The 144,179-nt window shown below is 37.9% G+C and overlaps 2 long non-coding RNA genes across 3 annotated transcripts; one reads left to right on the top strand and one right to left on the bottom strand.

Moving 5' to 3' along the window:
- Positions 1 to 30,290: 30,290 nt before the first annotated feature.
- Positions 30,291 to 76,271, bottom strand: LOC135270198 (uncharacterized). The gene is made up of 6 exons (XR_010338405.1): positions 76,207 to 76,271; positions 74,707 to 74,709; positions 40,594 to 40,881; positions 38,870 to 38,990; positions 32,010 to 32,510; positions 30,291 to 31,621 (listed from the first exon to the last, which is right to left on the bottom strand). It is a non-coding gene; the product is annotated as an uncharacterized LOC135270198 (long non-coding RNA).
- On the top strand, positions 71,569 to 117,268 carry LOC105717232 (uncharacterized). Of its 2 annotated transcripts, XR_010338404.1 has the most exons (7): positions 71,569 to 71,643; positions 87,071 to 87,115; positions 89,425 to 89,482; positions 113,970 to 114,083; positions 115,225 to 115,287; positions 116,393 to 116,475; positions 116,589 to 117,268. It is a non-coding gene; the product is annotated as an uncharacterized LOC105717232 (long non-coding RNA). The 2 variants fall into 2 exon arrangements; XR_001107482.2 differs by lacking the exons at positions 71,569 to 71,643; positions 87,071 to 87,115; positions 89,425 to 89,482 and adding an exon at positions 92,582 to 92,663.
- The last annotated feature ends 26,911 nt before the right edge of the window (positions 117,269 to 144,179 follow it).

Raw genomic sequence — 144,179 nt, 5'->3', positions numbered from 1 at the left:
CACCATATGTATAACATTTAACATAAAATAAGTGAGCTCAAATAGAATTTGCCACTTTGTCAGGCTCAACACACATAATTTTGATATGATGCCAGGATCTAATGAGGATAGGCATATAATTTCATCATTACACTGAAAATAGACATTTTGAAGCGAGCACAGTGGACAAATTAGCTCATCATGGACAGATGATAGTTGTTATTTTCAATTACTTCATGAGTATTTTTCTCAATAATGCTGTACAGTTGCAACTGTCTCATTTTACTTGGCGTCCAGTAAGACATGTGGCCTCTAGGGCAGGAAAAAGAAAATCTTTGTGATGCTTTCTTAGTCACAGAAAACTTATTAATATGAAAGGTGTCATACCTTTAAAAACTAAAATGTGTCATTAAAAAATAGAATCAAAATTTTACAACTTTTTTAAAATTAAAAATTTTGAAATGATCACAGCTGAACAAAAGGCAAGAATTTTCCAAACACTGAGCCTAGCTTCCTTCTGTAGGAATGACATTCCTGCACAGGTGTCTGACTATTCAGTTTTGGCTTTATACTTGGAAACTCTGCAGAGGTAAATAAATTCCTAGCTTACGGCTGTCAAACATACTAAATCATTTTTTAAAAAGGAAGTCTTTATGGAATTCCAATATAGGAAATTGAGAAAAGTGGAGCAATGCTAGTTAAAGCAGAGGTGAGAGGAGCCTGTGTCCCTATGCCCCTCAAGATTTATATTATTTCTTATTCAGTTCTTGCTATGCTTGGTGATGGGGACCTAGTGAAGGACAAAAACAACAAGGTCCCTGCTCTCCGGAAACTTACAACCATTCAGTCAAATAGAGGAGACAGATAATCAAATTATTATGACATCAAGTGTAAAACTACAACTTTGACGCTTATGTACAGAAGATGTGCACAATAAATTATAATAAAGAACATGGTCTAGTAGAAGAGATCAGGGAAGTATTCTCCAAGGAAATGGTGCTTGGGCTTGAAGCTGAAAGATGAATAAAAATTTACTAAATGAAAAGAGGAATTAATAATATGCTTAGAAGGGGAAAATGTATGTTATGAGCAAAGGCCTGTACCCAGATGTAAATAAGAGGAATTGAAAAATTAAGAAGTGGGCCTGGGCCAGGTGCCGTGGCTCACACCTGTAATCCTAGCACTTTGCGAGGGCCAAGACAGGAGGATTGTTTGAGCTCAGGAGTTCAAGATTAGACTGGGCAACATGGAAAAACTCCATCTCTACAAAAAAATACAAAGAGTGTAATGGTGCATGCCTGTGGTCCCAGCTTCTTAGGAGGCTGAGGCTGAAGTGGGATGATTGACTTGGGAGTTGGGGGGTGCAAGGCTGCAGTGAGCTGAAGTCCTGCCACTGCACTTTAGCCTTGGTGACAGAGTAGCACATCTTGCCAAAAAAAAAAAAGGAAGGAAGGAAGGGAGGAAGAGAGGGAGGGAGGGAGGGAGGGAGGGAGGGAGGGAGGGAGGGAGGCAAGGGAAATGAATGGAGAAAGGGAAGAAAAAGGGAGAGAAAGAAAGAAAGGAAAGAAAGAAAGAGGGAGAGAAAGAAGGAAGGGAGGAAGGGAAGAGAGAGAGAAAGATAAAGAAAGAAAAGAAAGGGAAGGAAGGAAAGAAAGAGAGAAAGAAAAAAGAAAGGAAAGAAGGAAGTGAGGGAGGGAGGGAAAAAAGAGAGAAAGAAAGAAGGAAAGAAAGAAAGAGTGAAGATGGAAGGAAGGGAAGAAGGGAGGGAGGAGGGAGGGAAAGAAAAGGAGGGAGGGAGGGAAGAAAGAGAAAGAAGAAAGAAATAAAAGACAGAAAGAAAGGAGGGAAGGAAGGAAGAAGGGAGGGAGGGAAGGAGAGAGGGAAGAAAGGAGGGAAGGAAAAAAGAAAAAGAGAAGGAAAGAAAGAAAAGAGAGAGAGGGAGGGAGGGAGGAAGGAAGGAAGGAAAGAAGGAAGGAAGGAAAGAAGGAAAGAGAGGAGTGGGCCTGTATGGGGGAAAAAAGAAAAGAATATATAGACCAAGAGAAGGTGAGACTAGAGGGATAGGTAGAGCTGAGCTATGTAAAGAAAGAGATGACTGGCTATATTAAGGAATTTTGTTCTTGTCATAAGAACAATGGAGGTTATTGAGAGTCAGTGGCATGGCTCAATGTGCGTTTGAGGGGATAACTCTGCTGTGGTGTATAACTCTGGGAAGGGGCTGACAGTGGATGGGAGTAGGCAAGTCAGTAGACTAGCTCTGTAAGCCAGGCAAAAGAAGACAAGGGGAAGCATGGATGGATTAGGAAGTAAAATTTACAGGACTGAGAGGATGTCAAGGGAGAGTCATGAGAGGAAGGAAGATGCTAAATGCAGGATTCCGGCTGGTGTAAAAGATAATGTAACTGATGTGGGGAGAATTCCTTTAGAGCGGGGACCAACAAACTATGGCATATGGGACAGATACTGCCTGCTGCCTGTTTCTGAAATCCAGTTTTATTGGAACACAGCCATGCTCATTTGTTTATGTAGTGAGTATGGCTACTTTTGTGCTGTAAATGCAGAGCTAAGTAGTTGCAACAGAGCCTGGCTCACAAAGCCTAAAAAATTTATTATCTATGTCTTTACAGAGAAAGTTTGCTGACCTGGCCCTAGAGACAATATGTATGTGTGTGTGTGTGTGTGTGTGTGTGTGTGTGTGTGTGATATATTCAATAATATATATATATATATATAGAGAGAGAGAGAGAGAGAGACATGAAAGGAAAAAAATACATAGACAAAAATATATATGTATGTATATGTTTATGTATACATATATACACACATACACATACACCCACACATATATATACACACAAATATATGTGTGTGTGTGTGTGTATATATATATATACACACACACACACACATATATATATAGTTGACTCTTGTGATTGGCCATTCTTGCATTGTTATAAAGGAATATCTGAGACTGGGTAATTTATAGAGAAAAGAGGTTTAATTGGCTCACAGTTCTGCAGGCTGTACAGGAAGCATAATGCCGGCATCTGCTTCTAGGGAGGCCTTAGGAAGCTTACAATCATGATGGAAGGCAAAGGGGAACAGGCATCTCACATGAAGAGAATAGGAGCAAGAGAGAGTTGGGAAGTAGGTGCCATACTTTACCACAACCAGATGTCAGGGGGACTCACTCACTATCACAAAGACAGCACCAAAGCCATGAGGAATCCACCCCCATGACCCAAACACCTCCCATCAGGCTGTACCTCCAACATTGGGGATTACATTTCAATGTGAGATTTGGGCAAGGACAAATATCCAAACTATATCAACCATTGAGCAGCACAAATTTGCACTGTGCAGGTCCAAATATACATGGATTTTCTTTTGCCTCTGCCACCCTTCATATGTCAAAACCAGCCTCTCCTTTTCTTCCTCCTCCTCAGCCTACTCAATGCAAAGATGACAAGGATGAAGAACTTTATGATGCTCTACCGCCACCTAATAAATAGTAAATATATTTTATCTTCCTTATAATCTTCTTAATAACATTTTCTTTTCTCTAGCTTGCTTTATTGTAAGAATACAGTATATAATACATATATAAAATATGAGTTAGTTGATGGTTTATGTCTCTGGCAAGGCTTCTGATCTATAGTACGCTATTAGCAGTTAAGTTTTTGTGGAGTCAAAACTTTTATGTGGATTGTCAACTGCATAGGAGATTGGTGCACCTAACTTCCGTGTTGTTTAAGAGTCGTGTGTGTGTGTGTGTGTGTGTGTGTGTGTGTAAAAACCATGAGGTTGGGAGGTAATGTGTTTGGTTTTGTTCTTGTGTGTTTTAAGTGCTCTGAAAAAGCCAAGAGATGAAGTCATGTAGGTGGTTACATATGGGACTTCAGAGGTGGTATCAACGTAGGAGTCAACTGTATGAAGGTTGAAATGGTCGTAATGAGTATGGATTAGACCATGTAGGGGGAAATTAGAGTGAGAAAAAGAAGATGGCTAGGACAGAGCCTGGAGAGAGTTCGTTATTTATGAACTAGATAGAATGGTGATCAGAGAAAGTATGAAGCTCAAGAATGTGGCATTACAGAAGTCAAGTACATTTATTTCCCAGGGCTGTAGCACTAAAATATCACAACTTAGTGGCTTAAAACAAATTTGATCCCACACAGTTCACAAGGACAGAAATCTGAAATCAAGCTGTCATTAGGGTTGATTCCTTCTTGGGAGCTCCTAAGGAGAATGCAAGTACATTCCATGTTGGTTTTAGCCACTGGTAATGCCATCAATCCTTGGCATTCTTTGGCTTGTAGATACATCACTCCAATCTCTATGTCTGTCATCACTTAGAGTTTTCCCTATATTCTCTGTCCCTGTGTTTCTTCTCTTCTTCTTACAAGATCACTAGTCATATGGGATTAAGGACCCACCCCACTTCAGTGTGACTTTGTCCTAACAAATTGCATCTGGAATGACTCTATTTCCAAATAAAGTCATATTCTGAGGCTCCTGAAAAGGATATGATTTTAGAGAGACACTACCCAACCCACTACACTGCAAGAAAAGATAATTTCTAAGAGCAAGCAGTGTGAACAACATCTGATGCTGTGGAGATGTCCAAAAAATGGTTTTAAACTCCTCCTGGTTTATTGGAAAGTAGACACCCAAAAGTAGAATTTGAGCAGATTATACTTGTATCTGAATGTGCAAATTCCCTTCCTGTTTCCAGTCATCTGCAGTTTTATTGATGACTTGCATTGGAGAGCCTGTCTTTATCTTTGAGAGATGCCCCAGTTGGTGTCCCTCATGTGGCACAGGGGTCTTGGCTCTGGAGCAATGTGAGAGTAGACATGCCACCTTTAGAATTTCTCTTTTTGACCTCTGCAACCACTTGATTTCCCTTGGAGATCTTTCCTTAAGTATATCCAAGCCTGTTCCTATTTAGAGTGCACAAGGGCTAATGGGATCACTAGCTGAGGTGAAATGGTTGCAGATAGTAATGTGAAGACTAATTTATTTTCAGAGGCTTTTAGGAATTCATGTACTTTTAATGATAGCTTACTATAACCACAAATCCCTCATTTTCATTTTTTAAAGGGAGAGGATATTGCCATTATTAACAACACAGGAAGATAGAGTAGGCAGCTAATTGACCTAGCTAAGCTAACACAATTGTGGCGGGGTTATGAAAGCTGAAGGGCTTTACTATGCTCCTAGGACTTTTGTCTCATTTTTTATGTCGACTTCTCTGACCTCTCTACAAGCCATTTTCACCTGCTTGTCTCTCTTCCTCAGTCAAGGTTCCATCTGGCAGGCCCACAGTGAGGTCTGTTGGGTAGTATTTTCTGTGATCCTTTCTTTCTTTCTTTTTTTTAATCAAAAACCTGAAGCTGTCTGTGCCCCTGCCAATAGGATGATGACGTTTTCTTGGAAAGGGTAAAAAGGGGCGGGATTACATCCTGTCAGTCACTCTGCTCTGGGGTCCTATTAGCTGCTGTTTCTTAAGCTTAAACGTGGGAATGACATTTTGGCTGACGCTAGCCTGGGAGAGAGAAGGAGGGAAAAAGGAAGGATGGGAAATAAATAAATAAATATATATTTTTTTATTGAATATATATATATATATAGAGAGAGAGAGAGAGAGAGTTGAAAGGAAAAAGATAAAGACTTACATAGACAAAAATTGTTAATTCCAGGAGAGAAAATGTTAATTCCTTCCCTGGTGTTTGAAGAAAGCTAGATTGCTGATGCCAGAGATCAATAAATTCATGAAGTCCAGAGGCTTCCCAAACAGTCTGGCATGCAGGAGTTCTCCTTTGCTGATGGCCTCTACTCCTTCTGCTCCCATCTCTTCTGATACCGGACTCTTGGTCCTACTTCCCAGACTTAGGTCTGTCTCTGATGAGTTGTAGGCTCATATTTAGTTTTTCCAGGTCTTGAAGCTTGGATTTTTTGGAGGGATTTTCACAAGAATTGCACTCCTGGCTGTTACCCATGCCCCATGCCTCTATAAGGCCTCACACTCCACCCATCCCACCCAAGAAAGCCTGATTGCTGTGGGACACAGGATAACAGTCTGGGTCTGAGACCTAGAGATCTTCATGGTTTAGGAAATGGCACATAATCATTCATGGTGAGAAAAGTGTGAATTTTGAAGTCAGGTCCACCCAAGATGAAATGTTGGCTGTAATCACTTTTATTTTTACTTAAAAAATTCCACCAAGTGCATTCCAAAAACAATACACGAATGTTTATATATAAAATATATGCAAAAAAACATGGGCTAAAGAATGTGTATACAATGGAGGATCATTATCACCCCGAGGTGAATCTGGAAACCAGGTAGTACTAGGCAGGGAACAAAGGAAACTTCAGGTTTTTCAGTAATAATTTAGGTCTCTTCTTTTTTTAAAAAAAAATCGGAAACTATTAGGGCAAAAAAGTTGACTATAAAAAATTCTGGTCATGGGTTGCTATTCTCCCTATTTTTCTATGTTGAGCATACTTTCATAAATTTGTTTGACATTTTTATTTCTTCTATAAATTGTTTGTTCATAATTGCTTTCTATTTTTTCATTGGGTTGTTTATCCTTCCACATTGCTTTGAAGTTATTTGTATTAGTTGAACATGTTCATTGTAGCATCTGCCTATGGTTTATCATTGCCTTTTGTTTTTGGAATCTTTTGACAGGCAGTGAGTGACAGAAGTGATAACAGAAGATGACTTATTGAAACTTTTCCTTTATGCCTTGAGCTATTGATGTACTGCTAAAAATTTCTTCTTACCTTAAATTCATAATGTTTGCTATTTTCCTATATTTTCTTCTGATAGAATTAAAGTTTTATTTTTCCTATGTCTCTAATCACTCTGGGTTTAATATTTTTTGGCATGAGTAATTTACAGATTTAGTTTAATTTTTTTCTATTAGAAAATCCAACTGTCCTAAAACTATTTAATGTTGTGTTACAGGAATAGTGTTGATTTTGTATCCAAAAAATGTGCTGAATTCTCATACATTTTAATAACCATAGATTTTACTCAATTTTCTATGTAAATTAACTCCTAGTACTGCAAATAATGACAATTTTGTCTATTAGTAAGCCTCACATATCTTATTTCTTTTTCTTGCCTTACTGTAATATCAGAATCTCTAGTACAATGTTACATAGTAGTGAAGATAATGGGAATCTTTATCTCATTCTTGACATTAATAAAAATGCTGTCAAACTTTTACTACTAAGCAGAAGTTTGCTATAGGCTTTTGTTAGATATTCTTTTATCAAGTTAAAGAATTTTCCTTTTATTTCCAGTTTGCTGCAAATACATTTTTTAAAAACTATAAATAAACGGAACAAAGTTATGTCTTTCTTTCTCATATAGTAGTTCTGATGTGAATGCTTTAAATTGCTTGTTTGAACGTGATGCTCCTTGAGGTCTTTGAGGAGCCCAAGTAACTGCTTTACCTTTCCTTAGACCATTGTTCTTACTGGGGGAGCAGAGAAGAAAGACTCGGAGGAAGCATGAAGATCTGAAGACCCAGGCCCCAAAGTGGCATACAAAGATACTACTCTCATTCCACTGGGGAGAAATTAGTCACGTAACCATAAAGGAGGCCAGAAATTGTAGTGTATAACCATCTCTGCCAAAATACATATTTTATTCATTTTTTAAAAATCTCTATTTCTAGTTATTTTTACTAACATCATTGCTTATTTGTGTTTATCAGAGATAGGAAAAAACCAAAGTGTTTCTGACACCAGATGTGTAGGGGCTGTTTGCTCATACACCAACCAATTCTCTAGCAGTCCCCGGCTGGGAATCCTTTAATTCAAGTCAGTTATGACACCACATACCTGGAAATAGCATTAGGTCCCACAGGTTGCAGTTCCATGACGACTGGGCCCCTGCAGATGCCAGTTACAAGCCCCCAGTTGTGATCTGTGCTTCTGACCAACCAGCTATAAATCAGGGTTTCCACAATCCCCTTCCTCAGGTTCCATTAATTTTCTAGAGGGCTTCAAACAACTTGGGGAGACATTTTACTTATGTTTGCTGGTTTATTAATAAAGACTATAATAAAGGATAAAGATATGCAGAGATACATTGGGTGAGTCTGGAAGAGTCCTGAGAGCCATCTGCCCAGCCAATGGATGCGTTCACCAATCTAGAGGTCTGAACTCCATAGTGCAGGATTAATCACATAGGCATTATCAACTTTTAACTATTTGCAGCCCCTCTCTTCTCCTTGGAGAATGGGAGGGTGGGCCCAAAAGCTCCAATCTTATAACCATGGCTTGGTCTTTCTGGTGACCATCTCTTAGTTAGGTGCCCACCAGGAGTCACCTCATTACAACAACAGTTGTTCTTATCATCCAGGAAATTCCAAGGAATTTAAGAGCTCTGTGTCAGATGCTCCTATCATTCAGGAAATTACAAAGATCTTAGAAACTCTGTGTCAGGAATCAGGGTAAAAGACCAAATATTAGAATAAAAGATTCTTCTAGCATCCCTGTCTGGAAGGGGTGCTTTAGAAACTCTGTCTCAGATACTGGGGCAGGGACCAAGTATTATAACAAAAGCCCAGGCATGGTGACTCATACCTGTAATCCCAGCACTTTGGGAGGCCAAGGCTGGTGGATCACTTGAGGTCAGGAGTTCCAGATCAGCCTGGCCAACATGGCGAAGCCCAGCTCCATTAAAAATACAAAAAATTAGCCAGGCATGGTGGCATGGGCCTATAGTCCCAGCTACTAGGGAGACTGAGGCAGGAGAATTGCTTAGGGGAGGCGGAGGTTGCAGTGACCTGAGATCGTGCCACTGCACTCCAGCCTAGGAGACAAGGTGAGACTCTGTCTCAAAATAAAAAAAAAAAAAAAAAAAGAAAGATTCTTCAGTACTGCTATAACTCAGGAAATTACAAGAGCTTTATGAGCTCTGTTTCAGGGACTGGAGGACTGGAGACAGAGGCATATATATATATATGTTTCTTATAATTTTATTGCTATTTTATACACACACACACACGGAGAGAGAGAGAGAGAGAGAGAGAGAGAGAATCTTGCTCTGTTGCCCAGGCTAGTGTGCAGTGTCACAATCATAGCTCACTGTATCAACCTCCTGGGCTCAAGCAATTGTCCCACCTCAGCCTCCCAAGTAGCTAGGACTACAAGCATGCACCACCATGCCCATCTATTTAAAAAAAAAAGTTGTAGAGATGAGATGTCACTATATTGCCCAGGCTAGTCTTAACCTCTTGGACTCAAGCAATTCTCTCACCTCAGTCTCCTAAAGTGCTGGAATTACAGGCATGAGCCACCATGTTCAGCTTCACTACGATTTTTTTCTCCAACAGTTGTTAAAGTTTTTTCTATTCTATTTGTTTCCTTTTTTCCCATATAAGCTCTGACATTAGTGAAAAAACTGACAAAATCCAAATGAAGCCTGGAGTTTAGTTAATAGTAATACATACCAAGGTTGATTTCTTAGTTTTGAAAACTGAATCATAATAGTGTTAGACACTTGCATTAGGGAAAACTAATTGAAATACATAATTTTATCTCTGTAACTTTTCTCAAAAGCTAAAATTATTTCAAAATAAAAGCATTCTTTTTAAAAAGCCTTCAGTTTTGTTGATCATTACTACTCTAGTCTTGTTTTCTTTTTCATTGACTTGTGTCTTTCTTGGCACCACTTCCTTCCTTCTAATTTCTTTGGGCTTAGTCTGTGTTTCTAACTGCTAAGTTCAAAGGGGTGCGTCATGTTGCCTAGAGGTTGCTACTTGAGCCATATGAACTGTCTCAAATCACATAATACCTCTTAACCTGCTACTCCTTATTTATATGAGTACCTATAAAATAAGGTAATGATGCTTTCCTTCTAAAGTGGATACAAGGGTTAAATGAAAGCATACATTTAAAATACTCAAAACACAGTAAGCAGTTAATAAATAACTGTTGTAATAATAATAATCATTATCATTACCATCATCATCATCATTATCCTTACAAGGAGAATATCCATGGTAAAGTGTTTTGGGTATTTTGAACATAAACAATGAAATTTGAAGGGGTTAATTTTTGGGTAATACTAGTTATATTACCTGCATGAACACTTTTTTCATATTTTATTCACAATTTCACTTTCTAGTGTCATAAAATTCCTTAGAATGCTAATCAAAACTGATGACAAGTTATGTAGAGAGGTGCAGAAATAGGTATGCAGGAAAAAAATAAGTAAAGAAATTGTATTTGCTTTTGGTGTTGTATGTTATATTGGACATTCTCTACTGGTCTTTCCATCCCATGCTCCACCCTTCTACATCCTGTTCTGCCTCCTGGGAATCTAATCCCTATGAACGGAGTCAACTGGATTCCCTGTCCTTTGCCAAGGAGAGATGTCAGCAGGAAACTAGAAGGTGAGAAGAAGGAACACGCAGAGTATTTTTTCCCTGGCTACTCTGTTGAGGACCACAGCTCCTTCTAGGTAGTTCTCTTTACAATTACAGCTATAGATGTCTCCAAATTCAGGTGACCTATTTCTCCTTATTTCTTCTCCACCAGCCTGTCAGACCTAAGAATGGTAACATCCTAGAGTTTGCTAGTTTTGCAATAGTTCTTCCTTTCTTTCAGGTTTCTCTTAACCTTGCCAACATCTTTATGTTGAAATGATGAAGTTACCCTTCACTAAACTCTTCTCAGTTAAGCTGTTTAAGAGTGCTACCAATATTACACTAATGCATGCTTTTCACCATTTATAATTTAATTTGCCACCAAAGCTGAGTTTTGAAAGCTGTTGTTAAAAATGGCACCCAAAGATCCACAGAAAATTAATCCAATATACTTATCTGCAATTCCAAACATTAATAAATGAAAGCACTGACATAATGACTGCCTACACTCATCTTTAGATATACTGCTTTTTTAAAATACTATTATTTCAGTGCCTATTCCCGGGGATAATACAGGGTACATGAAGACATAATTTAAGCAGTCAACATTTGGAAGTCTTTGCTATATTCCAGGCATCCTTTGAAGCTATTTTAATCTTTGAAATTGCCCCATGAAGCAGTTGCCACTAGTATTCATTCTGTTTTATAGATGAGAAAGCTGAGATGTAGAAAAGTTAAGAAATTTATTTAGGATCACATGGTAAGCAAGTGGTCAGGATATGATTTCAACCCAAGCATTTGGATTCCCACACTAGCACTTGAAATCATTGAGCCCAACAATATAGTTATGAAATGACTTTCAAGCCAATTTCAAAAGGTACCAGTCAGAGTTTCAGCATGAAATAGATGGCATATTGAAAATGGACTAATTAAGGAGTATTTAATAAAGATCATATTTCAGGGTTTAGGGAGACGAACAAGGGATGTTGCCATGCCTCAGGGCTAGTAATAGTGAGGAAATGTTACCATCCCCAGTCCTAAAAAACAAGAGGAGTAAATGAATGGTTATTGGAATCTGGAATAGTTACTAGCTGTAGCTTTAGCTATAAGAGAAGGCTGCCAAGCAAGAGCTATGGTATTTGACTGAAAAATGCAGCCAATCTGCCATGACCATGCAATGAAAGGGCCAGGAGAAGAAATACTTTTCTTTCATTTCCCTTCCATCTACCCATCTCCTGCTGATCTCTCTTATTGTCCAAACCCAGTTAGTTGTAAGCCAGAGAGCCAAGAGCCCAGATGATATAATCTATAAAACTTTCCCTCCCAGGGACCAGGGGTCCCCAGAGCAGGGTGGGGAATGATATTGGGGGAAAATGGAAAATAACCAGAAGAGTGAATTTTTCCAATTAAGGAAATATTTTTGCTCCTGGAATAGTTTTATACAAGACTGAAATCTAAAATAAAATGACCATATTCATCAAGGAGTTAACAAAGTTTCCTTCTCCTCTTTATTTTCACTGCTTTTGAAAGGAGTTAAGCTTTTGTAAATATCCACACATACTGTTTGTTTCGTTAAGTCTCTATGGCAAAAATGTTTAAATGTCTGTGAGTCTGTAGATTTAACTCAGTGGATGGAAGCCACAGTTTGGTCTATTATCAACTCCGGAATAGTGACGCCTAATGTGTGTGTAGCATTGTCACAATACATAAAGAAGTGTTATAGCCTAGAATAATTTAAAGCCATTCACATCTTTAATACTGGAGATTGGTAGATCCAATCATAGAAGTTTTCTAGAACTTCAGCAAATGTATGAATTTTCTGGATTATCTGTTTTAACTTCCCACTCATGGAGGGAATACTCTCCATAAGAAAATCCTAAAGGATCATTTTCCGATCTATAAATCAATTTTCCATCCGTGAATCCACAAATCAAGGAGACAGAACTTCCTGAAACGCTATTTCACTACTGATCTGCAATTCTCACATTTTTCATAATGGGCTTTTTCTCCCTCTCCCATTATTTTTTCTACAGTATCCTATTTTACACCAATACTTAATTTTTTAAATTTTTCTTTAAGTTATCTGATTTTTTCAGTGAACAGCAGTCAGACTATGGCAAAGAGGAATTGAAGAATGAATTAAAACTCTGTTCACCTATCTAAGCATTTTTTAGAGAAAGAGAAAAAAGTTAATACCTTATTCTTGGTGGGAGCTAGCATACTTACCCAGAAAGGCTTCGTGTATATCAGGGATTGTGTATTATGTGTTTCATTTGCTTCACACAATAAGGTGGATACTAACACATTTTTACAGGTATGGGAATGGACATTAATTGATTTCTGATGAGTAGATAGCTAAACCCAAGCCCTAACTCTGTCACTTCAACCAGTGACAAGGTTTCTCAAGGAAGTAAAGAGAAAGAAAGAAAAATCCCTCCGGAAGGGATGCTTGAAAATATTTGTGGGCATTTTTTTAAAATGTCACAATAATTGGGGAATGCTATTGGTGGCCAAGGGCAGTCTTAAATATCCTGCAATGCTCTGGACAGTCTAACATTACAAGAATTCATCTACACAATCATGCCCAATTAAGAAATATTGACCTATACGACCCTAAAATAAAACGGAAGAACACTGAAATTGTTTATGTTTTCAAAGTAAAAATTAGAATGTTCAAGCATCTATTATCTTAAGGATTTTGATTATGTATCTACATCTTTTTTAAAAATGTGATGGGGAGGAAGTTAGATTTTTATAGAGAAATCTTATGGAAATGGATGACAAAAGTGAAAGCTGAAGGAAAACTATCATACTCTAAAGTGAATAGAGGACCATGTGACTGTAAGGTCACATTCTGGAAGCCTCATTTTACATCATGGTTAAAATAGGTATGAGAAAGTAAAGAACTATTGTGTAGATTGCCAGTATTTATTAGTGTTTCAGGCAATACTTTATAAGCAGTTGAACCGGCTCTTGAAAAATGTTTCTGGGAAGCCTTATTGTTAAGCTCATCTCTTCTTTCCCAGTGGAGAAGTTATGCCCCAGCCATTGGCTCGTGTGCTTTTTCATTTATGTCAGATAATGTAAATTGCTGGGGAAGGAGTGAACATTTTGAACTTGCTAAGCTGGCCTCTCTTTTGCTCTGATTAGAGAGGTGCAGACAAATAGATGGATCTTCTTTGATGATTCAGTATACAGGCCCTTCCTACTTCATGCTCATCTCCACACATGCAGGGATTCTTTAACACAGTGATTTTAAATTTGTGTTCAGTGGCTACCATGCGTTTCCTTGGGGTAGGGATTGGGGTGTAAATGAGGGGTAGGGGGATTGTGGACTCCAGGCACACTAGAGTATATATCAGAACGCTAGATTCCAGAACACTAGAGTATATATCAGGTTCAACCCTAGCTCTACCACTTATTAGTTATGTGACCTTTGGCTAGTTACTTAGCTTCTCCACATGTAAATTGGAGAGAAAATTGTAGCTCTTACATCATGGAGCTGTTGTGAAAATTAAATGAAATAATGGGAATAAAAATATCTGACCCATAATAAATAGTCAATGAATGCAAACTATTAGTATTAATCATCGAACCCTATCCTATCTCCGCAGCTTCAACTCCTTCTTAGCAATTCCTCACCATATTCTTTAGTTATGTCAGATTAACTAGTTAGCATTTCCTAAATGTATTAGTTCATTCTCACGCTGCTAATAAAGACATATCCAAGACTGGGTAATTTATAAAGGAAAGAGGTTTAATGGACTCACAGTTCCACAGGGCTGGGGAGGCCTCGGGAAACTTTAGGAATTGTGGCAGAAGGGGAAGCAAATACATTTTTCTTCACATGGCTGTAGCAAAAAGTGCAGAGCAAAGAGGAAAAAAATAAAACCATCAGATCTTATGAGAACTCACTCAGCATTATGAGAACAGCAGCATGGGGGTAACTGCCCCTATGATTCAATTACCTCCCACTGGGTCTCTCACAAGACACATGGGAATTATGGGAACTGCAATTCAAGATGAGATTTGGGTGGGGACACACAGCCCAACCATATCATCAAACTACATTTCTGCTGTGACTCATGCTGCAGTTCTTATAAGAAATACCACTCTTCTTTTTGTGCTCAACCCCACTGTCTTTTTAAGTTCAGGTAAAATGTCCACCAGGTTCACTTATCAGAATCAACTGCGCTCTCTTGACTTCTGTGGTAGGCACACAGCAAATATCCAGTCCTCAACTCGTCTTTTCTGATCTAACCAAGACTTTGTTTTTGTTTGTTTGTTTGTTTGTTTTTGTTTTGTTTTGTTTTGAGATCGGAGTTTCGCTCTTGTTACCCAGGCTGGAGTGCAATGGCGCAATCTCGGCTCACCACAACCTCCGCCTCCTGGGTTCAGGCGATTCTCCTGCCTCAGCCTCCTGAGTAGCTGGGATTACAGGCATGCGTCACCGTGCCCAGCTAATTTTTTATATTTTTAGTAGAGACGGGGTTTCATCATGTTGACCAGGATGGTCTCGATCTCTTGACCTCGTGATCCACCCGCCTCGGCCTCCCAAAGTGCTGGGATTACAGGCGTGAGCCACCGCGCCTGGCCCAGACTTTGTTTAAAGCCCAATATGCCAAGCCCCAGGAAGGATCATGCTTGCTTTACAGCAATTATTATGTTGGTACAAAAGTAATGCGGCTTTTGCCATTAAAAGTAATGGCAACAATCTATTCTCTGTGTTCCCAAACCCCATTGTACCTGAGAGTGTTCATGTGACTCATTTCTGGCCAGTATGATATAAGGTCAGGGCTGCTAGGACAATCTACCAAGAAACCTTTGCCTTCCTGTTAAAGGAACTGGCGTGGCTGCAGTGCTTCTCATATGTCCCTTTCCTCTTTCCCTCATTGGAGATGGTAACTCCATAATAGCAGTGGCTGTCTGTGACAATGGGCTATAAACACGAGGGAAAAGTCAAGACAATTGATGAGAGGTTGGCTCTAACATGATTGAGTTGTTAACTAAGACTTGAAGTCACTTACCCTCATATTTATAAATATGTGAGAAGATCAGGCTTTATGTTTTTAAACTGCTGAAAGTCAAATTTTCTATTTGCAGCTACATGTGTTTCTAGTTAAAGAAAAGTAAAATTCTTTAAAAATCAACAGCTCAGATATTTTTCTGTTAATAAATATTATATATACTCAGAAAATTTGTAAAGTACAGAACGGTCTTTGGTAGATTATTTTTCTAAATATTTTGAATCTCTCTTTATAGGGGGAATATGGTTTCTTTCCCAAGGACATAGGATTTGGCAGCGCGGCTTGTTTTGATCAATGAAATGTGAGAGAAGGGACATGTGCCCCTTTCAAGAAAAAGTCTTTATTTCATTAAACCTCTGTTATGAGCCTGCAGTATCCCAAATCGAGTATCCTTCAGGCATGAATAAGAGAGAAGAGAATGTAGTGCTGTTATATCCAACCCCACAGTGGACATGAAGATGAGACAGAAATAAGATTTGGGATGATTTCTTTTTGAATCATAACTGAACCTAAGCTGACAGATTTGGAACAAGAAGAAGAAGGAGGGGGAGGAGGAGGTAGGGGAGAAAATGTGTAATTCCCCTTACAGGAAGCAAACACTATTAGTGATTTTCTTCATTAAAAATAACTGTTAGTAATTCGGTTAATTTACTAAATTACTAATAGAAGCTATCATTACTATTAGTACTAAATTACTATTAGTAATCTTATTACATATTTTAAATATTTGGGATAGGCCATATTTTTCTCAAAAACCTATAATATTTTCCCTTACTATTAAAAATCTGTAGCTTATTCTTAATGATTACCTAATGTCTCATTGTTCAGAAACCCTTTTTACAGACCACAAAGAGGGCATTTGTTTCATTTCTATTCGTGTGAACATAAAGTCCTCCCTAGATTTTTTTACTTATTTATGTAGTTAAGAACCCAGCAGAATACCTGATATATAAGCTCTCAAAATTTTTTCTTCAGAAGTAAGGAGGAAACCAACAAAAATCATAAAATGGACAGAGATACAACAGAAGGCATGGAAAAAGTGTCAGTAATACACAACACATTTTGCCTGGTTCCCTGTTTCTTTTTGGAGTTAATCATTTTTAACTTCTGGATCTGTATTCTCATTATAGCTCATTTCTCACTACCTTGTTAATATTCATGAGAAGATTCCAGAGAACCATGTGCTTAAAGGAGACTTTTTTTTTAATCATGTCATTAAGTTATTCATTCATATAAATTACTGATTTTGATTCAATAAATGCCTGTTATGTGCCAGGCCATGTTCTAGGTCTGGCAGATACAGCAGTGAATATGACAGGCAAGGTATCTGCTTTGTGGAACTTTGCATTCTGCTGATGACGGAGGGGAAGCAGAAAACAAAGAAGTTAAGAAATAAATGGATGAATAATTTTGTATAGTAGTAAGTGTTATGAAGAGATTAAAACAGGGAGTCATGAGAGCAAATGGGGAAGTAGGAAGAGAGTGGGCAGCTTTAGCCTGGGTGGTGAGGAAAGTCCTCTCTCAGGAGGTGATATTTGAATTTTTGGCCTGAATGACGAGAAGTATGCAGCTACGTGAAGATGTGAGGGATGAGTGTGCCAAACAGGGAACAGCAGATTCACTCAAGAAAGGAAAAGAAGAATAATAATGTGATGAGTGAGGAGAGTAGGAAGAGATGAGCTGAGGTAGCCAAGAGTTCCCAGAGTTTGAAAAACCATGGTTAGGACTTTGGATTTATTCTAAGAGGAATGGAGATGCCAGTGGAAGGATTTATGCCTTGGAGCAAAATCAGAGTAAAGTTTGATTTATATTCTAAAATGTTCACTTGGCTGCTGCCTGGAACATAGGTTGCTAGGGGATAAGAATGGAAGCAGAGGGAATAGTTGGAACCATCGTCATTCTCCAGAGAAGGGATGATGGTGGCTTCGACTAGGGTGGTGTTGGTGAGAGAGAGAAAAATGAATGTGCTGGTAACATGTTTTGAAAGTAGGGCCAGCAAAACTTGTTGGTAGATTGTACATTGTTGATTTGTACAGTGTTACTGGATGTGGACACTAGTGTCAAATGTCTCTGCTAGAATCCTGTCTCTACCACTTACTAAAATTGGGCAAGTTATTAAATTGTGCTTCAGCTTCTGTATCTGTGAGAAACTTCACAGAGGTGAATAAATGAGTTAATGAATATGAAATGTTTAGCACCTGTCCCACAGGCAGCATTTGATAAATTTTAGCTATTACCATCATCATCCTTATTATTATTAAAACTGTGCAATCTATAGATTTCTTTTATTCAGAATCAAGTGTACCTAAAGTACTTGGCTTTAAGTAGGTAGTGAATAGAGGATGTGAAACAAGTAATTTAGGAGGTTTATCTCAGGAGACTCCTGTCTCTCAAAGGGATAGCTTCTCCAATTTTGCTCTACATTGAATGAGTGGAGACTTATTTTCCTATGCCAGTGATAAGTCAGTGTAGGATATAAAAGGCTGTTCAGAACGAAGCATAATACTTTTTTTCATCTTTCGTAATTCCCCCTAAGATCTTCCTCTTTATTCCTGCACATTATTCATCTGTAATATAAAGGAGATAATATGGAAATTAAAGTGCTAATTTCAGCTGTTATGGGAATCAGACCACAATATGGGGATTAAGAAACAAAGGAACAGAAAACACACACACACACCCCACATACTCCACACACCCCACCTTCCCAGAGAGGTTCCTTTGAGCCTGTGGATTTTTATGAACAATTTTCCCAGCATTGAGTGGAAAAAATCCCCTTTTATTGATAAATTTCTGAATACCGTAGGGTTCGTGGCACTCACAGTAATTTGTGGTTCCATTCATAGATTTCTTAACCAATAGACTATGAGAAATGTTGAAGGCAAGGTATATACTCTGAAGTCTGTCTTATTGTTAGATTTTTTTTCACTAATAGTAAAAGCTGCTGTATGTTGAGTATCAACCACGTGCCAGACACTGTGCCAAGTTTCCCACATATTTGATCTTATTTAATTCTTACTATAACCCTGCAAGATAAGAATTGTTATTCCCATTTTGGAGAAGATAAAACTAAGGCTTAAAAAAGTTAGGTAACTGGCTCAAAGTTACTCACAGTAGGTAGTAAAGCTGGGGACTTGAACCTAGATCCATCTCTAAACGCTATGTATTATAATACCTATATCTGTCAAATATTTTGTTTAACTTTATGTGAATTATATATGAGCTTTATGTGAAATAAAAATCCATGAAAATAAAAATATAGCTTTTTAGGGGAGTAAAGACAAGCAGATTTATATATGATTATTTTGTATATGATAATTCCGGTTGCATAGGATATGGTAACTCAATTTTAGAATCACCATCTTATATTGCTCACCCCGTGGTTTAAGCACAAATGTGTAAAGCTTTCTTTCTTCTTTTTTTCTAAGTTAAAAATCAGTTGTCCTGCACTTTAAAGACAAGTGGACAGGAGAAATAAACCTTGAAATATTAGATTCATGTATGGCTTGGTTTTGTCTTCAAATCACTGTTCTAATCACTTCTGATCATGAACCTTGTCAATTTGACATTTTGTTTATTTCAGAAAGAAATAATGTAGACTAAAGTCATAATGTCAGGAGAGTATATAAAAAATCCTCCCTACTCTATCTCATCCCAAAGAAAAATGTAATAATATTGCCTTTCACAGATTAACTCTTTCAGTTCATAAGAAGAAAATATCCTAGGACTGCGCTTTCCAAGATGGTAACATTAGTCTCACATGGCTACTGAAATATAGCTAATCTGAACTGAGATGTGCTCACAAGTGCAAAATACACACCAGATTTTGAAGGCTTATGACAAAAAAGAACATAAAATATCTCAATCATTTGTATTGATTACATGTTTAAATGATAGATAATACTTTAGAACAGTGAGTCAAATAAAATAGATTATTAAAATTAATTTCACTTACTACTTTTTCCATTTTTAATGTGGGTACTAAAGAAGTGAAAATTGCCCGTGTAGCTCACATTATCTTTCTGCTTGATAGCACCATTCTACAGTCCTATATTTAGCATATTTATTTTTGAAACCCGTTTTGGGGGTTAATGAGGGAAGAATTCACACCCTCAAATACACACAGAGTGGTTGTATAATGCTCCAATTCTGATACAGTGTAAAATCAATACCAGATCCTCATCTAATTGCTGAGGATAATAAACTCATTCTTAAGTTCCACAAAGCCAAATATCTTCTTGGAAACTCATGTGAATTATGGAAGGCACCCAAGCCCTGCAGTTAGGCAGGCCTGATTTGAAGTACTGAATAGTCATATGACCTTCGGTATTAGCCACCTCTTATGTATCATTGTATGTCTTTCTAGCCCCACCTTTTGCTACAGCCACTGCTGTCCCGGCCATTTCTGCACAGGCTTCAACCAGCTTTGCATAGATCAAAGAAGTCAGTGCCTGCTTCACTCTACTCAAGTTTCTAGCTTCCTGCCCCAGGGCTTAGACACAGGGAGCCCATGAGAATACTTTTGGCATTCGTACATGCAAACCTGAACATGCAAGGGAATAAGCAGCTGTGGGGCAACCTTGACTAGTCAGAGGTAGAAGACTAAAGATCAATGCTTCTCCCTTTTCTAACCTGGGTGCACAGTTATTTGCCACATTTCACAAGCCTCCTAAGAAGGGATAGACATCTGTCACCTTCAGAAGTGGGCAACTTTATAATGCATCCATGTACTGGCTTTTCCTTCTTCCCGGTTCCTTTCCCTTTGTCCTGCTCACTGGCTCACATCCCAGATAAACCACTTGCACACAAACCTGTGTGTCAGGCTTTGCTTTGGGGGACCTAGGCTGATGTACCTTGGGAAAGTGCACCTTGGGAAATTAGGATCTCAATATTCTCATATATAAATTGTGGATAATAATACTTATTTTGAAGAATTGTGGGATTAGAGATAATGTGTAAAGCACCTAGCAGAAATCTTTGGTAGCCATCATCATCATCTCCCTTGACATCTGTTGGGGTAAAATTTTACATCAATGACAAAATAGAGCCCTTTATGGATATTCTTTCACATGAGCCTTAGGAATGGCTGGGATTTTGAAGTTATCTGATGGGAGTCTCCACTTTGCATTCAAAGATAACCTAAGTGGATTAGAAATAGAAATATCTGCTGAAGGTAAAAAGATATCCTTGGGAAACTCATCCATGTGGAAATGAAAGGGATAAGGAAATGCTGACTTCACGGGACATGGCTCTGGCCTAGGTTCTATCACCCTCCCCTTCTGTCTCTGAAGTATGAATGTGAGAAATATACAAGCACAGGAGAGATCACACACTCCCAATGGGTTTAGAGAAGAAAGCTGCTCTCTCTAGTTTGTTTTTTAAAAGGGTTGAGAGCTTAATGTGCATTAAATATAAAAATCAAACATTTTCACTATAAATACACCTAATTTTTATGTATAGCCTCCCAATTACTGATATTGGAAAATTAGTGATAGTCAGTTCCAGAGAAACTCAATTGATTTGGTGTTACCTGTTTCTTTCTCTCCTTGATGTTACATCTAAGTTCATGGAAGAAAAGGAAAGGGAGCCAGGCATTAAATACCATGAAGTCACTGGGGTCAGGAGAAAAGAGGCTGTCTAGTGCTTGGATGCCACATTTCCATGCTGGCAGCTGCTGAAATGTACCCAGGCCTCCCTGGTACCTAGTTTTTCATTCCTACCTGCTATTCCACTGTGTAAATCTCCTGCTATATTTTCCTGAGTTTGATAGCATAAACCGTCTGGGTCCTTCAGTATCTCATGCTCTGGCTCTGCTATTCTCAACTTCATAAGGAAAAACATTTTCTTATTCCCTATGATGCCTTGGGCATTCTATGAAGTTGTCTCAGGCAACACATACAGCTGTGGTAGGTAGAATAATGACCTCTCGAAGATGCCTATGTCCTGATCCCTAGAATCTGTGAATATGCTGTGTTTCATGGGAGAAGGAAATTAAAGGTTGCAGATAGAATTAAGGTATTTAATCAGTGGCTTTAAAACAGGAAGATCATCCTGGATTATCCAGTGGGCCCCATGTAATCACAAGGGCACTTAAATGTGGAAGAGGGAAACAGAAAAGTCAGTGGTACCGTGATTCAGTGTGAGAAAGGCTTGGCTGGTTATAGTTGACTTTGAAGATGAAAAGGGGAGGACATGAGAAAAGAAATATGGAAACCTCCAGAAGCTGGAAAAGTCAAGAAAACAAATTATCCCCTAAATCCTCCAGAAGGGAATGCAACTCTGCCCATACCTTGATTTTAGCTTATTGAGACCCATTTTTGTCAGCCTTGGACTGGGGAAAACCAATAACTCTGACCAGTTACATATTCTTCCAAATATACTAACTATGCCAAGACCCTGTAAGAACCTCTTAAGTTGTATTATTCTCCCCTAAGTAAGAAAGTTTGGAATGTCCTAGCTGCTGCTTAGATAGGAGAAGTGTCCAGAAATAATAAAAAAAAAAAAAAACAAGGCAAAAAACCACAAAGATCCTCCAGTTAATAGATAAACAATATTATTATATCAGCCAATTATTCTTTAAAATACTGTTTTGATTGAATTCAATGATTTTCATTTTTAATATGGATTGTATGCATGTATGTGTGTTTCTGTACAACACACAGAGATGCAAATGTGCGTATACTCATAACAATGAAGGAAAAAGGAAGGACAGGTAACAGCAAAGCAGTGAAAAGAAGATAGAAGGCAGGAGGAACTAGAGAGAGGAGAACTCAACAGGACAGAGAGAAAGAAGCAACTCAGTGAGTGAGGATCTGCTGAACAGCTGTCCAGAGGTGCTCCTGCAAACCAGAACCAGACAACTCCTGGCTGAGGATGAGTAGACTTCTCCAGGGTCTCCTCTGGGAAATAGTGACTCCCTCTTCCTGCCAATTTATATGAAAGCTTTATTTTTTTGCTCAGATTTTCTACCTTTCTTCATTAATTTATTTTCCATAGCTTTCTAATATTTATTCTCATTACTAAAATTTCCTAGGTATTCTACTGGAATTTTATAACAGTTGTCAACATTTAGCGAACATTTACATTTATTGAACACCCCTTATGTGCCAGGTGTACTGTTAAGTAGGCAGTGGAGATGAGACACATGCCAAGTGAACAACGATAATTATTTTTCTTACTGCATTCCTGTAAAGGGCAGAAATAATAACATAAACAGTCAAAAGAGATATAGAGCTGTTTACCCCAGCATTTTTGCCACATTCAAAGAATTTATAGCTCTTTAATAAAGACAATTATAATTTACTTATACAATGTAACATCTAAGTGATATGTCTGCATAAGAGTTTACAGTTTGTTCTATACAGAGTACTCTCTTACCAAATTTATGAGCAATTATTATTATTATCATTTTTTCAATTTTGCAATTAAGAAAACTGAATCTCAAAGAAGTTAAATGTTTTTACCCAGGTCATTTGAAGTGGGGCTTGAACCCAGGTTTTTTAAAACTTCAAATTAGATGAATATTTTACCATACTATCTTACTATATCATATGCCAAATACAGTAATAAAATGTGAATTTTGTGATGTATTGTACTTTATATTTTCTTTTACAAGCCGTTGAATTTATGTACATAGTTCATTCAGTAGCCATTATATGTTTGGTAGCAGTTTTTACATAGACTGGAGCATTAGAATTAATTTTAGTACAAAAAGAGTTTACCTTTCCACATTTAATTGACAACAAATGCTCTTTCATAGGGTGGAAGGACAATTTCAAAGTTTTCCTATGTGAAATCTTCAAGAGTGCGGAAGTGTAGATTATCCTAAGTCAAATAGTAAATTCCAAGCCTACCATTAAAAGACTAAAAATGTGAAAGCCACTGGTAAAACAGGGCATGCAAGCAACCATTCTTAGTGTCAAAAGTTTTCTAATTTCAATCTTTGTTGATTACACTGAAGAAAGAAAAATTTTAATAGAAAAAAGTGTGCTTAAAACTTCTGCATAAGATTGACTGATAAATTCATAATGTTAAAAAAAATTATAAACTTTAAAATGTAAAAGCTTTTCCAAAAATTTAAATTGTATTCTGAGATGAGCTCTCAACACTAGTCATCTGCAGACGTTCTCTGACCTTGCTGAGGAAAGTGTTACTGCCTGTGATGTTTTCCTCCCTGGAGAACTCCAGGAAAACTCCCACTCTGTCTGTTGCTAGCTCTAAATCTTAGTCTAATCTCAGTTCCAAATTAGCCATGTGGCTATGAATGAGTTACTTAATGTGTCTGGGACTCAGTTTCTTTATCTAGAATTTAATTCATTGCAAAGATGTTTATTGAGCCTTTGTATGACTCTGATTGAGCTCTTACTATGTACCAGAATATTCTAAGTGCTTGATATATATAAAATTTCAAAAACACTGTAAGTTATGAGCTGTTATTATTTCAAATTTGCAGATGAGGAAACTGATGTCCAGAAAGATTAAGTCACTTGCCTAAACTCACACAGCTAGTAGAAGTGCTACAACTAAGACTTGAGTCTAAGAATTTCACCTCCAGCATCTGTTTAGTTAACCATTTCCTTATGTGTCAGTTAGGATGGGTACAGCAAAAAACAGGAAACTCAGCCAGAAGAAAGTTTACAATCAGAATATTTATTATCTTACAAGCCTGAGATTCCAAAGACTGGTGGTACCAGGGTTAATTTAATGATTCCATGATATCATCAAGGACCTAGGCTATTCCCTGTCTTCCACTCTGCTTCCCTCAGCATGTTGGCTCTTGTCTCCCAGGCTTAACTCTTTCCATTCAAAGGATAGCTGCTATAACTGTAGGTATCACATGCTCATTTTTATCAGGGAGGAAATCTTTCCCAAAAGCCTCAAGAGACTGGTCAAAACTGGGTTACATGTCCATCCTTAAGCCAGGCACTAGCAAAAGAGAATGAGATCATAATTTTGCTTAGACCAATTATAGTTAACCCTTAAGTCTTGGGGAGTGCCTATCTTTACTGAGCACTTTTCCTCTGTGGGTATTTTATGAGTAAGAAAGGGTGGGATGCTTGGCAATTGGGTAGGGAAGGACGATGACTACCAATGTGGTTAAAAGCCAATTCCCATGTTCATTGGATTTACTATTTTGTCTCTTAGCTTCTTTCACCTCCTGGATCCAACAGTAACTAAGTCCTAATCAGACTGTCCTCCAGATTTACAAACATAGTATAGTTCTTCATTCACTAAAACATGAAGTCTCAACTTCGGAGAACATAGAAGTCCTGTCCTACCTGGGTGTACATTCCCTTTACCTCTCCAGTAACAACAGCTTCTCCCCACCATGTTATATATAGCCAAAGTGGAGGAGAATTGCTTGGAGTTCCCTGTGCACACAAAGTTGCTTTGTTTGTGTCTTCAATTCATACTGTTCCTTCTGCCTCAACTACCTTCCTCTTCTTGCCTCCCTGGGAACTGCTACCCTAATAGTATTGTGTACAATTTAGTGAGAGAGAGAAAATTTGGGAACAAGAGAATCCATGTGCAAAACAATTTTGTATCATGTAAGTGAGAGATAGGGTGGTAAAGTGGATCCAAAAGGAGGTTTTATAGTTTTGCTTTCCAAGGTTTCAGTTACATACCATCAACCATCGTCCAAAAATATTGAATGGAAAATTCCAGAAACAACCAATTCGTAAAGTTTTCAAATGTGTGCTGTTCAGAATAGCATGATGAAATCTGTCCTTCTCCTTGCCTAGAACATAAACCATCCCTTTGTTCAGTGAATCCACACTGTAGATGCTGCCTACCCGTTAGTCACTTAGTAGCCAGCTTGGTTATCAGATGGACTATTACAGTATTGCAATGTTTGTGTTCAAGTCACCTTCATTTTACACCATAGGGGCCCCGAAGCACAAGAGTAATGTCCCTGGCAATTCAACTTTGCCAAAGGGAAGCCATTAAGTGTTTCCTATAAGTGAAAAAGTGAAAATTCTTGACTTAAGGAAAGGAAAAAAAAATGCTGAAGTTGCTAAGATCTATGACAAAAATGGATCTCTTATTCTTAAAATTGTGAAGAAGGAAAAAGAAATTTTCCAGCTTTATTATCACATCTCAAACTGCAAAAGTTACAGTTATGGTGTGTGAGAAATAGTTAGTTAATATAGAAAAGGCATTAAATTTGTGGGTGGAAGATAGGAACAGAAAAGTGTTCTGATTGACAGCAACGTGTTGTGCCAGAAAGCATTGGGCCTGTATGAAGACTTAAGTAAGGGATCCCCTGAAACGAGTGACACCAAGCCATCTGCCGCAAGTAAGAGATGGTTACACAGATTCAGTAATACAGAAAGCCAACTGGAGCCTCATGCTACATCACAATGCCTACCTCATTCACCTCACATCATCTCATCACATCGACATTGCACCCACTCACATCGTCACAAGAAGAACGGTGGTATAGTACAGTAAGATATTTTGAGAGACAGACCACATTTACAATATGTTGTTGTGTAAGTAAGAGACTAGCAACACAATAATAAAATAGAACAATTATATCTCTTACTATACCTTCTTTACAGACTTTATCATAGGTATATATGTATAGGAGAAAACATAGTATATACATTCAAAGTTTCAGGCATCCACTGGGGCCTTGAAATGTATTCCTTAAGGATCAGGAGGACTCTGTATATGAAGAAGAATTTGCTGAGTTAAAACTGACAAGTAGGAGGAAAGTGTCAAATTTGGGTGTCTTTGAGGATGGTGAGGCCAGATAATCAAGTTGAGAGTGGACATGGAGGAAGGTCAGTTCTACTAAGCACATCTTGCAACTGAAGTAATCGTGGGACCACTATGAGGAAATTGTCCATCAAGAGCTGAATGACAGAACGTGAAGCTCAGGATATAAGATTGACCTAATGATTTAGAAGTCATACGATACGATTTGGCTGTGTCCCCACCCAAACCTCATCTTGAATTCTAGCTCCCATAATTCCCACATGTTATGGGAGGAACCGGATGGGAGGTAATTGAATCATGGGGTGGGTCTTTCCCATGCTGTTCTTGTGATAGTGAATAAGTGTCATGAGATATGGTGGTTTTATAAATGGGAGTGCCCCTGCACAAGCCCTTTTGCCTGCTGCCATTTAAGATGTGACTTGCTCCTCCTTGCCTTCTGCCATGATTGTGAGGTCTCCTCAGCCATGTGGATCTGTGAGTCAATTAAACCTCTTTCCTTTATGCTAATAAATACATACCCAATCTCAGGTATGTATTTATTAGCAGTGTGAAACAAACTAATATATCATAGTATAGCTATGATAGATGAAGCCATTTTTTTCTGATTTTCTTCTCTTTACAGAGAGGATGACTGGAAAGTGGGCATGTATGAGTCCATGGAACTAGGGCAGGACAGAGAAACAGCCCTTAGCAGAAGCAATGGAACATGAGTCATTGGACCAGAATGGAAACCAAGATTAGAGAATAGCAAGGTCTAGTGGAAGAATTAAGTCTAAAGTAGTTTGTAAAAGTTGAGAAGATGACAGGTCATTGGATGTGGGCTAAAAGTGAAGAAAAAAATTCAAAAAGTGTCTGAAATGAGTACTCGGAGATGAAGTGTGAAGTTACAAATTGGAGAGCTAAGAAATATGAGATAAAGGAATAAGAGTTTATAACACCAGGCAGAGGTGGTCTAAGTGACACTGGCTTGAAGACATGGCAGGTGCCCACTGTAGAGCTTTGGCAGTCTTATTTGTGGGTGGACGGGTCAGGATTATTTAGAGAAGCAGAATTCATATCGATGCACAAGCAGGAATAATTTGGAGGTTACTCCTCAAAAGTTGATAGGATTAAAAGAGAAAAAGGAAGAATACAAAAACCTGATGACCAACACACTTACAAGGTGGGCAAAGGAAGAAAAAAAACACAAAATATCCTAAAACAGGACAATCACCACCTAAGAGAAAAAATCGTTGAGGGGAAGAATAAGACAGTATCTATGATCTCCTCTGGCTCTGAAATTGTATGATTCTTAGAGAGAGTTCAGAAAAAAAGATCTCATTCATCTAATCCACTTATTAATTTACTGATATCAGTAATGGATTTGGGGACAGTAGGCATAGAAATATAATTCCTTCTGAAACCAAGAAAGAAATATGATAGATAATTATGAGTTTTTTGTGTAAAACAAAAATATCCTCAAATTTAGTTTTTCTTCCCTGCTTCTCCACTGAAGGATGATATGACTGCTTGTTCTCCAGTGGGAGTAAATAAAATGCTAGGAATTCAGGGACTCCAGCTTCTGACTGCCACTCTGCTTTATCTGTAGGAAGGGAATTGGTGACATCTGTCTCAGTGAGGATCTGGTGACAGCCCAAGAACACACAGGTACTGAGAGGGACCAAATCCTTCTGAATCCCTTTGGATTGAAGCGCTTGCCTCTGAAGGCCTTGGGAATCAGAATAAGCTTGGAGGATTTTTATGAGGTAAAATGGCAAGCAAGTTTTGATGAATTGAAAGGAAGAGAATTTCATATGCCATTAAAATCTTTCTTTAAAATAACATATGATTTCATCATATGGCATACTGTTGCATCTTCGTTTGATTCACAAACTTTGAAGAATAAGCGAACAAAGGGGGTAGCATAAATTTCTGGAAAAAGTTTCCTTGATTCCTGTAGGGGGAAACCTTGCAAGTGCCGTGGCAAGGGTCTAAAGCCTCAGCCTGTTCCCATATAAATATTGATTTAGAAAAGAATTAGAAATGTAGGCATGGCATAAATTTCTAGAAAAAGTTTCCTTGACTCCTCTCTGGCAGGGCTGCCTTATGACTTAGGTAGACCCCAGAAACGTCTGTCTTCATGGGCTCCTTCTGCCATGAAAAAAAATACAAAACTTATACTTTACAACTGTGTTAGTATAAAGACAAATTGAATCCAGGCTGGGTTGATTATTATATATTCATTGTTACCAGATTCATTGTCTTTCTTCGGTGAGAGAAATAACAAAAAAATTTTGCGGATGCCTGAAAGTATTGTTGGTGCTGACCTTGTTGTGCCTATTGTGGCCCCTGAGTACCAGCCCTGTTGCTAGGAACCCCTTTCTGCTTTTCCTGACCATGCCTGAGTCCCACTGCCAGACGCTGCTTCTCCATGGAACCCTGCTTGACTGATCCTGCCTGTGGGAATGCCTCCAATATTTATTGTCTGTCTGACTCATTATGCAATTAGTGTAGTCTGTGATCTATTAGCATTTATCTTTTATGTATGAGTCTTTTTATTCCAAATAAATTTTAAGTTGCTTGAGGCCAGGGACCATGGCTTATACCCTTTCTTCTCCTCCGTATTTACCACGTTCAGTGATAGCTGCCATTTATTGAGCACATGCCATGTGCCAGGCAGAGTTCTGCTTACTCATGGAATTATTCTCACTTTCCAGAAAAATGCAGCTAATGGAAGAAAAGCAACTTGTTCCAGGCCCCCCGCCTCCAGACCCAGATATCAGTGTAAGTATCTCTGGTTCTGAAGTCAACCATTTTTCTCCTCAATAATGTCCACATGTGGGTTGTGGTGATGATGATGAAGATGAATGGGGGTGGGGAGAAGGGAAATAATATGAAATCAGTGTAAAATATCAACAGGTGTTTAAATTCTGCATAGTAAAACAAACTTAAAGCACATCTTGTTTAGGTCTAGCAATTTATTTTCATAATTTACTTGAAATCTTTATTCTAAGTGTTTTTGATGATAAGAGGTATTCATTTACCATAGTGACAAAAATGGGATAAATCACTTGTCCTTGCCATAAGGAAATTCCTCACTTCAATATCTTGAATATTTCTCACATTTCAATATCTTGTCTTCTTATTTTATTTTTTAAAAGGAGAGACTAGAAAGAAAAGTAATTTATTTCCAAGGACAATATGGTCAGGTACTAATTCTCCCTTTAATACTTCATAATCATGCTCCATGTTTCAACCGATGTTGGGCAATGCCAGAGTTAAGCCCAATAACATCTATTCAAGTAATTTCAAATTTGAAGCAATATTAATTATCCATGGATAAATCAAACACCAGTATGTTCGTATCTTATATGCTTTCATTACAATTCATGGAGAGACTTATGATCTTGCCATTTTGTCATGATGCCATATAGCAGTCAATGAATATTAAGTTGTTTCTTTCTTAGCTATTTTTCCTCCACAGTTTCAAGTGGGAACAGATTTCAACCATGTGTTGCAGTTTGTCCGTTTAAAATCTTACCTGCCCAGCATGTGGGAAATCACAGAAACCCAGAAGAGAACACTATTTTTACATATGCAAAGTTTGGTGTCATAGAAAGAGGATTTATTGTTTGTCTGACTCATTATGCAATTAGTGTAGTCTGTGATCTATTAGCATTTATCTTTTATGTATGAGTCTTTTTATTCCAAATAAATTTTAAGTTGTTTGAGGCCAGGGACCATGGCTTATACCCCTTCTTCTCGGATGAGCTCTGCACCCAAGTACACCTGACCGTGGATCCTTCCTCTACCACTTAAAGCTGGTGTGGCCTCAGGAGTGTCTCTTGATTCTATACGTTTGTATATAAAGTGGTGACAAAAAGTATTTACCTTTACAGTTTAATTGTAATTCTAGGACATTTGCTATGGAAAATACTTCACCCAGTCTCTAGCGTGTAGTAGGTGCTTACTAGATGCTAGTTTATTAATATCATTGATATTATCATTACCATCTCTGAATGGTGCCAAAGGACTAGTTAGAAAAGTTAAGATAAAAATAGCTCTTGAATGTATTCACTTGGGCCTTGATATGGACTGGGTCTTTAATGTTGCCAAAATAGCCAGGGAAATATGGGTGTAAAGTCACATTAAAATGTTTCATGCAGGGAAAAATAAGTGGTCTCCTAACTTGATTTTGCTCATTTATTTTTCCAGCAAGCATTAAACCATAATCAGGCTCTTACAACTGGAAACATCACATAGCAATTAGAGTTTCACATGTCACAACTGAGGTCTTTTGGGAAAGAGATGCTACTGACATAACAGCCCATTCTATCCTCTGCAGCCTAATGTCCCCTTTGTTACAAACAACATTTTGTAATACACTTTTACTACCCTGAAATGAAACTCATAGATAAAATAACCTATCTTCTCATTGGGTTTTTTAAAAAAAGCCCTAAGTATCTATCATTAGAGGGAAACGAAAAAGAAAGTAATATACAATAAAATAATCTAAAATGTTAGGGCACAACTACATTGGGGAACTTAATAAAGTTGTTAGACACTTTTGCTTAAAAATAGTATCACCTTGACTGCAATACCTAGAAATACAGATTGATACAGATGGCTGAATTGGCAACTCAGACACCAAGAGCTGTATTACATCTTTGATGTTATTTTCTGAAATGGTGAATGACTCTTGATAAAGTTCCAAACATAGCAAAGCACAATCTTTCCTTAATTTATGTAATTGTGTCCCTGGAAAATTTAGTGTGTATTAAAACTGTGCAAAAATATTTTGTGTTATATGTATATATGGAGTTAGGCTCTATGCCGAGACAGTTATAAAGAGGTTTTTCATGGACACAAATGCCTGGAGGGACATCCCAAACTTGTCCAAACTTGAACTTGGGACAATTTTTCATTGCATGCAATTGTCTTGCCCATTGCAGAGCATCTAGCATCAGTGGCCCCTTCTCATTTTAAGGTTAGTAGTGCTTACTAATTACTGGAACCAAGAAAAATCATTAATTTTTCAAAACATCCTCTAGGGGGCGGTCCTGCTCCCATTGAGACTACCGCTATAGTCATACTAAGCACTTGGAATTCTCTCAACAGCCCGCCTTTGCTCATTCTTTTTTTTCTCTGCAGGAGATGCTCTTCCTCTACTTGGCCTTGCTATTAATGGCTTAACCCTAAAGACCCACATCAGATATCTCTAGTCTAGGAAGTCATCTGTAAAGCTCCAGTTGCCTTCCCTTTGTGTTCTCATAAGACCCTCTGTTTAAGGAATTTCAACTTGGATTGTATAGTATAATCTGTTTTCCTACATCATGTAAGTGCTCCTGAAGGCAGAATCAATGAGTCAATTTATTTTTCTTTATCTTTATTTACTTAATTTTACCTCTTCAAATTTAAATTTATTGGTTTCAGCCTGCCAGCTTTGAAGAATAAAAGAAGTTCTGACGAGGAGGGGTTCCCTGCAGTGTAGCACGGCTGCCTTGCCAGATTGTGGTCAGACTGCTTCTTTTTTTTCTTTTTTGTACTTTGGGCTCTGGGGTACATGTGCACATCCTGCATCCTGCAGGATTGTTGCATAGGTACATACATGCCATGGTGGTTTGTCCACCCCCCCACCCCCAACCCCCACCCCTCCCTACCCCCGCCTACATCAGGCATTTCTCCTGGTGTTATCCCTCCCTATCCTCCCCGCCTCCCCTCTTTCCCTCCCCTCCTCTCCCCTTCACCCCCTCACCTAGCCCAGTGAGTGTTGTTCGATTCCCTGTGCCCAATGTTCTCATTGTTCGTCACCCGCCTATGAATGAAAACACGTGGTGGTTGGTTTTCTGTTTTTGTGTCAGTTTGCTGAGAATGATGGTTTCTAGATTCATCCGTGTCTCTACAAAGCCTGCTTCTTTAATCAGGCCCCCGATCTATTCCTCCTCACTGGGCAAGTCCTCCCTGTAGGGAGTTCAGCCACTCCAGCAAGGGTTCTACAGACAAAGTTCTGATTTCTCCCTGGGATGAAGCTCCCCCAGGGAGGAGCACCCGCCATCTCTGCAGTTCGGTAAACTCGGCCATTCCAGCCTGACAACTTTGGAAAATACAAACGGTCCAGGCAAGGAAGGGTCCCCGGGAATGCTGCTCACCTACTCTACCAAAGGGCAGTCAGACTGCTTCTTGGGGCGGGTCCCTGATCCGGGACCTCCCAATAGGGGGTCTCCAGCCACCTCCTCCAGGCAGGTTCTTGCTGGCAACTTGTCAGTGCCCCCTTGGGGTGGAGCTTCCAGAGGAGAGAGCAGGCTGCCATCTTTGCAATTTTGCAGGCTTCACTGGCGATACCTCCAGGTATGAGAAATAACTGAAGCAACTAGAGTCTGGAGTGGACCCCCAGCAAACTGCAGCAGCACTGTGGAAGAATAGCATGACTGTTGAAAGAAAAACAAACAGAAAACAGTAACATCAACAAAGAAGACCCCACAAAAAATACATTCATAGGTTAGCAACCCTCAAAGATCAAAGGTAGATAAGCCCACGAAAATGAGAAAGAATCAACGCAGAAATGCTGACAACTCAAAAAGCCAGTGTGTCTCTTCTCCTCCAAATGATAGTAACATCTCTCCAGCAAGGGCACAGAACTGGGCTGAGGCTGAGATGCCTGAACTGACAGAAGTAGGCTTTGGAAGGTGGGTAATGATGAACTTCACTGAGCTAAAGAAGCATGTTGTAATCTAATGCAAAGAAACCAAGAATCATGATAAAACAATACAGGAGCTGATAGCCAGAATAGCCAGTTTAGAGTGGAACATAACCAAACTGATGATGCTGAAAAACACAGCACAAGAACTTCACAATGCAATCATAAATATCGAAAGCAGAATAGACCAAGCAGAATAAAGAATCTCAGAGCTTGAAAAAAAATCTCAGAGCTTGAAGACTATCATTCTGAAATAAGGCAGATAAGAATAGAGAAAAAAGGATGAAAAGGAATGAACAAAACCTATGAGAAATATGGTATTATGTAAAAAGACTGAACCTACTACTGATTGGGATACCTGAAAGAGATGGGGAGATGGAACCAAGTTGGAAAACGTATTTCAGGATGTCATCTAGGAGAACTTCCCCAATCTAGCAAGCTAGGCCAACATTCAAACTGAGGAAATGCAGAGAACCCCAGTAAGATACTCCATGAGACGATCAATCCCAAGACACATAATAATAAGATTCTTCAAGGTCAAAATTAAAGAAAAAATGTTACGGGCAGCCAGAGAGAAAGGCCAGGTCACCTACAAAGGGAAACCCATCAAACTAACAGAAGACCTCTCAGCAGAAACCCTACAAGCCAGAAGAGATTGTGGTCAAATTCAACTTTTTTTCTAAGACAGAGCCTCACTCTATTGCACAAGCTGGAATGCAGTGGCATAATCTCAACTCACTGCAATCTACACCTCCCAGGTTCAAGTGATTCTCCTGCTTCAAATACCCATCATGTGCAAAGACACACATAAGCTTAAAATAAAGGGATAGAGGAAAGTTTACGAAGAAAACAGAAAACAAAAAAAAAACAGGGGCTGTGATCCTAGTTTCTGACAAAACAGACATTAAACCAATAAAGATTTAAAAAGACGAAGAAGATCATTACATATTGATGAAGGGTCAATTCAACAAGAAGAGCTAACCATTCTAAATATATATGCACCCAATACAGGAGCACCCAGATTCATAAAGTAAGTTCTTAGGGACCTACAAAGAGACATTGAGACTCCCACACAATAATAGTGAGACACTTCACTATCAATATTAGGTCATCGAGATAGAAATTAACAAAGATATTCAGGAGTTGAACGCAGCTCTGGATCAAGTGGACCTGACAGATATCTACAGAACTCTCCATCCCCAAACAACAGAATATACATTCTTCTCATTGCCACATGGCACTTAGTCTAAAATTGATCAAATAATTGAAAGTAAAACACTTCCCAGCAAATGCAAAAGAACTGAAATTGTAACAAACAATCTCTCAGGCCAATGCAGTCAAATTAGAATTCAAGATTAAGAAATTTACTCAAAACCACACAGCTACATGGAAATTGAACAACCTGCTCTTGAATGACTCTTGAGTAAATAATGAAATTAAGGCAGAAATCAAGAAGTTCTTTGAAACTAATGAGAACAAACAGACAATGCACCAGAATCTCCAGGACGCAGCTGAAGCGGTGTTAAGAGGAAAACTTATAGCACTAAATGCCCACCTCACAAAGCTAGAAAGATCTCGTTAATAATCTAACATCTCAACTGAAAGAACTAGAGAACCAAGAGCAAACAAAACCCAAAACTAGCAGAAGACAAGGAATAACCAGGATCAGAGCTGAACTGGAGGAGGTAAAAACACGAAAAACCCTTCAAAAAATCAACAAAATGAGGAGCTGGTTTTTTGGAAAAAAAAAATTACTAAAATAGATGGGCCAGGTGTGGTGGCTCACAGCTGTAATCCAAGCACTTTGGGAAACTGAGGCAGGCAAATCACCTGAGGTCAGGAGTTTGAGACCAACCTGGCCAATGTGGTGAAACCCCATCTCTACTAAAAATATAAAAATTGACTGGGCGTGGTAGTGGGCATCTGCAATCCTGGCTACTCAAGAGGCTGAGGCGGGAGAATCACTTGAACCCAGGAAGTGGAGGTTGCAGTGAGCCGAGAGTGCACCATTGCACTCCAGTCTGGGTGACAAGAGCAAAACTCCATTTAAAAATAAAAATAAATAAAAATAAACTGCTAGCTAGACTAATAAAGAAGAAAAGAGAGAAAAATAAAATAAACACAATCAGAAATGATAAGGGGGATATTACCACTGACTCCACAAAAATGCAGACAATGATCGTAGAATACTATAAACACCTCTATGCACATAAACTAGACAATCTAGAAGAAATGAATAGATTGCTGAACACATACACTGTCTCAAGACCAAACCAGGAAGAAATTTAATTGCCGAATACACCAATAACAAGTTCTGAAATTGAGGCAGTAATAAATAGCCTACCAACCAAAAAAAGGCCAGGACCAAATGGACTCACAGCTAAATTCTACCACAGGTACAAAGAAGAGCTGAAACTATTTCTACTGAAACCATTCCAGAAAATCGAAAAGGAGGGACTCCTCCCTAAGTCATTCTATAAGGTCAGCATCATCCTAATACTAAAACCTGGCAGAGATACAACAAAAAAAGAAGACTTCAAGCCAATATTCTTGAACATTGATGCCAAAAATCCTCAATAAACTATTGGCAAACCAAATTCAGCAGCACATCAAAAAGCTTATCCACCACAACAAAGTAGGCTTTATCCCTGGGATACAAGGTTGGTTCAACATACACAAATCAACAAATATGATTCCATCACATTAACAGAACTAAAGACAAAAAACACATGATTGTCTCAACAGATGCAGAAAAGATCTTTGGTAAAATTCAACATCTTTTCATGTTAACGACGCTAAATAAACTAGGTATTGAAGAAACATACTTCAAAATAATAAGAGCTGCATATGACAACCCCATAGCCAATATCATACTGAATGGGCAAAAGTTGGAAGTATTTCTTTTGAAAACTTGCACAAGACAAGTCTACAGTAACCAAAACAGCACAGTACTGTTACAAAAACAGACACATAGACCAATGAAACAGAATTCAGAACTCAGAAATAAGACCACACATCTACAACTATCTGATCTTCAACAAACCTGGCAAAAACAAGCTATGGGAAAAAGATCCCCTATTTGATAAATGCTGCTGGGAAAACTGGCTGACCATATGCAGAAAATTTAAATATACAAAAAGTAACTCAAGATGGATTAAAGAATTAAATGTAAAACCCAAAACTATAAAACCCTAGAAGAAAATCTAGGTAATAGCATTCAGGGCATAGGCACAGCCAAAGATTTCATGATGGAGATGCCAAAAGCAATTGCAACAAAAGCAAAATTTGACAAATGTGATAATTAAACTAAAGAAATTCTGCACAGCAAAAGAAACAATCATCAGAGTGAACAGACGACCTACAGAATGAGAAAAATTTTGTAGATGTGCAGTCTTATTTCTGAGTTCTGTATTCTGTTCCATTGGTCTATATGTCTGTTTTTGAACCAGTACTGTGCTGTTTAGTTACTGTAAACTAAAGAGCTTCTGTACAGCACAAGAAACAACCATCAGAGTGAACAGGCAACCTACAGAATGGGAGAAAATGTTTGCAGTCTATCTATCTGACAAAGGTCTAATATCCAGAGTCCACAAAGAGCTTAAACAAATTTACAAGAAAAAAACAATGTAATTAAAAAGTGGGCAAAGGACATTAACAGACACTTCTCAAAAGAAGACATACATGCAGCCAACAAACATATGAAAAAAGCTCAACATCACTGATCATTAGAGAAATCCAAATCAAAATCACAATGAGATACCATCTCACACCTGTCAGAATGGCTAAAAACTCAAAAAATAAGTGATGCTGATGAGGTTGTGGTAAAAAAGGAGCACTTTTACACCGTTGGTGTGAGTGTAAATTAGTTCAACCATTATGGAAGACAGTGTGGCAATTCATTAAAGACCTAGACTATTTGACCCAGTAATACCATTACTAGGTATATACCCAAAGGAATATAAATCATTCTATTATAAAGACACACCCACACATATGTTCACTGCAGCACTATTTACATTAGCAAAGACATGGAATCAACCCAAATGTCCACCAATGAGAGCCTGGGTAAAGAAAATGTGGTACATATATATCATGGAATACTATGCAGCCATAAAAATGAGATCATGTCTTTTGTAGGGAGATGGATAGAGTTGGAAGCCATTATCCTCAGGAACAGAAAACCAAACACCACATGTCTTCCCTTATAAGCGGGAGCTGAATGACAAGAACACATGGACACATTGCTGGGGAGCAACACACACTGAAGCCTGTTAGGAGGGGGCAGTGGAGGGAGGGGGATCATCAGGAAGAATAGCTAATGGATACTGGGCTTAATACCTAGGTGATGGGATGATCTGTGCAGCAAACTACCATGGCACACATTTATCTGTGTAACAAACCTGCACAGCTGGCACGTGTATCCCTGAACTTAAAAATAAAAGTTGAAGAAAAAAAATTAATTTATCTCTTTATCCTTAGTGCCCGACTCATGACTGTCACATGTGAAAGACGGATGGGATGAATATTTGAAAAAATTAATAAATGACTATTTTTAACCCAAATATTAATTAGCTACTTTTAAAAATATACTGTGATTGGCTCACAGAGAGATAACTCAAAAGTGGATTCTGTTATCAAGATACTGGTAGTCAAGGAGGGGACCTAGATCACTCATGGCCATTTTCAAAAAACAAGTATAAACCATGGCACGTTAATTAGATATAAGTTGAAAGTAGTCTACATGGTGCCATGTATTTTATTTAAAATTGGTGGAGGAAAAAAATGCCTTTGTAAAACGTCGAGTTTAAGAATCGTTAATGTTATTACAGGTGGGTTACGTAGGTTATTCTGATATGGAGCAGAACAGCACAGGACTGTTTTTAAACAGCAGTTTTCATACTTGGAGTATTTTAAAGTACTTTAAAGTGCTTTACAAAGTAATGAGTTAAACATTGGTAGTGAGAAACTATGTATGCTAATAGAGAAAGCCATTATGCTCTTGACAGTAGCTCAAACGGGACTGTGGAAATTAGAAGCAGTTTTATTGATATTGGCCAGGATTTGGGATTAATCCTTGCTCCTTTAGAAAATTGCCATGGGATCTTTAAATTGCACTTGGATGGCCGCCGTGTTTAATAAGATTGTTTTCTAGACCTGAAACTCAACCAAAAAGTTTTTGCACAGACATTCTACAAATAAAGCATATTTGGAGGTAGCAATTTTTTTCCATAATGAATTTGGATAATGAAAGATTTTTATAGAAGAAGCAGCAGGAATAAAAGAATCCCCATGACCCTTTCCTGGCTTTTAGAAGTAACCTCATTGGAGATTCTGAAATATTCAGATAAATGTGTTCCAATTTTGCCTTTGCTCTTCAGAGTTCTGGCTGGGACTAATATAAAGGTGCCAAAAATCTAATGAGGAAGCCTGTTCATGAACAATTTCCATGCCACTTTTAACAGACTTGCAAGGTTAAGAAGGTCTGAATAAATATGCAAACGTTATGATATCCAATGGAATAATTTCTCATGTCTTTGGCTTTTCAAAACTTTTGTACAAGATTCTGTCCAAATTCTATCCAAATACAAGTGACAATTTAATTGGAAAGAGTAAAGCAATTTGAAGTTTAAAATTTATTTTAATATATTGTGTCATCTATTAAGTTAATATGAAATGAAATGTTAATACTGTTATTAGTACGTTTGAGAAATCCTCACTACAAGCCTACAATGAAATCCACAACATATATGATAGATATTAAAACTAAACATTTACTACAATTCTTTAACATTCTATTTAAAATTTGCTTGAAAACTATGTCACTAGAATTCACTATTCATACACCCAATAGAATTTGATTGGGACTGAATGCTAAGACAGGAATACAAGTTAAGAAAGGAATCTTGGTAAAGACCCGGAAAGCAGAAGTTTATTGAATCCAGATTTTAGAGTTAGCAATAGTGAGACTATATATTGGTTCTGGAATTTAAATTAATCTCAAAACTACAGCTTTTAGTTATGAACTCTGTCGTTTCATATCATATAAAGGTTTAATATGCTGAAATCATTACCTTGAGGTCTGTTTCATTTCTAAATCTTTAAAGTCCACACAGAATACATTCATCAATCCAACTGTCAAGGAAAAACAAGAAGGAACTTTGTTAAGTATCAATGTCCATATTACTTGCCTTACTGTATGCTAAACAAAACAACACATTTTTTAATCAGTAAAAGTTACGTAAGTTTGACCATAGATGAGCTTGCTTCACTTATCACAAGCAACATAAGCAAAAGATCGAGCTTGACAGTGCTTAGGGCTCACAATGTGAGTTAGCTCCAGTGTGAGTGTTAGAAGTTGGGGATGGTTAAGGGGCAAGTGCTTCCCAGTTGTCCACATTTCAATATAACCCCAAAACTTTGCAGAGGTGGAAGCCAGTAAGGAATTGTAACTATCACAAATGTAACAGACTTTTCAAGAACATGGGAAAAATCTGAAGGATAAGTATTATTTTTAAAGAATATACAATTTATCTATTTTACTTGTAAAATTATTTATAAAAATTTAAACTAAACCATGAGGGCCATCTCATGGTAAAATCTACCTCTACGACGTTCCCCTTGCCTGCAGTTTCAAACGTTGTAGTGATAATATGTCTTTCTCAGGGATTGTAATGATAACCCTAATTAAGGCAAAAGCTGCATGTTAGACTAGCAGGAACTCTGATTTAGGACATAATTCAGTTTGTATAATCTTACTTCTGCCATGAACCCTGACTCCCCGTGAGACTATAAAGGCAAGGCTCACTCTGCCGTATTTGCCACTGTATTCCCAATGCCTCATGCATCTAGTATGGGTGTCCCTTAAGTAGTTTGTGAATGAATAAGTAACATTGTTTTGGCTTTGACTTCTATCTTGGTCTCAGCCTCTTCATTTGTAAAATAAGTGGGTTAGGCTAGATGATCTCCTTGTCCCCTTCCAGTCTCGGACACTGTTTCTTAACTACCAGCCCTTGTTAAATATACAGATTTCAGAACCAAAATCAAAGTCTCTGGGGATGGGGCCTTGGCAATTGCCCTTTAAATGCTTCACAGATGCTTCTTATGTGCAAGAAATTTGTTCTAGGACCATGCAAGTATCTTAAAGTAGGTTTAGAGGTAGAAATTTTGACCGTTTCAAAGTACTTATACATAAAAGGCAGGTAGATGGTGAAGGTGACCATCTTGATAATTTGGCTCTCTAATTCCAAACACTCTGAACTTAACAGATTATGATTTTTTTGTAAGGCCTTTTCACCCAGAGAATTTCCTCCATTCTTGATGGAGGTAGACAAGGATATAGTACTTCCAGGTTTGGTTAGTTGAAAAGCCATAACTTTTAAATAAAGCACACCATTCTTTCTTTCTTCATGAAGGTATAATTTTCAAGCTATTAATTTTCCTATATACAAATATATTGCTAAACTAGGTTTTGAAATATGATATTATAAACATAGAAAAATCTCTTTAACTGACAGACCAAAATATAATTGGCTTTCTTAATATTCAAACACATCAATCTTTTAAAATGTTAATTGATGTCTACTTTCCTAGATAAGTGTTTTCTTTTATAAAAGTGTGATTTTAAAAATCCTAAATTTAAAAGTTGGCATTGGTAAGTATAAATTTTTCATATTGACAACAGAAAAGACAATTTTTTCTACTCAAATTCCTACTAACCCCAGAAAATACCAACAAAACATGATTAATAAAACAACTTTAAGTCCTTTTGTTGACATTCCCAAAGACTAAAACTAACAGTTGGGTTTAGGATGCTCAATTGCTTCTTTATTCTTGCAAACTTCATACTCTTGATAAGGTGTAGATTGATATGACTCAAGAAAAGCCAAAGCAAAGATATTTGGTTTATATATCTGAACTCTAGTGAAAGTCAAATAGGTAGGCTTTTAAGGTAGACCCAGAGGCCAGATTTTCAGACATCACTCAAGCAGAACTCGTGCTGGGCTCCCTCTCATTTGGATGAGTTGTCCAAAGCAAACACAGCCAGTCATTTCCAGTTTTTTCCAACAGTGTGCATAGTTTCCAACTGCGGAAATGGAGAGACAATTTGCTTGACTTCATGTCAGATGTCAGGCCTGCTGACCTTCAAGGAAAGCTGAGCTTGACAATGGTGAACATTGCCCAGAGTATACAAAGTTAAAATATTTGATCCTTTACCAGAAATACAGATGGATGTAAAATAGGAACATTTTAAAGAGTCAAATTTAAGCAGTGTTCTTTAAATAACACATTATATTGAAACTTATTTTTTTTAATCCAGAGCTATCATATACTTTAATAGTAGGTGCAAAGAGTATTACCCTTTGATTTCCAGTACATATTGTTACACACACACACGCACAAAAAAAAAAACAAAACACAAAAGAATATCTATAATACACTACCCTTCAAATAAGAAAAAAAGAAATTTGAAAAAATATCAACTTTTTTGTGTAGAAGAGATACAGAGAGAGTAAAGCAGAAACTAAAGAGATTGGTTACATGATGGAGTGAGGTGAGAAAAGGATGGAAAGGATGGAGGAACCGAAACAGTTTAGCAGGAATGAGGGCATGACATTTTTCTAAGTATATATTAGAGAACTCTTACTCTTAGAATCATAGTAATGTTTCATGTATCCATCACATACCCAAAATAATAGACAATAAAAACCAAGCAGGATCTGAGGGGAGCCCAAAGTGGAATAAAAACACTAGCACATCTGCAAATGAATAACATAACCATATTCAAGGGAATGGGGAAGAAAAGAAATAGGTTTGGAGAACACAGTCTTGGCTGGATATTCTAAAGCTAAAGGCACAAAGAACTAATGCATGCATAAATTCTGAAATATTACAAGTAAATGTGTTTCTCAAAGGTTTATGGTTTGGCAATTCTGAAACAATGGGTGTGCTAAAATTGAACAAATAGATATCCTGAAGGTAATAAGAACTGGGTTTTTCATTGGCAGGGAAAAAGTTTAAAAATAAGGAAAGGCTAAAGTCTAAAACAGCAGTCCCCAACCATTTTGGCACCAGGGACTGGTTTCCTGGAAGACAATTTTTCCATGAGTGGGGTGGGGTGGGGTGATGGTTTTGGGATGAAACTGTCCCAGCTCAGATCATCAGGCATTAGATTATCATAAGGAGCACATAACCTAGATCCCTCACATGTGCAGTTCACAATAGGGTTTGTGCTGCTATGAGAACATAATACCACCCCTAATCTGACCAGATGTAGAGCTCAGGTGGTAATGCTCCCTCACCTGCCACTCACTTCCTGCTGTGCAGCTCAATTCCTAATAGGCCACGGACAAGGTACCAATCCAAGGCCCAGGGTTTGGGGACCCCTGGACTAAAGAGAACACTGAAATGTTGTACTGGAATCTGAGGTATCAGAATAAACTCAGGGATGGATGGATGGATAGATAGATAGATAGATAGATAGAGAGATAGATAGATAACTACATACTGGTATGTATGTGGGTTAAAGTAAACAAATATCTTTCCTAGCTCTGTCTGCTACTAAGGGGGCTTAGAAGCAATGGCATCCCAGTAGTAATGCACATGTAGCACTCAGATCTTGGTTTCTAAACACCATTCTCCAGTGAAAGGAACCAGGGCCCACAGGAGAAGTGGTGGGTTCCAGGGCTAAGGTCAAAAAAATATAAAATGAACCTGAATATTTTGTACTAGCATAATGTAAGGATATGTTCACTAAAAGATGGGGGCCAACTGAAAAAACAAGAGCCAAATCTAGAAAAGTTTGGGTAACAAAATAAATGACAATATTGGATTGTAACGTATAGAATACCACAAATATCTATGAGTCCACACTAACATAAATAAATGCTTTGTTAAATAAATAAATAAATGAGAGAGAAAGGAAAACTATTCCTTACTGTAGAAGTATAATTAATAAAGGTACAAGAGAAAGGAAATAGACAATTACCATTAAGCAAACAATGTCGTATCCCAAATTAGACCCTGGACAAGATTCTGAACTGAAAAGTAACATTAATGGGAAAATGAATAAGATTCAAATAAGATCTGTAGTCTATTTAATAGTGTTAAGTTAGTGTTTGTATTAGTCCATTCTCATGCTACTAATAAAGATATACCTGAGACTGAGTTATTTATAAAGGAAAGAACTTTAATGACTCACAGTTCTGCAGGGCTGGGAAACTTACAATCATGGCAGAAGGGAAAGCAAATACATTCTTCTTCACATGGCAGCAGGAGGGAGAAGTGCCAAGCAAAAGGGGGAAAGCCCCTTATAAAACCATTAGTTCTCAGGAAATCTCACTATCAAGAGAACAGCAGCATGAGGGTAACCATGCTGATGATTCAACTAACTCCCTCCCATGACCCATGGTGATGATGGGAACTACAATTCAAGATGAGATTTGGGTGGGGACAGAGCCAAACCGTATCAGTGCTAATTTCCTGGTTCTGATCATTGTACTGTGGCTATGTGGGATACGGACAGAAGAAGCTGAATGAGGGCTATATAGAAAGTCTCTCTGTGATTATTGTAATTTTTCTGTAAGTCTGAAATGTGTTCAAAATAAAAAGTGAAAAAATGAAATGTAAAGTGATGTGTAAAAATTGTTTAAAAGTAACTTTTGGATCTTTTAAAGGTTTTTGAAGAGCTGATGTAGTTCAGACTTTTTACCCTGAACTGCAAAGATTTGCACCATGGGCTCACTCTTACCACTCCTATGTCACCTCCAGCCCTCTGCCACCCATGCTGACTTTTTTCTTTTCCTTGAGAATGTCAGGTGAATTCTCAACTACACACACACATACACACACACATCTTCCCCAATCTTCTCAAAACTGGCTCCTTCTCATTGTTCAGTAATATTTCTCAGTCAGCTCTGACCAGGTTATACTGTATCTCAAAAAATATAGTTTTATTTCTCATGTATGCTTATGCTACGTGGCCCATCCTTTAACAGTGAGTCAGCTGTGGATCTGCTCCCCATGTCTTCATCATTCCAGGATCCAGGCCCAAAGAGAAAACTCGGTCTGTAATTTGCCCAACTCATGGGAGAAGGACGAGAACAAACCAGCTTTCAACAGCAAAAGATGTTTCTTGGAGCTACTCTATGGAGCCGGCAGGCTGGTGCTTGTGCTCACATTTCATTGGTTGAAGTATATCACATGGCTAAGCCTGGTGTTGATGTGATTGAGAAGGAAACTTCTCCTTTAGAAGACACTGCAAGTCATATGGTAGGGATGTGTAATCTCCCAGGAAAGAGAGCAAGAATTTGGGAACAGTAAATAATCTATTATAAGACTCCTTGAAACTTTCTCAGAGGAATCTTCCTGTAGCACCTGCATCTAAAGTTATCATTCTTCCCTGGGTTACTTAATATTCTATTATTTTGTTTTATTTTCTTATCACTTTCTAGAATTATCTTACTTTGTCAAGATTTCCTTTTATGATTGGTCTTTCCCACCAGAATGTAAATTCTATGAGAGCAGATAATTTATTTAAGTTAATCATCACTCAGTCCAATAGTTCCTTGCTCATATTTAAGTGCTCAATAAATATTTATTGAATAAAAGAAGGACACAGCCTGGAACTACCAAATTTCCATGTTTTTATACAGTACTTCATATGCAATGCCTCACCAAGAGCAGGCACTGATAAATATTTGTTAAATAAATAAATGAATGCATGTTTATATTGAATGAATTTAAAGATGAAAACATATACATATATTTATACACACATTTTGGTATTTGCTATTACTACAACTGAGAAAAAAAATTTCCCTATTAAGAAGGGACATTTCTATGCATTGACTTTTTCTCCTAGTGCACTTGGAAGAAGTAGATGAGATTTGACTTTCCTCATGTAGTTCCAGCTAACCTCTCCTATAAATGAATAAAGCATTTGAGGATTCAGTCTTGCAAATGCAGAGCAGGTCTGCAGAACAGATATATTAACAAATTGTTTTGGAAGTAGAGCAGCAGCAGGATGGGAGATTGAAAGAGGCTGGGATACAGGAGACAACCAGAACAGACACACTGGTGTTGCAAGTGCTTTTTCCTTCTTTTGACTGGTAAGAGCTTCTATTGATAACTCATTTTAATAAATGGTACTTCCTTGCAAAATTCTCTATCTTTCTTTTGCATTGGATCTAGGAAGATTCCACATCAATTCCTTGTTTGGACTTCCACTTCCTCCCCTAAAAGACAAAATTATGATCTAATGTCTTTAAATGAGTATTACCCAATAAAGTTTGCTTTATTTAGCATGACTGTTTGCAGGCTCAACGTATTCACAGACCTGCTCAATTTTAGCCTTAGGGATAGACGGAGTCAGTGCTATGACTGCAGACATCTGGGTAGATGTTGCATTCCCTGATCATAGTTTTCCACTATTAATAGTTCATTCCTGTGGCTTTTAACGATATAACCCACAATTTAAAGGTTGCTTTTCCTCTTAAATTTGAAAAAATAAAATAAAAAATATTTTGAATCTTTTATTCACAACTTTTAAATTAGGTACAAGGAAAAAAGTGCTAGAGATGGCTGTTATTGCTGGGAAATGGGAAATGGAAAAGCATGGGAAAAGTAGAACTATGATGCTGAAAAGTTTGTTTGATTTCCCAAGTTTACCTTGAGCTGGCTTCAACCTTACAGTAAATTACCCACGGTTGTCGCCATAAACCTGCAACACATTACTGCACAAACTGAATTAAGATGAGGTCTGTAATAAAATCTGTTCAAGGAGGTTCAGCTAAGAAAAGTTTTCAATGGACCAGTTATTCCAGCAGTCTTTCAGGGATACACTTTCATAGCATAGAGACCATTAGAGTGAGTTTCTAGAATATTTACTTCTTTTCAATGTTTCTCAAATGCAGAGTTTAATGATTCCAGACAATAAACAGTATTCACAATGGTTTGATGAATTGTAAACTTTTGTACTGAGATATTCTGGGAGTTAACATTTAGTCTGCCATCTGTCGACTATCTATTATTGAGCAAGATACTTAACCTCTCTGAGCCTCAGTTTCTTCATCTGGAAAATGGCTACACTAATAGTATCTATTTCAGAGCATATTGTAAAGATTAAATGAAAACATGCATGTGTAATGTTAGGATTTCATCAGTTGTAGGTCCCCCAAAAAATCCAACTCTAACTCAAATGAAAAGGAAACATATTAATTCATGCAACAGGAAATTGAAAGTGAAAGACTGGCTTTAGACATGGTTGGATAAAGATGTCCAATGAATGTATTCAAAATTTGCCTTTTCTCCGACTCGTAGCTGTGCTGTTTTTGGATTGGCTTTATTCTCAAGTAGTTTCTCTTCATGTGTTGGCAAAGACAACTACCAGAAGCTAAAAAACAGCACCTCTTTTTTATAGTTCCAGAAAAAGGCCCAGGATTGAATCTTGCTTGTAGCTTGTGGGTCATGTACTCTAGACTGAGATCAAGAGAACAAGTTCTCAGATTGGCTGATCCTGGAGGCAGTTGGTTGTGCCAGCCTCACTCAAATAGTATGGACAGAAAAAGGGTGAAGGGTAGCACCTTTCACCCAAAAAAGGTGATGTTGCATCACTACAAAAAAAATTGCGAGTGGGCAAAACATCGGCTGAATGTATTTGAAGTGCAACACAGTGCTTGACAAAGATCAAGCCATCCATGAATATTTGGGCATGTTGGCTCACGCCTGTAATCCCAACACTCTGGGAGGCTGAGGCAGGTGGATCACTTGAGGTCAGGAGTTCGAGATCAGCCTGACCAATATGGTGAAACTCTGTCTTTACTAAAAATAAAATAATTAGCTGGGCATGGTGGTACATACCTGTAATCCCAGCTACTTGGGAGGCTGAGGCAAGAGAATTGCTTGAGCCTGGAAGGCAGAGTTGCAGTGAGCTGAGATCATGCCACTGCACTCCAGCTTGTGTGATTGAGTGAAACTCAGTCTCAAAAAGGAAAAGAAAAGAAGATTAAAAAAAAAAAAGAAAAGAAATGATGCAAATTCTGGAATAGGGTTTGAGATACTGCATTTCTAAGAAGCTCATAGGTGGTGCTATTTCTGCTGGGATGCAGACAACCCCTTGAATATTGTCTTGGTCTGTTCTGGCTGTTATAACAAAATACCATAAACTGTGGTGCTTATAAACAACAGAGATGTGTTTCTTACAGTTCTGGAGCTGGGAAGTCCAAGTTTATGGGGCTGGCAGATTCACTGTCTGGCGAAGGCTCTCCTTCTCGCTGTGTCCTCACAAGGTGGCAGGAACATGGCAACCCCCTGAGATCTCTTTTATAAGAGCACTAATCCCATTCAAGAGGGCTCCAGCTTCATGACCCAATCACCTCCCAAAAGACCCCACCCCCAGTACCATCACATTGGGGATGGGATTTCAATCAATGAATTTAGGGGGTACACAAACATTCAGATTATAACAAATAACTAGGCTCTCAAGTTCTAACCTATTTCCAAGTGGAAACTGACATGAAGCTTTTATCAAGTTATTTAACACCACTGTTCAGTAGAGACCCTGCTTTAGGGTGTTCTTGTCATTTCCTTCATGGGTAAGGAGGGAGAAAGGAAGTAAGAGAGAATTTATGCTCAGAGTAGTTCTCCTAAAAGTCTGTGAAAATGGAGGAAACCATGTAAAATGTACTTTTAAATAGATGAGTGAATCAGTTTCTAGCTCTTAATCTCTATATTTTAATTTATCATACAGACTACTCTAAAAATGTTAGAAAAATGCACCCATAGCTGTTTTTAAAATCAAGCATCACGAATTTTAAACCTTATTTCCTTTAGCACTTTATGGTGTGCAAAGCATTTTGGCATTTATTGCCTTATCTGATTTGGCTAGTCTGAGATAAACGCTGACCTTCTAAAATAAAATACTGAAGATGCTATGATCAGTCTGAATAACCATATTTTCTCTTTTGGCCATATATCTCATTTTAATGCACTTATTATCATCCTCAATCCTTCCCCCATCAACTCCATTTCTAGGATTTAGAATTCTTGGCTCCACACCTGAGATTCATAATTGCTTCCTTCTGTTTAGGCAGCTGCAAGAAGTTCACATGAAAACAGTCTCCTTCCTCTCTCTGTAGCCATGACATTGAACATACATTTTCCCTCCTCAGCAATTACATGGAGGTTACATAACCTACTTGTTGAATTGAAGTAGCATATCTAGACTAATAAAATTTAACCATTGACAGATACTTACAGGTGATCTGTGGGTAGACGAATCAGAAAGACATATTTTCAAATGTAACATAGCTAAGCAGAAAGATTTAAATGGATCTAGACATAGAAATCCAAGGGGAAAACAAACTTACTCTAAAGCACACTTGGCCTCTCCAAAGCATGTCCAGGGCAACAGGCATGCCCTCAGGGAGCTAGCGGCTGTTATGAAAGTTTCTGTCCAAATGTGATTATTCGAAGGCCAGACATTGGCAAGCTCTTAAATAGATAGCCTTACGTGTGCAACACCCTTTCTAAAAAAGAAGAACTATAAATCCAGCTCTGATGCAAAAACAGCCATAGACAATATGTAAATGAATGGTTGTGGTTGTCTTCCAATAAAACTTTATTTACAAAAACAGGTGGCAGATGAAATTTGGCCTACAGAATTGATTTGACAGAAACAAATTAGTGGCATTTCGCTATTTTGACTTGTTTTAATTACCATGTTTACAATGTTCCTGCATATTGTATATTTTCTGTGTGTTCAAAATGTTTTGTAGCATATAAGTCACTTTTGTTTCATGTCTTTTAATTTTCTTAAAATCTTTTATTAAAAATCCATTATAACACTAAGGGAGATACAACCAGAGGTTGAATATAAATGGGTAGAATTAATCTGAGTAAATTAACTGTTACAACAGTTAATCTCAATCTCTGAATCTCAAGAGTTTAATATAGTAAAAGGTTATTTCTCACTCATGATATAGTTCAACATAGCTTTTGGTGACTCTGCTATATGGTGTCATCCAATGACTGAGGATGACAAAGCTCTGCCATCCTCAACACATTTTGTCCCTGCACATGAGAATCCAGCTCACAGTTTGGAAACCACTGTGTGGAGGAGGTAGGCCTTGCTTTGACGGTTTGAGCCTGAAAGTGACACAACACTTTCACTCATCTCCTGATGGTGGTAACTTATTACACGGCCTTACCCAAGAGGGAGACAGAAATGCAGGTTAATCCTATACCCAGGAAGAGAAAATGGGTTTGGTGAGCATCTAGCCCATCTTGCCACATAATTAAAATTTAAATACTAGATTTCAAGACTTCGTTTCTGTTTTTTGTTTTTTTTTTTTAGTTCTTTTGTTATGTATGGCAAAGAGTAGTACTGTTTTATAGAAAAAATTTGACTGAGGAAGAAAAATAAATAGAAACTACAATGAGATATCATCTTACCACAGTTAAAATGACTTTTATCCAAAAGACAGACAATAGTGAATGCTGGCATGGATGTGAAGAAAGGGAAATCCTCATACACCATTGATGGGAATATAAATTACAGGTAACCACTAAGCCACTGTGGAGAAATAGCATGGAGTTTCTTCAAAAACTAACAATAGAATTCCCATATGATCCAATGGTCCCATTGCTAGGTATATATCCAAAAGAAACGAAATTAGTATATCAAAGAGATATCTGCACTCTCATGTTTGTTTGCAGTCCTATTTACAATAGCCAACATATGAAATAACCTAAGTGTCCATCAATGGATGAATGAAGAAAACGTGGTATATATATACAATGGAATATTATTTAGCCATAAAAGGAATGAAAATCCTGTTATTTGCAGCAATGTGGATGGAACCGAAAATCATTATGTTAAGCGAAATAGTCCAGGCACAAAAAGACAATTATTGCATGTTCACACTCAAGTTTGGGAGCTAAAAAAAAAACAACTGTGCTAATGGAGATGGAGACTAGAATGATGGTTACTGGAGGATAGGAAAGGTAGTGGGGGGGGAGATAAAAAACAAAAGGATGGTCAATGGTGTTGACTACAAAAATGTAGTTAGAATGAATAAGATTTAGTATTCAGTAGCACAATAGGGTGACTATATGACTATAGTTAACAATAATTTCTTGTATATTTTAAAATAACTAAAAGAATAAAATTGGAATGTTCCTAACCTAAAGAAGTGATGAATGCTTGAGGTGATGGACACCCTAATTACCCTGATTTGATAATTACATATTGTATGCCTGCATGAAAACATCACAAGTACCCCATAAATATATATAACTATGATGTACTCATAATAATTAAAAATAAACATATTTTAAAGAAAATAAAGCTAAGCATGCTTGCTTTTTTCTCATTTTTTCTTTACTTTTCTGGGCTTTTTTTAGATGGAGTCTTGCTCTGTTACTCAGGCTGCAGTGCAGTTTTTGTATTTTTAGTAGAGTTGGAGTTTTGCCATGCTGGTCAGGCTGGTCTTGAACTCCTGACCTCAAGTGATTCACCCACCTTGGCCTCCCAAAATGCTGGGATTACAGGTATGAGCCACTGTGCCTGACCTCTTTGCTTTTCTTCCCTCCCTCCCTCCCTCCTTCCTTTTCTTTCTTTCTTTTTTAGAGACACAGTCTCACTCTGTTGCCCAGGCTGGAGTATAATGGCACAATCATAGCTCACTGAAGCCTCAAACTCTTGGGCTCAAGGTATCTTCCTTTTTTGGCCTCTTAAGTAGCTTAGACTACAAGTACGCACTACCACATCCAGCTGATTTTTCAAAATTTTTACAGAGAGAGGGTCTTGCTATGTTGCTCAGGCTGGTCTCAAACTCTTGATTTCAAGTGATCGTCTTGCCTTGGCCTCTTATAAGCATGCTTTCTTTAAAAACATTTTAGCTGACAATCACTGATACAAAACATACATTATATAAGAAAAACCAAAGAGCCAATGATAAAACTATATGCACTTTGCTTTTGGGTCTCTACACTTAAAAGGTATATCTGCTTGCATTTGTAACTAAACCCATGCTATTATAACCATATGCAAAATTTGCATTAATTTTTATAGTTTTCTCAAGATTAACAAATATTAGACCATGAAGCCAAATAGAAAATCAGTAGGTTAAATAACAAGAAAAGAAAGCATCTTTGAAGAGAAAATTCAAATATATTTCAAAACAATTTTTATAATTAATTACCATTAAATAAAAAAGAATAACATCACACTTAACCCACTAATACAATCTGCCTGTTATTGAATTCAGACAAACATAAGAAAGAGTAAGGAGATCACTAGAAATCAATGCACAAAATGAGTATGAGAAAACTTTTCACATTTTTTCTTAGGTAATTTAGAACGCAAATGGAAATCAAGTTCTTATTCCTTTGATGCTTATGTATGGTCTTCTTATTGAGAAGGCTCAAAAGAATCAGATCACTGTATTCCTCCTTATTTTAGGATGTTTATATTAATGCAGGATAACCTGGCCAGAAAAGCAAAGGGAAGTGAAGAGGCTGTTTAATGAAGGGAGTTTAGCACCAGAAATTCCAAAAGAATAGATTAACGTTGTCTGCCTCTAAACTCTTCAAAGAAAAACATAATTGTGCCTTTTATATCTTACCCCGTGCTCCAACTGCAGAATTCCTTAACTCCCAGGAGGAGCCTCATAGAGATGCTGTGCTGTTTGATTTGGCACTATTCACAAACCTTGGCAGATGATCAAATAGAGGGCACTGAAGTGCAGGAAAAGCCTTAAGAAACTGTCTTTGCTGTTGTCGTTACTGCCTTCATGAATTGAAATCTCAATGGTAAGCATAAAGAAGCTATAGATATTAACCGAGCTTGCATAACTCCAATTTAGATGTTTAACACACCTTGGCTTGGAGAAAGCATGCACATTTACAGCTCTATATGCTCTCCCTTTAGTTGTATTTGTCTCATCTTTCAAATAAACATGGTTTCTTAAAATAATAAAGTCTTCTTTTCCCCAGAACTCTTGAACTAAGTATATAGACACGATGCAATGAGTGAGTCTTGTCTTATAACACAAAAGATCTGGGTTCTAGTTCTGATGCTACCAGTTCCTAGCTCTTTAACCTTGGGAAACTTGCTTAACTCCACTGAGCCTTGGCTCATGGGTCTACTAAATAAATACTGCCCACTTCACCAATTTTCTATTAGAAACAAATGGAAATTATATTTAGGATCACATAAAAATAATATATAAAAGCATTTGGTGAAATATAAAGAGCAATGTTGTTGTGAGAAATAATTACTGTGATGAAATAGAATTTTGCAGCAATGCAAAGTGTCATTAAAGGACAGGGGTTTTAAACAATTGATTTATAGTTAAAGGATGAAATCCAGGAGAGAATCTATTAGATTGTTAGTGAGTTTAAAATATAAATGTAGCAAAAGCGCATACTTTAAAAAAAAGGAAAAGAAAACAGAAAAGAAAATGAACGGTAAATTGCAAAAGATTATACTAAGTATGGAAATAATTAGCAAAAGAGTGAAATTTCTAAGGCATGAAATTCTTTAAGTAAGATTAATTATACATTTGGGAGAGTTTTTGAAATAGATTTTATGATCTCTAGATGATTTGTCTCCACTTATATTCATTCATTCTTTCATTCACAGAATGTAAGCTCTTTGGGTTGTGTTCCCTAACTCATTGTAAGGGTACAGAGAAGGTGCTCATTGACTATTGGTGGAGCAAATGAACTGATGAATTAATGAGATCATTAATTCACAATTTTTTGTGGCATTCATTGTGCTAGTTGTTAGAGGTGAAAGAATTCTATAGAGACAGTTTCTGCCTTCCGGGAGCTCTTATCCTAGTGCAGGAGACAGGTACATAATGATACAATAATATAATATGAGTCCCATAGTCCTATGCTGACCAGTTCTGTTCAGAAAATAATCACAAATGTGAATTTAAGCTGCTCCACAATTTTTACTTAAATTCTTTAAAATTTTCTTTTAAATTTCCATTCATTTTACTCTGTAAGAAATTACATGTATGTGGAGAGTTATTTGGTTGTTACTCCCAATCTCAATCCCTTCCCTCTTCCCCACAAGTAATTCTTGTTATCAGGTTATTTTGTGTATACACACACACAGACACACACACACACAAATCTGTGTACATATATATTTATATGTATATATACACATACACATATACCTATATATGTATGTGCACACATACACATATACCTATATATGTATGTGCACACATACACATATACCTATATATGTATGTGCACACACATGAATTATTGTTTTTCAGGTGTATGTTAATTAAAATAATAGCATAAAGATATATTATTTTAAAACTTTCTTTCCCTCCACAACATTTCTTGGAAACATATTAATATTGGTACATTTAAATCTAGTTCATTCTTTAGAATGTTGCAGTAGTGGTCACAGCGGGGCCATCATTCACACATGGTACCCTATGGAGTTGTGTAGTAAACAGCCTGTACACCCGTTTTTGGCAGCTCTCTGCCCTGTTTACATAAACCACATAGCTACACCATAGCTCATCTAGTTGTTCCTCTATTGCTAGACAGACACATAGGTTGTTTCCAGTTTTTCAATATTATCAACCATCTTTTAATGAATATTTTTGTACAAGTTATAATAGCTAAAATGTCGAAACAATGTAATAAAATTCTTCATCTATTTTAAATCCTGGACTTGAACTCTATGTATTGTGTGCACACTTTGCAGCAGAACTATTAAAAACCAAAACAAAAGATAGCCTTTTGAGAAAATGGGAGGGACGAATAAACCTCTTTAACTCTTTAAACTCAGAAGCTTGCAGAGATTAAAGCCCTTTCTCTTTATTCAGGTATTCAGTAGGCACAGAAATTAATTTTCAGACTCAGTCTTTTTGCCTCACATTGATTTGATTTAGTTGTGGGATTCTGAAGATGTAATATGTATGCACCATTTGAGGCAAGCTGGGGCTTTATGTGTTTTTGAATGGCAACATTTCTTTTCCACAAAAGATAACTTTATGACAAGTTACATTTATATTGAACTGCTTTGACATTGTGTAAGAACAGATTCATATAGCTTGATACATTTGGCAGAGATAGGTATTTCCTCTATGATGCCTTTGATCTCTTTTCTGTGCAGAATGCTTTTGAATATTGACGGGGCTGTTTGTCCTGAGGCACAGTCACTTGTAAACACGTAGACACCCCCGAGGAGCTATGTATTACTCAGGTAACAGTTACAGGGACCTGTTCCGTCTGGTGCCAAAGACAGCTTTTAGTGCAGACCTCTTAAGGAAGCAAAGGCTAATGAAACTGACTTAATGAAATTGCTAGGCATTAGAAATAGCATTTCCACAAGGGGAGCAAATGGACAAGAGCCTTCTTGTTGTCATTTTGACAGTGATTTGTGGTATTGATTCTGGCCTTTGGCTGGAGCTTGAACTAAGTACAGCAGAGGTCCGAGTACCTTGACCTCAAATGGAATGTTTACTCCATCACAGAAGGAGCTGGATTCCTGTATTTGAAGAGAGAATGGTGGCATAAAGATTGGGAGGAAGAGAAGGCCAGAGAAAGCAATAGAAGCCAACCCCCAGGCTAGAGGGTCAAAAGACACATTCAGGGGCCAGACGAGATTGCCTCCTTGATAGGGGACCTGATAAGCTGACCTCAGCTGTAGTTTTCTTTCCAGATGTTTGGTGCAGAATTCTAAGGCTAGAGCAAGTCTTCTTACGGTGGCATTGCCAGACGCCCCCTGGGGCTGGTTCTGTGGCATGGGCAGCCTGCCTGACTGCCTTGGCAGGTCAAAGCATTCATGTCTCCTTTTAGGTTTGCATAAATATATATGATTCAACTTGCTCCTCCACTTAGAATTACGGATTTTTCAAACTGGAAAGGAGCATAACGATTACCTTTCAAAATCTCCTTCACTTGGAAGATGGAACCAATCTCCAAAGCGGGAGGAGTGACCTCTGCAGCTAGGTCATTCACCTCCTTAGTGATTTCACCAATTGATTTCCCTATCAACAATTTGAAGACTCCTGACAATAACTCCTCCTCCTCTTCCTCTCTGAATTATCACCACTATCATCGCCATCATCATCATCTTGAGATTCCTTGAATGTGCTTTCCATATCTTCTACTTAGTAGCTACAGTTCTATCAGCATTCAGTGTGACCCAGCAGCATTTGTCCTTGTTGCATAATGAAAAGAGCTCTGGATTCAGAAGCAGACACACTTGAATTTAAAAACAGACTTAACTCTTTATTTTCATTTGCATGACCTTGACAGCCACTTTATTCCTCTGAGCTTGTTTCCTCATCTGTAACGTGAAGACAATAATGTTTGCTTTAGAGTTCCTATGAGGCTGAAGTGAGGATGCTATCATTAGTGTCTATTGCCTGTACAGGATAGGTCCCAGTAAATGGATAGCTGGGATACAAGTATTGCTATTATTTCCCAGAAACTTGGCTTCTTGTATTTGAAGAGTTGCTCTGAAAGTTATCACAAGTTAGTCCTGACTCAATTGTCTAAGCATGAGCAAATCAGTTTCTCTCTTGGCCAGGCCAGGTGGCTCACATCTGTAATCCCAGCACTTTGGGAGGACAAGGTGGGAGGATCACTTTCATTGGGCCTAGGAGTTTGAGACTAGCCTGGGCAGCATATTGAGATCCTGTCTCTACAACAAACAAAAAAATAAGCAAGGCATGGTGGCATGTGCCTGTAGTCCCAGCTACTGGGGAGGCTGTGGTGGGAGGATCACTTGAGCCTGGGAGGCAGAGGTTGCAGTGAGGTGAGATGGAGCTAGATGGGTAACAGGGTGAGACATTGGCAAAAAAAAGAGAGAGAGAGAGAGAGAGCTTCATTTATAAACTGAAGAGTTGCACATGATCCTTTCTAAAGCTCAGTGCATACTTTTTTTTTTTTTTTTTTTAACATAGCATGATGGAGTGGTTCTCTGGTTTTGGTGAACATTCCAGTCACCTGGGGGTTTCATGCCTAAGGTTTCTAATTTAGTAGGTCTGGGAGAAGGGCCTAAGAATCTGTATTTTTTAACAAAGACACCAAATCTTAGTTTTCTCTTGCTATAACTGAGAAAAGTAATAATACCAATGTGGCAGGAAAATGGTGAGAAGCACATGAAATAATGTCTATAAAGCACTTAGCATAGTTTCTAGCATATGACAATTGCCCCAATTGCCCAGTAAATATTAGCTCTTATTCCTCTTTCCCTTTGGGACTTTGGATAGCATATATTTGTAGTTGGTAGGATAAATTTGGCTGATAAACAGGACTTTTCATACGTGAATTAGACACAAATATTTGCGATTAGGGGATTTCTAGCTTCTCTTGAAAAACGAAGAGACCTAGCAACACCAAGCCAGAAACCATTTACAGTGGCTGTGTCTGAACGTTGGCTGTTCCTTTAGCTGTGGGTTCCCTATTTAAAACAGTCCTCACTCAGTCTGCCTTACTGATTTGCATTTCTTGTTTGGCTCCTGTAGGCATTTGGGTTTGTAGATTTCTGTTGTATGCCCTAATTAGTCCTCTCTATCCAGAGTTTTAGAAGAGCTAAGAGACCATTCGTTCATGTGTTATTCTAGCTATTCTAGATCAATGAACAGTTGTCCATGGGCAGAGGCACAGTCCCTGTCACAGCTCCCTCTTAACTTAGCAGAAGTGATAAAGGGAGTAGCTTGTCTTCATAACTTTCGTGATTTAGGGGCATAATTTAGGATAAGTTCCAAGGGGCAGCATTATGAAAGTCTACTGAAATACTTTGCCAGGGAACCTAACCCAAGCTGAGATGTTGCCCAACAGAATCAAAGCAGGGTTTAAAGTCAGCTGCTGCCTTTATTACACATTTAAAACTTGGCATAGGAAGTTCTTTGGGTTGAGACCACATGAAAGAAATCAAGGCAGGTGAAGGATGATTCAAGAGAACAGATGGACTGGACATCTTAAACCATTAGAGTGATGCTACAATTTCCAAAGATACCTGCTTGTATGCTCTGAAAGTTATCACAATCTTTGTATTTTTTTCTCTAGCTACGGGTGTCACACATGAAAAAAAAATATGAGGCAAGAAAGGGCTTCATACAAAGGTATTGAGGCCACATTTGTCAAACCCAGGATCCCACGCAGATTTGGGAACTATGTTTCAAGCTGAGCTTAAAACTTTCAACTCTCAAAAGTACTACTTACCCCAAGTGAAAGGCAATTTTCCAGCTCAAAGAATGGCAGTTCTGCAAGGTTCAGGAAAAAAGGTCAGAAGACTCCTTGTACATCAATCAGCTCTTGGAAAACAACATGTCAATGAGTTAAGTGAACACGAATCAGGCACATATGGACTGAATTTCCCTTGAAATACTCCTGGGGTCCAAGTTTAAGGGGTGGAGTGGAGGAGGGGGTGAAAATTCTTAGGAATATCTACAGACCCCAAATGCTTGAAAATACTTCCAAGATGTCAACTGGCTATGCTGCAAGTCCTGCTGGCCTGAATCAATGCTGAGCCGAGCTGACCTTTGCTTTCTGGAGATGAGAATGGATCTAAGGCCCATATAACAGTCAAGGACTTCCCTACCCTTGAACTAAACTTCATTCCATGGCATGAAAATAGGGAGATCTGGTAGCGAATGGCTTTGAAAACACAATCCATAGGAAATGTTCAAGGTTACCAGTTCTTATTGCCAGTAGACTATGTTTTTAAGCAAGTAAATCAGTCTGTTTTCTTCCTTCCTGGAATCATAAGAAAAGCAACTTGGAAATTATATAGATGTGGGAGGAAAAAAACAAATACAAGAAGATTTTCCTAAGACCATTCTGCATGGAAATGTGTGGCATAGTGAAAATATTTTTTGTAAATAGAGATTCCTATAAAATCTTAAGAGCGAGCTCAGTGCAACACTGTGGTCGATTCTAACCCAAAACACTAAACAATGAATGTAGTGAGAAAAAAAGCATGTAGATTTTGCATTCAGCATAAGATTCATAGATGTTGGGGCTATTTAAATTTGATTTTAGGGTGAAATTGGAAGAATGCAGTATCAAGGATAACCTACTTCACTATATCCATATATGATCTAAAATTGGTTAGCACTGAATCCTTTCCCAAGAAAGCAACATAGGATACTTAGAGTAGAATGGGATACATACATTGTAAACTCTAAAAGAAAACCTGTTGAGAAACAATAAGATATATTTCATTTTTTTGTTTTATAGAGTATTTTGTAGTTGAACTATAATTTCAGTGCAAGAAAAGTACAAGACTTCTTGGTGGCAGAGGAATTGTTTGTTATGGCTTCCCCTACTCCCACATCTTTTTTTTTCTTTTTTAAGGCAGGAGGTAATCAGGGATAAATGTTAATGGGATTTTTTTTAAACAAATGATGTACTATCAAGAGAAAATTTTTTCACAATTGTCAAATTGTGTAGACAGTGTTCAAATGGATCATTCATTATTAGCAGCACCACCAAGTTGAAAACATACTTTTTCTAGTCTGCAGTTGATTGATGTACATTACTCATATCAGGCTAATGGCACTTTATTTTCCAACAGTAGCAAGTAATGAGTGACCTTGAGTGCATATTGTTTTCCTGAAAGGGTTTGTTGCTCTGCTTCCTTCATAAGCACCCCAAGGAAACAAGGCCTCTGTATTGGTGTTTTGCAGCAAACCTTATTTCTTTCATGGCTTTCTGTAAAAGAATTTGATACAGGGATAGAAGCTAACCTCAGTGAGTAAATGAAATATTGATCCATGCTACTCTGGCCTTGCCTTCACCTTGTCCCAGGGCGGTGAGTTACTGACTTTTCCGTTTTGGCTGTAATAGGAATTATTACAACAGGCCTGTGCAAGTAATTACTTGGCATGGTAAAAAAGGAGGGTCCATCATATATTTCTGTAGAGACGTTAGTTTCCATCAGCCCAGCAGTCTGCTTTTTTGGCTCTGTCTTTCCTACTCTTGATTCAATTCTTTTAACCATCATTAATCACACTCCTTGTCAGCAGAAGTTTATCAAAAGTATTAAGCGAGCAAGGTTGCCTGGCCTCCTTAAAAAAAATCAGCCAACATGGGGCAGTAAATTTCAAAATATGGAAGGTTGGTTCCGTGATATATATGAGTGTCTCTTCAACTAGAATGAGCCGTTTGTTTTAGTGATAGATATTGTAGTTTGAGCTGTGATAGAATCCTTCTCAAGTTTATATGTCGTGGGCTATCGTTTATGAGAGACCATGTGTTTCTAAATGGTGAAGGTCATGGCTGATGGCAAAAGTAAAAGCAGTGGTGATTCATTAAAAATAGTTAATAGGGCCTGTGGCTGACAGGGATAAATCAGAACATGTGGCTTGCCAACCCACCAGCACCTAAGATGACATTGTGTTTCTTCAGTCCCAACCTGCCACTTGCAATTGCCAGACAGCTGTGAGCTGACAGACAGATGGAAACAAGATCACTTGTTTCTTGTTAACAGATTTAGAAAAACTTTTCGGAAAGAGAAAGAACCCTCTTCTCTTCAGTTTGACTTGACTGACACATATTTCAAAGTTGTTACTGATTTTTTGTTGATCACAAATATGTTTATTACTTAAAATTCAAATATTATAGAAACACATGATATGGAAAAAATGAAAATCTTCTGTATTATATCTGAAATGTTTATTTCTTTTTTAAAAATGATATGATGCAAAATATGGCATAATGTTAAGATTTGATACGCTGAGAGACGGTTCTGTGAGTGTTTCTTACGATGGTCTACATTATATTCCTGGCTATCTACATTAGTTCACAACTAATTTTTTTTCCATTTTCGCAACTAAAGGGAAACCAGCCACTGAATCCCATCTCCCAGAGAAAATCACTTTTATCATGTTGTGTATTTGTGTATATCCCTCTAGATTATTTTTTCACTGTATGTGTGTATATATATATATATACACACATATATATGTATATATACACATACACACACACATAGACACAAATAAACACATGTGGCATATATAGTAAAGAAAAATATGTTCAATATAATGATCAAATATATAAAATATATTGTGTTAAATTATGTTGTAACACCAGTTTGCAACATGCTTTAAAAATTCCAAGATTTAAATATGAATATTTGATTAAATTCATGAACTCATTCATTCATTCATTCAGAACATATAACATCTGTCTGCCAAACTATAGCAAAATATTCACATCCCTTGAAGGCAACATAGGGCCAGAGTTCTACTTCCAGCTTTCATTCAGAATTTACCTAAAAGATGCTTCTGTTCCTGGGTCTTACTATAACAGATGTCTTCTTTGAAAACTTTCTGGCTAAATTTCAAGACTCCTAAAAATGAGAAAACTAAAAGGATCCTGCTGATTACAATCAATAGAGTTTGATGATCCATTTAAGACTGTAGATCAACAAAGGAATGTATGGAAGTAGATGCAGCCCTTAGGCGATTTCCAAATAAGCAAGTATGGATTTTCTATACATTACGTCTAATGAAGACGGTTTTAAAAACAATAGTGTTTGGGGATTTGATTTTTGTTTTTTGTTTGTTTGTTTGTTTTCTCTCTCTCTCTAATTTAAGAAGTCAGTGAAAAATAACGCAGTAGCTTGATATAATACTGGGAGATAAACATCTTCACTTTTCACTTTGGATTGCCTCTTTTCCCTAGAAAAACAAATTGGCTAATAGTGTTTGCTACCTCCGGATGGAAAAGGATAATAACTAAGCTGCATTGGAGAAACAGTTCTTGAATATAAGGAAATAAATAAGTAGAAAAGAAAAAAGAAAAGCTGTTTTTGTTTGTTTGTTTTTTCCTTTGCAACCAGAGCCTTTGCCTTTGCCTGCAACATCTGAGTTGGTAACTCCAGGCATCTCTGCCTGCATACGCAGTCTGGACAACAATCCTGCCTGGAGAACCTCAATCTCACAAAAAGAACTCTCTCTTTCCATGATTTCAAAAGGCACAAGTAATTCAACAGTACAATGAGATTTGAGTTTTGCAAACTATGTCTTCAACTTAGCTTTGAGTTTTTTCATTTGTTGACAGTTTAGGCTTTGGAGGCCACCACCAACACAACAAAACTGCCCGGGCAATAGTGGTGCTTTTCGCTGAGAAGTGTTCAGCGAAAAGACAGAACAGCATTGCAAATTAACATGTGTACAGGGAAAAACAGCCTCAAAAACAGCCTCGAGGGAGGACAGGAGAAATGTGTTGTGCTTAATTCAAGGCCAAGTGACGACGGGCACAGAGGATGTTTCTGGTTACCATCATCTCGAAGAAGACATTCACAGTGGTTACAAATTGACTTTTTATGGAGAAACTAAGACTGTTTCTAACCTATTGCACTGATATTATATTTAGTTAATATTTTATGAAAGAAAGTCCTCCCATTAGAGGTGGCAAATTGCTTTATAATTATAGTACTTTACGGAACAGACTGTCTGCTCCATTTTATGGCAAAAGCACAAAACTACAGCTGCCTTTCCCGTGTAACTCTTTTGCAGAGTCCTTGTGGTAAGTGACTACCCCTCCCATGATTGTTTTTCTTCACTTCAAATATTAGTTTAATTTGCACAGAAAGTCAAGTTGCATGCTCGGTATGAGTTAATAAAATATTGATGCAGAAATTTCAATGAAGCAGGCCTGGGACACACTAGAGACCAGAGGGGAACAAATATACCTCCTCAGTCTTCTAAACTCTGGTCTGACTCCATGCCACTCTCAGAGTGACTGCCAGCCATTAAACGTGATGGCTATTTAGTTATAATGGCTATAATGAATTGGTGGGCAGAACAGCATCAAATTTTCATAAAAGAGTATAGATTGAATGGGAATGGAGGCTGAGCTATTTTCTCTTCCTTCTTTCTCTTCTTTTGTTTTTATTCTTCAATGAGAAGTAGCAGATCTAAGTTTCTAGCAGGCAAGGAACATGTTTTATTTATATTTGTATTCCAGAGTATATCACAATGTTGGCACTAAATAAATGTTTCCATGAAAAATCTCTCCTTTGATTGAAATGTGCTGTGTAGCAGAAGCTGTTAGTGCCCTGACATGTCATGTTAGAACTCCTCGCTCCTGTGCACACCAGAGAAGTCTTACTGAGGCACCCGGTATTTACTGAAGGCACTTTCCCTGACCACTAGAGCAGGCTCCACTTGCACAGGAGACTCTGGGAAATTAATGCCCAAAGAACAGCTCTCAACCAATGATGAATGGAAATTGGTAGATAAATACCCCTCAGGCCAGACAACTCAAAGGTGTATTCTGCAGAGTTTTTCTAGAAGTCCCCAGTGGAAGAAGTGAACTCCAATTACCCACACAGTAATAAACATTCCTTGTCCTCACTTTGTTTCCTTTCTTGTCTCACTTCCCCATGTCCCCATCAGCACTTCCAGCGATAGCAACTACTTGCACTCAAATCCTTATCTCAGGTTGGGCTTCTGGAGAATACAACCTAAGACATCCTCTTACACCAGGATATCAATTGATAAGAATTGATGGAAAGTTTTCTAAGTGCCTAACTTTGTGCATGCACTATGAGACTATTAAGGCATTTAAAATGCTCAGAAATCTCTTATTTTGTTAATTTCTATTTCAATAGTTTTTGGGGTACAGGTGGTTTTTGGTTACATGGATAAGTTCTTTACAAATCAGATTGGAAGATAAGACATACACATTTAAAACAATTAGTGGACTAGACAGCATTATATAGGGCTAAAATAAAATCTAAAATGTGTATTACAGATAATCAGAGATAAGGAAAGTGGAACAAGGTTCTACATGTACAGTCAGGACAAAAAGTCATAAAATGGGCTGCTTGACTTGGGGGCGCTCATTGAAGCTGATGTGGGGGACTCGAAGAGGATGGTACACTTAGCACACAGGATGGTAGATCTCCAAGCCTAGTATTCTGCATGCAGTGATGGCTCAATAGATACTCCGAGAATGGAAAAATGAACTGGCAAATGGGTCAGTCATGAAAACTCAAATGAGCTACACTATGTATTCTACCAAATTTTTTAATTAAATAAATACGTAAGTGTAATCATCTTTTATATATTGGGGTTTTAAGTATTTGACTTTCTACTTTTCATCTTTTTTCCTATTTCACCTACATCAACTTGCTTCTCTTCCTAAGAGATCTGCTACTTGGTAGCTGGGTGACCATAGGCAAGTTAATTAATCTCTTTAGTTTTAGGTTCCTCACCTGCAGAATGTGCAAAGGTTGACTGTGACCCTGGGGCATGATTTATTTGGCTAGTCCCTTGACTTCCAACAAAAAAAAAAATTCCCAACTTTCCACTATTGTCTTATCCCTGGCCCCCTCCTATATACTTTTATTAATAAGTTCCTGAAAATATTAGGGTTTTCCATCCCTGAATTAGATAACATATATACATATATATATATATTTTTAACTTTAACAAAACATTTTGAAACAAGCAAAATATTTGGACCTAAGACTGTGTGGCTTTGAAGAAGTCATTTAATCTAAGGCTCAGTTGCATTTTCCAAAAATGAGGCTATTGCTTTTTTTACTAGAGATAATTATATAAAGCACTTGGCTTAATGAATGATAAAGAAATTGTACATTTTCTCAACTGAATTGAGATATAATTTACATATTATAAATGCATGCATTTTAAGGACACAGTTTGATAAAATATACACAGTTTGGAAAATGTGTATACCCATATGACCACACTGATCAATGTATGGAACATCTGTGTCACTTTGAAAGGTTCTCTTGTGCCTCCTTGCAGCCAATTTACCCCTTCACCCCCAGGTCCAAGTAAGCACTGATCTGCTTTCTGTCACTATAGATTAGATATGTCACTTTCTAGAGTTTTATATAAATAGACTCATGTAGCACGTGCTCTTTTGTGTCTGGCTTGTTTTGCTGAGCGTTTTTGAAATTCATTCATGTTTTTGTGCATATCTGTGGTTTGTTTCTTTGAAATAAGTGGAAGATCTTCTTTTACTAATCTACAAGAAAGTTCTTTCTTTCTAGGGGCCTTTGGACATTATTGTATTTTGCAGTTATAACTGAGGATGGATGAATCATAAATAGATTTAAATGATACAATACCTAAGATGATTTTATTTACTTCCTTTTCTAAATAACAATGATAATAGCTAATATTTATTAAATACATGTTTTATAATGAGCATAAAACAGAAAATAAGAGGTGTATTAATTTTCCATTGCTGTGTAAGAAATTATCCCAAACTTAGTGGCTTAAAAGAATAAACATTTATTATATCAAAGTTCCTATGGGCCAGGAATTCAGAACTTGCTGCAGTTGATGATTCTGGCTCAAAATGTCTCATGAAGTTTCAGTGAAGATGCTGGTTTGAGCTACCATCAACTGAAGGCTTAAATAAGATTGGAGGATGAGCTTGGATAGCTCACTTATGTGGCTAGCAAGTTTGTGCCAGCTGTTGGCAGGAGGTCTCTCCTCACAAGGACTCTCCATAGGGCTGCTTGAGTGTCTTCTCAACATGGATTCATTTCCCCCAGAGTGAGTGAGCCAAGTGAGAGCAAGCAGGAAACCTGCAACGTCTTTTAGACTTAGCCTCAAAAGTCACATACTGTTGTTTTTCCATATCAGATTAATTGCACAGGTTAGTCGTATTGAGTGTGGGAAGGACAGTTGTCCACTAAAGTTGTTCCTGACAAAAAGATATGTTGAAGTCCTAATGCCAAGTACCTGTAAATGTGATCTTATTTGGAAGCAAAGTATTTGCAGATGTAATCAGGTTAAGATGAGGTTATACTGGATATGACGGGCCTTAAGTCCAATGACTGGTGTCCTTATAAGAAGAGAGAGATTTGGAGACAGACACACAGGGAAGAGAACCATGCGAAGATAGAGGCAGATACTACGGTCATGCATCTACCAGACAAAGAGTGCCAAGGATTGTAGGTGACCATTAGCGAGAAGCAACAAGGAGGGACTCTTCTCTAGAGCCACTGGAGGAAGTATAGTCTTGCCAAAACTTTTACTTTGTACTTCTACCTTCCAAAACTGTGACAAAACAAATTTCTGCTGTTTTGAGCCATTCAGTTTGGGAACTTGTTATGGAACCCTCAGACACTGATACATGGACGAAATAATGGCATGAATATCAGGAGGTGGGGATCACTGAGGACCATCTTGGGGGCTGGCTACCACAGGAGGGGGGAACCTGCTTTGATGGAGTAATTAGGGAATGTGATAAAGTTTCAGCTGATAACTGAAAATGTCAGCGAGCCAACTAGGTGAAATAGGTGAAAAAGCATTTCAGGCAGATGAAACACCTTGTAAAGACTTTATGGCCAGGACAAGTTTGGTGTGTTTGAGGCATGGAAAGGAGGCCAATCCTGGCTATTCACTAACAGGTAAAGGAGAGAGAGATTCAAAGTAGACCGGAAGGATCAGCAGAGGCCAGATCCCTCCCCATTAGAGGGAGTTTAAATTTTATACAAAGGGTAGTGGGTGGTGTTTTAAGCAGGGAGTGGCATGCTTTTGTTCATGCTTTTAGAAGATGACCCTGGCTGTCATGTGGACAATAGATTGAAGAGAAACAAGATTTAAATGAGAGACCAACTAAGAGACTACTGCAACAGTCCAAGGAGGAGGTGTTATTGCCTCAATAGAGGGTGAGGGAATTAAGATGAAAGGAAATAGATAGACTATTAGAGATATATGCTGGAGAACAAGTTATAGGGCTTAGTCATTATATGTGGGGTACAGGGGTAAGAAAAAAGAAAGAATCAAGCATAATGCCGACTAAATGCAGACTATTCTTTCACAAGTACTTGAAACCCCTGTTAATTTTAAATGAGCTTTATCCATTGTGAAACTTGAAGCTTAGAGCTCTTTGTCATTCCCTATTGCCTACTGGAAAAAGGCTACACTACTTAGCATGGCACAAGGACAGTCTCAATCAGTCTTTTGCCTGAATGGCCAGCCTCATTTCTTCACCTACATCTAGTCACACTGAGCTGCTCACTCTTCTGGGAACACGGCACAATGACAAAACACATTCCCTTCTCTCTGCCTGAAGTATCCTTCAAGCTCACCTCCATGAAAGCTTCCGTATTGACAAGGTGTTTCATCACTTCCCCTACTTTGTTCTCATAGCATCCCGCTGACCCCTTTCTTTCTTCTTGTCTCACCATATGTTTGTGATCCATCCCACCACATGCGCTATGTCTGTATGTCCCATTAACCATGGGCCTCCTGAGAGCCAAAAACAAATCTGATTCTTATTTGATATCACTGTCTGCTCCTAGCATAATCATAAGCACATGGTAGAGACTCAATTAATGATTGTCAAATGAGTAACAGAGATAGCAGAGATGACTGGAAGTGTTTCACAGTTACTGGTAGATAGACTTATTTCTAATGGATATCAAGATGTCATGATTTCTCTCTAAGTTAGAATCAAAGAATCCCAAAGGCCCACCAGAAAAGACAGAAATATGATGCAAACACTTATGAAATCATTCATTTGACACCTGTTATGTGTCATGGTTCCAAGTGTCAGGGGCGTAGCAGGAGATAAAGTGGACTGGCCTCAATTCTCATGGATATTACATTCCTTTGAGTAGAAACAAACAATAATTAAATGTACAAAAAAGTGAGTAAGGTAACTTCACATGGTTGTGACCACAATAAAGCAGAATAAAGTGATTGAAGCTGAGTGGGGGTTTCTGAAAGGTGCTTAGAGAAGATGTCTGTTAACCAGTAACATAATAACAGGAGAGAAAAGTTTCCAGGCAGAGACTTTGACATCTAACTACAAGTCCCAGAGTTAAAGAGAAAGAAAGAAGGAAGGAAGGAAGGAAAGAAAGAAAGAAAGAAAGAAAGAAAGAAAGAAAGAAAGAAAGACAGACAGACAGACAGACAAACAGACAGGGCGAAGGAAGGAGGGAGGGAGAGAAGGAGAGAGAGAGAGAGAGAGAGAGAGAGAGAGAGAGAGAGAGAGAGAGAATAAAAGCCTAAACCAGGTGTGGCAGCTAACATCTATAATCCCAGTATTTGGGAGGCCAAGATGGAGGGATCACCTGAGGTCAGGAGGGTGAGACCAGCCTGGGCAACATGGTAAAACCTCATCTCTACTACAAATACAAAAAAGTTAGATGGACATGGTGACAGGTGCCTGTAATCCCAGTTACTCAGGAGGCTGAGACAGGAGAATCGCTTAAACCCAGGAAGTGGAGGTTGCAGTGAGTCAAGATCATACCATTGCACTCCAGCCTGGGCAACAGAGCAAGACTTCATCTTAAAAAAAAAAAGAAGTCTATCATATACCCTAAGCTCTATTTTCAAATGTCATGTCAGACTTTATATTGTTTAAAAAATCAAAGCAAAAAAAAAAAAACAGTATATTTTTAAAGAAGTTTAAAATTTCAGTGAAATCATACTTTACATACATTTCTATAACCTACTTGCCTTTATTAACTTGATATCATTTATTGTCATTAAACTTATTTTACAAAAATTTGTAATAGCTATATAGTATTTCTACATGGCTGTAATGTCATTTATGTAATCAAACCTCTACTTTTGTCCATTTATGTCATTTTCAATTTCTCATAAGTAACAGGAGGGTAAACATCTTTAATTGTAAATACTTTGCACATATGTGTTTTTTTGGTGTGTGTGACAAATTCTTAGGAGAAAAACCGCTGAGTAAAATATATTTTCATTCACATGACCAATTTGCCCTGCAGAAAGTTTGTAACAATTTACTATCCCACCATGAGTAAGTGGGGGTTAGATGCCTGATTAGAGATAGCTTATTTTGTATCATATGAACAAAAGGAGAATTGTGCAACTTATTCCCGAGAAAGGCCACCAACATGGTTGGAACAGCCATCTGAAACCTTCAAGGACAACCTTCCAGTAGCAGTTGTTTCTACAGACATCAGGACTGTAGGTGCAGCCCTTACCCCCTTGAAGTAGTTAAAAATCAGCCCCACTATTCTCAGTGGACAGAATGAGAGGAGTCTCATCTACTGAAACACGACTTGGCTGATTTTTTATTTTCTTCAAGCATCTGACCTAGAAAAAATCTGAGAGTTCCTAAACTTTACCAAACTAATCACCAATTTCATAGAAAATGGACAATTTATGCAAGAAAATCACTGAGACTTCAAAGGAACAGCCATTGCTAAATGTACCAGCTTCTGCTTTTCAATGACTATCTCAACAAAACATTCAGGGAAGACACCATTTTGTACCAAAAAACAAAAAAAAGCAAGACATAAGTAATTGTATGAGTGAGAAAAAGGTAATCTAAATGCATTGTTCCTACAACTTTTAAAAATTAATAAGTCATTTAAATTGTCTCTTATAATAATTGAAATTTATAACTAGAAGGGTTTTGAGATATCTTCTTGACTTATGATTTCTCACCTTTGAAGAAACACAGGCCCAATTTTCATGTAAAAATATTTTTGAGAGTCCCAACTTAATTATAAACTCTTTTAGTTTATAGTTTGAGAACATAATCATGACAATGAATCTATGAATCCAGAAATAATTTTTAAGTTTATTTTAATATCCCCAAAACAAACCTACACACTCCTAAAATAGAAACACACATATAAGGAAAACACATCATGTATTTAGTTAGTGGATCACTTGCAATGAACTCCAAGCACATTGATTGCTCCTTCCCCACCTCAGGAGTTTGCCTACTGCAGATTAGGAATTATTTAGCTTTTAATATTAGCAGTGAGAAAACTAAAGTGCATGAAAGTCATGTGCATCATCCAAACCATAGAATTAGCAAAGGAGCTAGAACTGGAGCCAGATCGCCTGATTTTTTCTCTAAAGTTCTTTCCTGAGCTGGATTGGGACTACAGCTAAACAAAGGGTGTCCAATCTTTCGGCCTTCCTTGGCTACATGAGGAGAAGATTTGCCTTGGGCCGCACATAAAATACACTAATACTAACAATAGCTGATAAGCTTAAAAAAATGCAACAAGAATCTCATAATGTTTTAAGAAAGTTTACAGATTTCCTTTGGTCCACTTTCAAAGTTGTCCCGGGCTGCTTGTGGCCAGCCAGCTGTGGGTTGGACAAGCTTGAGCTAAATCATTTACCACTGTGATCCCGAAAGTCACCTCACGTTGCTAAGACTCAGTACCCTAATTCATGTAGTGAATAATTATATAATTCATTTAGATGCTTCCTCTGAAAGCCCAGTTTCTTACCCAGACCAGGTGCTCTGTACGCATTAGCTATGTTCATTATTGTTATCTTGATTATTTCCATTTCCACAATATCTTTGCTTTAGACTTTATGACAAACAAATGAAAGTGCACCAAACCTTTACAGTTTGTCTGCCAGGGCTCTCTGCTTATCAATTCTTCAATTACCTAATGCAACCCATATCATTCAGGGCTTCAGAGATGCCTTCCCATTTTGATTGGAGGAGAAATGTTTCCCTCTCTGTAACTTATCAACTAACCTTGCCTCTTGGGTATTTACATAAAGAATGGGAATTTATTTGTCAAGAAACTGTGAGAATAAATTGCCCTTAACCATTCTCCCACAACTATGTGCTATAAGTTTGTTTGCATCGTTCATTTCTATCTCTCTGCAGGCTGATACAGTTAGTTTTTAAAAAGTGAAATCTTGTGTGTCTTGACGAGTGAGATCATGAACTCTGCTGAAAAAATGCTATTATTTCTGCTATGAAAATTGGTTTATTTAATGGATTTTCATTTAAATGCATTGTTAAGCTAAAACAAACAAAGAAAACAAAACGGAAAAGCAACATCCTGATTTTCCAACATGATAATTAGAGCCTAGAGAAATTCAGAGATCCTTCTTTCCGCTCTCTTTTCTGCTGTGTGGTCATTAGCCTTGTAGCATAATCAAGATGTAACTCTAAAGCAAACTTCATCAGGAAATAAGAAATTTGCTACATTTTGCAGAGGACTATCATAAGTATTTCAAATTGCTCTTCTATATGCACAAATGGCGGAACATTTGATGCTTTTCTTGCCGGACCATACGTACATATCACGAATTATCATATACATTGGATATGTGCTGTCTATGACAAAAATACATATGGGAAAGAGAAGTTTGTTCTATTCCTTTAATGTAAATCTTAAACCAGACTGACATCAGTTATATTGGCTAAAAGCTTCCTGAATCTGCCGCAATAAAAATATTGTTTGCTAACATAGGAGTTGGTGATCAGCACAGTGATTACGTCCAAAACTGAGTCAAGTGAAGAAGAGAAAGGGAATGTAAGTTAGGGGAGGAAATGTCCATGCCGCACATTTATAAGACAAAGACAGAATCTTGGCTCAAACATTCATAAGTTGATCTTGGACAAGTCACCTAACCTCTTCGAGCAGTTTTCCTCATTTCATAAAGTGGAAATGTTAATCTTGGCCAATTTACCTATCAGGGTTGTGATGAGAATCAAACCAGGTGATGAACATAAAAAGATTTTGCAAATTAGAAGTGTTTTCAAAATTACAGGAGTAAAGTTACAGCTATTTCAGTCTCTCTTGATTTGTGTTCACGGAAGAAATTAGATGAGACATAAAAGTAGACTCAGCTTTAGTTCTTTATTTTCACACATAGTGAAGTACATATCATCTGAGAGAGAAAACAATGCTTTTATTCTTGCATTATTAAAAAAACAAAAATGAGATATCCCGTTGAACGCTGTGATCTAATCATGCTTTGTTGTATTTCATTTCCTGTATAGTGGACATTCTTATCTGACTATCAAACGTTAGGGTCACAATGTTGAAACTCCATATTCACTTTTATCTCCTCCCTCTCTAACAATCAGCTTGGTGCAATCAGTATCAGGACTGCCTTATCTGCCCTCTAAAATATTTTTCTGTTAATCACCAGGTAATTCAATTGAGACAGTGATTGTGTCTTAAAAATAACTGAATGTATACAGTTTCCTTTTTGATGAACTAATTCCCTAAAATAGGTAAATTTTATCTTTGTGTGTGTATATATATACATATCTGTGACCTTTTAGAAATTACTAGCAGCTCTAAAAACATCATTTTTAAACATAATTTTAACATAAATCATCCTAACCAACACCATAACAGAATATATATTGTTCCCTTATTTTAAACTAAAGATCAACTTTAAAAAAAGTTTTCCATACATACGATCAGGTTATGAATAAGATATAGTAAGGAATGGTTCTTTTTAAAAAGTTGGGGTTTTTGAAAACAAAAATATTATTTGTTCTTTTTAGGCAATCTGGATTTTTTTCCTATTCACTGCTATCATCAATTATATTTAATTTAAATCTCCGGCTAATATCTGGGGCCCCTTGTCCCTGGGGAAAGTTATATTCCGAAGATTGTTTTAGAAAGATTCTAGTGCCTGTGTGCTCATCACTGAGCAAAGGGGAAGACTGAGAGTGAAGTTTTACAATGAGTTCCGTGAAAAAGCAAAGACACATGCATGTTTTCTTAGTGACGCTCGTATGCTTTTAGTCCACCTTGTGACACCTGTGGCTGCTCTATGGCAGACAGCATGTGTCTGGTGGCAGCACCCACATGTTAAAACCCAGCATGCAAAACCAAAGTTATCAATATGTGATTTACCAGTGAAACAGCCTGCATTTGCTCCCTTTAAGAAGAATGGTGCCTGTATGTGAAAATCACGGAGCATGCACTGTTGGTGGCACTTGGTGGCTTATTCATTATTCTGTTTGGTAGATTGGAGAGGCAGAAGAATAAAAAGAGCTATTGTTCTCATTTCCATGTGATTTGACTCAGGCATGTTTAAAGGGTAGCTCTTGTACCATGGAGATGAAGATTTGATCCTGCACTGCTCCTAAGGTAAATATTTTTACTTAATTTGATCTAAATGAACATTGGACTCTACCCTTATTTTTTTCTCCTGGTATTTTCTCTTCTCATTAAAATCTCTGATGCTGCTTTGTCATAGTTTCCACTGACAACAGGGTCTCATGCTCATTATATGCTGGCTCTGAGTTTTGGGACAAAGGTCACTTAAAGAGGAGAAAATCATGTTAAAGAAAACTTGGAGAGAAAATTTGAATATGGCAACAACTATAAATCTGTGATAAATATAATGAGTTTTGACTACTTTTTCTCTAGAGAAAAACTCAAGCCATCAAAGAAAATTTCTTAACCAGTAAACTTTCATTTCACAAACTATTGTCTTTTAACTTCTTACTGATTTATCCTCTTTTGGAAATGTAAGCGCTTAATGACATATTGACTCCTGCTGAAGCCACAAGCCAATTACAAATCTTTCCAAACAGATTTTTTTTTCATGGGATGATGGGGATGGGAACATGTGGAAGAAGATAGAAATAAAATTAAAAATTCATTGGGAAAACAGAATAAGAACCATTTAAACATGAATTTGATTGTAAGTGACAAGGTACAAAAAACAAGGTGGTTTATCTTTTATAGAATCAAGTATAAAAACTTCAAAATAATAGGAAAGATGTGTTAGCAAAACCAGGCAATATGATAACACCAATTGTTATTTACTGAACACCTTCTGTGTGTTAGGCATATGCTAAATATAGTGGTTAAATATAGTATTTATCTCATTACGGGTGTACCCAGAGATAAGCCCATTTGGATTGTATAATAATATCTCAACTTCTGGATCCATTTCATTTAATATCCTTGCTCTAGTATGTGAAGTATGTATGTTATTTGCATTAACAAAGACTGACCTGAATGCTGTGTAGCCCACAAAGTGCTGAGGGATGAAAGGGGAGCTACCATCACATCTATACTCTTCCAAAGTTGGATCATGCGAAGTTCCCCTTCCAGAGAGCTCTGGGTTACTACCCCAGGCAATTCCATAAACCTGTAAACATCGTTTGGTTCATGATTTTCTTTTCTACAGTTATGCCTTTGTTTATTTTTTGCATTAAATGTGAATGAATTAAACATTACTATGTGTGTGCTTGTATGAACGTAATCTTATGAATATGATGTACAATGGCTATGAAAGAACTTAACTAAAAAAAAAAAACTGGCCAAATTTGAAAACAATTAATGAAGGTAATAACTTGTTAGTTGTATAATGCTAATCAATATTAACTATTGAAGAAATTATGTCCATTATTATGGGTTTTGGTGTATCTTTTGGGGTAATTATTAGCATTCAGAATACATAAAATTTATTTTTTAAAAATTTATAGGGATTCCACTTTTATTTATCATAATTAATTCTTTAAGGCATTTTTCAGGCACAAATCTAAGTATAATTATTCTCATTTTACTAAATGAGAAACTAATACCAGTAAGTTTCATGATCTGCTCAAGGACATACATATGATGAAGTTGGAGTTTAAACTGTCTAACTGTTCTGTCTGACTCCAAAACTAATGTTACCAAACCCTGTTACTATGGAATAATGCTTGTCTAACAAACAACTAGCTCACCAAGTGAGAGTTTATAAACTTTTTCTGATAGTTATGCCATTGTTCAGAATAATTTTTGAAGTTGTCTTTAAGTCATGTCCTTGGAGGCTATTTATGGAGCTCACAAAATAATGTTTCATTACTTTGCAGTCATTTGACCACCTATCTTGTTGATAAGAACTTTTCCTGACTGCAACCTGAAAAACTTCTAAGAAGACCAAGATGTTGGCACCATTGCTACTTTTTAAAAAATATGAGATACAGTCCCTAGGTGCTGAAAGTGGAGTCTCTAAACTGGCTTTAAAACTGATAATATTATTGCTTCCCAACTAATTTTGTACATCTGTTAAAAATATAGTTTTATCAATCATAGACTGAAAGATCTTAGCATTTGGAGGATATTGAAAGACTCTGAGATTCAGAAAAGATAACATAGGAGCCTGTAATCCCAGCAGTTTGGGAGGCCAAGAAGGGCGAATCACCTGAGCTCAGAAGTTCAAGACCAGCCTGGCCAACATGGCAAAACTTAGACTCTATCAAAAATACAAAAAATTAGCTGGGCGTGGTGGTGTGCACCTGTAATCCCAGCTACTTGGAAGGCTGAGGTGGGAAGATCGCTTGAGCCCAGGAGGTCAAGGTTGCAGTGAGCCAAGATTCTGCCACTGCACTGCAGCCTGGGTGACAGAGGAAGACCCTGACAAAAACAAACAAACAAACAAAAACACAAACAGGGAAGTTAGGATAATTTTGTTTTGCAAAAAAATTTCTGAAGGATAAATTCCATAGAGGACAGTGGAATAAGACATTCAAAGTGCTAAAGGAAAATAGCTATGAACCTAGAACTCTATGCCCAGTTTAATTATCATTTAAGTAGGATTTAAGACCCTGCTTTTTGGCAAGACCAACATGGCAGGTAGAGGGTTAGAAGTTGAGAACAACAACATTCTAGTAGAAAATGCCTGTGTGATGCATAGTCCAATTGAAGGAAAATATTTCTAAGAGAGCTTTCCTGAGATCATGGCAGTTACATACATCTTGTCATTTGCAATGAATTCTTTAGAGACACTTTTACAACACAGTACTCACAGATTTCTACTTACAAAACCAAGCAACAAGATTCCAATAAAAAGATGAGCTCACAATAAAAATTTTTTAATTTGGAAAAATTAAAAAATTAAATTTTTGAATTTAAATTTAAGGCTTTCGTATTAAATTTCAGTACAAAAGTATCATACAGCCAGTAAATGCAACAAACAAAAGAATTAGCACTTCTGAAAAATGAACAGATAAATTCACAAAAACTCCAACATAATTATATTTTCATTGAAATTAAAACTCATAGAATATTTGCAAAAGGATACATACAAACATGACAGTACTTCTGAGAAGGGAGACCCAGGAATGGGGACAGGAGTAGGGAGGAAACTTATGTTATGTACACACTGTCTTTTAGTAAAACATATGGATTTTTGCAGCATACACTTTTAAAAACATACTTAAAATAAAGCAGTCTGGTACTATGATGTTATCATTGGATAAAATAGACTTTCAGGAAGAAAACGAAGATGATCATTTTTTGATCATTAAATTCTTGTTAACAGCAGAGATAGAACCATCCTGTTTCTGAGTGCTCTCAAAATACAGTTCAAAATACATAAAGGAAGAACTAGACAAATAAACTATCATAATAAAGATGTTTGAATTATACCCTCTAGAAATTGGTAAGTGGAGTGAAAAAAATCAATTAGGCATATAGAAAATGTGAACAACATAATCAACAACTTTGATCTAATTGACATATATAATCCTGTACTCAACAGAGAATATGTTTTCTTCTTAAGACCACTTGCATATACAAAAATTGACCAGTATCCCTGGCAAAGGAATCTCAACAGATACTGAAGAATCATTATCCTGTAGTCCACATTGTATGATGCAAAAACATCAGCAATCAACTATAAAAAGAAGGAAGAATCCAAAATAGTTGGAAACACAAAGTTCTTCTTGTAAATAATTCATGGGTTAATGTAGAAATCTTAAAGGAATCTGTGAAATGCCTGGAACTGAATGACAGTGAAATCACTACGTATCTAAACTGTCAGAATGCAGCTAGGAAAAGACTTAAAGGAAAGATTGTAGTCTTAAATGCATAAATTTTAAAACAGGAAAGATTGAAAATAAGTAAGGCAATCAGTTCAAGGAGGTAGATAAAAACAGTATTGCATACTTGAAGTAAATGGAAAGAAACAGTAAGTGCAGAAAACAATAACATAGAAAACAAAAAAAAAAGAAGAAATGAAAGTTAAAAGCTGAGTCTTTGTAAAGACTAATGCAATACATAAATGACAAGACTGATCATGGGAAAAAGAAACAGTACATAGACAAACAATATTAGGAATGAAAAAAAGAGGATAACTTTAGATGCATTGAAGATTGTAAGACCATAAGAAAATACGAGCAACTGTATTCCAGTACTATTGCAATCTTACATAAAGCAGATAATTTACTTAAAAAAAATCCATGAGTTACCAAAATTAAATTAAGAAGGAACAGATTATTGTAATGTACATCTAATAATTGAGGAACCTAAATAAATAATGAGAATTTTGTTTACCAAAAGGAAGTGTCAGACCCAGACAGATGCCTTTAACATTGACACGTATGCTTTATATGAATTATTCCAGAAATTAGACTGAGAGGAAAAGCTGCCCATCCACTGTTATGAGTCTATCAAAACTCGACAAAAAAGCATTTAATGAGAAGATTATGGACCTCACTCACCAATGAATACATGTGCACAAAACTTGAATAATATATTAGCAGAATAAAAACAACATTGTATTTAAAATACGTGGTGACCAAGTGGTATTGATTTCAACAATATAAAACATGGCTCTCAGGGCAACGTTAAAAAGTTAGAAAGATCTTCAAGTTCAAATAGTAGGAAACTTGTTTAAAATGGCTTGAACAAGTATGCATTTATTTTACTCACATAAGAAATCTGGAGGTAGTCAGTTGCTGGTATTGGTTCAGTGGCTCACCAATATCAGGCATGATGATTCTTTAGTCTTTTACCCATGGTTATGCAGGGGCTGCTCTCAGCTCTGACATTAGATAAAGATTAGAAAAGGGAAAAGGAGGATGGGTAAAAGGTTCCATCTGACATGTTTTTCTCTTTTATTTTTCCTGGAGTCTTCCTGGCAGAATTCCACTTAATAGATCATCAGCCAGACTGGCCAGAATGCCACCTGTAGCTGAAAGAGAGTTTGTAAAAGCAGTGAAAATATAAGCATAATTAGCTTCCACCATTGCTGCCCTGAACAAAATCAAGATTCTGTTAATAAGAGAAATGGGGAAGAATGTTTCTAGTGAACAAGTAGTATCTGTTTAAAAACCATGCAAATAAATTAATTATGTTAACAGATTAAAAGAGAAAATATTGATACGATCATCTCGTTAGATGAAAATAAAGCATTTAATCAAACAATAACTACTAACAAACTAGGAATTTCAGGAAATTTCCTCAACACAATAAAGAGTATATGTGAAAAACTTCTGGCAAACCATACTTAGTGCTGAAACTTTAGAAATATTATCTTTAAAGTAAGAAACAAAAGAAGGATACCATTATCTTTGATAAATACACTAATATATAATTACATGTTATGTATTCATATATGGTATATAAATATAGATAAATTATAGTAGATTCATTAATTTGGTGACATGTTATCAATCAAAGTGTTAAAATGAAGGCACTAGATCTTTACCTATCAACACTGATATATGCCAAACATATATTAAAATACTGAGTAGCCAAAGGATATATACTGTATAATGTCACTGATATAAATTTGAAAACCTTGAAACTACTACTATTTATTAGCACCTGACTTTGCAATAAACGTAGAAGCCATACCACCACTTCATCTAGGAAAAGAAAGAAGGAAAGGAGATAGATGAAGGTTACAAGAAGGCTTCTACTGTTTAGAAATACTTGTCTTAAAAAAAAAAAACTAAAGCAAATATGTCAAAATGTGTCAAATCTGATAATGGGTACATGGTTCTGTTTTGTGTTCTTTTCTGCACACTTTAAAATGTTTCACCCATTTCATAGGGATAAAAACCTCAAGAATGTCTTTTGTCTCTGAGGTCCCCAGTCTGTGACAAGTTCTAGAACCCCAAGAATGTTCCAGTGGTTTGCCTAATGTCCCATATGAGGGAGCAAGACCCTAGAGCTGCAAGTGCGCTGACCTCAATCATTCTGTAGGTTTCCTGGGCTCTTTGGTTCTCACCTCCCACCCTCAAGTGGCACCTTCTGAGGTCTCTAAACTGAAAGCCTATTGGCCCTGATTCTTGCTGCTTTTATGGAGCCCTGTAATAGTTTTTCCCAGGTGGAAGGAAGACAGGCATCCCTCAGTTTCACTCTTAGATGAGCAACTTACAGCCAAAACTCATTGTTTCCGGCCTGATGGCCTTGTAGTATGTAACATATAGGTCTGCCCTTCTCCCTTCCTGCAATGTTGGAAGAGCTTCAGTAGCAATGCAGTGTGCCCGAAATCAGCCCTCTCACTTGCCATGACCCCAAGATCCCTGAAAGGACCCAGTTCTCACTACGGGCAAGGGAGTACTGGTTCTTCTCTACTTTTAGGTTTTCCTTGAGGCTGTGGATTCCCACCTCTGCTGTCATCACTACTACTTCTTATCAGGGAAGTGAGGGGTGGGTCAGGGCAAGAGTAGGAGAAACTAGAGGTTCTGTGGAATTATTTGCACCTGCAGTCCTGGTTACATAATTTGTGGGGTTTCATGCAAAATAAAAATGTGGAGTTTCTTGTTTATGAACCAATTGTGGGGCCCTGTGTGACTGCATGGGTCACACAACTATGAAGCTTACTCTGGCACCTAGCCTACATCCTCAGCTGTGGTAAGTCCTCTTGCCTCCTCAAAAATAGTCCCACTAGCCTACCTTCACCTGCCAGCCAGATAGCTCAAAGGATAAAATCTCTCCATCCTCATTCAAAAGGGCTACTTCATGGGCAGTGGATGATTGGCTGCACAAATATCCATGATCTTTGCGTCCATGGTTAACAATAGGAAACAAAGAAGGAAAACAGTCTAAAACTGATATATTTCCCAAAGTCTAGGTTAACTATCATATGTTGAGCACCAGAAACTAAACTAAGAACTTCATACATATTATTTCATTTAATTCTTACAGAACCTTTGTATGTAGGTATTAGTATATTCTAATTTTAAAGATAAAGAAACAAAGATTACAGAACTAGTATGTTTTTGAGCACAGTTTTGTTTTACCTGAATTCCTATTCTCTTATTCCCTTTTCTAGACAAGAAAAGAATCTGAATGGTCCATTGATTTAGAATACAATTGGTTAATGTTGAACATTATTGATTAAAGACCCACTGTTCAGAGGACTAGATACCATGAGAAGAGCCACAAGACTTAAATTTCCTATGAAGTTTGTACATCCCCTGAGGACATGAAACCTATAAAGTATTCATATCAATACATTGTGTGGTGGACATTAGGACTGTTCACAGATATTAGCTTTTTTTCTGGCACATGATAGGACTGCACTGTCCCACCTACTTATGGCCATGTGACCTCCTATTTTTCAATGGAATGTAAATCAGAAGTGATGTATGTTACTTAAGAGAAGAAGCATTAAGACTCTATTTCTCTGCTACGTATCCTTCCCTCTGCCATGGAGATCAACAGCACTCCGAATTGTGACTGCTCTGTCATCTGGGGCTGCAAAGTGAGAATAACTACAATGTAGAGCAAAGCTCCTAGATGACCTGTGGCAGACATGTAGTATTGTTGTGAAATAATCCTTTGTTGTTTGAAGACATTGAGGATTTGGGTATTGCTTGTTATCGCACCACAACCTAATCTATCCTGATTCATATGAAAGGAACCAATGCTAAGGGGAGGCAGCCCTATCATATCATTTATTGCAATAGAAAATGAATTAGTTGCAGATAGCCTGACAAGAAACACCAAATTAACTGTCCATATTTGATTTATCTTCCAACTTCCAACCCAAATATGATAGCAATAGTAAAACACATATCCAGTGTTTGCTATAGGCCACTGTTCAAATGTTTCATGAATATTAACTCATTTAGTCCTGATGACAAGACTGAAAAGGAGGTATTTTTATCTTCCTTTTATAGAGATGGAAACTAAGCACAGAGAGGTTAAATTGCCCAAGATCATACAGCTAATAAGCAAGGAGAGATGGAATTTGAACTTCAGGAGTCTGATTCCCAAATGCATACCTTTGACTACAAAGTTCTACTTCCTCAGTGTAAGTCAAAACTTAAACCAATTCCAGGAGCACAAAAGCTGCTTCAGAGTTGTGAAGAATATAGATTGCTCACCTCCTCCTTATACAAATAATCCCTCTCCTCCCTGCCCCATCCCCTTTGCATTCAGCAACAGTACTCTGATTCCTTTGAGTAATTCCCTCTCCACCACTTTCAGCCAACATGGCTTGGATAGGGTTGACACAAGTCCTGCTCTAAGGATACATCTGGATTGCCTTAAACCAGCCAGTCTGTTTACTCTCTTGGATTGGTTTGGGGATTAGAGTCAGCGTGAAGAGAGGTTAGCTGGTGTTTTTGGAGAAAGGAAGGTTTCTTTCTCTGTCATTGTAATTGGCAGAGTGTGAGTGTGAAGCCTGCATCTGCAGCCACCTTAAAGCTCTAAGGGACATGATGGAAATTCACAGAGCTTGAAATGGAACCAACCCACAGGAAGCAAAGCCAAGAGCCAGATGCTACTGTCACTGTTTGAGCCCTGAATCAAGCCACACCTGAAGGCAGCTGTACCTGTGGACTTCTAAGTTTCATGAGCCAATTAATTCCTCTTTTTACCTTAATCCATTTTGAGTTGGTTTTCCTGTCACTTATAGCAAAAAACTCTGAACTTATGCAAAAGCAAATAAAATGAACAACAAGAGCAACAATAAAACACTTAACAATCTACAGAGATATAAACTATTCATTACTGCTTAAGGGGTGAAGATCAATCTGAATTATCAAAATGACTGAATCCAACATAATTAAAAAAACAAGACAAATAGCAAAACAGCAACTACATTTTATCAACTTTGGAACATCTCTAAAAATGTATTTAATTGCAAAGGAGGCACCCTGTAGATCTTAAATAACTTGTTATACCTTTCTTTAAAAGCAAATGGCTAAGAATTATTTCTAACTGGCACCGTAAGTCATTGTTGGAATACAAGAGACACTGTTCAAGCACTGTTTTAAAATTTGATGGGTTTACTTCTTAGGATGACTAAAATGCATTTTATCATTAGGCCTTCTTTGTAAAAAATATCATAATAATTCTAGAGACCCTTTCATGGCAGAAATTATTATTTATTGGTTGAATGACCCAAAGTGCCTATGAATTTAATAAAGACTTTTAAGTAATTTTTAAATTTATCTATCAAAATAGCATTTACATACATTTGGAAATTAGTCACATAGGGATGTACTGGCTCAGTTCACAGTCATGCTTACTCTACATATGGGTTCTCAGGACATCAAGTAACTAATAGTCCCTCTCCAACTGATGCTGAAGCTCAGTTTCTTTCTGGGCTTTCCAATTATTACAGTTGCTGAATTGATATGATCTACAACAAGAGTTGGAAAATTTTTTCTCTACAGGGCCATACAGTAAATTGTTTAAGCTTCTTGGGTCGTGTTGCAACCACTCAACTCCATTGTTGTAGCCTGAAAGCAACCACAAGCCCCACATGAACAAGCAAGCATGGCTGTTCTCCAGGGAATGTTTATTTCCAAAAACAGGTGGCTGGTCAGGTTCAGCTCAGAGGCCATGGTCTGTCTACACCTTATCTAAAATAACAACATTTTACTATTTTAGGTGGGTTGAGAAGTTTCTCAACCCTTGAGATTCTTGTTCCCTAAGTTGGAGTGGTTTCATGAGGCCAGACCGTTTGACTTGGGGAAAAAAAGCAAATATCCTGAAACATACATCGTATTTCTTCCAGTTAGTGTTAACTGTAATTGCTAATCATTGTCCAATGAAGAGAGTATAAAAATAACAATGTAACGAGAACCAGTATGTGCCAGGACTGTGTTGTCTGCTTTATTTATGCAACATCCTTGAGTACTTACAACACCAGAAAAGATGAATATGTAGAGATAGAAAAGCCTCATAGGAAAAGGAAAATTTATAGGTGTGAGACAACAAGTGCAATGGAAAGAACTTGAGTTTTGGACAGATATAGACGTGATTTCAAGTCCTGGCTTCACTCCTCCATTCCATGTGACCTTGGCCAGATTTTATACCTCTCTTGAGTTTCCTCATTCATAATTGAAAATATAAAATTATATGAGAAAATTATATCATAATTGCAATGTATAATGTTACCTATCTTTTAGAGACATTGTAAGGGTTTTTGAAGTGAGCCAAAAAAGCATGTAGCCCTGAAACATGGTAAGCACTCATTAAACCTGAGCCATTCCATGTGTTACACATAATGATAAAGTGACTTGTTGAAGGTCACATAGTAGTATGGGTGGAATTAGGATTGGCACTCCAGCCCGACTGACTTCAAAGCTTGTGAACTTTCCACTGCATTGCACGGCCTCCCAGCTATAAATTTGAAGTGGTGTTATTCGACTCATGCATGGAAATTGCTCAGTGTATCAAAATACGAAATCTCCAAAGCCAGTCACATGAGGTGAGTCATCTCTGTTGGGCCATGGAAGCTGGGTGCATGTTTCTGGAAGTAAACATGACATATCCAGCATATCTTGTGGCTGATGCTTCCATGTAATCCTCAATTTGTCTTTTCTCCACATGCAGACGCTATGGGAAATACTTGTGACTTCTAAGTCTAGTTCAGATTCTCTTGGCTGCCAAATTCCAAAACAGCCAAAAATGTGATTTGCACTCTTAGCCTCTCAGGAATCTCTCCGTTACCTCAGAGAATCTGGGCACAGACAGGACTCAGAGTGGAAATCGCCCAACCTTTCCACTACCACTCTCTTGAAAGAGACAGATCAGATCAGCATCTCTCAACTGTGGCTCATGAGGTGTGTGTGGCTATGTCAAGAACATTCTCAAACAAGGTATGTTTAATGTATACATTTTAGAGTTGGAGACGAATGGAGAGAACATCTGCATCTACACCCTCATTTTGCAAATGTGAAAATCAAGGCTCAGAGAAGTTAAATAACAAATCCAACACTTCTAGATTCCAGTCCCTGATTATTTCCCCCACTCTATATGTAATTTGGAGTAACGAGAGGGAGAGGGACACTTAAAACAGGGTTGCGAGATTTAGCAAATAAAAATATAGGATGCCCAGTTAAATTTGAATTTCAGGTAAGTAATAAATACTTTAAAAGTATAAACATGTCCCCTGCGATAGTTGGGACAATGTTTGCAACATATTTATACTAAATAATTATCTTTATCTGAAATTCAAATTTAATGGGTACTGGTATTTTACCTGGCACCTAGTCCAATCAAATAAGCAATGCCAAATTTCTGTTTTCCGAAAATCATTTGAAAGTGTCAAGTTAAAATCTGGCTTAAGTGGGAAAAAAAAAAAAACCTGAGTAGACAGGAAGAACTCAAAATCTCATTAATTAAAGGTGAAAATAATCAATGACTAGAAATGAACTTAATGAAACTTAAGAAGAATAAGAAAGAAACAAGAAGTAAAGGAAGAAGGCAGAAAATACAGACCCTCTAGAAGCTGATGATCTCTCTGTTATCTGAATCAGCTTGACAAGATAATGTTCAACCTACTGTCTTTTTCTGCTGTCCCCATTCACCACTTATTCTTCCTGCTCCAATGTTACTTTCCCTGCCATATACAGCCACCTTCCTCTTCTCTGCTAAAATTGCATTACATTTAACTTTTAAATTTTAAATCAAAGCCATACATTTAGATGATTTAAAACTCAGAGTACTGAAAAGCTTAGGAAAGCTCTAGTCCTTTTCCTTACCGTTAGGTTCTTTTGAGGAACCTAAATTAGGGTAGTCAGATTTAGCAAATAAAGATACAAGATGGTCAGTTAAATTTGAATTGCAGGTAAACAATAAACACTTTTAAATATGAGCATGTCCCATGCAATAGTTGGGACAACGTTTGCAATGTTCTTATACTAAATAATAATTCTTTATCCGAAATTCACATTTAGCTAAGTATCCTGCATTTCATCTGTCAAACCTAGCCTAAATCAAATAAGCCATACTAAGATTTCTATCTTCCAAAAATATTTGAAAAACTACTTTTAAACTTCATATATATTTCAAAGGTGACCAGCAGTTCTTGTTTCCCCAGAACTGAGGGGTTTCCTGAGACGAGGGACTGTTAGTGATAAAAACCAAGACAGTCTCAGACAAACATGTATTATTCATTGGTCACCCCATTTCTTATGTTAAAGATATTCCATCTCTCTAAACAATCGATCTTATTTTTGCTTATCAGTTTGAGACATTATCATTAATCTCCTACTTTGAGAGATATCTGTTTTGGTTATTTTTAAACAATTAGTACAAAACCGTTTCCATACAGCACAAGTTCACCAATTTGGCCTAAAAGCCTTCAGAGAGTAGCTTCAGAAAGAATGTCTTTTCTCTAATCAGAGAAAACAAGAATCACGTTGTGTGAGTGTCAAGTTGCCATTTTATTTTCCCACTGAAATACATTCCCCCACCTAGGAATCCTTTTAAATTTTCTCAACTTTAATTGCCTTTTTCCCCCCACAAAGAAGTCAATTTAAATTAAGCAGAATCCATCACTGTGATAATTTTTTAATGAGTAAAGATAATGTACTCTACAGAAATTGAAATGAGGTGTTCCCAGGATCATTTGTGAAGTCTAGCAAAGTCCTCCTAAGAGTCAGCTGAAATTAATGAATCTCAGAGTTTCAGGACCATCGGTACCATATAACTGAAGACTAGGTTCAATGAAAAAAACCACACACACAATAATAGTAGTTACACTTTCCAATTGAGCATTTATCTCCTTTCGTTCCAAGATCCTGAGGAATTTTATAAACATTAATTAAGCTCACAGGTGTGATTTATTAGATTAACTCACTGATAGCCATCAAGGGGTGTTTAATAGAGCTGGATTAAAAAGAGGACTAAATTAATGTCCCAGGAAGATTGCCACGCTGGGGTGGAACCCCCAGTATTGGAGGGAAGGTCAAGAGAAAACATGTGCTCCTTAGCTCAAACTTCTGGAACTAACTCTGGTCTCAATACATAATGACGACCCTTTCATGCTTCCTAATCTCCATTGAAAAATACTCCCTCCACAGCTTATTGAAGCCTCTCTTTATTGCTTCATCCTCATTCTTCTCTTGGGTGTCAAAGACAAACAATGGCTTGTGAAACAGGTGACCTTTAGTTCAACAAAAGAAGTTACTATGCTTCGTGGAAATCTGAACACACGTTTGGTGATGTTTTTAGGGTAGAAGAGATGGTCGTTGTACCGATCCCAAAACTAGGTTTTATTTTATAGGTTACTTGGGCCCTTTTTGGGTGGAAGGTAGGGTAAGAAAAACATTTTTGATCCTGTAGCAATATGTTGCTTTGACAGATTCCTTTGTCTTAAGAAGGCAAATGATGGCAAATTAAAAATAACTTATCAATAATAGTTTTCAATAATAGATTGAGTTTATGGAGATCCAAAGAGAATTTCCATTATCCACCCTGTGAGTTGAAGGTTTAGATTAGCAAGGTTAATACAAGGACAGTAAACTAAGTAATGTTTTATTGTCTTGTTTTAGCAAACCCTGAATCAAGAGGGATCAAATGTGAGAAAATTGGGGAATTGGAAACCCAACTTCTCATAAAGTATGGGATTCTAAAATAGAACTAGAACCCTAGACTTTAACCTTTTTCCTCCAGGATGAGCAAATTCAATCACCTCACTATACAGATTATAAATTTGAGTTCTGGAGAATTAAAGTTATTTGAATAATTTAAGAAAGCTAATTAGTGGCAGATCCAGGATGGTAGACCATGCCTTTTCCTAATTCCTGTACCTCTGCTGTAAAACCACATGGACACATTGGCCGTTTCCTTCTAACATTGCACTGGCTGAAAGCATTTCAGAGACAGAAACCAGAGGCAAGTTTGCTTATCTGACAGACATAAAACAAGGGGAGCAATTAGTGTAGCTTTCTTGGGAGGGTGACAGTGATTTTTAAAAAAACAGCCTATTAAATACGCAAAGCAATGGAGGAAGGCAGCCACACGTCATAGATAATCCAGAAAGAGAATAATTCACCTTTGGGTAATAGAATGTGCTATAATCTATAATGTTTAAGCCAATGTTCAACATCTAAAAGGCTTAGATGGCTATACTCTTAGAAAAAAACAGGTACCAGGAATTACAATATTTAAAGAAACACTAGGTTGATCTTGGGAGAAAGATGGAAATAGTAAAGGCCCATGAATAGTAGTGTCTGGACTTAAAGAACCCTAAGCAAAAATTCCATCTACAATCTCCCTGTCAGATAACCACCCAACTACTCATCAACTTCACAAAAATAGGGTGCTCACTAATTTAGGTGGCAGGACTTTCCTTCCCAGGCAGGTTGTATCATTAGAATGCTCTTCATTATACTGAGCCAATATACTGCTCCCCTATGAGTACTGTCGAAGAATAGCTATTGTTCCACAGTTCAGCCCTACAAATATTTGATGTCTGTTATTTTTCAGATTGTACTGAGTTTTCTCTATTGGTTCCCCTCCCTGCACACTGTCCATGGTCCGTTCTCTGTCTTGTATGCCCTAGTATAGGTCCCACGAAGCTGAACCCTATAGAGAGAAACATGGGCTATATCTTCCCATCTGATTCCCATTTGAGTTTGGTCGAGGGGAAGGACCAAGAGGAACTTGGAGATCAAAAGGAAAAAGATGTAGGGAATTTCCTTCTTGCTCTTTCCTGGTATCTACATTTTTGGTTGTGTTTATGGCCTTTTGTGACTATGGTTCCTGTCCAATAGTCCTTCCTCCATGAATCCCTTAACCTTGTCTACACCTTTGTAAACAGCCACTACATTAAAGTCCCTTGAACCATCTAAGCTGGATTCCGTTTCCTGCTAAGACTTTAGTTGATACACAAGTTAAAGAACCATTCTGTTTCTGGAACTTCTCCTCAATTAATATGCTTTTCAGACATTCTCATTATTTTGGTTGCTTCCATTTGGTCACAGTCTAGTTGTTCAAGTCCTTCCTAAAGAGTTTCACCTGTAGTGTGGGCCAGAGCAATTCAGATTTAATCTATTAGTACATCACTTTAATCTCCCTTGCTAATAATGTCCTTTCTCTATTAATTCATGCTGTATTTTTATTTATATCTTTTTCTTTCTTTTTTTTTTTCAGCTATCTTACACCGGTGCCTCACCTGGAGCTTACATTCAATTCAACTCCTAGATCTTTTTTTTTCATGTGATTTTTCTATTAAGCCAGGTCTCTCTCATCTTCTATATTTTACTCCTTGTCAGGAGACTGAATTATTTAAAAGGGCTGGCCCTGGTATTAACATGCTGGTCCTTAATGGTGACAGAGCACAAGGGCACACTGTTTTAAAAACACTGTTAGAAAAGAACATTTTAGTTTCTCTTGTCCTAGACTCTGTTTATTCTCAGAGACTGTGTCATAAAATTTTCATGAACATTAACTTCCTTTGACTTCCATGGCCTTGTCTGTCCTGGGCCCTGTATTTTCTTGATTGTCTTGGGTTTTGTTAACTACTTTTCCTTTTTCTCCTTCTTTAGTTTAAGTATTTCCAAACATTCTCTCTAAGGCTTTTATCACTTCTTTGCAGAACCAAGAATGCACACCTACCAAGGGCTACTTTGCACTCCACTGGGTAAGTCACTTTCTGATCAATCCTCCCCAAAACCATCTGAAATAGTTGTGTTCTTACTTTATCAGTGAAGAACTTGACCTTATGCACTAAAGAATCTAAGGAGAGAGGTTGCCTCATAGAGGTGAGCCAGACCATGTAGAATGGTGGGCTTTTAGGGCAGGTGGCCTGGATGATCTGTAACAACCTTTCTGTTTATATTGCCACACAGTAATAAGAGATGACTCTGAAGGAAACACGTGCATGTGGATGGCATAGTGGCTTCCCAAGAGGGACACTAATCTACCTTTATCACTATTACTGACCAGCACTGTCATTTTATAAGTAGATTTGTCTGAGGGGCCTTAATAGTAAGAAATTTGGGCACAGGGTTGATTTCCTATATTTTGTGAGAATAGACAACTAAACATTCCCACACTAAAGAAAATGTTATTATCTTTACTACACTAATATTTTGTTAAAGAAAGAGGATTACAGTGTTATTTACAGTTACTGATCTGTGGATTAATAGGAAACGCTGCCCTTTAAATACAGTAATAACATGTTAGTTACTAAGAAAACTGAGGCCTGAGAGGTAGAGAAATTCTGATGAACATAAACAAATTGGGTATAAGAATGAAAAGCAAATCATTTTTATAGTAAATGCATATGAGCAAACCTGGAATAGTATTATTTTCCAATTGTCAATAACTGCCACCTATTGATTAACAGATTTCTATAGTATGTGATGTAAATATATCTTGTCTACTAAAATTGGAAAGCAAAATAGAAACTCCAAGATTTCAGAATTTCTTAAGAAGAAAATTGGGGGAAGGGGAGAATGCACACACACACACACACACACACACACACACACACACACACACTCTCACAAAATAAAACATACTATGCCAAGCCCACACTGTAATTTATCAACTGGGAAGGAAATTGGCATGTCTTTTCCTGCTGATTTATTGGTTAATTCCAACAATTCATTGTAGAAAAGGCCACCAATGAATTACAGTGTGGGAAAAAATTAAGCGGAGCATTTAGAAAGGTGTTTCAGAATACAGCCTTTAGAAACAACTAACATAGCTATTTTATAGCCAGTCCCAAAGCAATTGGTGCATGTGAAATGCAGTATACAGTTACAGAAAATACACCAGAAAATGTCATGCATACTGCTTCCCATATTTAGAAGAATATGCCATGTCACATGAAAATTAGACTTCCCCTTTATCTTTAAGCTAGAATCAGATAACATTAGATCTCTCTTACTATTTGTTATAGAAATCATGTTGGAAAGGCAGTAAAAAACATGAACTATGTTAGCAAAGTCAATGATGGACACTCTGCTTTAGTGATAGAGACATTCATCTTTTAGCCTAAAGAGGATAGAAACTTTCATGGGGTGGAACAAAATGCTGAAATCTTGCATTACAAAAATCAGGATACCCCATCACTATCATGCATCCTGTGTCCCATCCCTAACCCCAAGGATCCAAGGCTAATAGGAGAAAGGAATTTCTCCACCAACATTCCATTTCTAATTTCTCAAATCTGGTTTAATCAGTCAGTTGCCCTCTTTGTTTTCAAAGGGGAGTCTCTTTAAAATGATTAAAGATCATTTAATAATTAAAGATGGTTAATTTTATGTGTCCACTTGGCTGGGTCTTAGTCCCCAGATATTTGGTTAAACATTATTCTAGATGCTTCTCTGAGGTTTTTCTTTGTTTTTGTTTGTTTCTTTTTTGGATGAGGTTTGTCTTTAAACTGGTAAATTCTGAATGAAGTAGATTACCCTCCATAGTGTGGATGGACCTCATCCGATCAGTTGAAGGGCCAAATAGAGCAAAAGACTGACCTCCCTGAGCAAGAGTGAATTCTGTGGCAGACTGCCTTTAGACTTCAACTGCAACATCAACTCTCCCCTGGGTCTCCCACGCGACAGCGTTTGAACTTGAACTGTAGCATTGGCTCTTCCTGGAACTCCAATCTGCCAGACCACTGCAGATTTTGGACTTGCCAGTCTCTATAAACCCATGAGCCAATTCCTTAAAATTAATGTCTCTCTCTAGACACACACATTTTATTGGTTCTGTTTCTCTGGGGAACCCTGACTAATACCATGCGCAAAGTAAATTGTTGTTTAAAACTGTAGAAATTGTGGATGTAATGTATACTGTTAATGTTGGAAGGCAGGAATAATACACTCTTCATAGTCTTCCTCTTGTTATTATACTTCAGTGGGAAAGGAGGATAAGAGCAAATGCATAGTGAGTACTTACTATGTGCCAGACATTATGCTTATTTATTTACTTGTTTATTTTTAGAGACACCATTGCCTCTTCACAATATCTCTCTGAAAAAGGTATCATCTCTAACCTATAGGTAAGAAAACGGGGACCCAAGGAGATTAAGCTACTTTCCAGTGGTCACATAGCTAGCGTGAAGCCTCTGTGGAGATGTCTGACTCCAAAGTCTATATATATTATGTTTATTTGAGTTAGTGCTTTCTCTATTCTTTATACCATTTTCTCATGTGACATGATAGATACTACTAGAAGCACATCTATATACTAAAGTGCTCCTTTGTAGAGTGAAAACCACCATTTTTTAGAGCTACTATGCACTAGGCACTGTGCCACTTTTCCTATATCCTCTCTAATCCTCATTTTAACCCTGTCAGCAAGGTAACAGTACTTCCATTTGACACCCAGGGATACTGAGGCTTAGATAAATTATATAACAAGCCCCAGGTTACACAGCCAAGCTGGGGTTCACCCCCAGGTTTATCTGATTCCAAATCCATCCTCTTAACTCCTACACTATGCCTCATGCTCGTTTTCTAAGAATTCCGTGTCAGTGTGTACCCATAAATCATAACCCTTGGTTTTCAGACAAAAGAGCTTCCATGTTGTTGATTTTTTTTTCTCACTAGCTCAAGGAAATAGCAGAAGGGTTGCTATGCTGCAGCATGCTATTTTCTGAATGGAAAAGAAAAAAAGAACAGAAGTGTTTCCTAAAGAAAGTACAGAATATGTGCTATAAATTCTAACGTGGTCTTTCTATTGACAGCAGAATCTAGGGTTGCCTGAGCCGCAACACTCTAGTTTATGTTGCAGCAGCGGAGACTTAACAGCAGGACTCCTTCAGTCTTTCTGGTTTGCTCCCACAAAGTTATCAATAAGCATCTTCCTTCTCTTTTTCTGTGCCTTTTGGTTGTGCTTACTTGGTCTAAAAACAAAGAGGGGGAAATAAGCACCTTGTTGCGGGGTTTCCCCTACTTGCCCTGTTTCCTAATCACACCAGGATGTCATTATCCAAAGGCACATACACGTCTAGAAAGAAAAGAGAAGTAGAATAAAACTTCAAGAAAAAGATACAAAAATGATGCTGCAATAAAGGTGAATTCCTGTGGATGGGTGAAATGTGGATACCCTTTCTGGATGTTTGTAAATGGACAGAAGAAACCTGTCTTGCCTCAGAAACTCAGAAGCAACGATGTGCTTCTTGATGTATATGCCTCTGTAGAATTCAGGAAGGTGAGCCCATTTTTTACTGAGGGAGAGTGACAGGAATCTATCAACCTGGCTTATCTTCCCACAATCACAGCAATTTATACTGTGCTTCTTGCAAGGTCACCTGCACCCGCAACCAAACAAAAGCACTCTCTCTGCCTTTGTTTCGAAGCAATCTAATGTGCTTACTGCAACTCAAGTTATCCAGGATATTTTTCAATTAATTTGCAGTCACTTAGACTTAGCATCGCACAAGCCTGGCATATACCACGTTTTTCATTGGCTGGAAACACCCAAGTGTCTCAAACTCTTTGTTTCAGAAGAACTGCTTTTCCTTTCTTTCTTTCTTTCTTTCTTTCTTTCTTTCTTTCTTTTTTTTTTTTTTGAGACAGAGTCCTGCTCTGTCACCAGGCTGGAGTGTAGTGGCATGATCTCAGCTCACCGCAACCTCTGCCTCCCAGGTTCAAGCAATTCTCCTGCCTCAGCCTCCTGAGTAGCTGGGAGTACAGACGTGCACCTCCACGCCCAGCTAATTTTTGTATTTTAGTAGAGATGAGATTTCACTATGTTGGCCAGGATGGCCTTGATCTCTTGACTTTGTAATCTGCCTGCCTTGGTGTCCCAAAGTGCTGGGATTACAGGAGTGAGCCACCACACCCGGCCCTTTTTCTTTTAAAGTCACTTCATTCAGCTTTTCCTTTTCTCTTGAGATAAGGAACTTGCCATGACAAAAAAAAAAGTTGTGCTTTCAAGAAGCAGCTTTCCATTCTGATAAGCTGCCTATATCTTTCTATTACTGCCTGAAATTGTCTGAAGCAATTAAAAGCATGGCTAATTCTTCTGAAAGGAGGTTGAAACCTCTGCAGTCAGAAGGAGACTCTTCTGATAGAGCATCAGGCACCAGAGTCTGGGTCTTCAACCCCTACTGGGAATGTGCAAAGACAGGGAATGAAATTTTTAGGTAAAAAATGCACTCGTGGACATTTATTACAAGAGAAGAGACTAGAATGCTTAGCAGTAGGGCCTTCCCTTCTCCACCCTTGTCTGTCTTCAGTGTTTTGCTCTCCACAAAATCTTTTTTTATTACTACTGGTTGCAGTGCCCCCCTGGCCTCCCTGTGCTGCTGGCTCCAGCTGTAGGGGCTTCTGCTCTGTTTTTCAAAGCGCTGAACTCATCTGATCATTTTCCATCTCATAGTGCAGATTCTCAGAGACTCGCAAATCCATCATCCTGTTCCCCTTCAGATTTATGGAGAAATGTGTCGTTGAAACACCTCCTTGCTGAGAGGCTTTTTCAATCTATTCGACGCACTGGGGCCACAAGAAAGGTTTTTCTTTTTCTCTTTTCCAGTCCCCATCCCCATCACTGTCCTGCCCCACTGTGCCCCTGTCCTCGCCACCCATTTCAACGTGGACTCACTTTCTCTGTGATTTTTTTCTGTTTTCTTCTCTCAGTAATTTGCGGGGAAGTGTAGCTGCGTGGTTTGGAGGCAGTATGGATGCTGATGTCAGACCCATCTGGATTCAAATCCTGGCTTCATGACTGAACTTCTGCCTCCTCCATCTCTCCATTTGTAACTGTTCCTCCTTCATAGCAAAGGTGCACTCAGATCTGTAAAGTGCTTAATACAGGACATCTGCATATATTTTTAACAAACACAAATGGTAGAAATTAGTCTTTACTCAGGCACTTTTCCTCTGATCTATTTTCTTCCTCTGTCTTTTGTTTTATTTGTGTTTTTGTGAAATCATAAGTTGCATGCCCTGTTAATTAAATTAAAATACCACCCGTGGGATGGATCCTAAAAATCTGAGAAACAAAGCACACTGTGCAATGTGTGAATTTTACAGGGGGGAAAGCTGACACCCCTGGACATACCATCAAGGTCAGAGCTAGAAGGTTTCTTCTCTTCTCTCCTAGGTATTGTCAGATGGAGGCAACAATAGGACAGACTGTTTTGGAGGGTCCGGGATTGGCAGACAAGTTGTTCATGTGGAATGCAACTGGTGCCACAGATCTGGATGAGCAATGAATCAAGTCCAGGGAGTTAGGTAGGCGGGGCTGGGGAAGGTGGGCAGCACTGGGAAGTGGGCAGCATCCGGGTGCTGAAGTTTAAGTCTTCCTTCCTTGGTGAAGGAAGCCAAGATGAGGATGCTGATTCCAGGGAGTTAGATGTTTGTTCTCATCTCTGTTATTTCCTTTGGGTTATGTGCAGTCCTAACTCCATATGTGACAACAATAGCCAAAAACTTCATTTTTACAAGCATACACAGATCTGCAGACAATCTATATGGCTAGTTAGATCCACCAGAAGCCCCATAGATGAGTTTTCAGTGTCTGTGGATGCTAGGTTAAGAACTCCATCTAAGTCTCAAGTAGTTACTTGTTTACTAGTTTTTCATAGACAGGTTAAAATATCCTGAAGACTTTCTAATGTCCTTTCACATTAATTTATACCAATCACACAACCTCTTCTCAGAAACATCAAAAAGATAAAAAGTATATTCTGGCTGAAGGAGAAATGTGTTTCCAGACAGCATACCATGCCCTATGCCTGTGCATGGCGTTTTTTCCTTGCTGAATTTAGATCAGGCTCAGTACCCTTTCCTCCAGGTATCCAGGTATTTTCCTACAAATTGATTTGAGTTGGCATGTGACTATGCTCACCTAAATTTAATTTGTTCTATTCCCAGCTTCTCATGGACCAAAGACTAGGCCATATGTCTAGTTCTACCAATGTATAATGATGTGTGAAGTGATGTGTGTCATTTTTGGGAAAAAGCAATTGAAAGCTGATGTGCTTCCCCCATCTACTCTTCCTTTATTGTGACAGTCTTAGAGGTCATGCATTTCAGGATGCATGGGTTAAAATGGAAGATAGCTGCTGTTCCTGAACCAAACTCAGTGTCTTTGCCCACATGCAATGGAAAGTCCAACACCAAAGTACCAGGTTTCTGTAGAAAGGCTTGTTGTGGGTTGACTGGCAAGGAGACAGGCGGCAGCACCCAAATCTGTCTCCCTGAGCTGGGTAGTGGCGCAGGTTTTGTACGTAGAGGGTAATGAGGCATGGTCTGATTGAATCCTGCAGTGAAGTGATGCTGGAAGGTGTGATCTGACTGGATCTTGCTAGAGGGTGATGCCAGGGTTCAATCTGATTGAATCATGGATCATATCAGCATGTGGTGTTCACTTCTTAACTCAATCCCTGTTCCTTGGTCCAAGTACCTAGGTTCCGCCCATGGCTGTGCACTTCACTCATCTGTGTATGCTCAGGTTACATAACTTGCAACCTGGGTTCCATGGCAACAGAAAAACAACTCACCATTTTATTACACAAAGTTGAACCAGATTAGGCTGGTTCTGCAGATACACTGCCTCATGTGTGCAAATATTTTACATGATACACCTCTATTGGGAAGCACCACTGAGGTTTAGGCTTTGTCTATTGGAGCAGAAGAATCAGACATAATCTGATGAGTAAAACTCGTAAGATAAACCTTCTTTGCTATTCCTCCTGGTTATTAAAAAGGTAAAGCAGCAAGCTTTAATTAACATGGTCAGCTGTGGGTAAACAGAGTTAGCTTCCTGGATCCAGAGTACCAAGGACCAGACTCAGGTCTGGAGGTATCCTGTGTCCATCCATACTTGAAGTTCTGACTGCTTCCCTTGATGGATCCCTCTCTTTATTTCAATAGGACTAATTTTCATAGATGAAGAAATGAGGCCCTATAAGCTAAAATGGCTTGCCCAAGTTTATATAGGTTGTGTATTAGTGGGTGAGCTAGAACCATAAGGCAGATCTCCTGACTCCTGACCCAGGAATTCTTCCTTCTCCCTGCTGTTCCATTTCCCTGCCTCCCGCCTTCCTCCACATTGATGACTGGGGAGCCATGGGGGTTCCAGCCATAGATTTGCTTCCCTTGATAGTATGGAATAACCAGCAAGGTAACCACAGTGCACACACTCTAAATTACAAGACCATTAGTCTTAGGAATTATCTTTAAATCTGCAAACTCTGCCTCCTAAGAAGGCCTCCTTGTTTTTTAATCCTACCCTAAACTAGTCATTGAGTTTAGCAAGCAAAGATCTTCATTGTAGCGTCAGACATGACTTTCTCTCCTTCTTGATTGACTGATTAATTAGTTATGTGTACTTGGGTCCAGCAGGGAGCCCAGTGACAGCTGTGACATGAAAATTACCAGAAAGTTACAAAAATATGTAGCAGTGTTGACTTGCTGAAATGTGGAACCAGGGATTGATTGGAAACAGACACGTATAACGATCACATCTTGAAATTACCTGTCACTACAGAGGCCTTGAGAAGAATCCTTTTGATTAGGATAAATTAATTCAGTTCCTATCTAATCACCTGCAAAGAAACTAGTGAATATTCTCTATTCTTATTTCAACTTTTTTTTTTTTTTTTGGTCTGGAATCCAAGAGTTTAAAACAACAACACCTATAGAGACAAAATGATTTTGAAAAAACTCAAAACCAAGTCACACCATTCCCTGCTTAAAAATCCTCCAATGGTGTCCCATTGCTCTTAGAAATAAGACAAACTGCTCAACATGGCCTTTAAGGCCCCATCCTGTTAGCCTTCAGCTTCCCCTCAGCCTCGTCATGTATACCCTGTCCTGCCCTCTGGCCACACTGATCCCTTCAGTTCTCACCACAGCCCCCACTCACCACAGGGCCTTGGCACATGCTCTTTCCCCTTTCTCTCCCTTATCAACTCTCTTATTCTTCAGGTCTTATCTCATGTCACTGCATCCGGAATGCCTTCCCTTATCTCCTAATAGATCATATCTCTCTATTAAAGACTCTCTTGGTATCATGTGCCTCCCTTCATGGCACTGTGACAGCTATAATTTTGCTCTGTGTGTGTGTGTGTGTGTGCGCGCGCGCGCACGCGCGTTCAATTAGAGAATAAAATTTTCTTCCCCCTAATTAGAAAGTTAAGTTCCATGAGGACTGTGCCTTGCCTCTGTTTGCTGCTGCTTTCAATATTTTCCTCAGTAGTGTGTTCCCCTGGCACAGAGCAGGCCCTCAATTTATATCTGATGAATAAATGAATGAATAACTAATTGACTCAGATCTATCGTCTGGTATAAATTTAGTAGAAATCACAACCAGGCATTTTTCTTGAACACTTTGAACAAAGACATGTATAAGCAGACAAGAATCTTAAAAGAATCCAAAGCTTAGTATGATTTCTAAGCAGCATATTTCCTGATGCACAAATAAAACAGTAGCTGAAAATTCCATCCTTCAGATTTCACTAGTGTGATTCTCAGATGGTTTAGCAAACCTGGGGCATTCATAATTCAGAAGAATCTGAAAGTTGTCTGGTACCTTGCATGCTCAATAAAAGGATCACTTTTATGCTTGACAATTTCTTCTGACTGCAATACTGCTATGAGCAAAAGGACACATATATTAATAATGTTCAGTTGCATCAGTCAGGCTCCCAGCAGGAAGCACTTGGCTCTCTCAAAAGGGATTAACTAGAGAACACTTAATGAAGATACAATTGAGAGAGATGTGGGCAGACTTCAGGGAACCAACAAAGCATGGTGAAGCACCCAGGAATTAGCAACAGTTGGGAGCTGTTACTATCCCAGGGCCCAGAAAAGCAAAAGAAGGGAATGGTGTTAGAGAAATCTGATGAAAATGCGTGCTCTAGAGAGAGGCTGCCTATCAGGAGCTGCTGCCATTCCAACTGTAGCCGTAGAAGGAGGCAGCCACTACCCGATCCCTAAAAGGAGCAGCAGAGGCAGGGAGGAATAAATCCTGGGACTTCTGTCTCTTCCTGCCCTACAATCTACTGGCAAACCCAACTGGGAGCTAGAGGTGAGGGAGTTGGGGACTGCAGTCAATAGAGGTCAGCTTCTGTGAGCCCCAGCAAGGCAGAGAAGTATGAGAATGGATTTATGAAGGGATAAGGAGGGCAAATAGAAAATGACTAGCATGCCTTTTATTTATAGAACATTTATTATGTGCCACTGTTTTAAATTCTACGTATATTAATTCAGGCAATCTTCACTACAACCTCATGGGGTAAGCGCCAATATTTTCCCCTTATTATAGAAGAGGAAACTGAAACATAAAGAGGTTAACTAACTCGCCCAAAGCCACATAGCTTGTTAGTTGGTGATGAAACTAAAATTTAAACCCAAGCATTCTGACTCCAAAGCTATTCACTTCACCAGCATGTGAGACTTCAGAAGAGGAATTCTAATTTGGGGGTGAAGATTTAAGGCTGTGCTTGTGCCAGGAACAAATCACCAGTGTAGGAGGCATGGAAGAAACAGACTCAAACTTTTTCTCAGTACTAGAATAAATACAAACTCATTCTTTAGAGTTTGGAAAAAAATCACAATTTATTATTATACATCAGCAATTTAGTAAATTGATGTTTGGAGTTACTAACTACTAACTGTAGTGGCCATACTCAAATATATGAACACTGATTAGGCAGGATGATGAAGGATGTAACTGAAGCTTAACTCAGAAAGAAAAATATCTGCAAGTGTGTCAGCACCATCTAACCAAATATTAATATTAGAGATGGAGTTAAGGAATTTTAAATAGAAGGAGAGAACATATCCAAGGTTTGTAAGTCTCATATTCATCCCTTTGCTCCACTACTTTGATATTCTATCTAAAAATGAGTAACACTGCTAATATCTGATATAAGTTTGAGAGTTGAAAGTCTGAAAACAAAATAACATCAATCATATCTTGTTGCTATATTAAATAACTTACTGTTTTTAGTTATTTTGGCTGTAATTCTAGAAAATACAGATACACAAAAGGAAGAAAATAAAAATAATTGTACCACTTAGGGAAAAAAAAAAAAACTGCAGTTGGAATGTCATCCTAGTCTTTTTTGTTTGTATCTCTGTATATTTACAAAGTTGAGATCATACTGAATGTATTGTTTGAAATTTTATTTTACCTATAGTGAAATGAAATTTCCACGTCTTTTTTCCTTATGTTGTTACCAATAATAAGATTTTCTTTTATAGAGATAAACCACATTTTATCTACTCAGCCCTCTACTGCTGGACATTTAGGTCGCTTTCAGTTTTTATTGTCAACAGCATGCTCACAACCAAACATTTGTATATATACTTGTAGAGAAAATAACCATGAATTATATTTACTTTTTCTATTTGAACATTCCAGACACCCCTTACCAAAAGACAGGGATTTTCTTTAATATTTGGATGTCTTACATAGTTAGGTTTGGAGGATGGCAAGCCTGAGAGAATTTGATGAAATTGACCCAGCTCACTAATATACATTAGAAGCTTTAGTATATGCTCTAAAATCTGGTTAAAAATATCGATTTCATTCTTAGTTAACTGAAGTTCATACTGGATAATTTTCTGAAAGACCCTAAAATATTGTTTAAAAAAAGCTCAGGTCAGAATCATCTTTCTGCTAGAAAAAAAAAAAAAACAAAACTATGCATGGTAGACTGAGCATTTTCAGTTAAAGAAGTGTGGCTAACGAAAGCAGACCTCTCTGTTTCATTTGCCACACAATGCAGTAGCTAGCTGTATTAGGATGCCAAAAAAAAAGGGTGGGGGGGGGGTGGCTCACAGACCTATAAGTCTATAAAAAGAATGTATCATGTACTGTGGTGGCTCCTATCTGAAGTCCTGAAGGCATTTTTAGATGCTTGAGCAGTTCAGTCATAAGATGAAAGGACTTTGATCTTTCCTGCTAACTTAGCATGAAAAGAAATTTAAAAACTTGGCCCTTTATGATAATAGTATTATTTCTAAGCAAATGCACTGGCAAAATTCAGAGACACTCCAGCATTCTAAATCATAAAGTAAAATATATGGGTGGCAGCGGGAGGGGGAAGAGATCTAATTTCTCAATCGAAGGGAGAGACATCCAATTATCAAGGCGAAGGATACGTCCCCATTTGGTATAAACACTGAGAAAACGTGTCCCTCCCAGATCTTGCTACAGGTTTCCTGTTTGTGGAACAGGGCTTGAGCTGTCTGTATGCTACTAATTACTACATTTTTATTCTATTTCCTCATTTCAAAGACTCTTTGTCAAAGTCTTTTAGAAAACTTTTGCTGATCTAGCAACTATTTAATATACAGAATGAGAAACATGTCTTCCTTCGAGAAAAGTAAAATAATAAAAACCTACTGTGTGCTAGCTTTTGTATGAATCATGTCCTTAAACCTAAAAGGACAAAAGGAGGGAGAATTGTCTGAGAATCCCAGAGTTAAAACACATCTGCCAGATCACACAGCTCGAAAGTGGCAGGCTGGGTTTTTAATAAAGTCTATCTGACCCTAAAGCTCATGATATTTTGAATATAGTAGGTATACCAATAGTAACATATGTAAGTGTACACCATATTGTAATATACTATTGTCTCAGACATTTGATCTTTGTTTGGCTGTTGCGCATTCAATCATACTCCTCCCCAGTTTCCTTTTGGGTGGAAGTCCTCTTTGAGTGTCGGTTTAATGGGGAGGCAGTTCTTATTAACTCCCACTGTAGAAGTCTAGGAGGTCATATTCCTTTTCAGCCCCCCAGTACAACTGGGAAACAGTGACCAAGGTGCCGTTGTGATTCTTATTCTCAGAACTTTGGTGCTTCAGTGATTCAGTCAGAGGTAACAGTTCAGAGGTTGTGTGCATCACAGCAGTAGGTGTGACTTGGGGACCAGTCATTTCCTTCGATAAGACATAGAATTTCCTCTCCAGCCCCTGAGTCACTTCACGTTGGTGTATTTTCTATGCTAAGTCCTCCAGCCTGCCATTGATTCTGTGACTTACCCTTCCTTCCAATAAATCCTCTTTTGCTAAGTAGCCAGCATTGGTTTCTAAGGTTTCCAACCAAGAGTCTCAAGAGATATGAGTTTTTTTTAGAATCAGTAACAGGCCAGAAAATAACAAAGAACCTTTACAAGGCACTGAAATCTATAACATAGTTTCAAGGGACCCTCTGCTAATTATTTCTGGGCTATTAACAGCAATATATTCATTCAGATCAATAAGAAGTAGACAAATTATTAGGGCCAAGTATGGTGTTAGTGATTACCTTCACACTTTAACCCATACTACTGGGGCTGTCCCCCTTGACCACTTAGAATATTACAACTTTAAGGGACCCTGGTGATCATCTAGAATAACACCCTCAGTTCCCTTTTATGAGGCCACTCCCTCATCAGCTGTAAGAAGGATATCACATTCTCTTTACCCTTTGGACTTCAATATTCACAGTGTCACTCTTAAGGCTTCCATTGCCCCTTTTGAACATTAGCCCAAAGTTATTATGCTTAATGCACAGTTGCTTAATGCATAGAGAATGACAAAAGGGTCACAGAGGGAAATCTATGCTTCTCATTTATTTTGTTTTGTGAGATTTTACTTTCAAGTGGCCTTTCCTGATAAGTCTGAGGAAATTTCTTTAAAAATAATAATGAAAGGAGGGGAGGAATATGTCATCAAGAAAAAAAAACTGAAATGAAATCTGCAAATAATTTAAATGATTTAGAATGGCAAAAGATAACTAACTGAAAAACAGAGAAAACAGCAACAGTTCATAATTCTACCTGGCAGCCTAAGGCAGCCTGAAATATGGGTCTGACAAGCTGTCACAGAGACTGATACTCTTGGGAATGCCTTATTAGGGGTTTACTATGAAATGATTATATGCTCCAGTTAAACAGTCTGCATGTGTCCGCAGACTGTGATGGCAGGTGCACACTCAGGAGCCAGGCATGCTGGGAATGGGAGAGCCAAAGTTTCTGTTGGCAACAGCAAAAGCACCAGGACTGACCAGGAGAGGCTGGTTGAGATTTGGCAGCTGGTACTCATAAAAGCAGTTGAACAGTTTGAAACACAGTGTCCAAAGGATATTGTAAGCTTAGAAGCAGCTAGGGAACTGTTTGAGGGAGGCCAGAGTTGAAACTCAGGAAGGAAGTTGTAACTGCCAGTGAAGAGAGAATTCTTCCCTGGTACTTGAGATTGTAGAGAATGCAGAAGGATTCCACTCTCAGGCTGAGGGTCTACGAAGGAGTAAGTTAGCAGGCCATCAGGGACCCAGACAATCAGATGAGATCCACGCCAGAGTTTTTGTCTTAGAGACAGATGGGGTGGTAAGGACTGTAGGCCACTGGATTCAAACTCCATATTGGCCAGTGATAAGGTGACTGACTTTGGTACTACTTAATCCCTTTAAACAAGTGTCCTCTTCTGTAAAATGAGTAATAACAACAGTACTTACCTCATAGGGTGTTATGAGGATTAAATGAAAGAAGTATTTAAGATATTGAGTCCACAGTAAGTGTTTAAGAAATGTTAGCTATCCTATTAGTGGAGAAGACTATGGAAAGGGGGATAATTGTAAGTGCTTACGTCTAGTCTTGAAGGAGGAAATGTTATAACTCAGAGGCTTTAAAGACATTTTGGGTTATCTGTGCTATGATAGCTAATGAGCTTGATTGACCATATAATCCAATTCTAAAGCCTCAGGCTGTATATACTTCCTGCTCTACTTGTAATTAACCCAGACATTGGAAAAAACCTGAGGCTGCTGCAGAAGGAGACAAACAAGTCAAAAGCAGACCCCAAGTCAGGGCTCTGTGTTGTGCCACTATCATTTTTTCTCTTTGGAGATAAAGGTAGCTTTGATCTGATTATTTCAAATGTGTAACCATACTAATACCTCACCTGCCACAATTAGTTCTAATATTTTATTTATGTACTATAATTCATATCTAATTTTAACACATGATCATGTTAGACAAATAAATGTCACCTTCCTTACCAATGTGATACTGGTGGGCAATGGGTTAAAATTTCTCATCTGATTTGTTGACTGAGCTAGGTGAACTTGATTAGGCAATTTGTTAGGAGAGCTGAAATTTAGTCAGGAACACTCTCTTGGCTTAGAGTTTGCATTTGTTTTTTCTTTTATCTTTTCCCCAGTCATAAATCTTGGATGGGAAAGAAAGTGAAAAGGGAATGAGGAAAAAGCAAAAAAGGAATCATGCAAAGGGATGTCTCACTGCCCATGCATCCATCCTCTGAGCTGGGCAGCGGAGATTACAAATCAATCATACTGCACAAATAAAAGTCTCTCACAGATTCCACAATTCCACAAAGGAAACCATTTCAGAAGATATTCTTAAGGTTCTGTTTTCCACAAACACAGCTGGTCCAGCATGAATGGGCTCTACTGAGATTAACATGGCATTCTGATTTGGGAATCAATGAAACACAATGGAAAGTATAACAATTTCCATTTATGGTGTTAGATGAAAATGGCAGAGCTGAGAGTCAGAATTCTGAAGAATCCTTAGTCTACGTGACTTGTTGCCACTCTGGGCCTCAGCATCATGATACGTAAAATCAAAGAGTCAGCATGGACAGCAAGTGGTCTCTGAATCCTTTCAGGCTATTATTTCACCTAATTTGAATATTATTTTACCTGATATTTTTTATCTTTCCCATTCAAAGTAGATGTGTCCTTTTAGTTAAGGTGTAAGCAGTATGTGGTTGGATTTAATTCTGCTTAGTCTGACCATTTTGGTTTTTAAGTTGTCATATTTAAAACACACTTAATTTGGGGGTTTATATTTATTTATTGTCTGTTTGTCTAACTTGTTATTTTCTTTCTCCTCTTCTTTCTTAGCTTCTTTTGGGCAAATCCAGTGTTTGTAGTCTATGTATTGAAGCAGGCTAGTTATACTTCAGTTAGTTAGAACCTTGGTAGTTACATGTTCTTTTAGTAACATACAACCTTGATTTATATAAAAATGAGTACTTTTAGCCATTCACAGATAACACAAGGACTTTGGAATACTTTAACTCCACTTACTCACTTTGGGCTTTTCTGTTATTGTTATTATACATTTTAATTCTGTGTATTTTAAGCCCCTCAAAGGAATATTTATTGTTTTGTATGTTCAATACTCATTTATATTTCTCTAATTGTTTAACCTTCAGTTAGTGCTTCATTCTTTCTTATATTTTCATGTTTCCTTCTGGGATCATTTTCCATCTGTCCATTGGTATTTCTTTCAGTCTCCTAATGATGAATTCACTCACTCTTTGCCTGTCCAAAAACATCTGTATTTGACCTTCAGTGTCTAAAGATAGTTTTGCTGAATATAAAATTGTGTTCACATTTTTCTTTTAGTACTTTAAAGATGTTTTTCCACTGTCTTCTGACTTCCATCATTTCTATCAAGAAGTCAACTGTAAATTTTAATGTTTGTATTTTAAAGTCAATACATTAAAAAATTATCCAGCTGCTTTTTTCTTATTTGTTTTCTTTCAGAAACATTATTATTCTGAGCTTAAGTGAAGAGTTTTTTGTTGTTGTTGTTGTTGTTGTTTGCTTTTGGTTTATATTTTGTGTTTCCTTGTTTGGTTGGTTGGGTTTTTTGTTTGTATGCTCTTTTGAAGTTCATAGAGATTCTTGTGGCTGATATATTTGTCAGTCTTGGGAAATTTTTACTATTATCCTTTCTAATATTTTTGTATTTTATTTTTCTCTGACCTTTTCACTATGTCCCATATGTCTCTGTGATCTTTCCTATTTTCTATCATTTTTGATCTCTGTGCTTTGGCCTGGATATTTTCTACCAATTTACCTTCCAATTTAGTAATCAACTTTTCTGCTATGTCTGACCTGCTGGTAAACACATCTATTGAGTCTTAATTTCAAGCTTCAGCTATTATGACTTATATCTATAACTTCTATTTTGTTTTCAAAATAAATGCCAAGTATCTAGTGAAATTTTCCATATTAACAGCTATTTTCTTGAACATATTAAGTCTGGCTACATTAAAGTCTATCCCTACTAACACTAAGAAATGAGTCATCTGCAGGTCTGTTTCTGTTGTCATTTTTTCTCTTGGTTCTCTTTCTTGACATACCTGGATGTATTTTTTATTAACAGCCAGATATTGCTAATAATAAGAATATCATCCTACACAGAGTTGATATTATCCTTGGTAAGCAAATAGAATGGTAGCAGTCTCCTTTAAGCCACATGGACACTGAGCTAATTCACAGATGGATTATAGTTTTCCAAAATTCGGTATCTAGTTTGTCCATGCTCCTAGAGTGTCATCCTCAGGGTTTTCCAACCAATACTCTGATGTATTTAGTAGGGGCCTTCCCTGAAGTGGGTCGCAAGTACTCAAGTGTCACTTTTTCTTCGTCTTCCCAGCACCAAGAGAAAATAGAAAATTTTGCTTTATCATATGATTCTTATTTTACTTTTCTATAGAATCAGCAAATGTCTTAAGGGAAAGCAGGCAGAGAGCTGGGCTTACTTCTCTGGGTCTTTTTTATAACCAGATTGGTGACCCTCCACCTCACCAACCCCATCACCAAATTCTGGTTATCATAGCAGTTCCAAACTCTAATTTTTGGCTCTGTAGCCCTGTGAGATTGCCAAATTTTCCACTGGATTCTGTACCTTTTAACAGAAGTTATATGCCCTGGCCCTCTGAGTGAATCCTTGGCTTCCCATTCAAAAATCAACCAATGCCCTGAAAAAAAAAAAGTGATTATAAAATGTAAGTACATCTCTCTGTGATTTTATTCTCACTGGAATCTTAGCATTTCAAGTATTATTTACATCAGTAGTTTTTTGATGGTTTCCTCTTCTTTAAAAAAAATACTCTGGTTTTTATGGTCATTCTCAGAAAATATAGTGGTGGTAACACATGACTATAAATTCTTTTTCATCCCCATCCTTTTGAGAGGTGAGATCTTTGACCCCTATCCTTACTTTTGGGCAGACTTAGAACTACTTCAACTAATGGATTACAGCAAAATTCATAAATGGCCATTCAATGTCTGCCTTATGCTGCTGGAACACTTGCTCTTAAAGCCATAAAAAATCATCTTGAAAGTCTACTTGGAGACTGCCATACTGAATTGACCACAGAAGTGGTCTTTTGAAAAGTTCCATCTGAGTCTGTTCTTTAGAGATCCCTTCCAAGTTCCATATATACAAAAGAAAAAGCATCTTGGAAGTCAATCCTTCAGCCTCAGCTCTTCTTGCTCTCCAGCTGTTTGAGCAATCCTAGCTGAGGCTCAAGGAGACATCAAAGAGTAGAGAAGAGCCATTTCCACTGTGTCTTTTCTGAATTCCTGATCCACAGAGTTCATGGACATTATAAAATGGTTGCTTTTTTATGCCACTAAGTTTTGGGGTGATTTGTGCTACAACAGATAAGTGAAATAGCCCTAGCTATTCTAACGGAGCCAGATATAGAAGTCACCTATAATTAACTTGATTTTTTTTATTATAAGAGAAAAGAATGGAACAAGAATAGGATTGCAAATAGATGCAGAAAATATTTCATAGACATGTCTGGTTAAACCTAGGAAATTAGAAAAATGGGATTTCTTTTTTTCTTTTTGCGTGTCATCCTCTTTGATATACTAATTTTCCCACTGCCTCCACCTTGGATTAGCACTTCGTCAAGACTTATACTCTTTGTGAATTACACAGGTCTTTAACTTCCTCTCCCTTCATTCTGTTACATGGTCTGGTGAAAACATACCACCTTTGCTCCCATTGCTTCAGAACTGTACTCTCTGCTTTCCAGCTGTTAAACCAACCATGAATTAGAGGAATCTATGAATCATGTAATCTTCAGTCGACATAAAAAATGATCTAGTCTAACTGCTAATCCTAATAACAGTTGATCAGGAAATAAACATACCACTAACTATCCTATAGTGTTATATGAGATTAAAATGCACAAAGAACAATGCATTGAAAAGGAGGAAATTATCCTAGTTAAGTATATGGGAATATTCTGGGTAAGTCCCACAGACAAAATGACAACATCTCTCAGCTGTGCTTTTTCCTCAGTTGATGTAGTTTCCAGGTTCTTCCGCATTCTCATTGCCACCCTTCATCTGGACACTATCTAGTTTTTCAGTATCTTTGGAAACATAATTCCCTTAATATTAATTAAATAATCTACAGGTCAAGGGATGGTCACAACCCTTAACCTGAAGGTGATACCTCTTTATGAAACCTAAGATTTCATCAGCATTTTTATCAGCAAGGTCATAATATTGGATCCATATACAGCTTAATGTGTATTAAAATCTCCAGAATTTTTTCCACATGAGTTATTTTGAAATAAGATTTTTGTCCTGTTCATATTTTGAATCTGCATTCTCAAGACTTTAATTCTTCATTTGAATCCAGTGTTTTAGCCCCTAGAGACTTTTGTTGGTGGGGGAAGAGACAGGATGGGAAGGTCTGGTCTCAGATTCTGACAAATGAGCTAGCTCTTCTAGGTCTGTGTCTGCTGCAAATTTAATGAGCAAAACTTGTGTGTCTTTCTCCTAGGTGGTGATTAAAAATATTGACCAAGACAGAGTCATGTAATCTGGGCTTGGACAATCATATATTAATACATTTCTCCTATTAAGTGACTTACTTGCATTTTAACTGTGGTCTTCTGAAGAATAGATATCTTTACCCAAATAAATGATGAAGATGATAGGAATATTAGGCATCACAGAAGTCCACTTTGGGAGATTATCATTAGACATGGGGTCCTTCTATGCATCTCAGATCAGACTATTTGGAAAGACTGTTTATTCTATTTTGAGGCCTCTCTTTCATAAACTTTCCTGCACACATAAATCACCTGGAGAGGTTTTAAATATACAGATACCTGGGACCCACTCCCAGAGTGGTGCCACCTACATTTTGAAAGTTTGTGAAGCTACCCAGGTGATTCTAATGTGCAGTCAAAATAGCCACTGCTTTTCTAGAAACTCATCAACTGTAGAAGAAAGAGCATAAGGTTAGAGGTCAAAGTGGGATAGACACCAGCTCTGTCATGTAATAGTTTTGTGATTTGGACAAATTGCTTAATCTCTGAGCTTCTGCTTTCTTATCTATAAAATTAGGGCTAAGAATGACCTACAATGTGAGGTTTGGGGAGGGGTTTAAAGGGAGATCATATACATTATCTCTGTTCATAGGAGGAGAATAGTGACTGTCATCTCTTTCCTCTGTCTTTCCAAAAGTCCCCTAAGTTAAGCTATAGAACAAGGTCAGCAATAGCTGAAGGGCAGATTTGACACATGAGCTCTCATCTCTGGTGTTCCTTCCAGGATCAGATAACCTCACCTTTGGTGACCTGTGGCTGAACTTTTCTGCTTCATAGAATGATTTATACATCATTTAAATGCACAAATGTAGCTTAGCTGGGAAATAAAACATATATTTGACTTTAAATTGCCAAATAGAAAAGCAATGTTTCATTTTCCAACTGTGGCCACAGAAGAATGTGTAACTGCTCAAGTTTCATCAATAAGCCTTTCAAATGTTCCCCTGTATTCTCAGCTTCTCATGTAAGACAACTTTTCATTAATATAGGACTTTTTTGGGATGGAACTCAGCAAGAAAAATAAATACTAGATCTTTTTTTTAGCTATTCTTTTTGGAAAATCCTACCTAAAATACTAGCTAGGTAAAATGAAAGTTTTTTTTTTGTTGTTTTTTTTTTTGAGATGGAGTTTCGCTCTTGTTACCCAGGCTGGAGTGCAATGGCACGATCTTGGCTCACCACAACCTCTGCCTCCTGAGTTCAGGCAATTCTCCTATCTCAGCCTCCTGAGTAGCTGGGATTACAGGCACGCACCACCATGCCCAGCTAATTTTTTGTATTTTTAGTAGAGACGGGGTTTCACCATGTTGACCAGGATGGTCTCGATCTCTTGACCTCGTGATCCACCCGCCTCGGCCTCCCAAAGTGCTGGGATTACAGGTGTGAGCCACCGCACCCGGCTGGTAAAATGAAAGTTTTTAATGTCTGAACTATCAATTGATGGTTTAAAAGAACTTTTTAATTGGAGCGATGTTCAGTATGTGTAATAAAAATTCATGTGTTGTTTTCCAAATGTAAAAATATTTATCAAGAAATCCGAGTATCCGATATTGAAATATCACTAAAATTTTAATGTCTTGCAAGACTATTGTTCCATTTTCATTCTGCTTCCAGCCCAAAGGTGCAACAGTAATTTTTAAAATAATGTGAACAAGCAATCTTGAGTTTATCTCATCTCATCTTCTTTCCAGTCTTTTCTCCATGCTTCTCATCTCATTTACTCTAAAAACATTTATTGAGATGCTAGTGTTCATTAGGCATTATGAATATCAAGACGAATAAAATAAGTGATCTCAGACTTTGCAGAACTCACAATCTAACATAAAAAAACCCAACACAGTTAATGACAAATGAATAAGGTGTGTAGTCTAATTAGCAGTATTGTACCAAAGACAGTTTCCTAGTTTTGATTTTGTAGTATAGTCATGTAAGAGGTCCACATTGGAGGAAGCTGGGAGAAGGGCACACAATACTATTTTTGTAACTTTTGGTATAACCAGAATAGTTTAAAAATAATAAAGTTTTAAAAAATCTAATATATTAGAAGAAGTACTAATGTAGGACAGGTTTTTCTGGATAACTGAATAAGGAGACATGGTATAAGGGAATAAGGGAAGGCTTCTCAGAGAAAACGGCATAAAATCTGCCTCTGAAGAGGCAATTCAAAATGTCCATGGTGTTTTAGTTGCCTTTGGCTTCTGTAACAACTTTCTACAATCTTGGTGGCTTAAAATAATACAGATTTATTCAGTCACAGTTCTGGAGGCCAGAGGTTCAAACACTAGATTACTGGCTGGTTCCTTCTGGATGCTCTAGGGGAGAAACAGTTTACTTGTCTTTTCCAACTTCAGGAGGTTTTCCACATTCCTCAGCTTGTGACCCCTCCTTCCAATCACTCCAGCCTCTTGTTTACATTATCACATTTCCTACCTCTTCTTTTACAGTCAAATCTCCTCTGCTTTCTTCGTATAAAGACTAATGTGATTACATTTAAGGCCCACCTGGATTATCCCAGATGATTTCTCCTTCTTAAAATCCTTAACTTGGCTGGGGAGGTGGCTCACACCTGTAATCCCAGCACTTTGGGAGGCCAAGGCAGGCGAATCACCTGAGGTCAGAAGTTCAAGACCAGCCTGACCAACATGGAGAAACCCCATCTCTACTAAAAATACACAATTAGCAAGGTGTAGTGGCGCATGCCTGTAATCCTAGCTACTCAGGAGGCTGAGGCAGGAGAATTACTTGAAACCGGAAGGCGGACGTTGCAGTGAGCCGAGATCGCTCCATTGCACTTCAGCCTGGGCAACAAGAGCAAAACTCCAACTCAAAAGAAAAAATAAAAAGATCCTTAACTGACTGACACTGCAAAGTCCCTTTTGCCATCTAAGTTAACACTCACAGGTTCCAATAATTAGGACCTGGATATCTTGGGGGTGTCTATTTAGCCTAACATATCTGCAAGGGCATTGTTCCCAGAGGTTTCCAGTTGTGAAAAACAACTTGCACAATTGAGGGATGGTGAATCATTGGTCATATCTGGGGTACAGGGAAGGGAAGTAATGGGATATACGGTCAGCAAGAACAACGTATCACAGACCGGGTGGATTAAACAGCAGAGGTTTATTTCTCACAGTTCTGAAGTCTAGAAGTCCAAGATCAAACTGTTAGCAGGTTAGTTTCTCCACAAGCCTCACTCCTGAACTCACAGTTTTCCGTCTTCTCTCCATGTCCTCACATGGCCCTTTCGTGGTATTTGCACCTCCCTGGCATCTCTTTGACTTCTTATAAGGACACCAGTCATATCAGATGAGGGCCCACTCCTACGACTTCATTCAATCCTATCTCAATCGTCACCTTCTGAGATTCCAGGAGCTAGAACTTCCAACATACATATTTGAAGGGGACAAAATTCAATCCCTAATAATTGGGATCAAGTTTTGAGTAACTTTGTGACCTGGCTAATGACCTTGATCTTGAGAGTTACAGTAAGCCAAAGGAGGCTTTTAAGGACTGGAGTGACAAAAATCAGATTGCTTGTTAGTTTTTTATGTCAATAACTGAAAATAGAAACAAGGAAGTGTAACTTGCAGCAAGGAGAACAGGAAGAAGCCCAGTACAGTACCCAGGACATAAAAAAGGAAAGGTGAGGCTGAGCACGGTGGCTCACACCTATAATTCCATCACTTTGAGAGGCTGAGGCAGACGGATCTCTTGAGGTCAGGAGTTCGAGACCAGTCTGGCCAACACGGTGAAATCCTGTCTCTACTAAAAATTCAAAAATTATCCGGGCATGGTGGTGGGCACCTGTAATCCCAGTTACTGGGAGGCTGAGGCACAAGAATCACTTGAACCTGTGAGATAGAGATGGAGGTTGCAATAAGCCAAGATAGCGCCACTGCATTTCAGCCTAGGCAACAGAGTGAGACTCTGTCTCAAAAAAGAAAAAGGAAAAAACAAAACAAAACAAAAGAAAGGTGACATTTGCACAATCCTAAGACAAGGGTAATAGATATAGCAAAATTTTGCCTGTTTTCTTCCACCACAAACTCATGGAATCTTCAATAAAATGTTGTAACAAACTACTTTTTGTCTGCCACGTAGCTGAATTTAAAGCAAATGCCCAGGTGCCAGAACCTAAGCAGGAAATCAGAGCCAGAATGATGAGAACGGCTGCTGGCACCTTGTGTATATCAGACCAGATATTGGACCTGTGGTCTGGAAGTGGGTATTTTAAAGCCATGTAGGGGACAGAACCACACCTATGGGCCCAGGGAGCTCAAAGATCTGCCCAGCCTATAAAAAGGGGACTTAAAAAACTCTGACCTCTTATTCTGGGAAGCCACAAGGAAGCCTGCTGACTGTCCCAGAATGTAGATGGGGTGGGAATGGAGGTGGAGCACAGTAATCTTAAGAAGTGAAATCACTATCTTTACTTGAAAATACTTTTTTAAAATCTAAATTTGAGTCAAGGAAACGTCAAACTGAGAGAGAACAGAGGAAAATCTAGCTTCAAAAAAATAAATCAAGAAATTTACCCCAATACAAACAGCATGAGTTTCCAGATTGAAGGAGTCCACCCTGTGCCCAGAATAATAAATTTCAAACACTAGAAACCAAAATAATTTTTTTTACAAGTGTTCAGAAAGAAAACAATGGAACCCATACAACCAGAGTGGGTTTAGAGAGAGAATGTGCATTTGCATGTGTGTATACACACGCATGTATGTCAAAGAGAATCCTCATTTTTCAAAGTTCAAACTTAATAAATAGTGCCTAAAAATCTGAAGCTAAGAAGTGGCAACATAAGCATATTACTTATAAATGTAGAGTAAAATACCAAAAACGAAGCAAACAAACTCATCGGGAGGTATGCAAAGGGATTGCACTGGGGTCTGGAATTGGGGATTAGCGTTCTTGTAACCCTAGTCCTTTCCTTCACCCTCAAAGCCCCTGGCCCCTTTGAAGGAGATGACATTAAATGACCATCTGTTCTCTGCTCTTTTGCAATCTCCTGTTCCCTGGTCACTTCTCTCAACCTCTGAAGTTTTAGCACTGGCTCACTGTCCTTACCTCCACTGTTCTCCTGCCGTCATTCCTGGGAATTTCAGTGTTCACATCCTGCCTGTCACTATCCTGACCTCATTGCTTTCTACACACTTTTAATCTACACCTCCCTCCCCAGCCTTCCATGGTCTGACCCTAGAACTTTCCAAAAGTCTTAATGCCAAATGCCTCACACTCTAAACATCAAAACCTTAATGAATAAATACTCTCTTTCATGTTTCAAATTACCTACTGTACCAAACCCACTTCAGTCTCTCCACTTTTACTTCCTATCACCCCCTCTGGTCTCTCGTTCCTCCTCATCCAGTTTAGATCCACGGTTGATGACTATAAAACGTTATATATCCTCAATTGCCTTGTCTGCTCCCCTTCCATCATGTTCTACTGGCATACCCCAAAACCTGTTTAAAATTTATTGCTATATTTCATCAGTTAAATAGAACTATAGATAAAACAAAGCCACACAACACAAATCCATATAGACTGGTTTCATTTTAAATTTATGTTGATAATCTCAAGAAAATCTTCAGCACAGCCTGCAAATTCTGCTATATTTCATTACTCAACTTGCTTGTCTGTTATCTAAAATAATTATCTCAACATGTCCTCTACTTTCCAAACTCCAAAATATTTTCTTCCCTTTAACTATCAACTAATGGTGGCTCTTGTTTAGTTCACTCAAGTAAAAAACAAAAACAGAAAACAATCAAAAGAGGCAGGTTTAGTTCAAATTCCAGTTTTGCTACTCACTACCTGAGTGAATTCTGTGAGCCAGTTACTTATTTTTTCTGGGACTCAGTTTACTCATCTGTACAAGAGGTAGAAAATAACAGTAGTGTCCAGTAATGAATGACATGTAGTTTCTGCTAATGAAATATTCTCTGAAAGAGAGAAACCAAAACCTCTCTCCTTTCCACTATCAAATCTCTTGTCTTACCCAGGTATTTGCATTTATCTGTGAACACTGCCTTCCTTTCTAGTGCATATAGTTGTTTCAGGACCCCCATGAATACCAAAATCTGAGGATGCTCAAGTTCCTGACATAAAATGGTATAGTATTTGCATATAGCCTATGCACTTTCCCCGATATACTTTAAATCATCTCTAAATTATTTATAATATATAATACAATGTAAATGCTATGTAAAAAATTATTGTACCATATTATATTTAATTTGCATTATTTATATTTTTATTGTTGCATTGTTATTTTTTATTGCTCTTCCCCGTCGATATTTTTGATCTGTGGTTGGTTGAATCCATGGATGTGGAACCCATAGACAGGGAGGGCTGACTGGATGTCCAGAGCCCCTGCTTCCCCTTCTGGAACAGTGGATGAACTGTTTCTGAACCTCATTTCAAACCCCCTACATGAGTGTTGGATCTCTTTCCCTCTCCCCTATTCAATGACTTTGTTCCTACAAGTGTTCCTCTTCTATCATTTCCCATGACTTTTCCTCTGTCTAGTAAGTTATGCCATCAGCATATAAACATTACGTATTATCTTTCATCTTCTTAAAGGTCCTTCAGTGCTGTCATGGCTTGTTTCTTGATTTCTTTTGTAAGAAAACTCCTTGAAAGAGCTGTTTACATTTGTTTTTCTTTTTCTGACCTCTGTCTCCGTTTTCTGTCTGAATCAGAGCCTCACTCTGTCAGCCAGGCTGGAGTGCAGTGGCATAATCATAGCTCACTGCAGCCTCAAACTCCCAAGCAATCCTCACACCTCAGCCCTTGAAGTAGTTGGAACTACAGGCATGTACCATCACACCTGGCTAAGAGTTTTTATTTTTACGTTTAGAGACGGAGGTGGTCTCACGATGTTGCCCAGGCTGGTCTTGAACTGCTGGCCTCAAGCAAAACTCCCACCTCAGCCTCCTGAGTCGATGGAATTACAGATGTGAGCCACCACACCTAGTCTCTTGATCACTCTTTTGAACCCATTATTGCAATACCTCCTGTCAAAGTTTATCTTTCTAAACTCTCAAGTACTCTGGCCTTCTTCATTAAACATCTCAGAAGCATTATCTTTCTAGGCTTCTAGACTCCATTTGGTGTCTTGGTCAGCTTGGGCTGCCAAGACAAACACCAACGACTGGATGTCTTACACAGAGGAAATGTATTTTGTCACAGTTCTGAAGGCTGAGAACTCCAAGATGAAGGTGCTGGTCAGTTCTTTTTCTGGTAAGGACTTTCTTCCTGGTGTAGAGATGACTGCGTTTTTACTGCGTCCTCTCTTGGGCTTTCCTCAGTGCATGTATGTGGAGCGAGAGAGCTCTCTCTTTTCCTTTTCTTCTAAAGCCACCTTCTAATGTGCTATTGAAGTAGGACCCTCACCATTGTGATCTCACTTAACCCGAATTACCTCCTAAAAGCCCTATCTCTAAATACAGTCACACTGGGGATGAAGGCTTCAACATATGAATTTGTTGTGGGAGACTCAATTCGGTTCATAGGACACCATGCTTGCTTTATTCTTTGTCAGTACTGGAGTTTCTGCTCACATATCACCTCCTCAAAGAGGGTTTCCCTGACCATACCATTTATAATATCTTTCTTTCTGTGATGTCGGTCTTGTTTTCTGATTTTTAGTAGCAGATTGGGTTTAAACACTTGGATTTTTGGAGCAGACTGCTTTGGTTTAAATCCAGACTCCATCATTTACAAACTTTGTGGTCCTGACCAAGATAGTTAGCTACCAGTGCCTTGGTGTCCTCATCTGTAAAATGGGGATCATGAAAATACACTCATCTAAGTTAAAGAAGTTAAAATATGTGAAAAGCTAAGAATGTTGTCTTGTACAATTTAAGTTATCTATAAGTGTTGGCTATTACTTTTCGATTCATATTTGTCTATTTTCCTCATTAGAAAAAAATAAAAACTCCAAGAAGATAAGAACTTTCTGCCTTGCTGAAATACACGGTATCCCCAGTGCCTAGACCACTGCCTGATGTTCCATATATATTTGTTGAAAGAACAAAGGTATAAATGAGTGGTTTCTTGGAAGGGTTTTAAAAAGTGTGGTTTACAGTGTCAAATGCTTCAGACAGCTTGGCAGATAAGGACTTAAGCCGTTTGTCAATCAAAAGGTCGTTGGTGATTTGAGCAGTAGTAATAGCCATAATTTATTGAGCCACCTTGCTAGGTGTGCTAATCTACACAATGGCCCTACAAGGAAGCCATTATTATCACCATTTTATAAGTGGGGAGCATTTCTGCAGCTCTATGGGACAGAAGTAAGACTGAAAAGGATTGAGAGATGAACGAGAATTAAAGATATACAGTCATCTCTATTATAACTGGCAGCTTGTTTAAACATATTAACCTATAGAAGAAGAAATAAATTCAACTGGTCAGAGACATAATCTGTCAACCAATGTTATCAAAGAAACCAGGTATGATTGAGTAAAGGGGAGTGGAGTGAGAAAAATGTAAAATAAATGCATGTTCTCAACTTTATACATATTGTTTCTCCTGGGTCATTTTAAATGCTAACTTGATAATGATTTTCATTTAATTTATTCTTCAGATACTCTGTGCTTGAAAATACAGAGATGATACATTAAAAAAAAGTCACCATCTTTGTAAGAATCTTACTGAATAAGAAATATCTTTTTACAAATTAAACTGTTGAAGAGATTTCAACTGGGTTTGGAATCCAAATCAACTAAATCTCTGGCAGAATATTTTCAGGAAAAAAAAACAACCCGGAACATTTGAGGATTACAGTTCCATACCCCTGCAAAGATGTTTATGTTCTTCCATTGGTGGGTGAGGGGGCAAGAGGAAATTTTCTGGGTAGGCTTACTAAAATAAGCTTTTTAAGAGCTTCTGATGATTCTGAGCTACGTTTCTGGACTGGGATTTGAGTGTTTACACCGCTGTTTCTTGGATAATTAAAAAGGTAGGTGCCTGTTTCAGACAATCTTCTCTCTTCTACCTTGCTTTATTTGGGTGGTGTGACCTAGATTCTTCTGTATATTCATCCTGCCTGTCACTTTTTGGAATTGAGTAAGGCAGCAGCAGCAGCATTAAGATATAATAGTCACTTTGGATACAGAATATTTAAAAGTTTTGTCTTTTATTTTAAATGAGAAGCTCAAATGTCATTGTTTATTTTCAGGGCAGCGAAGGACCGTGAGCAATTCTCTAATGGTGAAGATTGATCCCAGTCATGTAAGAATAAGTAAGTATTCATCAATGTGTACATTTCTTTATCTGTGTTAGTTTTCTTGAGCTATGTCCCTCCTCAGCCCAGTCTCACTGCTTCTGTTTTTTATTAGCTCTTTATAGTTCTTTTTTCTTACGCCTTAGTCTTAACTCTTTGCTTGTCGATAAAGATGCCCGGTAGGGATTATCAGGGGCCAATGAGTGGTTAGAAAATGCTGTTTGCCAAAATAAAAATGATAATTTCATTATGTATATCTCACTTGGAGTACTGAAAATTAAAACTGAAAAATAAAGCTAATCCCCAGTCTTTTTTTTTTTTTTAATTTAAAGCTTCCATATGACTGGGGTGACCTTTCTGTTCTGTCCTGTGCTAACGTCACCATATGAATTTTAAGTTCTCCCCTACCCCTGTGGCTATGTTAGGTTGACAGTTAAGCCAGGACTCTGCCCTGAAGCACTGCACTGTTCTCAGCTCCAGGCAGCAAAGGGTTAACATAGTCTCCAGCGCCTACCGAGTTGTAAAAGGAACTGCTGAAGCTGATCAATGACCACTGTTAAGACCTGGAAACCAATTATAAACCTGAAATTTGTGATGAACAAAGCCCTGAAACACTGGGATGAAAACTACTGAATTAGTCCAGTTCATTAAAATCATTAATAGTCATGAAATGAAAACCACCAGAGTCCAAAAAGGCTTAATGCTCTATCCATATTAATTAGATGGGAGCAAATCTGAACTGAAAAGCAGCACATGCTTTGTAGAATTAGCAATTGGTCTCTACAGACTACACCGATCTCTATTAAAATTCAGTTTAATTAAAATTGATCACGTTAAGAAACTGATGTGGTTAATTAACTGAATTCCTGGACTTCTTTTCATACGTTTCGCAGACGCCTTGTACACTGCGTTAGTGGGTGACACTTCATGTTGCACAGAGCAAATCCGATTGCAAAGGTTAACTCTCTGTGTTCCTGGAGAGGATACAGACCAGGGAGGAGGGGTGTGTGGGGGAGAGTCAGAGGAAACCCGGCTTTATGGAGAGTCAAACCCCAGGCTAAATTCAAGGAGACTCCTTTAGAAAATTTGTCCCATTCAGTGACAAAGAGGTTCTCTCTCCCAGGCTGCCACCTCTGGAGAACCTGAGAAATATTGCCAAAAAATAAGAGTCATTCTAATATCAAAAGGAGGACAGTCGGGAGTTGGGTAAGTGTGGCTAATTCTGTACCAGGATTGCTGAAGGCATCTTAGTTTTACTGCCTACACACCTCCTTGTTCTGTTTGGCTCAGAAGTCATTTTGTGTTTTTTCCATCTGCAGAATGGGATAATGACATTTCTAGATTTCACCAAGGCCTAAAATGACAGCAATAGCCCTTCTGCCTTTTGGCTGCTCTACTGCTCCCAGCCAAGTCTACTCCCCTTCTTAAGTCCACCAAGCACATTGCTGCTAATGCAGCCTTCCCAAGACTGCAGCTTATGGTGTCACCGACCTGCTCGGAACTCTGTAATGATTGTGCACAGCGTACAGGACAAATTCTAAACTCCACAGATTTAAATCCAGAGCTCTTCATTATCTGACCCAATGGCATGTACTTCTTTGTTTCAGCCACATTGGCCTGTTTACAAACTTTGAGTTTCTTATTTGCTTTCCAGCTTGCACTCCTTTTTCCTCTTAGAAATTTATTTCAACCCAGCCCACCCTTAAGAATTCCACTGGACTCCCATCACCATAAAGTTCTTCTGTCATCAACTGACCACAAAAGATCTTTCCTTCCCCTGCCTTCTGGTAGTTGGTATGATCTCAACTGTCAATTGGCTCTTGTTCCCCAGAGTCTGAAATAATTACTCACATGTACACATCAGCCCCTAAAGATTTTAAGTTCTTGTCAGGCAGAGGCCATATCTTATATTTCACCGAACCTGGACATGCCCCCGACACAATGTGTGCTCCATAAATGTTGTTTACAATGAGGATAATAACTTATCCTTTGATAGTTTCTGGCAATTTTCCTCAGCAAGAAAGTTTCTTTGTTTCTAAGACAAAGTTTGAGCTTTGTCTTAGAATGAACTGGCAAAGGAATGTGAATGTGATGTGCTAATAGCAATAATAATGATAGATGATATTTATTAAACTCATGTGTCAAACACTGTGCATAAGATCTATGTTTTACAAGGAAATCACCTTTTCCCTCCGTTTGGTGCCAGAGTTGCAAGTGCCTCTCTCAGCGTTTTCTTCATCTTTTGAATCTAGGATTGTGTCTTCCATTTCGTTTCTAATTCTTGTATATTTTTGTTGTCTTTTTTCTAACATAATTTGACTTTCTGATTTTTGTGGTTGTTGTTCCTGCTGTTTTTCAGGTATTTTCAAAGAACAAGTTTTGAATATACATATTCTTTGTTTTTATCTTCATTGACTCAAATTTAGCTTTTATTTTAAAATTCTCATTTGCTATTTCTTGGCAGATTTCATTGTTTTTTTTTTCTAATGCCTTAATAAGTTAAAACCTTCTTAATAAGTATTTAATTCCGTTTTCCCCGTTTTCTCTGTTTTGGTCTTTTTTCTTTAATGATAAAGGCATTAAGAACATACAAATGCAACTTTTATTGTGATGCTTAGATTTTTGATTAAGTATTTTTATTTTTGCTTCTTTCTATAAATCATTTATAATTTCAGATTTGATTTCTTTTATGATCTAAGGTCTTTTATAAATTATTATTAGGGACTATTTTAAAAATGACTTATTCCTAATTTCACTACGTTTTGATAAGGGAGTATATCTTACATGATTTCTTTGGTCAAGTATGTAATTAATTCTTATAAATATTCCACAGACATGGATACAATGTATTTTTTTATTTGAAGTTTATAGAATTATATTCTTCAATTATTTTATATATATCCTTATTTTTTGGTGTAATTCAACTGTCCAGTTCTGAAATAGTCATATTAAAGGGTACCACTATATTGCATTTTAATTAAATTCTACTTATATTTCTATACATTTTTGCTTTCTGTTCAGCTGCTATGTATTTTGATACACAAAGGTATACAACAATTATATCTTATACTTCTTAAAATTTTTTGACCCAAATTCATTATCTGATTTTAATATTATCACTCTTTTTTTCTTATTGTTTGACTTTGCCTGTTATCTCTTTGCTCATTCATTCACTCATAAATTTCATTTTATTTTTTGGGATATTTTTCTTCAAAATATATTTGTATGTCGGCACTTTTAAAGAAAATGTATACTACTTCTTGTTATAAAAGGTTTTTTGAAAATATATGCTCTATCTTGTTATAAAACATATTTCAGACAATTTACAAACTATATAAACTCTCAAAAAATAAAAAAAGATAGCTGGGAAAATTAGTGCTAGTGAAAATATAAAAAAAAATTCGGCCAGGCACAGTGGCTCACAGCTGTAATCCCAGCACTTTGGGAGGCCAAGATGAGCAGATCACCTGAGGTCAGGAGTTGAAGACTAGCCTGACCAACATGGTGAAACCTTGTCTTTACCAAAAATAGAAAAAGTAGCTGGGTGTGGTGGGCGACACCTTTAGTCCCAGCTACTCAGGAGGCTTAGGCAGGAGAATCGCTTGAACTCAGGAGATGGATGTTGCATTGAGTCAAGATTGTGCCACTGCACTCCAACCTGGGCAACAGAGCAAAACCCTGCCTTAAAAAAAAAAAAAAAGAAAGAAAAGAAAGTTCCAAGCCAAAATATTTGCTCAACTCTAAAATCCAAATTTTATGGTACATATTTTGTAATAATTTTTTATTAATTAATGTTGTCTTTTTTTGAATTTTATTGTCCTTTGTATTTCAAAAGTCATTGCAAAACTAAAAACAAGATTAATTAATGACTGGCTATATCCATATGCCTCTCTTTTGTTCTTTATTGCTGCTGATTTATCAAGCAAACTATTCCAATCCCCGTACTCTCACCACATCAATTAATTTAGAAGGACAATTAACTGTATTTACCATTTCATTAGTGGTTAATTTCCCTTTCCTAAAATTCCTGATCAAACTCATATTTTTCTATTATTATATGAAAACAAAACACACCTCTTCTCTTCCCAATCTCCCTCAAGATTTATTGTCTCACTGGTTTGTCTGCTATTACTTATTCTTTTCCCCATCTCTACCACTTTGACAACTCAGGTTCTGCTGAGATAATTTAAAACTTTTGGTTTCAATACATCATTAGATCTTCCTTTGAAATATGAATCTTTGTTTTAAGAATACTTATATAGTTCACATATTACGTGCTCTCAGGCAATTTTTCTAGCTACATATTTTTCATGTTTTATTGTTTCTTCTCTTCTACTTCTCCTATCTTATATAGTTCACATATTACGTGCTCTCAGGCAATTTTTCTAGCTACATATTTTTCATGTTTTATTGTTTCTTCTCTTCTACTTCTCCTATCTTAAGATCTCTGTTCTGACTCATTTATTTTATATATATATATATATATACAAGTTCTTTCCTCAAAAGGGCTATGGGAACTTTAATCTTTGAACTCTTTCTTATATACAAACATATTTCCAACCTCCTGGTGGTTGAGTGATTTTCAGTCCTTCCCTATCAATCTTCTGTAGATGTTATTCCATAGCCAGAATAGTTGTTTTCTTTTGTAAATCATTGTCATTTCCTTTCAAATAATACTTAAAATTAAATAAGGCCTTTTACTCTCCAGACTCAAGAGTATTTTTTAGCATAGAGAATTTAAATGTTGCCACCAATTTTTTCTCCTTCTAGATCTTATGTTACTCACATTTAGTTATCTTCCAAGTCTTCTACCTTGTCCTTCATGATTCCCATCTTTTTGTATTTTTTGCAATGTTTTGAAATACATATTCCATTTGATATTCTTGGATACCAATTAATTCTCTCATTCAATTTACAAACTAAACTTTTGTTTCAAAAATAGAATCTCCTAGGCATTTGCATGACTTTTGTTGTATTGTTTTAGTAATTGCCTGTCTCTTTTAACAGCTGTATTTAATCAAGAACCACCTTTTGCAGATGTTCTGAGTGTTTTTTCTCTAGTTGCTAGGATCCCTTACATGGATTATAGTTTCCAATTGCCTACTCTACAGGGTCACGCTGAGTTCTTGGGATACTCACTTGAGAGTGGTGTATCCCAGATTTATCTCTGTCTGTTTGGTGAGTTCAGTACCAGCTGACAGGTGGTAGTAAGTACCTGATTGAGGCTCTCAAGAAAGGGAGAAAAGGAAATCCCCTTGAAATAGTTTTCTTGGAACCACTCTTCTTCTTAGAATGCCACAGATTTCCAAAACCTATGTTCTCTCAAAGATCATGGTACGCTGATTTTGCTCCGAAATTCTCCACAACTCCAAGCCAGAAGAGAAAGTCTGACTATGTCTGGATCTACAGAGCCCAGAGTCATATTCTTATGCTGCAAGGCCCTGCCTGCCTACTGGACAGACTCAGGAGAGGAAGACTGCTGTTAGGAACTGAGATCAGAGAACAGCAGGGGCACATTCAGGGTGTCATATTCCCAGCATTACCCTGAATAATTTTTAAATGTTTTAAAATGTGAAATATAACACTCATACAGAAATGTGCATATATCATAAATATCAGTATAATAAATGATTATAAAATGAATCTTGTGTAACTACTACCAAAGTCAAGACATAGAATATTGGCAGCTACCCAGAAAACACCTGTGTCTTCCTCATTTAACACAATACTTTCTTTGCCCTTCTAAAGGTAAATCACTATTCTTTTATAGTAATTAGTTTTCTTGCCTCTCTAAAAAGGTCTTACACTTATGCATATATGCTCAAATAAATGTAGTTTAGTTTTTACTTTCAAACTTTATATATATGGCATTATATAGTATGTATTCTTTTGTGTTTCACTCCTTTTTGAACTTTGTATATACAGTATCATACAGTATATATTATTTTATGTTTGTTTATAATATTTACTCTTCAGTCTATAGCTCATTCCTTTTTATTTGCTACAGAGTATTCCATTGAATGGATTTGCCACATAGCTTGGTGTACTCTCCCATCAATGAACATTTGGGTTGTTTCTAATTCAATGCTATTTCAAAATATTGCTTCTGTAAACATATACAATGAATGCACTGATTCACAAGTATACAAGTTTATCTAGAACATACAAATAGTAGTAGAATTGATGTGTTGGCAATAAGGCTGCATATTTTTTAGGTTATTAGAAAACGCCAAGCTGTTTCTAAAGATGTTGTATCAATTTATAACAACCAGTGATTTATTAGAGTTTATTAGCAGTTTATTAGTGTTCTCATTGTTTCATGTCCTTTACCAATCTGCTGAATGTGTAATGTTATCTCACTTTGGTTTTAAGTTCCATTTCCCAATTAGAAGTCAAGCATTATTTTTTATGTAAGAAAAAAACAAACACAAAAGAGTAATTTACAAGCTGAAAGTGAAAGTAACGTAGCTGCACTCAATGCTTGATAGAGTGGTAATTCTCATGACAATCTTGAGTTAGGTACGCTATTTTCACCCCCATTTTATAGACAGGGAAGTTTGAGTTTTGATGAAGACATACAGCTAGTCAATAGCAAAGGTGAGATTTGAACCAGACTTGAACTTCTCAGCACTGAGTCCCCTATGCTTTAAGAAGCTAACTATAACAGTCATGTGGATAATAGTCTAGAGATAGGAGTTACTAATGGTAACGAGAGCAGGCAGGAGCCTGTAGTACAGTATTTGATGAAAATGTTCAGAGGGTGAGTGAGTCACACAGGTGTAGCTTTAAAGCTTGTTAGCTAAGCCCTTAGGGGTAAAAAAGCAAAATGTCACATGAATTTAGATTTCATCTTAATTATGCCATAAAGATTTGAGTACTCGTGGCACCCAAATGAGAATTATTTTTAATTTTAAGACTCAAAGTGCTTTAAAAAAAAAAACAACTTAAATATTTTCCTGGCATAAAAGGGATATATTTTATCTCTGATATAAGGGATAAAAATCACCCTTAATCTCACTACCCGGAGATAACCACTATTAATATTTCATTTTATCCCTCCAGCAGTTTTGAGCCTGTAGAAATGTATTACATTTAAACAAAGTTGAGATCAGACTGTATATGCTGTTTTATAACCTATTTGCCCTAAATAAAATATTGAGAACAACTTTCTTGTCATTAAAATTTCTTTTGCACATGATTTTTAGCAGTAGTTCATTTTAAAGTTGTGTCATAATTACTTTTAAGTATTTCAGATACTACATGATAAGCATCTTTACAGATAAATCTTTGCCACTTTTCTGATTATTATTTCCTGTGTAACATTTATAAAAGTGTGTGTGACTGTGGATCATAGTCCATAAACTCAGGTTTGCAAAATATATCTCACCTGTGTAGTTCCCTTAGATCCATTCAAATTTGATCCCAACTTCCCTTATCTCTTACTGGTGGGATATCAGGTTTTTCCTTAAGATTTTTTTTAAGAATCTGAGAAGCTTACATGGTACCAGGAATGCAGAGGAAAGATGCAATCACTCTAAGCATCTATAGTCAGTATGGACAACAGCAGTGGTCAAACCCCTGTTGTCTCTCAAAGTCATATAACTCTTGGCTTCCATACCACTTGTGGCACAGGAAGACTTTCCAAGCCTGAGAAACTCAGTGCCCATCACCCAATCTCTCCAGGGCCACAGCACAACCGGTCCTCTCTGAGTTGCTGCCACCACGCTGAGTGCTGCCAAAACCAGGACATAGGTCAGTAACTGCTGCCTCCCTTCCTGGTCTGGGAGAGAAAAGTCCTGTCTCTACCTTTGCATGTTCTCCAGGAGCCCTTTTTTCTCCATTTCTCTCTGGGATGATTTTAGGCTTTTATATGAGATAGGACACATTCTTGACTTAAAGCAACTTTAGCTTTCTAATGTGTAACAAACTTTTCTTGGGATAAAGGAATCTTAAGGTTTTGCCACCTTCTTGAAAAATGAGGAGGATAAAATATATAAGAACACCACCGGTCAAATTGCCTGTGGTCCTCTTCTTTATGTGCTTCTAATATGTCCTCTTGTGATGTCTAAAATACTTGCCAAGGTGATTTCTGTCTAGTGGAATAGATAGAAGGTAAAAAGGTGGAAGATGCCGTATAAAAGATATGGATGGAGTCTAATGAAATTAAAAGAACTCAGGGCATCAACTCACAGAGGAAAAAAATAAGGCTTGAGAATGGGTAAATATTAGACATTTCAAGAAGAGAACAGAGGAATGAACAAAAACACAAAAATGAGAAATGGGAAGTGTGTTTAAAGCCTTACTACTCATAGTGTGGCCCATGGACCAGCAGCACCAGCGTGACCTAGCAGCTTGATAGAAATGCAGACTCTCAAGACTTGCTCCAGACTGACTGAATTAGAATCTCCATTGTGACAGAACTGCAGTGATTTATAAGCAATGATGGTTTGCACAGCCCAGCTTTACAGTAGTGGTTTTCAAAGTGTGATTCCCAGATCAGCAGTATCGCCTTCCCCCATGAACCTGAAGACTTCTTGAGCCCAGGAGTTTGAGAACGGCCTGTGCAACATAGCAAGACCCCATCTCTACACAACAAATTTTAAAAATAGCCAGGCATGGTGGCATGTACATGTAGTCCCACTTACTCTGGAGGCTGAGGCAGGAGGATCTCTTGAGCCCAGGAGTCGGAGGCTGCAGTGAGGTGTGATCATGCCACTGCACTCCAGCGTGGATAGCAGAGTTTGACCCTGTGTTTTATTAAAAAGAAAAAGAAATGCAAATTCTTGAGCCCTACGTCAGACTTACTGAATGAATATCTCTGGAGGGAAGGCCCAGCAATGCTTTTTAACAAGTCTTACAAAGTGATTCTGACACATGTACAAAGTTGACAACCACCACTCCAGAACAGGGTTGCAAAAGCCTTTATGGAAAAGGACCAGATACTAAATATTTTAAGTGGGCTTTGTGGGCAATAAGGTCTCTGTCATAACTTCTCAACTCTGCCAATGTAGCAAGAAAGTACCAATAGGCAATCTGTAAAAGAATAAGCATGGCTCTACTCCATTCAAACTTTATTTATAAAACACTAGAGGACTGGATTCGGTCCATGGGTCATATTTGCCAACCCTTTTGCTAGAGCACAGATTTTCAAACTTGCATGTGCATTAGAATCACTTGAGGAGCTTCATAAATCTTGATACCCAGACCGTATCCCACACCAATTAACCAGCATCTCTATGGTTGGCTGAGGGATCAATATTTCTTAAAATTCTCCAAGTGTTTTACACTCTCTCTGGAATGCACAGAAAGGGATGAGGCCAGATGCTACAGAACAGAATAGATGGCCTGAGAAAGAGGGGTTGCAAGGGTCAAGGGAGATTCAGCAGGAAGGGCGGCTAGAAGCCTGAAGGTAGAGGCCTTTCAAATTGGGATATTCCCCAAGCACCACAGAATTTGAATATCCATACAGGTCAGGGCACACATTTTCATTTTTTTCTTAACCACATGTTACTGCATTTAAACCACAATATTAAAAATGAGAAACGTCTGAACAAGGAGTAGGCCAAATGGCTTTTAATTCCCCAACAGCAAAACCCTGTTAATACCTTGCCCTGTGTCAGCAAAATAATTGTGGTTCAAGTGAATATAAAACACTTCCATTCAATCTTCTCCCTCCTCCCTAAGGCAAATGCTTTCTTATCATGGAGAAACAGTACTCCTCAAACTGTCAGACTGCATCAGGGGAGTTGAACAAGAATTATAAAGCCAGGCTAAATCAAGGCATCAGCTGGGAGGGCAAAATTCTCCTGCAGGTGCATTTTCCTTAGTCCCTTTCCTAACCAGAGCCTTCACTAATGCTACTGTGGAAATGCTCTGAGAGACTTTTGCAGGAAGATGAATTAAAATGTTTTGCTTGCAAGTAGCAGAAGCAGTCACTGGCTAACTCAAGTAAAAACCAAACAGTTAACTGAAAAGATCCGTGGTGGCCCAGAGAATAGAAGGACAGGCTAAAGAACTGGTCTTGGGAAGGACAGAACCATAGAGGATCTGAGCCTTTGTGATAGGAGCTGTGCAAGGTCTCTTCATGGGGCTGCCTTCCCTGTGGGAACTTTGCCTGCTTTCTGCTCTAGAGTCCCAGCATCCAAGGTGCCACATCCAAGGAGAGAACATCTGATTGGCCAAGCATGGACCCCCAAGACCTTTATGAACAGTCCCACCCTGATTGATGATTCCCCAAAGTCTACCTCGAATTTTATTGCCACAAGAAGGAAGAATAGATGCAAGGAAGGGAAAAGTAGCGATGCCCATTACAGCGAATAATAATCAATGTTTTTTAAACAATGCAGCTAGAGATTCAAACAGGATTTGTCACATATTGATCATGGGACTGGGCACACAATCTCTTACAATCCTCAAAGGAGAACGCTTATAGAGTCATAGGTACTGGGTCAGGAGAAACTTAAAAATACAATCCCCTCTTTTACAGGGGAGAAAACGGAGGATGACTGAACAACTTTCCCAAGCCTCTTCCTATTCATATTTAATGTTTTAGTATATGTGCTGCCGAAGCAAGCACTCATGTTTAATATTATTCATGAAAAATGTACAATCAAATAAGGGTCCAAGCTGGACCCTTCATCTAGAGTATTCTGCCTGTGGTTGTGAAAGCAAGTGTTTTTTAATTTCCCTGAAGACCCTGTGCATGAGTCATGGTTGCTCTTTTAAAGATGAAAAATAACAGTATCGCACATTAGTCCAGGGGTTCTTATTTAAAAAGCACCAGTGGCTGGGTGTGGTGGCTCACACCTGTAATCCCAGCACTTTGGGAGGCTAAGGCAGGCGGATCACCTGAGGCGGAGTTTGAGACCAGCCAACATATAGTGAAACCCCGTCTCTCCTAAAAAAAAAAAACACAAAAATCAGCTGGGCATAGTGGCATGTGACTGTACTCCCAGCTACTTGAGAAGCTGAGGCAGGAGGAGAATTGCTTAAACCTGGGAAGTGGAGGTTGCCCCGAGCCGAGATAACACCACTGCACTACTGCACTCCAGCCTGGGCGACAGAGACTCCATCTCTCAAAAACTAAAACTAAAATAAAAATAAAAAGCACCACTTCCTAGGCCCCATATTCCAGAGATTCTGATTCAGTAGGTCTGGGTAAAGACCCAGGAAGCTGCTTTTTCACACAAGTATCTACATACCATTTGTCTGTACAATGCATTTTAAACAACAGTGTGGTTCCACACACAAGTGTTTGCAGAGACCAGAGAGGTCATGTGGGTAAAGCTAGGAGAGGATAAGACAACAAAAAGACGTGAGGATGGTGAGTTGGGAAGTACATGTCCTGCCTAACGGTACTTGGATTCCATCTGTTTTCAAGCACCCTGCAGTCTAAAGAAAACCTTATTGGAGGACGTTTTGCTGTCATAGATTCTATAGGTTGTGAGTGCTGTTAGTGCTTTCACATGAATTTTATCACTCAATGAACTTCTAAGATGGGAAAAAAATAATCATTACGAACATGCTTTCATGAATAAAAAGTAAGTAGGGAGGTTTAGAGGAGCTCCCCCAAGGCTTCATGGCATCTGTCAAATTTGAACACAAATCTAATTTCTAAACCAAGGTACTTTGCAATACACCCAAGTAATGCATCCCTCTGTATTTTTTTTAACTCCTCTCTGTCATGTGGTCTGCATAAACAACATTCCTTTTAAATGTGATTATGTCTGTTCAATCATAAATAGGGCAGAAAAAAACAAAGCCTAGCTGTAATTTTTTAAATATGTGAAAGCGTGCAAAACCAGCAGAATCTTCAGAATTTCAAATTGTGATACAAAGCCTGGCATGTCATTATGCAAAATTACCAAAAGCCTCTTGAAGATTGACCCAGTTTGCATAGTTTTCTCCATTTTATCCAATAAAGTTAAAATATATTATTCTCATATTACAGTTGGATGATTTAGAAACACAAAATATGTTTGGCACAGATTCACAGTTCCTTAGTAAAACAAAAGACAAAGTCCCCTCAATCGTTAGAAAGTTAATTATTTATCTTGGCCAAAGACTCTGACTGTTGCCATGACACAGATTAAAACAGCACTTTTCAAATAAGGTGGTTATTTCATGTCAAGCTTTGAAAGTGCTGGTCTGAGTCCCTCTTTCAGTAATTGGAAATTCTGGACCTATCTTACTCAACACTTCAAACCCTTGTAGTATTTCTATATGATGTTGGAGTTTGAGAACAGAATTAGGACTAGGTTAGAGGTTAACTGTGTAACATCAGTCTTTCACAAAATAAAGCTTGGTTCAGGGAACATGCCTTGACCTACCTTAACCTAAAATCTGTGTGATAATGAATCAAGTTATAACAGGGTTTTACAGTACACGGAAGACCTTTTGTGGACGTTAGAACTGCTCAAAGGAGGAGAGAGAAATGCAGCCCCTTCTGGTTATAAGGGAACATACTTGTGGTTTTAATTGGGTAAAAATGAGGTTACATACTTATAAAATTACATTAAAATAAGGAAAACTTTATAACAAAGGAGACAAAAACTAAGTTATTATCTACAGTACGTAAAGAGTGCTTAAAAATCAATAAAATTAAAAACCAACCAACTACAAAGATGGCAAAATGATATTGACAATTTATGAAAGAAGAAATCAAATGCCCAATAAATGCATTAGACACATAAAAAAATCTTAAGGATGAAACAAATGCAGATTAAAACAGAAATAAGACAAAAATTGTCATCTATCGAATTGATAAATATTTTAAAAATAATACTTAAAAGTGGAAAATGTGCCGTGAAACAAGGATTCTGAAATAATGCATGTGGAAGTGAAATTTCATACAATAATTCTGGAAAGCAATTTGGCATATTATATCAAAATGGTAAACGTTGAAAGTAAAATGTTAGAAATGCAGTCCAATATTGGTTTCTAATAATGTATATTTATTATACTTTTATTGTAATATTTTTATAATAGAAAATTGGATGATCCTCAAATGTTCAATAAGAGCATTGGTTAAACAGTCCAGAGCTATTTGGAGATAGGGAAAAGCCAAAATGTGTTTTCTCCTCTTTCACACCAACCAAGCAATTCTGATACCAGATGTGTATATGTGGGGGGAATCTCTCCACACACCAACCAGTTCTCCAGCAGACACCATCTGGGTGTCCTCTAATTCAAGTCAATTCTCACACTCTCTACCTGGAGTTAGCATCAGATACCACAAGCTGAGGGCTCGATTCTACAAGTCTGTCCCCCGCTTTAGATGTCCGTTGCAGGTGGTAGTTGTCACCTCTGCTTCTGACAGACTGGCTATGAATTCAACAAGCACCTTCCTGGGTTTGATTAATTTGCTATAAGACCTCACAGAACCCAGGGAAACACTTTCCTTATGTTGACCTATTTGTTATAAAGGATAGAACAGCCAGATGGAAGAGAGGCACAGGAAAAAGCATGTGCGAAGGAGCATGAAGCTTCCAACCATCTCCAGAATACCACCCTCCAGTCGCCTACACATATGCAGCTATCTGAAAGCTCCTGATCTTAGTCCTTTGAGGTTTTGTGGAGGCTTCATTACTAGGCATAATTGATTATGTTATTGGCCATTGGTGATCATCTCAACCTTCAGCCCCTTTCTCCTCTTCAGAGGTTAGAGGTTGAGGTTAAGGCTGAAAATCCCGACTCTCTAATCATCTCTTGGTCTTCTCACTAACAAGCCCCCATCCTGAAGCTATCTAGTGGACCCCAGCCACCAGTCATCTTATTAGCATATAAAAGACACTCATCACTCCAGAGATTCCAACCATATTAAGAGCTGCACATCAGGAAACAGGAACAAAGACCACATATATATTTTACAGTATCACAAGGACATATCCATGTGATGAAATATTATGCATTTATTTCAAACATCAGCTTGTAAAGAATATTTAGCTTTCTGGAAAAATTTTAATGCGTGAAAAAGGAAAAATACAAAATGTAATCTATAGAATAATCTTAATTTTGTTTAAATATACATTCCGTATTAGTTCACTTGGGCTGCCATAAGAGGATATTAGAGACTGGTGGATTAAACAATAGACATTTATTTTACAGTTCTGGAGGTTAGAAGTCTAAGCTCAAGGTGCCAGCCACATTGATCTTTGGTGAGGCCTCACTTCCTGGTTTGCAGATGGCTGCCTTCTTGCTATGCCCTCACATGACCTTTTCTCTGTGTAGGGTACACACTCCATGTTTCCTCCTCTTCTTATAAGAACATCAGTCCTATTGGATTAGGGTCCCATCCTTATGACCTCATTTAGCTTCAACTACCTCCTTGTTAAATCAAGTTTAGCCTGAAGCTGGCTCCTTACATATTTTAAGTTCGGCGTAAAGGTTTTCTTGTATGTCGTGGACTATATATAATAAGTGGAGGTGTAAACAAACCATAGCCTACACTTGTGCCAATCACTGAGTTTTGGCCAATCAAATGTAGCCAACTGTTGGAATCATGTTGAAATAAAGCAAAAACTGAACTGTAACCTATCCAGCTGTTTCTGCACCTCATTTCTGTTTTCTGCATGTCACCTTCCTTTGTCTGTCCATAAATCTTCTTCCACCAGGTGGCTGCGCTGGAGTCTCTGAGTCTGCTGTGGCTCAGAAGGCTGCCTGATTTGTGAATCATTCATTGCTCAATTAAACTCCTTTAAATTTAATTTGGTTGAAGTTTTTTCTTTTATCATCCTTAAAGGCTCTACCTCCAAATATAGTCACATTGGGATTGGGATTTCAATTTGGGGGCACACAATTCAGTCCACAGCATGTTTTGTATTCATAAAGGAAAGGTAGGAGGCCAGACATGGTGGCTCACATCTATAATCCTAGCACCTTGAGAGGTTGAGGTGGACAGATTGCTTGAGCTCAAGAGTTAGAGACTAGCGAGGGCAACATGGTGAAACTGCATCTCTACGAAAAATTAGTTGGGTGTGATGGCGTGTGCCTGTAGTCCCAACTACTGGAGAAGCTGAGGTAGGAGGAGGCAGAGGTTGCAGTGAGCCGAGATTGTGCCACCACACTCCAACTTAGAAAGAAAGAAAAAGAAAGAAATAAAGGAAAATGAAAGAAAGAGAGAGAAGGGGAGAAAAGGAGGAAAGAAAGAGAAAGAGAAAGAAAAAAGAAAGGCGACAGAGTCTTAATATTGATTACCCTGAACCTTAGTAATGGAAATATACATCTTTTAACTTTATGGTTTTTCTTGTCCTCTTCTCTCTCCCTTCCTTGTTTTTTGTTTTGTTTTCATAATCATTATGTGTTATAGCAGGGGGAAAACGGCAAAGAAATGGGAAAAATGAGTCAGCACTCAGTTTCATAGATGTGGGGGAAAATCATGAAAATTAAAATCATAAAACTGGAATTTGAGTTACATTATTTTGATTAAAAAGGGTATGTAATCTTACGCTTCAGTTTCCAGAAGTGCAACAAAGGGCTGAAAAGAATATTCATCTCATGAAATCACTGTGAGAAATAAGCTAGATGATATATATGAAAATTATTTTGCAACCTGAACACTAGTTTTAGTTTTTTTTTTCTAAACTTCATTCATTTTAAAGACATTTGGAGACCATTTCCTCTGGGCATAAATGCCTTCTACCTGGGATGGGGATCTATATTTATATCTATAGTTATACCAATTTCTATACCATTTAGATCTGTATCTAAGTCTAAGCTTTGATTTCTGAGAGTTTGCAGCTCACTAGAGGTACAGAATAACAATTAGGACCATGTTAAGGAAAAGAGATAGGGCTGGGAGGTGGCAATACAAAATCAAGGAGATGAGGAGAGGCAAAAAAGGGAAAATGTGAAATAAAAAGCCAACCAACTAGTTATATAAAATATGAGCAGAACCTCAGGCATGTATTGTATAATGGTCACATGTTAATTTTATGTTCATTTATTAGCCTCTTTGCTTTTCCAGACCAAGTCTTCCCTTTCTGACAGGGCCATCAATTACAAAGACATGACTTGTTAACATCAGAGATAAGTACATGACTGGCTGACCAATCAGAAAACCTCATCCCCTGGGAGATGGTAATTGGTTCAGAGGTGATCAAGTGACACTAGCGGGGCTAGAGACTTTTTGCAGCACTTTTAAACAAGAGTTCACCTTAACCGCTCCTTCTGAAAGCACAAAAATCAAAAAGATAGTGAACGAATGATCATGCAAACTAGGACATTTTTGAGAGTGAAAGAGATTGCTATCCATACACATGTTGCCATGACAGATTTAAACTGGACCTATCTTGGACAAACTGTGATATGTAGTCAACCTAATTAAGGACTGTGGAAATCCAGAACTACTCAGAACTATCATGTAGAGAGTACATGCCTGCAAATGACACCAGGAGAAAGCAATGGGACAGAGCCAGAGAAAGAGTGCCGGTGACTTGATGTCTGATGCTGCCCACTTACGCAATTTTCTATTTACAGGAGGCAACACATTTCACTTTTGCTTAAGAAGGATCTTGCAGAAAGTGAAGAAGAGCAGGAAGGGAGAAGGCATTTGAATGAAGACTGATGTTCTCTTCTTCGGCCTGAGGATTTAGGACACATTCACTGCCTGATCACTGTGGCACAGAAGCCACAGCCACTGCTGAGAGATAGAGGCCCCATGTTCCCTGTACACATCTTTCCCCAACCCTCTCTGAGGCTCCTATGTTCACAGAAACAGGCCTGGTCCTCAAAAGGATAACTTTCTACCATACAAAAGAAAGTTTTTTCGTTTTGAGCAAGACATCACTTCTGATTTTCCTACCTTTGACATGGACTAAACTAATTAACAAATTCTAGAGAGAGAGACACTTCCAAACATCTCTTGATGTTCTGGCTTCACAAAAGTTAGGAAAGCTGTTATGGAGAGGATGGAGCCTTTCTCCTCTTCCTGGGAAAGTCTGAAGAAGAAAGGGGCTACTGAGCAGTCTAGTAGATTCAGCAGCTAATACGTATTGTGTTTAGACATCTTTTGTTAACCTGAGGTAGGGATGGTGTGTTAGGCCATTCTTTCTTGCTATGGGGAAATATCTGAGACTGGGTAATTTACAAAGAAAAGAGGTTTGATTGGCTCACAGTTCTGCAGGCTGCACAGGAAGCATAATGACATCTGCTTCTCGGGAGGCCTCTGGAAGCTTCCAATGATGGTGGAAGGCGGAGAGGGAGCTTGCATATCACATGGCAAAAGCAAGAGGAAGAGAGAGGTGGGGAGGTGCCACATACTTTTAAAAGACCAGATCTCATGAAAACACACTCACTATTGTGAGGACAGCACCAAGAGGATGGTGCTAAACTATTCATGAGAAATCCTCCCCCATGATCCAGTCACCTCCCACCAGGCCCCACCTCCAACACCAGGGATTACATTTCTACATGAGATTTGGGTGGAAACACATCCAAACTATATCAGGTGGGTAGGTGGGTGAGGGGGTTGGCCATCTTTTCAGATCTAAAGAAAGTCAGCAAATCTCCCAAGAAAAAAACTCACATGACTGGCTGTTATATCTTGCAGCCCAGCTCAGGGAGTTCTTAAACTCATAAGGATCTACGAGCTCCCAGATTTATGGGCCTTGAAATAGACTTTGTAAGTACACAAAACCAAAGTTCTTTATTAGAGTTGACACATTTATTTTCTTCATTCATTCTTCCTTTTGTGATGTTTTATTTTCTTATTTCTCTTTATTTATATTGAATACTTATCTCTCTTTCACTTTCCTCCCTCTGCAAACATCATCTATTCTTTCTCTTTAAGACTTTCTTAGGGCCGTGCGGGTGGCTCACGCCTATAATCCCAGCACTTTGGGAGGCCAAGGCGGATCGATCATGAGGTCAAGAGATCGAGACCGTCCTGGTCAACAAGGTGAAATCCCATCTCTACTAAAAATACAAAAATTAGCAGGTCATGGTGGCGCGTGCCTGTAATCCCAGCTACTCGGGAGGCTGAGGCAGGAGAATTGCTTGAACCTAGGAGGCGGAGGTTGCAGTGAGCCGAGATCGCGCCATTGCACTTCAGCCTGGGTAACAAGAGCGAAATTTTGTCTCCAAAAAAAAAAAAAAAGAAAGACTTTCTTTTTGGAAATAATTTCAGCTACATGAAAGGATTGAAAGACAAAGTACAAAGAATTATATACCCTCCGCTGAGCTTCCCTAGATGCTCCACTAACATTTTCCCACATTTGCTTTATGCTCGCTCTCTCTTGCTATCAAACTTTCTCTCTCTCTCTCTCACATGCTGTCTCCTTCTCCATAAATATAAATTTATTTTCTGAGCTGTTTGGAAATAAGTTGTAGACAAGATGCCCCTTAACCCCTAAATATTTAATCATAAAAATAAATATATTTTCTTTCACAACCACAGTAACATTCTTACAATTCAAAAATTAGCGTTGAAACACTGTTATCTAATTTGCAGAGCAAATGTACAGCAAATTTCATTTTTCTCAGCCAGGATCTAATCCCAGATCACACCTTGTATTTAGTTTTCCTGTTTCTTTAGACTCCCGTAATCTGGAATATTTCCTCCATTTTTCCTTGTCTAATGATTTTGACATTTCTGAAGAGTACCAGCCAATTACTTTGTAGAATATTCCTCAGTTAGGGTTTATCCTTCAGTATGGGCTTCCTCATGATCAGACTCCAGTAACACATTTTAGGCAGGAACAACACGAAAGTGATGTGTCTTCAATGCATTATATCAGTAGTCTTGTAATGTCTATTTGTCCCGTTTCTGGTAAGTCAGCTCTGACATCTTCCTTAACGTTACGTCTGCCAGATTCTCCACTGTAAAGCTACCATTTTCCCTTTGTAATTTACAAGTGTCTTATGGGGACATTAAGGGTATTTAAGTATCCTGTTTCTCATCAAACTTTTACCCACATTGTAGCCAGTATATTCATTCTTACTTGAATCAGTTATTACTACCATGTTGGCCAATCAATGATTTTTCTAATTCCATCATTCATTCTTAATTGATTAGTTGATATTCTATTATTAAAAAGAGCGTCTGCTTCTTCTCTATTTATATATTAATTAATTTATATCAGCATTGATTCATGGATTCATATTCTATTCAATAGCGTTTAATAGGTTCTAATCTGTAATCATAATTTTGACATTCATATGGTCTCAATTTCTCTCCCGTTTCATATTTTTCATTTTCCTGCTTCCCTTGGCCCCTTGGTTTCCTATTCCCAGCCTTCCAGCCCCATCTCTTTTCCTTGTCCTGGTCCTAAGCCCATCCTTTTCCTTTATTCACTAGATGGTCCAAAATGCATGCAGTTTCTCTTCCAGCCAGTCTTTCCTCATTTCCTGGGACTGCATCTGCCACTGGAGCAAATCTTCTACTTTCTAAAGGTGATCTAATCGTAAAGATGCCAACTGCAGTTAAGTGTCTCAGTATTTCCAAGGGTTTATAACTCGGCTATAAAAATTCACTTAAGGCTACAGCTTGACATGTAATTTCTCAGCCCAGGAGTGAATTTCTTTAACCATTTCCCTTTAATTCAACACTACTTGATTCAATGTATCTTTCATCCTCTAATAATATATGTTCATGAGTTGTTACTGCATCAATATAAATCATGTCCCCTGCTAAAGTAATTACTGAGGGTAAATATGAAAAAAGTTAGAACTTCACTGATTCAGAGTTTATGAAAAGAAAACAGTATTGATCTTTTATGTTACCCTCTCTTCTATTCCTCCTTCTACCGGCAAATCTTCAATCTTGAATCCAAAAAGGTTTTCTTATGTTCAAAATAAATATTTTATGGCATTTGTAGGATCCTGGTTTCTTTGCAGGGGTTTGCGTCTAATTTTTGTTTTACGATCTGGGTTCAAATTAAGGGACATCATTTGACTAAAGGGTTGACTGGGTATTCTATATTTTGATAACCAGAATTTATAGAACTGAAATATTTAGAAATATTAGTTGCAGGAGACTGGGCAACTAGCTGTATGGCTACAGACAAATTGTAGGAAGGGAACATGACATGATAGAGAAAGGGTTGAATTTGAAAGCAGGAGATTTGTATTCCAGGTCTGGCCCCCTCCAGCCACTGACAATATGAGTCCAGTCACCTCAGCTTTTCTCTGACTCATTTTCCTCATCTGTAAAAATAAACAGTTTTGGGCCGGGCACGGTGGCTCACGCCTGTAATCCCAGCACTTTGGGAGGCCGAGGCGGGCAGATCATGAGGTCAAGAAATCAAGACCATCCTGGCCAACATGGTGAAACTCCATCTCTACTAAAAATACAAAAAAAATTAGCTGGGCATGGTGGCGCATGCCTGTAGTCCCAGCTACTGGGGAGGCTGAGGCAGGATAATAGCTTGAACCCGGGAGGCAGAGGTTGCAGTGAGCCAAGGTTGTGCCACTGCACTCCAGCCTGGCACCTGGTGATGGAGTGAGACTCTGTCTCAAAAAAAAAATTTTAAAAAAATAAAAATTTAAAAAATAAACAGTTCTGGACATAATGACCATAAGGTCCCTTCTAACTCTAATGCAACTCTATAATCCTTCAGCTCCATGAAAACAATTGCTCCTCTGTTTCATTTTAATATGACAAAGCAACTCTAACCTGGGATTGGGACTAGTGAATGGAATAGGACTGGAGTCATTGTTGTCAGAACAGTAGATTTAGTCAAGTCAGGAAAGGAATAAAAAGAAAAAGGAAAACAACTAGAAAAATTCAGTGGGAAAAGTTTGCTGATTTGCCTAGTTGTTTGTTTAAACTCTTTCAATTCATTTGATCAAAGTGGTCTCCTGTGTATATCCAGTCTCAAAGGGCGGCAGAGGTAGAACATCTTTGAAATTGACTGTACATACCTTTCTCTCTTTCTAGTCCTTTATTACCATATGTACAGAAGGAAGGATGCTTTCCTGGATAGAGGAAAGTATTTAGGAATCTTAAATACAGAATCAACCATTGAACCTAGTTGAGTGCCTTAGATTTAATGAGCACTACAAAGCTAGCTATTGAAGAGAATCACACTGAATCTATATAGAGCCTTTCTAGTTCTTTGACAGTTTCTTTATGTTTCTGTTAATTACTTCTCTTTGTTGTTCTATGTCTTTAAACAAAAGGTGGTTTCAAGCATTATCACTGTTCTTATCCTCTTATTCTGCCTTCTCTCCCTAAATGATTTTGACCTGTTTTCTGGTTACACTTAGCTTCTGAGTGCTAATGACCCCCAGATCTTTATTTCTGGGCTTGACCTGTCTTCTGATACACAGATTTGCATTTCTAAGTACCATTTTCAACAAAAGACCCATCAGTATCCTAAATTCGACATGATATAAATGGAAATATTTGTTCTCACCAAGAAATAGGTGAGGTTAGGCAGTAACTTGTATTATGGTTAATATTCATATTCCTTTTGTTCCTGGCATGTTGTCTAGAAATGGTGGTGTCATCCTCAACTTCTCTCTTTACCTTATCTACTTTTTCTCATCTCTGAAACTAATCAGACTGTGTATGCTAGTCAAGTTGGTCTCCTTTTCAGGTTTCCTGTATTTAAATTCTGGCCTTGACAAGAAATAAAGGAACCCAAGCCAGTCATTCTACCTCTTAAATGTTGCTTTCTTTCTTCGTTGGGTTGCAGGGAGGATTAAATTGGATCGTGCAAGTGAAGAGCCTAGCACAACTCCTGGCACATAGCATGAACTCCATAAATGCTGTTGTTGTCCTTGCTTTTATTATTCATTTTTCCCCTGCAATCCTTTGACATCCCCGTGTTACCTTCTTTTAGCATGTATATCAATCTGCCTTGTGGTATCCTTGGTTACTCGTGTTGATTTTACCCAGGAAACTATAAGCTCCTGGAAGCAGCCAGTTCAGCTGGGCCCTCTGCAATCAGCCATCAGATAACCAGACAGTAAGATAACTCATGAAAGATTGTGTATTAAGGGCTGAGCCTGAAAATGGCGAGCTTCCCCTCAGTCATATCAATGACCTACGTTGCAATGACTAGAATTAATCACAAGGCTTCACTGTGGAGAGGGAAGGTAAGGACTTGCTATCTTCCCATGTGCTCAAGAGGGAAACAAAACAGTGTGAAGAGCACATAACAGTGTCTCTGCCCCACAAAATGTGTGAATGGGGGAGAGGTATACAAAAAATGCAAGACAAAACACAGACAGTGCAATTTCATTTCCCCCAGATGCCTGAAGTTCCTTTACTGTAATGTTTTCTAAACTTTGGTCATTCCAGCACCGCATAAGAAATTTTGCTATGATGCTATGCGTCCTTTTTTTTTCTTTGCATGCACTTCCTTTATTAAATGTTCTGTTGTTGTTGTTGTTTTGTTTTTGTTTTGCCCAGGCTAGAGTGCAGGGGTGCGATCTCCACTCACTGCAACCTCCGTCTCCCGGGTTCAAGTGATTCTCCTGCCTCAGCCTCCTGAGTAGCTGGGACTACAGGAGTATGCCACCAGGACCGGCTAATTTTTGTATTTTTAGTACAGAAAGGGTTTCACTATGTTGTTCAGGCCGGTCTCAAACTCCTGACCTTAATGATCCAACTGCCTTGACCTCCCAAAGTACTAGGATTACAGGCATGAGCCACCATGCCTGGCCATTTATTTTTAAAAATAGATTTTATTCATCACTGCGATAAATAGAAAACCAGTATTTTTCTAATCTATGTCCAAATAAATCATAAGTACTAAAATAAATTCATCCATTGCTCACCTAAAACATTCTGCATAGCACAGGGATTCCACATTTTGAGAAATACTGCCTTACTGCATTACACACACACACACACATACACACACACATCTACACACTTTTTAAGTGAATATTTACTGTTGGGCAGATGTGTTGAGGAAATGTAGAACAAAAAAGAAATTGCCAGGCTCTTTCCTCGAAAAGTGTTTTCCTTTACCTCTTTTTTCTCTCTTTCCCTCTTTCTTCCTTTCCATCTCCCTCCTTCCCTTTTTTCTGTACCTCTCTCTCTCTCTCTCTCTCTCTCTTCTCCATCTTCCCCTCTTTCTGTTACTTTTTGAAGAGGATGAGAGAGGGCGAAATCTTGGAAGAAATGCGTCTTTTATTAGTTCACCGCAGTACTTTTCTTGAGACATGGTGAATTATAGTCATGAAGGTGACATCCTAGCAGAATGAAAAAGTCCTGTCCAATCAAATGACCTGTGAAGCTCTAGGGTGACCCCACTACCCTCCTTCCCACCTCCCACTCCCATCTTCATTTCCTGAGCGAGCACAACCCTCAGCATGCCAGGCTTCTTACCACCATTTGCAACTCTGCTCGTCAGAACAAAAAGCATGGCAAACTGTGCAATCTTTCAAGGTGAATGTTAGCAATAGCAGAACCAGTTGAGGCCTTTGGGTGCAGGTCAGGTTAGCCTTGTCAGACTTGGCCACAAGGCTGAAATGCTGGAGTTGTTATTTTTACCTGTCCTCAATTATGCTGAAATGAGGAAAGCCTTCTAGCAAGGTCTGGGGATTCAGGACAGGAATCAAAATGGCTCAATAGGAGTGCCTGGGAAAACAGTTCATTTTCTTACCGATGGAGTTTTACATCTAACCAGTAAATTTTATCGGAACCCTCTAACTCTAGTAAAATACAGCAACGTGCAATAAATTTCACTTTATGGGTTTTACAGTTTAAAAACAGCCTCAGGCTGTCTGGTTACTGAGGGAACCTGGTTAGAGCAGTCTCCAAGGGTTGGTTTCTATATGCGGGGATCAATGGAGATGACCCCATACAGGTTAGCGGCCAGCCATTCAGGTAAGGTGTTACCTCCCGCTTAAACACCACTGAAGGTATGATGTAAGTTCTGTGTCTACACCTGTACAGCTGGCTTTAAACAGTGAAGAAAAAAAGCAATTAAAGTACTAAACACAAAGCTCCTTAGCTTCCCTGGGACAAGAACAAATGAACTTCATTAAAGACAGGAATTTAGCCACTGACTTATTACAAGATAGCCGACTGCTTCATAAGGTCCCTTGGGCATTTTTTGTTTTTTGTTTTTATTTTTATTTATTTATTTTTTCAAGTGGTTTCGAACTTGGAGTAAATCAAACAACATTCCTTAAGGAAAACTCTTCCAATTGCACCTCAACCAAAATATTTTTATAATTTTCCCTGAGGTAGGCTTTTGTTTTTTCAATTGGACTTTAATTGACTGTTTTCCTTACCTTAATAAGTTATTAAGACTTGAGAAGTTCCCTAATTCTAACAAGGCCTGGTCACAAGAGCAATTTGGATCACATGGGACCTCCCCCTACCCAGACTTCAACCAGCAAACTCTGATCCTATAGTTTCTTTATTTTTGTTATTTTTTAATCAACTAGGATTCATGTTGAGTCCTTGTAATGGACATACTGTCTAAAGCCTTTTGCCTAAAACCCACTGGCATTTACTATTTGGCAGTCATGGTTGGAAGCACTTTATCTGTATTGCCTTGTTTCATTCTAAAAAACAGCCCATGACGTATAGCTTTGTTATGGCCCCTTTACGGAGAAGGACACCAGTTTGCCCAGAGTTACAAAGCTAGCAAGTGGGAAAACCAGAATCAAACTCCACTTAACATCCTCCATAGGTTCTTGGACATTGCTACTTTAAGCGAAATGATACACAGCAGTTCTTCAAATAATACTGTTTTCCTTCAAGTCATTTTGTTATAACATTGATGGAAAACAGATTGGTTTGTTATAGGTCATTTGGCTTACAGTTTCCTTTTTCAAGAACCTATGGACAATGTTAAGCGAGGACTTACCATACTCCCTTCTGGTGGGCGCCTGGATGGTAGACGCAGTGTTCCCCACCAAAGCATTTATGTGCATGACTTGATAAGTTTGAGAGTTTTTCTTTTGTCCTGAGAAGGATGAAGTTGTTTTTGAAGACCGTTAGGGAACACTTTATAGTCTACAGTTGGGATGGAGAAGGTAGGGCAAGAACCCAACCATTGGTTCTAGGTTCACGAAAAGACTGGGAAGTGAGTGATATCTTAAGCCCGAAAGAGGGCGAAAATCCAGAGTCAGGGTATCCCACTGCACTGGCAACTCCCTCCAACTACAGACCACAGGCTCTCCCTCCTAAGAATGCTTTGGCAGAAGCAGTTATGAAGCAAATGGCTTAAGTGGCCAGTAGATATTCTCAACTATCTGTCCCCAGAGAGGCCTCAGGCACCCCACTCCCCGTTCTCCATCTTCTATCCCAATCGTGTTTTATATTCCTTGGTGGTCCTCAGCACTGCTTAATATAAATATGCTTATCTTGTTTTCTTATCTCTCTTCTCACTAGAATGTCAGCTTCACAAAAGCAGGGATCTTATTTGTCTTGTTCATTGATCCCCAGTGCCTGGCATATGGTATAACCTTAATAAATATTTGTTGAGTAAATGAATAAAATGTAGACAGGAGATGTACCTGGAAGCTCCAGAAATAATTCAGAGGTGTTCACTTGTGGTGGGGGAGAGTGATTAAATGTGCTGAGATGGAAGTCACCAAGTAAGAACTAAGAGGCATCATCATTTTGAACCGGTGAAGTCTTGAAAAGTTTTGTTACAAACGAAATTTCAATATAAGCATCACCACTTCCATTTTACAAATGAGAAAGCAAAGGCTCATAAAAATTAAATAAATTACTTGCCCCTGGTCCCACAGACCATATGTGGAAGAACAGGAATTTGGGACTCCATCTAGCTGTTTCTATAGCTCATGCCATTTCTACTCCACCTCGTTAGTGAATGTCTACCACGGGGGCCTGTCTTCTATCTATGAGGTGGATGGAGGGGAAGAGACAACATGGGCATAAATCTCTAAAAGAACAGCTGCAACATATCTTTTATTTTGACAGCACTATGCAGGGCCAAAATTAAAACAAAACAAAATAAAAACAAACACGGCCAAAGTTCATGGCCTTTGTCTGCCAAAGCACAGCCAAAACAAAAGGGAGATCTCTTTGATGTAGGTGAACTAAAATGATCTCTTCATGGTCAGCTTAGGACCTAAAAATGTTTATAAGCTGCAGTTACACAAAAGTGACATTGAGCTATCCTTTTTCATGGACCACATGACTCTCTAGGTACCACAGCATGGGAATGATAATGTCACAAAGAAAGAGACTGTGGTATTAAATGTGTGAGGTCTTCTTATTTAAAGCTAGCTTATTCTCATTGTGGTTGACAATTATAGGATTTGTTGCTTTCACTGTCCTTAAAATATCTTTGCAAGCAGCAGTGGTGGAGTCTTTGTCCCATCCCTTGTTCCTTCACAACTCCCAAGAGAGTTCTGAACTTTATTTTGCCAAGTGCAAAGAGAGTCAATGAGTAGTCAATGGTTGCAACTAATCAATATCTTATCCCCAATTCAATTTCAACAATGGAGAATAAAGTGACTTTTAAAAGGAGACCAAAGGGGAATTCTGTTAAGAACATTTCAGGAAATATATAAAGTAGGGATTAAAATGACATCTTCTGTCTTTTGCTAAGAGATTTCATTTCTATAAACAATTCTTAGGAAAATAATACTAAATGCAGAAGTGTTATACAAAAAGCTCTTTGTTGAAACAGTACTTATGATAATGGGAAATTGGAGAAAACCTAAGCAGCTACAGCAGGCAAAATGGTACGTAAGTTATAGTTACACCCATACTGGAGATAGGAGGCAATAATCAGAAGATTATGAAATAATGTAAGGAATTGCTTATGCTTTAATGCAAAGTGGGAAAAAATAGAAAACAAAAACGAGTATTTGGTGTCAGAGTAACTATTAAAAACCTTAATACATAGGAGAAAAGATTGTAAGAAAATATACCAAAACATTTAAAGGTCTAGATCTATATGACAGGACTAGAGATTGTTTTTCTTTCCTCTATTGGCTTATATAAGTTTTTCAGTTATGTTTTATGTTTATATAAGGAAAACATCCTGATACATTTTATTTTTTTAGCTTTGTTTTTAAAATAAAGATTTCCAACCCCCTTGTAGGTAAATAAATTCATATCAAATAATTTCTATTTGTTGATGAATGTGACTTCCAGTCTGCACGAGATAAATCACCCAGCCTCTTTTAAAGCATTGGGTCTGAACTGGAAAGACACCTCTGAATATCCCTGAGAGAATCAAGTGCTGTTTCAGAAGCATCCTGGTGCCATGAGAAAATGGGGATGAATGGACCACAGTTCTTTTCATATCTGAGTCCTGTTAACATCACTAAATGAGAGAACACACTGAGTGTGGTAGCCGGAATTCTGAGGTCATTCTCAAAATTGCATGGCTCCTGGTATACACACTGCTTCTCTCGTTACTCAGTCAACACTAATTTAAGTGTTGCTTTGAAAGGATTTTGCAGATGTAATTGAGGCCTCAAATTAGTGAACGTTAAGATACAAAAAATGTCTAGGTGACACAATCTAAGTATACGAACCCTTTAAATTCAGGTCTAGAGGTCAGCATCAGGGAATCCAGAGATCCCAAGCATGAGAAAGATTTGACGCAGGCTTGGTGACTTGGAGATGGAAGGGGCCATGAGGCAAGGAATATAGACAACTGTAAAGGTGAAAGTGATTGACGGCCAATAAGGAAAGAGGTACGAACCTCCAGGCTACAACCTCAAGGGACAGAATTCGGCCAACAACCCGAACAAATTTAGAAATGGATTTTTCCTCAGAATCTCCAAATAAGAGCCCATTCTGGCCTCTGCACCAATGAAAATAGTAATAATCTCTGTCTTAAAATGACAGGTGAGTCTAAACAGGTGACCCAGCCACATGCTGCTGGTCTTCTGAGCTCCAGGAGAAATGCATGTTGTTTGAAGCTGCTAAGCTTGTGGCAGGCAATATGTTACTCAGCAACACAAAATTAATACACTTGGTATAGAATATTCATTGTGAGTGAAGGAAGTTTTGAGCTCTATAAACAGGGAACACTTTTATCTTAATCTCACTCCCAACTCATTTCCCAGACGCATTATCACTTCAGAACATTCTGCAGGGTATTGGCAATGATTTGTCTCCTTTAGAGATCCAGTATTAAGTTAGAGAAGAAATAGTGGTCATAATAATAATAAATAGATAACATTCAGAGAGCATTTATCATGTGCTAGCATTTTGCTAAACACTTTATCTGCATTCTCCCATATAATTCCCAGAATGGTCATTTTAAGACAGAGATTATTACTATTTTCACTTTGTGTTTTAGGGATTAGAGAATTGCAGACATGTATAAATCTTTATATATAAACCTGTGATATTGTGATATTGTGATATAATGGGAAATATATATTTTGTCTCTGCCCCTGGTTCCTGGCACAAAGCTGCTAAAACCTTTGTAGTTTCCTAATAGGGGTGCTAGGTATATCTTTGGTTCTAATATTTGGCCTTTGATTCCAGTTCCTGACGTGGCACTCCTAATCCCTTAGAATGTCCTGGGTGATACATGTGTCTCTTGTTCTAAGGAAGTGACTTTTGATAAACTACTCGATTGGGGTTGGTCACCAGAAAGACCAAGCAATGATATAAGCTTGGAACTTTCAGCCTCAGCCCCTATCCTCCAGGAAGCAGAGAGGGGCTGGAGATTAAGTTAATAATCAATCTTGCCTATGTGATGAATTCCCTGAATTCTGGGGTTTAGAGAGATGCAAGGTTGCTAAATACGTGGAGATGCTAGGAGGGTGGTGCCCTGGAGAGAGCATGGAAGTTCAAGTGCCCATTTCCCCATACCTTGCCCTATACATCTCATCCATCTGACTGTTAGTCTGTATCCTTAGTAATATTTTTTCTGATAAAATGGCAAGAATAAGTAAAGTGTTTCCCTGAATCCTATGAGCCACTCTAGCTAATTAAGCAAAACTAAGGGGTTCTGGGAACCACTAATTTATAGCCAGTCAGTCAAAAGTTCTAGAGGCCTGTACTT

This window comes from Aotus nancymaae, unplaced genomic scaffold (assembly GCF_030222135.1).
Source record: "Aotus nancymaae isolate 86718 unplaced genomic scaffold, 86718_ANA_hifiasm-v0.15.2.pri h1tg000059l, whole genome shotgun sequence".
NCBI lineage: Eukaryota > Metazoa > Chordata > Mammalia > Primates > Aotidae > Aotus > Aotus nancymaae.
This window is presented reverse-complemented; position numbering and strand designations above follow the sequence as displayed.